Below are 144,179 nucleotides of genomic sequence, written 5' to 3' on the forward strand. Positions count from 1 at the left end.
GCAACTACTTTTGAATTAATAAGGGAAGAATTAAGTTTCGATAATTTATCTATCTCTTCCGTTTCACTTTTCTCACGTTCTCCCATTCTCTCCTTTCCTTCCAAATCTCTCCACACTCACACTCTTCCCTTTCGTTCCGAATTCCTCCCTCTTTCGCTCCCCCTGTTCACCCCACTGTTCTCATCCTCTCTCATCCCTTTCTTTCCATCTAACATCCACTTACCCAGACTTTTAAATCAATTACAATAAAGTCTGAAAAGTCGAAACCCTGTCGTAATCTAAAGAAACGCTAAGTTAAAGAATTTTTAAAAGCATATAGTCGTGAAAGGAAAATTTGGAACAAGTAAAGAATAGTGACCATTTTCAACCTGACGGTGACGGAATTCATTTTTGTTTTTGCGTTTAAAATCTTGTAGTTTAGAGTAAACGGAAAGAGCCATTTAAAAAAATCCAATTAGCTATCGAGAAAAATGTCCGAAAATTTAGAAAACTTTTACTTTTACTTTAACAAAAACTCTGTTTTCCATAAAACCTGCCTAATACGTAAAATAAGCTGCGGCTTCTTGCGATTCTGCGTCTGACAAGTTTTTCTATATTCTTCAGTTTCAAACACCCTGTATCCACTCAAATATTTGCATTTTATATTAAAGAAGTCTAAATATAGTAAAGTAACCATGACCTTAATGTATTATCAGTATTTTATGTATAAGTGCCCACATTACTTATTTGCTTTTAGAACGAATATCAAAAACTTATCGATTGTGTTCATTGTTGCTTACTCTTAGCTCATTCCTAATTTAAAATGATCAATTAATTTGTGAATTATACACAATTTTGGTAAATAACCAACCACCCTTATATTTATTGATTTATTCTAGATTCGTGTTTTAATTTATTAAAGTGATAACATAGCCTTTTTTTCATTTCATGGAAACATTTTTTTCTATATTACCAAATCAATATTAATGATAACGCAATGTTTAACTTTATAGACAAAAAAAAAGGTGGTTTAAAGGTTTAATTTAAATTTTCTATGTTATCTACTTTTTCTTCTTCTTTTTTTTCTTTCATTTATGATTTATATTTAGAAATTTAACCTTTCTTCCTTTCTAAGTTAATTATAGAAAATTTATTATGGCATCAAGATAAAATGTGGTCAATAAAAATTTTTTTTAAATTATTTATTTTATGATCCACGAGAAAAAAAAACAAAGAAACAGCGATTGCGAAAAAAAAAAATTAAATTTTTTGTGATTAATAGGAAATTTTGATAGCATTTAACAAATTATTGGTTTAAATAAAATTTATTGATTCTATTAATTTTTATTATCTTTTTTTTTGAAAACAAAAAAAAAGGAAAAGAAAATTTACTTTTTTTTTTGCCTTCAAATTTGTGGAGTTGTGGGTTGTCCATTTCATTTGTTCGTTTAGTTTCGAGGATAATTTTAAATTATACAAGGAAAATATGGTACTCCTAGATAAAATATATTGGCTTTCTTTTCAGTAAATTATATTTTAGGTACATAGGATTCGTGTTTGAATTGAATAGTCACTTTAATTTCAGGGTTGTTTTCTATCTAATTTATAAATTTTTTGGGTCTATAAATAATTGTTTCTTTTGTTCAAAAAATTGTTAAGAGTATAACATTTATGTTTATACAAAATATTACATTTATATGCACTTTCATATATGCAAATGGCTCCTTCCGGATCTTCATTAGTGTTAATTTGTTCACCTTCCACAGTCATTAAACTCTTTCCATGATTTTTTTACACGGAAACTACATAATGTACATATGGCACTTTCACACTGGCATACAATTGAATTGTTCAACATCTTGTATTTGGTTGAAATTTATGACGGGAATCTTCTGGATTGATCGGGTGTAATTAAGTTTTTCTTGTGTTTATTTACAGACCGACTTCTGTCGTCCTTATATGCAGTTCATTCAGTTTTGTTTTAATTTCTGAATGCATATGGGCTAACAGAGCTATGCCATCTGTGTATTCTAAATCCTCCAGGTGGCTTGTTAAGGTCCATTGTATGCCCTTGGAGTGGTTATTGACTTCGGCATTTTTTCGTCTAAGGCTAATTTGAACAGGCAATCCTGTTTACGCCATTCTCGATGCGTAGTGGCTCAATCAGCTTACGATTATGGAGGAGCTAAACTTCAAAATTTTTGTATAAGGCTTGTTCTTCTCTCAGAGTTTATTCTTTTTTCATTTCAATTCTAGACAGGATTATGAGTGTCAACACCTTGTTAGATGTGAACAGGATGGTTATACCTCTCCAGTTGGTGCACTCCCTGAGGTTCTCTTTCTTCGGGATCTATTATGTCTTGTTTCCACGATTCTGGAATTCTTTCACTCTCAAATATTTGCTGTAGTATAGGCTGCAGAATTCCTACTATACTACTTGAGTCGGCTTGTAGTAATTCCGCAGGAATACTATTGGCACCTTCTTCTTTCTAATTACTCTTGAGTTTTTTTAGAGCATCTATAATTTCTCAATGCGTCGGAGGGACTGTGCTTATCTGGAGATGTTGACTTTCTGTAGTTTCGAGCGTATCCGTTTACTGTGTTGTTTGGGTGCGGGCGGAAGTCATTTTTTCTTTTAAAAATGTTTTATTTTTATATTTTATATGCCTGTATTTTTATTTTTATATTTTTAAAATTTTAACAATGAATACGCAACTTTTTCAAAGAAAAAAAAATCTATGTCAAATACTTTATCAAATATTATTACACAAATAGCAGCTAGATAGTCGAATTTCAAAAAAGATTTTGCAATATTTTTATAAATATGCTTAAGTATGAATGTATGCATGTAATCAAAAAATTAATTAGTCATGAAAATTTCAAAGTATTTGTGCCTACATAAATACATAAAATGTGCTACTAAAATATCATAAGTTTTTTTTTATTGTATTTAATTTTATTTTCGTACTATAGGTCAGGTGAAATAAAATGATGGCTAATCAGTCAGTGGCTATAAATTTCTAATTTTGTTCATTCAAAAAATTCAAACGTACATACAATATAAAATATAGAAATGTCATTCATTTACGACAGCGTATATATATGTACATATGCGGATATGTATATACATATGTATGTAAAAGCAAATAAAAATGTTAAAAAAAAATTATTCATGAATAATGTCTATTAAAAATTTTTAAATTTATTTTCTGAAATTATCTACGTAAAATTAATGTTTTTTTTTTATTGTTTAATAAATTTATATTTTATTTAAACTTGTAATAGTTTTTTTTGTTAATATTGACCTTAATAACAGAAATTGCATAAGTGCATGGGAGCATATTAAATTTCCTCTTAATTGAATAATAAAATGGGCCTTTATTAAAAACGAAACTAAATTTTTTTAGTACCATTTCTTTTTAATCTAGTACAGCCCTGTTATTGTTGTCATTGATGAATTTTTGACATAATATTTGGTCATCAACCTTATGTATAAATTCTTATATACGACAAATCCGGCATGTGGTTGCCAAAAATTCCGCATTAACACTCTTGTGAACACAGTGTTATACCAACTTTATCGTTAGATATTGGCGATTTGTCAAAGATTGTTGTTATAAAGATTGGCAAAATTACATGATTGACATGATTGTGTATAAAACGTCAAAACAATAAAAATATGTTTTTGTTTCCAACACCAGATACTCAGAGTTGTAAATGTGAAACCCTACGCGAGTGTTTTTTAGGCAGGTTCTAAAATCTCAATAAATTTAGATTCTCTACCAGAGAAATTAATGGCGATTTTCCCTCCTCGTTAGTATCGTTGATTATAACATTCATAGATATAATCGGATATCCACAATTTTAGAACACTCTATTGAATATTAATTGTTAAATTTAATAAGTTACAATACTTACGCACAAACAGACTATTTTTGTTCTTACAAGATCCAATGTTGAAATAAAATATCCCCATAATATAAAAATGTAATTTTGTGGTATAAAATTACTAAAAATAAAAAATAATATAATTAATTGTATATTCGTGTTTCCGCACGTGTGTTTTTTGTTTTAATTTTAATTATAGATAAAAAGATTAATAAAGAAAATAAAACCCTCATAATATTCCTTTATTATTAAATTAGATACGGCTATAAATACGATTAAAAGGACGACTATGCAAAAAAAAAGGAAAACATATTAAATAATATAAGTAGCTCCTACAAGCGGTAAATATTTTCACTTTATTATTTTCGCATTAATCATATTTAGGCATACATACATATACATAAGATTTATAATTATAGACAAGTTCGTATGTTTTACTAATGTATGTATGAGCTTTGTAATGTAAATAAGAAAGAATATGATAATCTTTTAATATTATTTAGATTTTTTTTGCAAAATAACTACGGATAATGTGAATACACACAAATACCAAACAAATAATCAATATTTAATTATCTTCTTAAATAGATCTTTGAAATCCGGATATTTTCATAATACTTTCCTTAAAATTGACATTGCGTGAAGGATATTATTAATAAATATAGAATAATACACCAGAGAATAAAAAAATTTTTTTTTTTAAACGCTATCAGTATGTGAAGACTCCTTAATAAATTTTCGATATAACATACAGATACAGAGACATCTATGTAAATGTACGTAAATATTTTATTAATTAAATCTTTGTACAAATAGGCACACATAACATACTTAAAAATCCATTGTATATACGTCACTCAAATTAAAATCAAGTTCATAACATTGTATACAAATATAATAATATGCCATATAAGTTTATTACTTGTATAAAAAAATGTCAATAGATGGCGACAATAGAAAATCAATTAGATACTGTCAGTTCATTTGTATTTTTCCCACATAATGTTACTTACAGCTACATATATGAGTACTCACATGTGTATGTATGTATATTATATGAGGAACCAGTAGGTAAATGTTAGGGATTAGTAATTTAATATCAAAGAGTAAATAAAACAGAAAAATCAACAAAACTCTATAGTGAGTTCAATAAAACTAAAAAGAAAAGGAAAATATTAGCTATACAAGTGTAGGAATTTTCTAAAGTTCATTTCTCATTTTTGTTAATTTTCAAGTAATTTACTGTGAGTACAATGACAGTCACGCGAATTTATTTTAGAAAATTCAAACGGAAACCAAAGAAAAAAAAAGAAAATAATTAGAAAAAAACAAAAAGTACATTCATTAGGTGTCATATTTTTTGCTTCCATTCTTTTTCTCTCTATTTTAATGTCAAAAATTTGTTCATACTTATGAATTTTGTAATACATACTCATCAACTAAAAGTTTAATGTCAAATGAACAATATCGTTTTTGTTACTTCTTGGTTTTTTCTTTATACAATGTACATTTTACGTGAAGTCATAATATAATAATATTTTACTTTTTCAGTTCATTTTAATTTTAGTTGTATAACACAAGGAAACAAACGAAAAGAAATCATTACAAATAGAACAGTTTTAATTAGCACATTGCTGGTCTGATTATAATCAGATTAACTCAATTCTATGTGTATTTAGGCAGGCATTCATGTAATATAATGAAGTAACTGTATATGTAAGATTTGTTACTCCATAATTCTTTCTCCTGTATACCTAAAAGAAGAAAAAATTTAATCTTTCTCCTATACGTGCGTATATGTATATAATTACAAATATATAGCGTAGCGTCATCTTCGTATATGCGATGTAATATAAAGAGTGCGTGTTAAATGCTAATATTGCTACTCTTTGTAAGATTTTTGTTGTTATGTGCGTTTGAAATCGTCACTGTTTTTCATTTTGTTTTTTCCTTTTTTTTTTTGGCTCTCCTTCTATCATCTTTCAATGAATTTTTTGATTTTTCTTTTCTATTTTTATTCAAGTAAAATTAAGTAAAAGTATTGTAGTGTGGTGTTTAAAAATTTCTGTTAATTTAATTTTTCATGATCCCGAAAATATTGAATTTTATCGCCTTTGTTTTTTAATAATTTGTTCTTAGAAACTGTCAACTAATGAAAAATCGAAATAACTTGGTTAATCGTTATTCAGTATTATTTTCTTCCCCCCACCTAAAATTATGCAATAATCGGATTTATAATGACGTTGACACTTAGAAAATGATGTAATATAATTTTTAAGCAATTCAAAATTGTGCTAGGGAATGCAACAAAATTGTCGAGATTCACGAACCACTAGTTTAATTCAAGTTTATTACTTGCCAATTACACTCTTTGCAAATATAATTTTAAAACTAAAGTACCAGTTCTATAAAATAAATTATTATTGAACTATTCATGTAAATCTTTAAATAATTTTAATTTTTATTTTCTCTTTACAGGTAATTTCAACCAGCTTTTAAATCATAAAACATTATTTTTATGCATATGTTGCTAATGAAAATTTCATAAAGTTTGGGTAAGATTTGATTGACTTTCATTTTTATCGTTCTTATTTCGAATTTTCTCGAAAATTTCCTAACCAAATTATAAGTTTTCAAAAATTTGACTGCATTACAAATAGACAATATATTTAATTTTAATTAGATCAGTCGAACATTTTTCAAACACACTGCATAAATAAATCTATTAATATCTAAATACTTCTTGTGCTTTTTTTTATTTTTGGATACTTCTTTTCTAGACTGAAGTGCATTTACAGCGTTTTTCAACCGGTATGGCCCTTAGAAAAAGATTTACACGTATAAAGTATTTTTCAAATTGAAGAATAAATTTTAGACAATGTCATTGGCTCCTAATTTATTTGCCGTTATATTCTTAATGACTACTTTTTATAATTTATGTAAATTTTTAAATAGCAATCTCTCAAGTTGAAATGTTATTTCGAAATGTAGAAAAATCTCTATAGCGACTAAGAACTTTGACATTAATTTCGAACAGGCATTTAAGTCGGCAATAGAAACACTAAACGTAGCAAATTAATAGATTCTGTCTGATCTTTCAATGTCTGTATAAGCTAGTAGTATGAATGAGTAGAAAGAAGCAAGGGGTTAGCATTCTTATTAAATGAGATGTGGAGGCAAGTTTCGTCTCTCTTTACTCTCTGCAATCTCTGCACTTTTCTGCAATTTGTAAAATCGCAATACAAGATCGCTTTCGTTTGGTTTACTTGTCAATGCGAAAATCGGCCTGGATCTGAGTAATTTAAACTGCTTAGATACGCAGTGAAAAACAGCTAATTATCTGGGGCTCAGCAAAACAGGCTGCCCGACTGCTAATTGATTTTCTCATTAGCCATTGTAAATTTATTTGTTTTACGCACAGTGAGAATATTCCCCAGTGAGAAGTTGTTTGTCATTTGCAAGGTTATGTTGATACTCCAAAATTCTAAAACACGGCTTTGTAGTAAAGCTATAATTTATAGCAGCTATAAGCCTAAGTATGTTTAATACCCGAATAATCCCTGTTTTTATTGTATCAAAAAAAATGTTGTAGACCACTGAAGTATAAATTAAAAAAAAAAAGCAATAATAATATAAAATGTTCTGCCGTTATGTATAGTAAATCTACTTCATATTATATTATGTAGTCTGTAAGATCTATATGTACAATGTGTATATATGTATGTACATACATTATTTGGACAGAATGATTGTATTTATTTTGTAAGTTTTCTTTTTATTTTCTTCTGTTTTTTTTTTTTTTTTTGGAAACAAAAATATAAACATTGTGTCATCGAGATTCGATTTGTGTTCATCATCTTGTGCGAGAATAGCAAAATACAAAGAAGAAGAAAGACGAAGACTATATAAATGTCATTTATATAAACATACATATACATATATACGTAGACATAGTATTCTTTCTTGTAAAAGATCTCTTTTAAATTTCAATAGTATTTAACGGATTTTCATATAAATCGGTGAATAGATCGGTCGGTCGATCATCGGTCGGTTGCACTATAAAGAACTATAAAAAAATACAATGGATATTTTCTTTATTGCATTGTTATTGTTTTTTGTTTAAGAATCGAATTTACCAAAAGGTTATTTTTTTTTTTATTATATAAATATCGGTAAAATATATGTAATTATAATTTGACATGATTTTAAAGACAATGTTAATCGTATCGCATTTATGTGTAAATTAATCGAATTTTAATCCGAAAATTATATTGAAGATCGTTTTATAATATTTACCACTATTATTTTAAATATTTGTCAAAAAATTTCTCAAATCTTATTTTAAAAAGAAAGTGAATTATTTCAATAAAAAAAAATTGTGAATTTATTTTTAATTATCAACTCATATAGAATTTAAGAATTCCACTTAAAATAATAAAGTGAGATAAATTAAAAGTTTTAATTATAACTGTTAAAAATTTAGAATAATAGAACTACATATAATAACGTAGTATTAAGTTCTTGTGTTTAAAAAATAAAAGAATAAGCAAGAAATATTAATTTAAAAAAAATTTGAATTGTCAACGTCATATTGTTGTCAATATTTTATTTAAATCCATTATCTGTTGTTATCGTGTTATATTTGTTTGCAGTTACACCAATAGATGTCGCTTAATTATTTTGAAATTTTATCGTATGAATTATCAACTAATAACTCTAGTGGTTGTGATACATGCACTTTATTTCTCAATATTTCGGATATTCTCATGGAAGCACACTTGGAAAGTAAAGCACGAAATTATTGTTGTGAATCAATAAATTACAATTTTTTTTCCCATTTTTTTTCAAAAAAAAAAATTTAGATTTTTATTCAAAAATTATTATTTTATTTTCATTTAAATTAAAAAATATAACAAAAAAATATTAAAAACAAAATAAATAAAAGAGTGTATTTTTAATTTTTTATACAAAAAAGAAAAAAAAAAATTCATAATTTATAGCGTTTAGCTTTGTGTTTAGTCATACAATTTTTTTTTTTTTTTTTGTGTTTTAAAAAAATTAAAATTTTGAAATTAAAAATTAAATAATATTTAAAAAGAAAAAAATATTTTTTATTTATGCTTCCTTTTATATTTTTAATAATTTCATAATTACTATAAAACTTTAAAAAAAAAAATCATTGATCGATTTATTTATGCAGTTTTAAAAAATCAAACAATCAACAAAATCGTATTTGGCGCTTTTTAACTCTGCGTTACAACAATTAAGATTGAAAGCAGTGGGGTTATAAAAAAAAACAATATGAAATTTTTATGAATATTAGAGAGAGTTTCTATTTTATTATAAGAGTTTTTCTTTATAATCAAAAAATTTCATTTCAATTTTATTTGAAATAAAAAAAAATAAAAACAAGTAGTTTAATTTTTTCACTCAACGTCAACGTCACGTACAAACGTGATAGTACGCAAATCGATTATCAAAACTAGATCAAAAATAAAATTATAGTACAATATACTTACTTGCACATTAAATTTAAAAAGCAAATATGTAAATACTTTTACTATAATTTTAAAGTGCTCTTTTTGTTAGAAAATTTTTAATAAAAATTTATTGTGAATAGTTTCGTAAAAATTTTATGATTATTGTAAAATTTCTGTTTACGAAAACAACGAATATATAAAAAAAAAAACAATTAAACGGGAAAAAATATTTTAATAATTATTTTCCGGTCAAGTACTTCTTCTTTTTTTATTTTTTTACGAGACTCCAACATAACCTACTTATCATTAGTGTATATGTAACTTTTTAAAAAACAAGGATAATATTTTACTATATAAAATATACTTGGTGCGCCATCTATTGTAATATAAGAGTGAAATATGAAAAAATATAAAATCGCGCGCCTATAAAATAATTTTAACATAATTTTTATCTAGTGAAATTGTAAAATAACAAAAAAAAAAATAAAAATAAAGTAAGGATAAAAGAAAAAATCATTCGAGCCTCCAAAATTTGTCTGCATGAAATTTTTTTTATTTTATACATTCAAAAGAATGAACACAAAGCGAAATATAAAAAAAAGAAGGATTACAATGACCTCGTCGTGATCCTTCAGTTTTATTTTTTTTTTTTCTTTTTTGTATTTTGGTGCTAAAGGAAAACGAAATAAAATTTTAATTTTCATATTTTCATTTTTTCACTCCCTCCATCCTGCCCCATTTTAGAGATTTTTTAGTACGATACTATTGTGAATGTTTATGTAAATTTGTGGCATAATAATTGTGTACAAACAAACTTATGAATAGAAAACGTAATGAAATGGTTAAGCTCTTAAAAACATAACGGTACCACCTATTTCATTTTTTTTTTTTGGTTTTTCAATTTATAAAAGTTTTCCTTTTGTAATAAGCAAAAAAAAAATAATGGTTTTAAAAACCATCATATATAAAATACGAAAAGGATAAACCAAGTAATAATATTAACGTTCATATGAAAACAAAAAGGTGTAAACAAAAATAACAACAAAAAGCAGGAAATAAACAAAATGTTGGCACTTAAAGAATTTTTGATTCGTGAAGGATTATTAAGGCAGCACAGTCCTAGCAGTGAAAGTAAATTATTTTTTTATTTTTGTTTTTTTTTTATTATTATTATTATTGTTTTTCTGTGTTGTTATGTTTATAGTCCTTAAGAATAATTTTTTTTTATTTTATAATTTTTTAATTTAATTTTTCTCTCTAATGTTTCTGCACTCTAGCACATTTTTTTTTTGTTTTTGTAAAATGAGGGTATTTAGAAAGAACATGCACGTATAGAATATAGAAAACACATACATACTACATATTATGTGTCTATGAAGGTGGCTTCATTTATGTTTAATTGTATAAGTGAATAATTTAGGTACTGTTATTTTTTTTTCAATGACCTTTTAAAAACAGTTTATATTTTAATCGTTTTCTTTTATTTTAATTATTCTTGTTTTTTTATGAAATACATTAATTTAATTAAAAAAAAAATTTAGTGAATTATAATGATAACAAGAAAAAACAAAATTAATGATATGAAAAAAAAATTGTTTGCGGTTGGTCTGGTTAACTTAAAGATAAATTCACGTTCACGTATTGTATGTATGTATGTATTTGTGCGATTGGAGTGTTCTCATAGTGACCAAAATATTTTTATGTAGTTTGGAAATGCTTGAAAGGCGGAATTTTTTCGTGATAAATAGAAATTTTGGATTTTTCGGAGTGACCTCTTAGCACAGTGGCGGCATCTGTAGCTGCTTATCGAAATAATTGCAAAATTAAAACTGAAATATTCTTTTCCCTCTGTTTGAGTTTTCTACAAAAATTTTTGTATAAAATATCAACTTTCAGTCTCTTTTTTTGGCCAATTCTCACCTTCCCACAACATTTTAGAAATTTATAATCATCTTCTTAAGCAAACTATCTCTAATGCCATAATTCATTAATTAGATTAATTAGTAATATGATGTAGTAACAAGAGAGACAGACGTATTTGTATAGAACGTCGACCAAAATCAGGAGTCACATCAAAAAATCATTTGGGTTTAGACTGAAATTATTAACAGGAAGGGTGTTATTTTAGGTAGATTTGATCGTCTATACATGTTTGTTTAGTTTATCTTAATAAGTAGAGTAACCAGTTATCAAATTGATTGTGTCATAATTTTCTGGTTTTTGAAATATTAAAACAATAATTAATAATTTTAATCTAATTTTGACAGAATAATAAACTTGATATGACTCTCACGTTACCGTTTTGTAATCACTCAAATATGTACACTTGTATATTAACATGCGGCAATTTTTATAAGTGAAACAACTTAACCTAAAGCTTTGAATAATATTATGTAAAAAAAAAAAATAATTTTTTTTTTTTTATTTCTGTTTCCTTGTTTTTCTTTTAACTCGTTTTTTAATTGATGGCGCTCATGTTTTTTTTCTTCTCTTTTATATTAGAATATTTTCAATTTGTTTATTTTTTGTTCATGCAACTAAATTGTGGGTTATAATGATATCGTGTAGACTTGTAGTGTTATAAATTTGTGAATATACATACATAAATATGTATGTACATATATGCATCAGTATAAAAAAAATTTTGTTCTTAATTCATAAATTATGATATTTTTCTGTTTAAATAAATTAATTTGGAAAATTTTGTTCCCTCAATTATGCTGGTGTGATGGGAATTTTGTTTCATTTTTTTGGAGTTATGAAATTTTTTTTGGTTTCGTCATCACACTGTTTTGCTCTGTTTATAATCTTTGCTTTACTGTATTCTTAAGTATAAGTAGGGATAAGCGGGAGGATAATTTAATTGGGATTCCATAGATATGTATGTATGTATATAAGAATATGTTTGCTGTGCATGTAGGTTAGTGTATGACTGTATGTAGAATACTTATAGAAAATTTTAAAAGTGGCTAATTTAATGCTCTTTTCTTTTTTATTATGATTGTATATAAAAAAAAAATATTTTTTTTAAAGGCTTTAAGTGGTGGAAAATTTCCTAAATTTTCCCGTTATTTTTGTTATTATTTATTTCAATAAAATATTTTTCTTTTTTACGTTTTTTTTTTATAAGTAAGTGGGTTTCATTCCGTTTATTTTTTATTAAAACATAATTTTTTTTTATTATTTATGGTAAAATTATTGTGAAATTATGACTGAAAAGATGTCGTATACAATAAATGTTTGTGCTTGGAAATTTGTTTAAATGAAAATTTAAACATTCACATATATTTAAGAGTTATCTGCCTACATAAATACATACAAAGATAATTTTTGAGTACATATAGCAAAATTATTATATTGGAGGAAAATTTAAATATACATACATACATACATATTTCTCATATTGAAATTCAAAATTTAAATTTAATATCTGGTATAAAATTTAAATAATATTACTTAAGAGCAAAAATAACAAGGTTTCTTTAAAAATAAATCGGATTATATTTAATCTAATTATTCGGAATTAGAAATAAAAAATATTTAGCCTTATTTTAATTAGGTTTTTACAAAAATTTACAATTTTATTCTTAGAACTCAATGCAGGCATACTCCCACGTAGGATAAGTTCAGCCGTATCATACTTAGGTTTCTTAGTTGATTTCTTAATATTGATTATTATTTTTTTTATTGAATCCTTAATACATAACTATATTGTGAATATTTCTTCTAGTAAATATTGAATTAACTATTGTGAATAAAATTTCTTAATTATTAACTATTGTGAATATTTCTTAATTAATAACAAGTTTAAATCGTATACACTTTGTTTTGCCTTTCAGAAATCTCCACTCCCGTAAAGAACTTTGAGTAGTTTTTATGAGAATTTTCGTGAACATTGTAGCTATTAAAATTCTACAGTTAAAACACAAAATTTTGATTAAAGTTTAGAATTATACATAGTTGTAGTAAGGCTAATATTTCCGTATGATCACTCTTTCGAAACCTATAAGGTGCTTTGTTACCAATTATTTAAATTAATAAGTAACAACACTCATACTGCCCACTGTATCAAATCCGATGTCCTTCATTAATGTAGACGAAAGTGAATTGCCGAATCAAACTAATTTTTCCCAATACTTATCTTCGTCGGAGGCCCAAATTTCCTTGATAAATCGATAACACCATATCTTTAATATTTTATAAAACCGGATAAATACCTGTGGATCTAACTTAAGACCTCTTAGCCATCCTATCAAATAGAATAATTATATGCATGAATTTCTGTTATTACGAGTATATCAATTGAATCGTGCACTTTCAAATCCTTATTACAAAATGTAAACTATTATACAATGTTAAAATACCTTTTAAGGCATCGGAAAGTGAAATTTTAATATTTATTTTTTCTTACATTTTTTTTAAACTAATTTTTATTTTTCCTCCTTGTAATTTATACCTGCCAAATACTTTTTTTCTTTTTTGAAAAAAAAAAAAATATTTCGAAATACTTACATGTTCACCTCTTCTACTTGTTTAAAATTTAAAAAAAAAAAAATCCATAAAATCACTTTCTGTTGCATTGGCTGGCTGATACAAAGGACACAAAAAAGAAAACAAAATTGAAATTCTCTTTAAATATTTTTAATTTTTAATAGGTTAATAATAGGCGCGCATTTCAAAATTCATCAAAAAAAATTTTTCTGTTTCAGCTTTTATTTTTTCTGTTTTTGGAAGTTATAAATTACCTTAAGAAATTCTTTAAAATTTTTCATTTATTCAAAATGACCGTTTAAATTATTGATTCCGGTTACTTTTGCTGAATTTTAAATGAGTACCTGTAATGTGAAAATATTTCTCTTTATTTTTTTTTTTTGAATACACGTTGAACACATTTCTTTATTCTTTATGCTGTACGAGTATTGCATGCACGTAATATATTTAAAAAGTTTCAACACTCGTATGAATAATCGTTCGTACATTCATACATACCAATCATACATGTATAATATATGTTGTTACTATAGTTATGCACATAATTTTAATGTTACAACAAGTTGCAATCAAATTTATAATTTTTAACAATCATTAATCTTATATAAACGAATTATTCATAACCATTCAAAAAAGCATAAAAGATAAAAATGAAGTAAAATAATTTTTCGACAGTCAAAAATCATGTCATCCAAATTGTAATACAACAAAAAAAAAAATTTTTTCGGGTTTTTAAAATTCAAAAAGGCATGCAATTTAACTCACCTGCCTATCAATTTATATTACTTTATGCCACCATAATTTAAGCGGTTACAAGACTTTATAAACATCAAAAAGATAAGAAAAATTAAAAAAAAAAAATAATGGCAAAATTTTTATATTCGAAAATATTATGGAAAAGTTGGTTAAAAAAATTTTGTTTTTTCTTTTGAAAATGAAAAGAAAAAAAAAGAAAAGTTTTCCACAAGGCTTTAAATCATCGTCAAGTCGACAAACGACAACAAAAAGAGGAAAACATGCAAAGCACAACAAACAAAATTTAGTCTTTAGTGGATTAAAGGTTGAATGAAAGTAAAAAAAAACGCAAGAAACAGTAGAAGAATAAGAAGTAAAATGAGTAAAAAAAAAAAGAAAGAGTTACCGAATTTAAAAATGTCAAAAAACGAATACTTTTAAAAGAAAGAAAGAGATGAAAAATATTTTTTGTTTTCATCATTTTTTTTCTTTCTCTTTGTTAAATGTCAAAAACTCAAAGCGGTGATATTAAGTAATAAATCAATGAAAATAGAAATTTTTTATGATTCTTTTTCTCTTTTTTTTTTTGTAGAGCGGTTCGTTAATTTGCATTTGAAACAGTTAAAAAAAGTATGTAAATTTAATTAAAGAGAAATGTCATTGACCCAACCCGTAACAAAATATATACTGTCGCAGTAAATACTGTTATAGTGTTGTAGATCGCTCCAACTACTTAATTTAAATACTAATTCAGTTATATGCTAAATTTAGTTTTTAAAATTCGGCCTAAATTTTAACTTGTATCGATACAATGTAATGTAATTTTAAATAAATTGTGATTTTTGACGTTTTAAATGACAATTCTGTGTCATTTCTGTGTTCTCTAGTATTGCAATCCGGAGAATTTAAAAAAGAACAATGCATAAGTTCTTGCGACACTCTTCTTATTGTGCGAGTACGCTCACTAGATTTAAGGGTAATAAAGATTTTATAGTATATTGCCTACATTCATTTTGATCCAATTTTGGCCCAGAATTTAGTTATTTATCGTATTTCAGAGGGTAGAATTCTGCGTAAAAAAATTAAATTATTTTTAAGAATTATCCAAGACTTTCAACAAGAATTATTCATCTTGTACGCCGATTACATACATTATAAATGGAAATTAATTTTGTTTACTCAATAATAATTTATTTCCGACTCAATTAAAATTGAAAAATTGCCGAAATAACATGTAAATGACACAAAAATAAAGAAGAAAAGTAAAAGTAAATAAAGTAGCTAAACAATGTTGTTGTCGTCGTTCACGAATAAAGGAAGAATATTATAAATGAGAGGAAAATATGTGAAATAAGAAAAGAAAATCATACATTTCTCGTGTCTTGAATTTTTTTTTGCTTTTTGTAAACTGGAATTCGTTGATATCATTTTTAATAAGGGCTTTAAATAAATTTTTGATTATATTATTAACACTCATGATTTCTTTTTTCTTGTTTAAAGAATTATGACCTTATATACAAGATAAGTGGTCAATTAAAATTAAGATTTTGCAATAAAAATTTTATGCGAATTTTAGTGTATATGAACAAAAAAATTTAAATTGAAATTTAAATGTCATGAATATTTAAAGTGACTGAAGATTTATGCAAAACATAAATTAATTATAAGTGATAAGGCCGTAAAAAGTTTATTTCAGGCCGTTGTGCATAAATTATGTGCCTGCCTATTCTAAATATTGAGAAGCGAATGTCATTTTAGACAGACTTTGTCTAAATATTTCAGAGTCTTGTTCGTTCGTAACACCGGCTCTATCCTCTATGTTTTTAATCTCTAGCATTATTCACAGAATATTCTCTGGCGTGGTGATTCTTGATGCTATACCTCCTAAACTTTGTTTTCTGCTTTTCTTGTTATACATTCGAGTAAGAATGATGTCTTCTGATTCGCGAAAGTTTATATACTATCAGAGCTCTTATATTGTCACGGTTAACACGAAAATATCTGTAAAATACGAAAGTATATGGAATTGTTCAGATATACATATACATATGTATGTATGTTTACGTTCAAGGAAAAAGTCTAGATTCAATATAATAAACAAAGATTAATAAATCATTCTCTTAACGATTTTACCTCTCAACAACTAGTACATCTGCCAATTTTATTTACTTCTACAGCATTACAAAAGAAGAAACTCAATTCTTTGTTGACAGAAATCATTTTAAGTTTTAAAAACTTAATACTAATTATCCGATATTCTTTTACAATACATACATACATATAAGGCAAATATTAATAAAACTAAATTATATTTGAATGGAAATATTGATTTATCAAGTATTGAAGTGAAAACAGTTTAACGCCTTTTAATTTTAATAAACAATATAAACAATAAGTATGGCTTTTAGGAAAAGTTGCCAATATTAAAAATTAATCGAATTCATTTGACGGATTTGATTAAATTACAAAAACACACTCCAAACAATTGACAAAAATTCTTATAAATATTCCATTATCACTAGATTTTTATATTATAAGTTTTTTTTTAAAACATAAAAATTAGATTCTCCGGAAAACATAAACACCACTATTAAAAACGTGAAATTCAACTAAGCTTGATTTACAGTAAATTTCCATTTTAATCAAATATCAAAAACATTATGTCTTATTACACCGCACCTGGTAATGCTACTAATTTTTTTTTACATATTTTAAAAATCTAAATAATCTAATCTTCTATAAATAGTTTACAAAAAAAAAAAAAAAAAATCCAATAAAGTCATGCTAGAGAAAACAACAAAAATAGAATAAAAACAGTAAATCAACTAATCACATTTAAAAACGGTAAAATTTATTAGCTTTTTTCTATAATCTCATAAATATGAATTAGAAAACAAACAAAAGAAAATAAAAAATGGAGATAAGCATATTTTGTTACAGAATATAAACAAATCTAGTATGATTTGTATGTATACAGAACTACACATAAACCCAAACTCACATATAAACGCAATTGTCTATAAATATCAACTTGTAAAATATACACAGTCATTATGTGAGAAGACCAGACACCGCAAACATAAACAATTGAATTAATTTTGATTTAAAATTTTTTTTTGTTTACTTTTATGTACAATGTTAATAGTAGCAAGAAACACTTATCGCTTATGGGCAAATGGTAGTGATATAATAAAATACTGTAAAATTTAATGTTATTAATTTTGAAGTTGATTCCATTAGTTCCGATAATAGTCTCTTGTCATTTACTTTGAAATTCTTATTATGTGCTTGTGTATACAATCACTGTAGTATTCTTGATTAAATTTTCATATTTTCGAAGTTGTGCTATGTCTTAGGAAGTTGTGCTATAATCGAAGGTCCCCTTTGGGTAAGTGCACACTTAATATCTTATGGCTCACTTAATGGATGTAGGTTTCTGACGATTACTTTGATTGGCCTCGTCAATTTATTTTCATAAGTATGTCATTCCAATTTGACTTAATTAACAGCTTTAGTTAATCGTCTATATTCATTTTCATTTTCAACATTTATTTTCAGTTGATCATTTTACCTTCACATCAATACTTTCTCGCTTGAATTGCATGTAATTAGTTATATTACTTACTATTACTGGGGAAGGTTTATTTTTTTTTTTCCTTGGTGTTTTGTCTATTTTAGTGCTGTTAATTTCTATTGCCGGTTCCATTTCTGGTTAACTTTTCAAACGGTTGTTGTAGCCAACTCCCCCACATCTATTTTGTTCTTGGTGTAATTTGAAACTGTACTGTGCAATCCCATTAATCTTCAATTTTCTGTCTTGAGTTTGCAGAGCTGATTTCAGACTAATCCCTTTAGCTTTTTAGACTAATTTTTTAAATCACCTAGATGCGAATCAATTATCATTAATTTCGCTTATTGTTTTTTTTTTTCTACCAATGAAGAATTCTCTGAAGGTCTTGAATATTTAACCGAGGTCTCTGCTGACACTTTGATAAATATCTCTACCGCATTTATATTCTTAATATTGGACATTTCATATATTGTTATAAAGTACATGGCTACTACCGGTCCTCTGAGATCAGACGCACACCCGGAAGCCGTTCCTTCTGGGTCAGGCACGCCTTGATTTTGTTCGGATTTCAGTGGAATCGTACCACAAGCAAAAACTACGGTAAAATGAAAGGGACATCGACTAAAGTATTGCAAAACATGGGTAGTTATTCAATTTTTTTCAGTGCTAGAAAAATTTAATAGTCTGTGTGTTTAGGCATAATGTTTACTTAAATTTTTATATGTTTGACAATTTGAGTTAATTTCACTTGGGAATATTTTAGAGAACATACGCATACATTAGTGCGTTTTACTTCACCACCATGCTATCATATACACACCTCATGAATATTTTAATAACAACAATATGAAAACTGTTTATAGTATACTGATGTGACCAAATACGAGTATTGAGTTGTTGTTATTCCCGAAATTGATTATATGAAAAATTAATTTTTTAACAAAATATTATATTTGCTTTTTGGAAATGTAATGGATAACTACTATTTAAGCCAATTTTTCTCCAATAATATCATCCACAAGAAGTTCAATCAAATCACCTAATATTTCGATCAATTTCCGCATGGCATGTGTCCCCTATAATTCTACTAAGAAACTAAAAACTGGTTAGATGATCATTTTAATTAAATTTTTTTTTGCGCAAAATTTTATTTGAATTGAATAGATTCTCTTGTTTAAGGAAATAACATTTTAAAGAAGATCGAAATTTTTTGTTATTCGGAATTGATAGGAATACCATTTATAAAAAAATATAAATTTGTTATCTTTTAAACACTTCCCTGTTTATAAATTAATGATGTGTCATAAAAGTTGATAGCTATATGTTTACTTTTTTTTATTCAATACCAAAAAATGATTCATAAATATCTAATCGATTTGCTTGCAAATTAATTTAATATATAATTATTAGCTACATTTACTTATGTATGTACTTATTACATATTTATACATTTATATACATAATATAATGTAATATTTAATTTATTGTGGTAAAATTTACAAATCATCATTATAGTAGCTGGCATATACAAGTATGAAAGTATGAGTATGAAATGTAAGCACTTGTATATTGCATGTTTTACAGTGCTATCATTAATTAAGCTCATAATACCACCCATTTTCTAAATATACATATGTACGTATATATTTATGTATACACAAACTCCATATCAATGAACTATATTGTGGCAGTGTGATAAATTTATTGCGATTCGCTCTTTGTTTCAATATCATATTTGGTTGAAAAAATTTACGCTTGTCATGGAATCGAAATATCGCAATTCCGGAAGTGAATTTGTTTTTCTTTTTTGCGTTTTTTTTTTCTTTTTGTATATATGCACGATGATATCTTTTTAGGAAATTAAATATCGTGTCATAAATATTATTATATTCGCTTATGATTTCTAATGCACAAATAGAAAATTTAATTATTAAGTACTCATATTAGTTTTATTTATTTATTTTTTCATTTTAAATTTTAATTGTCTTCTAATACCTTTGTTATCGTATAGTGACCAACAATTTCTGATTGTGCTTTTTGAAATTTAAATGATTATTTAATTTTCTTGTTGCAACAGTGCGCTCTCATTCTTTCTTTGTTTTACTCAAAAATTGAAATTGAAAAGTATAGTTTTTTAATGAATAAAAAATTTTAAATTTTATGAATTTGAAATTGAAAATTTATTTAAAAAGAAAATGGTCATAAAATGGAGATAATGAGAATGAAAAGCATTCAAATTTGAGCGATTATTTTATGGGATTTTACCCATACCCACTGTGGGTCGTACATACACATATACATAAATATACAATTTTGATTTGAAATAAAGAAAATTGCATAAATCAAAAAAAAAATAACTCAAAATTACTCTCATTGTATATGCAATAATACTCTCAAAATATATTTCATAATTATTATAAGCGTTTTATATTCAAAAATAGCATTGACATTAAAATTTAATTGTTCTCTTTGTTCCAATGATCTATAATTCTCATATTAATTTTAATAGTTTGCTTTTTGAATATTATAGGATTATCGTAGATGATATACATACATATAAATTTTAAAAAATGATGACAAAGAAATTAAATATTTTCATTTTGAGTTTTAAGTAGATTGAACTGCGATCAATAAAATAACGTTTACATATTACGCGTTTCTTTATTATATAACATTTAAGCTGCTTAATGGCATCTAATCGGAAAGAAAAGGCAAAAATATATAATAATATTTATTAGTGATAAACAAAATTTATTGATTGAAATTGGGGGAATATACGCATAATATGTAAACCAAATAAGGTTAAAAACAAATTAAGATAACACGAAAACACTCAAATAAAAAAAAAGAGTAGTTTAGCGAAAGAAAAAAAAAAGCCACTGTGTATGGTGGGAAAATGAACAATTAGGAAATAAATATTTGATTTATTTTTTTTTTCTTTAAAAAGTGTTGAAGTCGAAATATGTATAATTTATTAAAATATTAAATTTAATCTATAAGAGGATTATTTTACTAAAAATACTCTGGGGATTGCTTTTTAACTGTAAATTATTGTCAAAATAACAAAAATAGAGATCAAATCAACAATTTGTAGAGTAGGAAGCCTGTTAAACCGTCAAACCATTCTACAAAAGCTTCAAGGATATTTTTGGTCTGTATTTTTGAACACATGACTGCTAGATTTCAAGCCATTTTATTTATTTTTAAGTATTTTTATATGTTAGCTTTCAAGACTATATGGTAGCTACTCAAACCAGTGTGGCCATTCCATAAATATTTTCAAAATTAATATTGGATAGACCTTTAAAAAATTACATGGCAACTATGCGAACCCGTTATTCGAATTGATCCAATTGCAATACCAGTGGTCGTTGACTAAAATGAGATAATTTGATGGTGTTTGCTTTATTTTTTTTTGAGTTATCGTGCGATCGGACGGGCACACATATAGATGTGTCTAAATCGACACAGAGTTTTACGTTAAGTATCCATATGTCGACCACAGTCGACTTCTTGGTCGAGGATATAAGTAACAATGCCTCTTATTGCATATTTTTAGAGATAATAATAATGCCACTTATTGCATACCTTTAGGAGAAGAACACAAATTAAAAAAAAAGCATTATTAGATATAATGATCAAAGGAGACAAAACCCAATTTGTAATAAAATTTCAGTTTTGAAGTTTTAGCGAACATAAATTTTGCAGGGAAGAAATAGGTAAAATTTTCCTCTCAGACACAGAAGTATTTACTAAATTTGCATAAAGATCAATACGGACTTCAATTAATAAGGAATTTTAGTTTTATTGTATAAATTAATATATTCTATGCATGTCTACATTAGTTACTTTAGTAATTCAAAATACCTTTCAAAAAAAAAAAAAAAAATTGCCAAACAAAAATAAATTTCCTTTTAATGAACCCGTCACCTAAATTTAATCGATAATTTTTAAACTCAACTATAGTATGTAATTTTAATAAAGCCAATAAAAAATCTATAATTAAAAATGTTTCAAATTAATTTAATCAAAATCTTATAATATAAGAATTAATATTGAAAAATGGTTGGTAACACAAAAACAAACTTGATGTTCCAAAACAGACAAAAACGTTAAAAAAATGAAAATTTCCTCAAGGCATAAAACAAAATCCATTGCTCACTCACTGTATTCATATTATTCTTTTTCTTAAAATTAACAAGCAACAAAACATGAGTTCCTCATGCTTGTATAACTGACCTATGTGTCTCTTGTTCACTCACACATTTTTTTAACATTTTAAGTACATTTGAATCATGTAAACACCTGTTAATTGAAAAAAAAAAAGATATTTTTCTCTGAAAGAGAAAGAAAGAGAATCAAAATAAAAAACGAATATAGTGGTGCCGTTGTGGACGAATGGACGATAATAAAATGGAATTCATAAAATTAATTGAAAAAAAAAAAGTGACTTTGATTTTCTCTTTATTTTCTTTTTTTGCCAATATTTTTTTTTTGCAATTTTTTTTGTTATCGTTCTTGATATTTTTTATTTTAGTCATCCTAGTTTTTTTTTTTTTATTCAACAAGATCTTTTTGTATAATGTAGTTCAGTAACAACAACAATATAAGAACTGGACCAATAGAAACCATAGAAATATTAACAGAAATCAACATCATCATTAACTTCATCAACAATATCATCATCAACATCATTGAAAGCAATAAAAACACTGATGATGCCAAATAGATTAAAATTGAGTTGATTGGCGAGCTCTCCAAAACATGTTCATACATACCTGCACACACACATTATTAATAATATTATAAAGGTGTACACAGGTGAAAGATACGAGATGAAAACAAAAAAAATTAAAATAAAATAAAATCAATATTGTATTTACGAAGATTATTTTGTATTTACAGTTAACTGGGTTAATTAGAAAGGATTTTTATTTCAAGATTTTTTGTTTTTTTTTTTTTATTATGTACAGCTTCTATTTTTTTAATTGAGTTTTATATATTGTACATGATGTTGTTAAACCAATTTTTAATAATGCAGTTGTGACCATATGCCTCTACAAAAAAGAAGAAAATATTTCCAAAATAAAAGTTTTATATGTAACCACTTTTTGGATTCCGCAAGATGCCGGAAGATGTCATTTTCTTTGTCATGAAAAATTGTTATTAAACGCCTATTAAATGAATTCCGTTAATTTGAACTAGTTTTTTCCGTAAATTTTTTAATGTTATTTTCCTGACAAACGGCAAGTCACAAAATATCGCCACTTTAGCACTTTCTAAACATCAAAAAGTTTGTTCTACATATCGTGATAAAATTTCTTTTGTTTGAGGTTAGAGCTCCTTGAAATGTCATTATTTATCTCTTTTTTTAAATATATAAATTATAAGCATTACCAAACTTCAGCAATTATAAACTGGCAACAATAATTAACTGCGTACTTTTATTTTTAAAAAAGACAAAATGGTAACTATATTTTTATAAAACGGTTTCAATAGTAGGACGATATTTTTCAATAATAACAGTATATGAAACGAGTGAGGACATCGATGAAAATTAGATTTACAAAAAAAAAAATAGTCTTACCTTTCTTACAAAATATTCAATACTTATACTCTTTGTGTTTACATTGATATTGCTTACGTAAATTAGATTACTATCTACTTAGTAAATCATGTCAAAATATATGGAACACAATATTTAATTAATCAATATATATGTATGTATATATAGAATATAATATTGTAAGAAATGAAAAAAAGTAAGTTACTTTACTACTTTTAGTATTAAGTGCATGAAATTAGGGTAATATAATAAAATCTATGAATAGCAAACACTTGAAATATTTTATAGAATTTAGGAAAGCCAATATCTTAATATTACGTGGATTATAAAATGTGTTGTATAAATATATTATTGAAAATAGTGCTATATGATAGAATGGAGTCTGATTTATAGATTTTATATGATAATATTTTCCATAAAAAAATTCCATATGAGGATCTAAGGAATTGTGAGATTGTAATTGATTGTAATCATTGTACAGGGAATTGAAATTTTAGATTAGAATGTCATTGTAGTTCAATGGATGAATTTTAATTTAACTAACCCATAATTGTTTAAGAATAGCGTCAACACTTAAATTTATTTTCAAAAATTCTCGAATCAGCACCTCTGTATTTCAATTTATTTTTTTGAAAAACGATGTGACGAATGCATATAATTATAAATCGTTCCACTAACCCGTTTACAAAATTAATAAAAATGTTCCAAATTAACACAATAATAAATTTAAAATTAATTAAATTAACAAACAGTTTTACAATTTATACAATTATTTTAACCATACGAGTATTTAAACTTGTACACAATTTTAATTTATTTATTGCAATTACACAAAATTACATCACAAATTAAAAATTATTTGTAAAATTTTTCTTTTTCACTTAAATAATCACATATGTACCAAAACCAATGTTCATTATTTATTAAAATATTTTAAAATAGGAAAATTTATTAATCATTAAACAAAAAGAGAATTTTTTTTTTATTACTTAAATGCCCTCCAGCGTTAAATTATTGTATTATAATGGACTGATTGCACATAAATGTATGCAAATATGTACAAAAAAGAAAGAGGTTAATTTTGAATTTTATTGTTGTATTGCTGACACCGACCAAATGTTTTAAGCAATAATTTAAATAATTTTATGATTTCTTTGTTTATTAAAAATCTTTTATTATAAAAATTTTTATTTTGCTTGCATTTCATTGCAATATTGTATCATTCATTTTTATACCACATGTCGTATCTTTCGTATATAGTTAAAAATTCCAATTCCATTATAAATAAGAACTGTTAATGACCTATATAGCTATTTATAGTTAATTATATATGGGCTACAGTTATTAATTGTTGAACCAGCAAAATCTGATGGAGATCAGCACATTATCCATTGCATTGCATATTTCTTATATCAATATGAAAATGATGTTGTGATATACCAAATAAATCTAATACCATATTAATCTGAAGAAAGCTAGTAAAATAAAAATTGTTTGTTTAAAACTAATTATAAATTTCAAAATTTGTAGCTTATAAAAATATCATTTACCTGGATCTTGTATTACAAATCTGTTTCTATTTTCTCCTTACGAATAAAGCCCCAACATGAAATATCGAAAATATGCGCTGATTCTGCAAGATCCAAGTGAATATAGTAAAAGTTCAGAAATCAGAACCCGGCTTCCATGAAGAAATTATTATGTAAAATTTTCGATAGCATCTTTTAATAATTATCTTAAGATATGGTCAATTCGGCTTCTATATTAAAAATCTTTTGAAATCGGTTGACATCAAATTGATTACCATTAAATTCGACCTAAATGGAATTTGCTGTGATCCCTTGTACGCTTCGTAAAAAATGCACTACATTAAGAATGTAAACTTTTATTGAATGCACATCTGTATTTTTCAATCCTTATTGCAAATAGTTCTTAATAGGTCATGCATATATACACACATAAATATTAGCAATTATGTCAATTAAAATTAATGTCATTGTAAATTTTCTGCAAATTTCAATATAGTATATGTACATACATATATATAAATACATACATACTTTTTTCAAAAATTAAATTTTAATGTCAAAATTTCAAATTTTAAAAATAAATATTGAAGTATACAAACCAGAATTATAGTAGTGGTATGACTAATTAAAATGCAGTAGATTCAAAAGTGAAATATTAAAAACGCAGTAGATTCAAATTTGTAGCAAATAGGGATTGCATTATCGGTTAACGATTAACCGATTAACCGATAAATCGTCGAAAAATTGACGATAAATATTATCGATAATTTTTTTTAAATTTACCGATAATTTCGATAAATTAAGTTTTATACAACATTAAATATTATACAACAACATCAACTGATAAAATGACGAAAATCAATCAAATCTTGGTTGCTTTGGAATTTTGAAGATTCAAATTGAGAAACGCATTATTAAAGACATACTGTCCTTATGTGAAAGTGTTCTCTGAAAGTTCAAAAGAAACAAATGGTAAAGAACTTATGAAAATTATTAAGAGGGAAATGGTTCATTATGAAGATATTGAGTACGTGGAGTATATCTGGAAATGGTATATAAATATTTAGAAACAATTAAACCGACCAGTGTAGAAGCCGAAAGAGCTTTTTCATCGGCCGGTTTATTTTGTACTAAAATTAGATCTAGATTAAGCGATTATACATTAAATTGCCTTTGTTTCTTGCGAACCTATTTTATGAATAAAAATAATCCAAAATAATAATTTAAAGTAGAACTAATTTGAATTAATAAAGCATTTATATGTACAAAACAAAAATTAAATTTTTATCGGTAAATTATCGGTAAACCGATAATTGAGAAGAAATTTATCGGATTACCGGTAAATGATTTTCGACGGTAAATTGCAATCCCTAGTAGCAAATGTTTGAAACACTTTGATTTTCTTATTTTATTTTACATATTTTAAGTAGAAAACTAAATTTATTAGAAAATTTAAATTTGAAAAATAATAATTATGAATAAAAATTAAAAAAAAAAAATTTAATTTTTGCAAATTTTTAATTCATTTTACTACATTATTTACTACAAGTAATGTTTTCTTCTTCCATAATATAATTTCAAGGTTAATTTCATTAACGAAAATTCAATTTTTATCAATATAAAAATTATTTTATTCGATTCGAGGCTTTTCCATTTTTAAAATTTCAGATTATTTGTAAACAAAGTGTGACTCAATTAAATACAAAATTATTGAATGAGAGGAAGAATGGGGACGTAAGAGAAATTTCTTTTTATTTATAGTGTTTTGTTTCTCTTATTATTAAAGGTCATGTAATACTATTTTAAATTTAAATTTTAGTATTTAAATTATTTAGGATGATACAAATTTCATCTTGAAATTCTCGAATTTATTATAATATCTTAGTCATTCTTAATTAGGTGATTAGTAATAACAAAAAAAAAAAAAATGGTGTGGGATTAAAATATGTGATAGGTAATTTTTGTTTTTTAAAGGTGAAATAAATTTTTTAAAAAGTCTAAATTCACAATATGGTAAAGCAAATTTAAAATTATATTGAAAATATTGCAATATTCAAAGATTATTCCAATTAAAATTAATAATAATTGAAAATTAATATAATTGTTATAATATTCATGATAATTTGAAAATTTGATATATTGTTGTAATCTTAAAATTATATAAGATTATTGCAATAATTATCGATGTCAAAAAATAATTTTAGATCTTTGGTATTAAGAGTAATAATACTCCAGATTACATAATATTTTATTATTATCATTTCAAAATAGTATTCTTGTGTTCCACGCAAGATTGATTTCAAACACCTAAAGCATTGAAAATATTTTTTTTTTATTTTAAGGTGAACCCTTTCAATTTAAATCGTTCACTATAATTTTTCTTTACACAAATAACAAGTAATAAAAATTTTATTATGAATTGGTAAGAATTAAAAATTTTATTCCCACCTCTTTTTGACTTTGATTTCAGCGCACAAATGTAAAACTGAACTTCATTATTATTGTAAATTTTGTTTTAATATACAATGTCACTTAGTTATATTAACATTTATAGTACCATAAAATAAAGACAATGGTTGTAAGACATGGGGACCCATAGAGAAGATGCCCAATGGAGTATTTTAGTGATATATAATAAAAGTTTCAAGACAATTCATATATTTGAGGCTAAAAACAAATAGAAATTTGTTTTATTTTGTTAATGTCTTCCCAAATTTGAATACTTTGTGTAAAGTAAGAGAGATGAAGTTGAAATTACGTAAAAGGAGCGAAACCTGAAATTGTTCTCTTAGTATTATTATTAAATATTTAATAATTGACATTTAGGTTTTATTGACATCAGAGTTAAAAACAAAATTTTCTCCCCGGTCGACTTTTTTTGACATAATTTCAATGTCATATTTTGCCTTTATTTTGACATTTCGGCAAAAAAATATAATAAAGTTTAAGTCACCAAATTTAAATGAGTCTTACTGTTATCTTTTTTCTGCCTTCTTTTAAATAATTGAATTAATTTTTCTTATTTTATTTTTATATTCGCTTTACACCTGTTCTTCTTAAAGTGTATACAGTATATATGCAAAAATCTAGTCGTTATGGTGTATAGCATGCAGTAAGAGCTTAATTTAGCGAATAATGCACTTCTAGGTCTTCAATGTCAAACACATTCATAATTTCCAGTTCACTTCTTTTTGGTATAAAAGTTTTGTTTAATACCATTTATTTGTGTCGATGATATGAATGTGCCCATGTTTGTGTGTATTTGCATAGGTATGCTTGCTTTTAGCTCTTACAAAAATCATTCAATGGTTATTATAATAAATAAAAACAAAAACAAATTTAACCTTACAAAAAAAAAAACTGAACAAAGTGTTTGGTGTTTGTTTCATTTTTTGCACTTGGCCAGGTTTTTCCTATTATTTTTTTTTTAAATATCACGATTTCTTTTCTAATTGGATTAAGAATTTTTTTGCCAGAGTGTAATAGAAAATAATTTTACTCTATATGATGCAATGCTATTATGAAAATAAATTATGCTAGCATGAACTTATTATTTTAATGTTAAATTAAATATTGTATAGTATAGAGGGCAGGAACGTGATTTTAGTCTCAAATTGCTGTCCAATTACTATCTATATGTTTGTATGCTCAGTAACCAATTTTAATCAATATTTAATCAATATTGTGTGTCATATTTACCCTGACATGAAAATTTAAATGATACGCCATCTATGCACAATTCAGCTTATGAGTGTTAATTGCTGAATTGTGTAGCAACAGAATAGTTTTACAACTTTGAGGTTATTGTTTCAATACGTAAGCTGAAAGTCGGCAATATCAGGTATAAATTTTTAATTAAATACAGAGTTTTTATGTTGAAACTCATGTTTAGACGATTTTAGGGTCATAATTGCGCACATAAATATGTAATCTTTCCAAATTATCTTGTTATTAGTCTCCGTGTTATTGTTTATTTTTAAAACAAATCAAGAATTTATTATTTATTTATTCACCCATAACACGGGCTACTTAAAATCAATCAACTCACACCCCTTTTAAAAAATGTTTAATTTTAATTATAAAAAATAGTTTGTAAAACATTTTTACTTTTTTCGAAAATAATTAATTGAATTTTTTTTATTCTAATTTATTTATAGAATCAGACGTGCCGAATAATTCATTATTAATCGATTTGGAAAATAAATCGTCTTCATCAATCACTGCCAATAAAAGCTGCCAATTATCACAGAAATCGCTTAATAAAAATACGCAACGTGAAAATTTGTCATTATCACCACTACGTGTAACATCTGAATTAGAAAGAAATATAAAAAATCGGCAGCATTTTAGTAGTAGTTGTAGTCCAGTTAATACAGAACAAAAATATAAAAAATTTCATCAAATATTATTAGATAAAAACCATAATATTGAAAAATCAACAACAGAAGAAATAATAGAACCAATATTAAATACTAATAGTAGTGAAGATTTAATTAATCTTAATTATGAAAGTGTTTATTCAATTCCTTCACCATTATTAAATTATAAAACTTCAAATAATAATTACAATAATATTAGTAATAATCAAAAGCGATTTGTTCCAATTAAAACTAGTCCCATAGATAATTCAACAATTTCTTTAAATACCGGTAATTTATCAATAATAGCAACACCATCATTATCATCATCATCATTCAATACGTCATTATCTAATAATAATAATAATCAAAATAAATTGTTAATTGATAAAGAAAACAACGATCGATTCTCACCAAAATATAAATTTTTTCCGATAAATGACATTGGAAAATCAAATAATCAACATGATGATATAAATCAACAACAATCATTTATTGATAACAATAAAAATCAAGAAAAATCATCGTTTATTCAACAAAATAATCAATTAAATTCTAATATTGATGATAACAATTATTGTAATACATCGTCGTCATCATCAGTGATATTTTCAAGTTCTAACTATAAGCAGCCTTCAATAAGCAGTGATACTATTATTTATAGTAGTAATTCTAATAGTAACATTAATAGTAATAATAATAATTATAGTAATTATCATAATATTAGTAATAATAATAATAGTAACAGTAATTTATTAAATGTAACTAGTGAATCACGTCCAATTAGTGCGCTTTATGAAATAATATGCAAAGAAAAAGAATCATCGAATACACCGAACAATTATTATTCAATTCAATCACCATTGCAAAATATGAGCGATGCTTGTTGTGATACTATTACATCAAATATAAATACAGTTACAAATAATAATAATAATCAAATAACAGATGCTGAAACAAAAATTTACAACAATAATCAAAATTTTACAACAACAACAACAACAGCAACAATCAATTATCCAACACAACTATCATTATCATCACAATCAACAACAACAACAACAACAACAACTGATTCAATATTATATCCATGTAACAGCAATAAAAATTCAACAACAGTACTACATAATATTGATTTGATATCTAACGATAATAATCGATCATCAAATGAATTGATGAATTCGATTAATAATTATAAAATATCAAAGAATATTATGGGAATTTCAGAAAATGGTTATAAAAATATAACTGATATTGATATGAAACAAAAACAACAAGAACAACTAAAATCATTAAATAATAAAGAAAATTTAATAATATTTAATAGTAAGGATTTAATTAATCAAGATATTAATTCAAATCAAGAAAATTATAATAATAATCGTAATAATATTGATATTAATAATTCAAATCATAATAATAATATTAATATAAATAATCGAATTTCAATAATTGAAATCGATTCTAATTTATTAGAAAATGTTAATATCGATGATAATAATGAAATGAAAAATTCATATGATAATAATATTATAATTAATGATAATATAGAAAAAAGTACTAAATTTCAATGTGATAATAGTGATAGTACTATAGTTAATCAATCAGAAAATATAACAGAAGAAGGAAGGTAAGAAATGAATATTTTATGTAAAAAAAAATTAATTAGAGGGGGGAAGAAGAAATAGGGAATTACATTTACACTTTAATTTATACTAGTCAATGAGTCTAAATTTGCAAAACTTTTTTCGTATAAAACGTTCTTGCTTCTTTTTAAATTCGTAAAGCAAATGACAGGATTTTTTTTTTGCTTCGCCTAAAAGTATGCAATTTTAATGAAACTTATTTCATTGAAACAATTTTATGTCTTGCTGCACTTTATTCCATTTAAATCATCAGTATTTTTACGTTTTTGATTAGAATATATATTATCATTTTCTATCAAATCAACCTTTGTATTATATACTATAAGTTTAGTAAGCCTTCCTCAAGTAAAACTGTTTTTAATTCTACTATATCAGAAGACTCTTTATTTTATATCGCTAATGTAAGTACTTAGCTAAAATTTACAGTATAATTGCCCGGTATAATGTTACTGTATTTAACTTTGCTTAACTAGTTTCCCATTTTACTATCTTTGACACAATTCTTAATTTCGAAAAATTCTAAATTTTCTTACATAGATTTTTTTTAAATTCCTTAATCAATTCTAACATTTATTTTCAAAAATATAAAATATAATTCCAAATTTTAAATACATACATCTATTAAAGAAGAGAGCAAAATTACAAATATTTTAAAAATATTCCGACATACTTTTCATAATATTTGTGTGAAAAGTAAACATAAAAGTCATTATCGTTACAATTTTACAATTACTTACGTGTAAATTACAGTCATTAAGAAAATTTAAAAAAAATGTAATTTTATAAATAAATGAATGCCGCCATCTAATAACAGTTTTGTATTTAAATATAGACAAAAATAAAAATCAAAAGTAAAAAATGACGGTAAAACAATGATAAATACTGTAAAAACAGTCAGTTGAATTGTTGAAATGGTACGATTGGTACTTATTTTGAAAATTCTTCGAAGAATACGGTAATTTAATAATAGATTTCAAACAGAAATATTTGGGGTCATTTTAAAATTTAATTTTTTATAGAAGTAGAAAATTAAATTCAGAAATCAATATAAGATTCTCTTACTGTTCAAATAAATAAATTAAAAATTGGTTATCTCTGATACCTATGCTTAAAACTAATTATACAACACTGGAAGAAAGTTTAAAAATTATGTTTTAATATTTTTGGGACGATTTTAGAACAATATTTAAAAAATTTAAAACTAGTATCTTGTAAATAGTTATAAAATAGTTATTATTAATTCAAATATTAATTTATTGGTCTTTACTAATTTTTCATTTTTTTGCTATTTTCAGATCTACTTTACGTTCCAGTCGAACTTCTGGTAATTACATAAGTAACTTATTAAATAATTCATTTTCTTACCCCATTTAATTTTAAAACTAAATATATTTTTTTATTACTAATTTTAGAGCCTACTGGAACACAAAATTTGAATGGTAACCAAAGCCCTTCATTATGTTTAGATTCTTCTAATATGAATGTGAATAATAATTATTCTTCAATTGGTGTTGTTAATAATTCAAGAAATTTAACATCACCTTTTAATCATCAAATAGTTAGAACAACGAAAGCTTCTCGTTTAAGAGCAGCTGCTTTAGGTATTATTTCTTCTATTCTAAAAATAATTTTATATTTAATTTATTTTTATTTTTAATTTTTAGATAAAAAGAAAGAATCACATGATGAACATCAACCGGTAACAATATCAAATAGTTCATCATTTCGCTATTCACCAAAACGTAAACCGGAACGTTCTGCAAGTGCTAGTAGTAATGATGGAGCAAATAAATTAAATGAAATTTTATCAAATGAAATTGGAAATACAGGAAATATTTCTCCTATAAGACGTAAGACTGGTTCAATTAGTAATAGAAAATCACCATCAGTAACATCATCACCTCGTAATAGTCCATCACTTACAAGCTCATCTAACAATAGGATAATAGGCAAAAAGTAAGAATTTTCTAATAATATCAAAAAAATATAGAATTTAATACTTAACATAATATTCTTTTTATTGTTATAGATCTTTATCAAGTTCCAATAGTAATCAAGTACTTCATCCATCAAGTGCAACAGCTTTAAATGAGCTTGAACAAATTCGTATGCCATCATGTGAAAGAATTTCTTCTTTAAGTCCATCACCATTTTCAATTAAAATATCTGAAAATGATGATTACAGTTCAAATAATAATGGTATTGATTCAAAACGAAGTTCATCATGTTCAACGGAATCTTCAAGACCTAGAAGTTCTACATTAAATTCAACATCAATGACAAAACCATTAATAAATTTAATTTCTGAAAATATTAGTCCTGTTAAATTGACGGCAACTGTAAGTATTTAAAAAAAATTTATTAACAATTTTGCAAAAGTTCATTTAATTGATAACTTTATTTTATTTTTAGGTGCAATCACCTACAAAGGATATTAATATGCCTAGTAAAATGCTCAAGAAAAAGTCAATAGGCAATAGAACAGGAAATGAAGAATCAAATGAAAATGGTAAAGAAAAAGAGCATGAAAAGCTCATGAAATTTCAGTTAAAAATGTCAATTATCTTTTTTATAGAAACCAAAATTAATTAACACTTTGGGAATATTTTATACATTCCAATTGAAATGTTTTAATAGCGATCACTAAGTATTTTGTTTTGATACTGCATTTGCTTTATAGATATTATATTCACGTTTAAAAGTTAGATGTGTTAGGAATTTCATTTAGTCATAGCAATCCGATTAGACCCAGGTTTCTTTATAGTTTTTTTACAAATATATTAGCTTTTGCTTATTAGTATTAGATTTGGCTTAGAACCCATTACGTTTTTACATTTGATTACATACTCAACCAATTGGAAATCTGTCTTTATTGTTAAAGATCACTTTTATAATTTCCTAGTGATATATAAATAAAATTCCTATTACAATTTTCCCATATTTTTTTAATTTTAGTTAAAAGTCCGAACGAAATTAGGCACCTTGCTTTCAAAATTTTAATATTACAAATATGATCGGAAAATAAAATTAATTTTCATACAGGTTCTGCAAGTTTGTAAATTTTTTCAATTTTGACTTTAAAATTTCATTGACGTCATCAAATTCAAAATTTTAATATTACAAATATGATCGGAAAATAAAATTAATTTTCATACAGGTTCTGCAAGTTTGTAAATTTTTTCAATTTTGACTTTAAAATTTCATTGACGTCATCAAATTCCCTTGCGCTTGATATTTAGAATTAGAATTCATGACGCTAGCGTCATACAATATTGTCACTTATACACATTTTGCAAATTGTTTACAAATGACATTCTGGGAGATTCCGTATTTATAAAATACAATTTAAGTGATTTATTAATTAAATTTCCAATTAATGAATATATAAGCATTTCGTTTATTCCCGTTATTATAGAAACCAAAAAAAAATAAAACTGTTTATTTTCGTCAACTTCGCAACATTGATATTATTTATTTTTTAAGAAAATAAATGCAGGCAAATTAGAAATTCGAAAATGAATAGGAACCAATATAATAACCCTTATTCTGTTTTTACTATAGAAACATACCTAAGTTGATTTCATGCTAAATAATTGTTCGAAATCCCGTCAAAATAACATTAATTTTTTGAAATTTATGTTTTATCTAAACTTACATGCACACATATTCTGTGTGCTTTTTTCAACCCCACCTTCACCGTGTCACTTATATTGTTTTTTTACTATTGGTTTTTTGTTTTCTTTTCCCCACCATACTAACCCTAAAAGAACAACATTATGAATAAAAACAGGCACACAAAATACAAAATAATAAAACAAACAATGCAAACATGTAAAAAACCAATTATTAAATAAATAATAAAACCGTTATTCATTTTCTTTTAAAATATTATTTAAAGATAAAAAAACTTATTCTACTTTTCTTTATTCTTATAATGAAATCTGATTTATAAAATCAATATTAAAACTAAAATAAATAAATATGTAAATAAAACAATTTTTATAGGGAATAAAACGCACATAGAATTCTGGAAGGGTCGGCAAATATGAAATGCATGTAGAATTTTGGAAGGCGACGCCCCTTCAAACAAAATGTTAACATTGTAATTGAAAGTAGATGAATTCGGTACTTAAAACTCCTAAATTTTTTTTGATGCAAATTTTTACCTTAGCCCTTATGGCCAACATTATAATCACAAATACGCCATTTTGGAAAGTTGATAACTAATATTGGGTTTTTTTTCATATTCCTTTATAACAATGGTTCAGAAACGCGCAACGTACTTAATATCGTCTTCAGTTAAACGCCAAATGAACTTAACAGCCCCGATATTTTTTGAATATTTAGTGGTGCTCATGCTTATATTGGCTTATTTGACGGAATGATTCACAAACAACCACTTCTATACTTACAATCAGAATTAAATCTCGGTTTTGTTAAACTATAAAATATGTAGACTGTTTAAAAATACATGAGCTAAATATATAATAATTAGTAGAATATAAATTTTATTTAATTTGAAAAAAAAAAATTACGATAACTAGGTGTTAAGTAAATTTCGACTTTTATTGTTTTTATTATCGGAATAAAAAAATATTGATAAATTTACGAAAATTCCAATGCTTCCATGTTTTAGATCGGCCTTAATTTTTATGGAATTCCATTTTTTTTTATCTAGCTTAGATTTTGACTATCCTTTGATTATTTATCGCCTTATCAATATCTAATTCTATTCTGCACCTTCATTTCTATAAAGATAATTTTGATATTTTGTTTAAGTTTTATTTCCACCCTTCCCATAAATCTGTGTCACTGCTATTAAACATACTACAACATTATTTACCGTAAAATAGGTTTATTTGTTTGTTTTTTTTTTTTATATTTCAACTTCTCCTTCACTCACAAAATATTTTTTGAAGAGCTTTTCGTTTTTCAATGTTGTCAATTATCATTTTTTAACCATTTAAAGCGCAAGACAAAATTAACAGTATTTATAAAAATGTTATACGTTCATAACGCTATTATGAAAACTTTACAAGTTTTATTTTTAGATCTGATTTCATTTTATTTCAAAATTAAAATTCTTAAAACTGTACCCCGCTCACGATAAAGTTTTCTAATATCCCCGACACGCAAAACGTAGTATTAATGAAGTACAACATTATATCTGTGAACCATACCGTAAATAAAAAATTTATTCAATGTTGAAGTATCCAAATTGCTAAAAATGAATTTTAATTTTGCTTAGCTTTTTCATGTTCTTGAAATTAACCAATGTGTTGTTGAAATATTTGGTACCAAAACTCGTTCCTTTGACATTCATTTGTTTTTAACTGCTAATATAGTGTTCCAAAATGTTTAAACTGCTTTGCATTTTTTTATATTGCAGTCGTTTTTAAAGTTTTTATATGGAATATTAATATTTCAGTTATACTGCAGAAAAATTTTTTTATGACTGCATTTTGGCTGTCACTTTGAAAAACATACTATACAATTTTCAAACTATAAAATTTTTCAATATTACCCGTCTTTGAATATCTTACAATATTGCCGCCTAAAAATTTTATCATTTTCTTTTGCATACATATTTTAGGCTAGTTCAGATTAATTGTAAGAGGCGGCGAAATTTTTATGTTTTTTTTTTCATTTCTGAAATAGAAAACATTCAGCATAAAAAAATTATCTAGAACTTTTTGTTTTTCATATTTTTATTGTTCTTTTTTATTATTATTATTTAAATTTTGATTTTCTTTATTTATTATGTTGTTATTTATACAAAATAATAAAGGCAAGAAGGTAAAATTATTTTGTTTCATATAGAGAATAAAATTTTAGAAATCAGTTCTACTTTGGTAACTATCGGTATTGGACAGCACACAGCTACGGCGACGAATTATCAAAAGAAGATAAAATCGAAAACGGGCAGAATTACAACTAATATTAATTTTTTATTTTAATTGTTTTTATTTTAAATAAATTTTTTTGTTCTTTTGTGTGTTCATCATTTGTTGCCGTTGTATGTCATTGTACAATGTAAGCAATGCAAATGACATCTAAAGAAGCCCTAAAAACAAAAACCAAGGAATAAATTTTTGTATTTTATTAATTTTTTTTTCTTCATTTTTCTTTGAGAACGCTAATTACGAAAAATCCGTTTAAATAAACATTCATAAAGGCACCGTCCCCACGTTATTTAGTTACGGGCTTATATGATTTCTTCTAAAGCAAAAATCTATTGATTTAAGTGAATTAAAAAATTGTGTAAAAAATGGAAAACAAAATCAATTGATGACAAAATGTAAAAAATTGACATGATATTTTTATCATAGTACTCGTAGTAGACTTTTAAAATAAAAATAAAAATATTAATAATTTTGAGGTGCGAAATATTAGTAAAAATTTCTTACTTTTTTGTATTTAAAGGATAAATGAAAAAAAAATTTTCATTATGGTAGCAAAAATTTACATTTTTAATTTTTCATTGTGCACTGTTCGAATTGTTGTTCGTAAGTAAATCTAAAACTTTGAAACTACATTTAAATTAGTTTAATAATTTTTATTCTTTTTGTTTAATTGACATTTTTAATTAATTATTAATTCCATTGTCATAATATTAATATAACATTATAATACAAAATATTAAATTCGTATATGTATTTGTAGATGATGCTGCAACACGAAGAAGACGTCGTCGAGAACTAGGAATGTCACGTCAATTAATACCAACTGAAGAAACATCAATGGCTTTACGTGATGTACTGGGACCTGTAAAAGCAATACAAAAACAACAAGAAAAATCTGATATTAATACACCTCTATCATCAATTACACGAAGTAATATAAATTTACAGGATATTTCTAAAAAAGATATAACAAATCAAATAGTAGATATAAGTAAAAAACGTGCTAATACAACTAGTCCACGTTTAAAGAATTCAAATATTCCAACAACAGCAACAGTAAATACAACTTTAACTAATAATACTACCGAAAATAAATTACCTAGTCCAAGTAGATCACTTAAAATTGATTTAAAATCATCAAATAATATAAATCGTAAATCACCATTTGGTGATTTAACATCATCCTTAGCAAAAGGAATAAAAACTGAAAATGAATATTTACGAAAAAATAAACGATTATCAGATGTTTCACGGAAAGTTGATGCAATACGACAACGTACAAAATCTGAATTAGCTGAAATACAAAAAATTACAGCAAAATGTAGAAGTTTAACCCCAGCATTAGATAATTTACCAACTAATAGTGTTGAAGTGCCAATAAGTCCTATAGAAAAACCAATTCCTGCCGAAAGAAAACGTTATTTTACAATTGATATAGGAGCAGCTGCTAGCAGTGAGTATTTTGATTCTGTTAATACAAAAGATGAAAAGTTAAATGGATCAAAGATATTAGAACAAAACGATGTCGAAATGAATAATAAACCAATTGAACATATCGAAGAGGTAAAACCAATCGAAATTGTAGAACTTAAATTAAATGAAACTAATGAAGTAGAACCTAGTAATTTGGTAAAATCATTTGTAAAAAAAGATCGCATCAGTTTTGATGACGATGTACATCATTTCTCAGATGAACCACATTCTAGTTTTCAAAGATCACATTATCGTGTTCATAAAGCTTATAGTCAAGATCGTGATTTTAGTCCCGCTAAAGAATCATCATTGCGTCGTAAAAGTTCTGATGATCCATATTCATCCACATCTGCTAGTAATCATATAGTTTCTATATTAAAAAAGAAAGATCATACTGAATCTAGTTCAGCATCTAGTAATGCATCACCAGTAACATTTTCATCAAATGTAGTTGATACGCCAACACGTAGTAGTAGTTCTAAACGTCAAGGAATTTTAAAGAAACGTAGTAGTTTAGATGAATCACGTTATTATAGTCGTTCACATTCACCCGATGAGCGTAGTATTTTAGTTAAGACTACACGTCGTAATAGTTTAGAAGAAGGTCCAAGTCAACAACAAGAACAACAACAATCTCATGGTATTTTAAAACAGCGTAGCTATGAAAGTAAAAGTGACGGATGCCCAAGTGCTGAAATACCGCATGGTATATTAAAGAAGAAAGATTCAACATCAACACCAGAATCAAGCGGTGGTCCAACACGACATATATCGATCTCACAGGCTGTGATATTAGCTGCTGCTGAATTATGTAAGGATATGTGCATTGATAATACATCTAATACGAATAATCCAATGACGAATAGTGGTGGAGATATAAATAGTAATGGAATAATTATTAGTGATTATGATATAAAACCAATACTTAAAACAGATTATAGTCAAGATCAAGATTCAATGACAATACGTCAACCAAAACCGATACTTAAGAAAAAAGCATCTAGTGAGACTGAAGAAATAAGGCCAATACTTAAAACTTCTCGAAAATCTAGTCGTGAAGAAAGTTTAGCCCTAGGTACATCATCAGATATTGATGATGGTGTTATAGGCAGTGGTTGTGGTTCCGGTTCAAGTAGTGGTGGTGGAAGTGGTAGCGGTAGTGGACATGGTTTATGGAGACCAATATTAAAAAATTCAAATTCACCATCTAAAAGACGTTCTTTGGGTGCTGAACTTCAAAACATAAATACAGAATCAATATTAATGCAACGCAGTCACTCTTTAGATAATCCAGATGAAGCAATTGATATCTCAATGAGATCATATCAAGTTAGTTCACCAGAAATTATATCACCAGAAGAGAAACCTTTTATATCAGTAGCTGAACGTATACGTAATATGGAAGCTGTTACTGCTGCTGCAGCTGGTGCTACATCAAAACTAGCTTCAACATCAAGAAGAGAAACAACTAGAAGCCGTTTTAGAACACAACCTATTACAAATGATGAAATAAATGAGTAAGTATATACATAATACTTTTTTCAAAAATATTATATGAAATCTTTTATTTAGTATTAATGGAAAATTCAAAAATTTTAATTACAATAATGAATTTTCTTGAAGTCTCATTAGAAAAGTTACAGAAAATTTAAAAAAAAATTATTATTTTATTTAATATGTAAATGTATTCAAATTGTAATATCTCGAAATTTTGCAATTTTTCTGAAATATATTAAAATTTAAAGAAATTATATTGCAAAATTGTCATTTGATGAAACTCTTGAAACATTTGACTTTTGTTAAAGCGAATTGTTGAAGAAGAAAAAAACTTCTCTAATTAAATTTGTATAATATTTTGAAATAAATAATTTTGATAAATGATGGCTTTGAATTGGATCAAAAAGCTTATTTCATTATATTAAATAATTCAACAAGCTCTTGCTACATTATATTTGCTCGCAATATTCTTGTAAAAACTAAAGTTTCCAATATAAATTTTTTGTTTTAACCGAGATATTTCATCGAAATATCATTAACAAACTTTATTAATGGAATATTGTAGGCGAAATTTTTTAAAATTAGGTCTTGGTTTACTTTTTAGAATTTTTAATAATAGCAGAAATGAAATCTCACCACTTGAGAAATTTCCATTATCGTTCGACTAGATGTTCGACCTTTGATTTAATTTTAATTTAAGCATGAATATTGTCGATTTCATAATATACTTTTAGATAATTATAACACTTTACTTGGTGTCGTTTTTTTAAATTAAAACTAAAAATGGGGACTAATCAGCTTTTTTTTTTAAACAATAAATACCAAAAATAATACATATAAAAATTTATAAAATTGGCCCAGTTTCAATTTTTTGTTCCTCTTTTACATTGTTTTTTTCTTTGGTTTTTTGATTCATCAATCAGTTAGCTATTTAGTCGGTCATTCAGTCAGTCAGTCAGTCAGTCAGTCATTCCTTTTAATATTCATTTTCCTTTGAATTTTCTTTTTTTTTTATTATTTTTTCTAACCATAGTTTTTTTCTTTTCGAATCATGGAATTTTTGTACAATTATTTTTTTTTTCTTGTGATATTTATTGTATGTTTTCTCATTAATCATGTTATGGTTTATGATTTTCGGAAATTTCATATTTCCTCAATATAAAATAAAATTTTTCAGTATGGTATATATAGATTAAGTAAATAAAATAGGTATTTTCTAAAAAAAATACAAAAACAATAGCATAAAATTTTAAAAAATGTGATTGTTTTAGAAAATATTTTATAATATTTTGCAATTTTCTGTCACATTTACTCCCCATATTAAAAGCCATCGAACTTTCAAAAACAAATTTCTAACTAAAAAGTCATTAAATATAGAAAGTTTTTTATTTTTTTTCATTCATTTAAGATTATGTTATTACATATTTATAAATATATAAGAATTATTTTTATATACATATGGTATATACTCGTGAACATACATAAAAATTGAACAAAAATTTAAAATTTTCCTTCATTTGTTTGAAAAGAATTTTCTTTAAAACAAAAAACTCTTGAAATTCTTTTGTAATGGCAACAAATAAATGAAAAAGAAAAAAAAAATTAAAATAATAGAATAAAATTTTATTTCAAAATTAGGTCTTTAAAAAATCAAAAAATCAGAAATAGAAAAAAAACAAATATTAAATAATACAATTATACATTTTTATTTTACACTTCTAACATACGACGTCCTTCATTAATATTCGATGGTGTTATTATACTAAAGTCATTAGACCTAAATATTATATTTATATTATTGTAATAATATTGCTTTAAATAGAATAGACATAATAATATAATAAATGAATTCCGACCACCGCTTTCTCTTCCCTCACCCGCCTGCCCCCTTCTTCTTCTCCTTCTTCGCGGGGAAACAAGAATGCTTATTTTACTATAATCAAAAGAAAAGTAAATATAATATATATGTAAATAATTTTATATTATACCTTTAGTATTAAAATATTATTTTATTTTCGCTTTTACGTTTACTTCTAAAATCGTTGATTCACTATTGTTTATAATATTACATATTAAATGAATATAAAAAAAAAATTATAATAAAATAGGGTTGCATAAATATTTTGGCATTAAATAGAATATGTAAATATTTACAATTCATGTGTGTAAACAATATATTTTGGGGATATTTTAAAAATTACGTTAATATTTTGTGGTTTCCTAAGTTATTTTTCAAAATTTTTAAAATTAATTAATAATGAAATTAATTACTCGTATTATAAAATTATATTTGAACATGATTAATTTAATAGAAATATGATTTTTTAAATGGTATTGCCTCAAGTCATTACGCAGGGGCTGCTTTGACGAGCACGAGGGGGAGACGGTGGCCGTTCCTCTTTGCTCTTGTCCAGCTTTGGCAGGGAACAAGCCGAGATGTCTTTGGTCATTTTTCATTTTACGGATAACGGATCTGGCAAATGCAAGTTCTCGGGACTATAGTTGCTTTCTGAAAAACGTGGGTTGGCTTTCGTGATCCTGACCTATGCGTATCTTACGGTAGCCTCGTCGACCTTATCCAACCTAACCTTAATCAATATGAAAAGTCAAAATATTTTCTGCTGTATCGATATTGAAAAGTATTTTATTTTGGTTAGTGTAGTTAATTTGGAACTTTTTCAGTTTATTTAAGTAATTTTAGAAACATATAATTTTAAATAATTTTAAAAACCAATTCCTACATTTCGCAAATTTTGGTAATATTTATTTTTACCAAGTTCTCTTACGCCTCCTTTTCACTTTTGTGAGATATTAAAATGAATAATATTAAGAACAATTGATTCATTAATCATTGATTTTAAAATTTATGCAGTATACCAATAAATTGTGCCAATATTCAATTAAAAAACTTCGTCACGTTTTTAATTAAAGTGAATCTATATCAAACACAATTTGATATGATTGCATATAATTACTTTATTTGCAATTACTTTTACAATTTTAACTTGAAAATTATGATAAGAGTAAATAATTCGTTTGTAAATATTAGAAAGTTTAATTAAAATATACCCTGTAATAAAATATTTTATTTTACCAATTTAAAAAATAAGATAAGATTTCAAAATTTTAAAAATTAACTTAAAACTTAAATAGTTACTTTTTAAAAAGTAATCAGTTTTTTAATAAATTTTGATTACTTTTAAAATGTTTTTTAATTCTGTTAAAAATTTTCTTTAAATATTGTTACTTTTATAAAGTAATCAATATTTATAAGTTTTGATTATACTTTGATTACGAGTACTTTGTTGTAGTTGTTTGTTTTTTTAGAAATTTATTGCAAATTATGACAATAATCCAAAAATTTAATCTATTGTTTTTCAAAATTTATTATTTTTTTTTAATATTCTTTTAATATTATTGATGAAAAATATTTCCAAATGAATGAATTTCGATACAATATTAATTTATTATAAACACGATTTTAAGATAGTATTTCATCATGATCCTATAAAGTATATTTTACGCATTGAAGAAAAGCACAAGTATAATGAGAGCCTATTGTTTTTAAAATAATTGAATTTAAGAAGGAAAAACAAACAATGTGACCATTAGATAATTTTACTTTCTATTATTAAAAAGCTCAACTATTGATTTTATTTAAAATTAAAGTAAAAATCTTAGTAAATTAAAAGTAATCATTTTTTTTACGCAATAGAATTTTCTTTTTTTTAGAAAAATAAAAATTTTCAATTTTCAGAAAATTGCAATATTTAAAAATTCAGTTGTATTTCAGAATTACTTTAATTTTTAACACTTAGTATTTTACGGTATTTAAGAAGTTATTGACACAAAAATAATAAAACTGTACAATATATTTTTTTTTTCTACAATAATTTTTAATGTAATTATTTACTTTAAATTTTAAGTATTCACAACTAATTATACTAATTATAAGGGTATTAAAGATTTTTTAAAATTAAAATAATCTTATTAAAAAAATCAAAAGAAAGTACTGTGTACTTATTCAAAATTTTTTAAATTAGTGATGTGAAAAATTCTTAATTCAAATAATTTCATAACTTAAAACACATATTTAAAAAATTTTTATGGGAAATTTACAAATTTAAATTTTTTCATATTTATTTTTCATAAGTAGATCAATAATTGTGAAGGTAAATGGTTTTAAATCTGTGTAAAAAGTAATTGATAATTACTTACTTGATATATGTAACTATTATAAAGTATGTGTTTCTTTGCGATTCTACAAGAGAATTTTAAACGCTTATACTCGTATAGTGAAGAGGTTTATTTGCGCATTTCTACGAAATAATACTTAATTTTATTATTGAATTGTGTTAGTATATTTCTAGAACATGAAATTATAATAAATCGATCCTATAATTTGTTTATTGCATTTATTGAATATTGGTAATTCAAGACAAATTGTTGTTTTATCGTAAATGGTTATATAAAATTAAATTGACTTTTCAAGTTATTTTGACATAGTGAGTGAGTTGTAAATTTTTACCAAAAAATTGCCAATTACATATGTATATTTATTATTTGAATACTTGTATTCTTAACAACACATTTGCCTCTTGGTTTTTTGATTATATATATAGACCGTATTTGAAATACGATCAAATGCAAATATCAAAGTTCTACCATAAATATTTTGTCCTTTTCATTCTAATAATCAATAGTAAGAAATAGGTTTCGAGTTCTCTTGTAAAAGCATCTTTGCAAATGTAGCTGCAATACATTAAAATTTATTGTATTTGAGTTTAGGTTTGGGTTAAGCCTTGCTCTATAACGTTTTATTTATATGAAAATTGGAATAACAATAAAAATAATCAAATAGAATCTAAATTAAATTATATGAAATTTTAATTTCTAATTCTGATTTAAACGATTATTAAATTGTCATTTTAAGCAAGCCCAGTATAAAGGTTCGATTCTTTGCCGCAAAACCGACCAAAAAAAAAAAATTGAAATTTCTAAAATTTTACGAGCTAATTAATTATAAGGACCGCAAGGCTTTATCAAATATTTCTACCCTGAGAAGAAAAATCAACAAATTCTCCCCCTTAACAGAAATATCGAGAAAAAAATTTTTAATGTTACAAGAAAATCATTAGTTTTTGGGTCACAACAATACAAATAATTATTTTTGAACATTTTTTGAATTTCTTGTTTTTATTATCTATTACAACAAAATTTTTAATAAAAATCCCCTTTAATTTTGTCATTATAATAAAAATCGTATACTTATAGAATTTTCACTTGTTTTCGCATATTTTACACACGCACACATTATTGTACACTGTCAAAAAATAAAAAAAAATTAAATTTATGAAAAAAAAAATAAGAACAATATGAAAATTCAAAAAAAAAAAAATACAATAAAAAAATAAAATAATAAGAAAAAATAATTTTTTATCATAAAATAACAAAAAAAATTGCTGTTGCATTAATTATCATAATAATAATTATTGCTATATACTTGCAAGTAAATAGCGTACCACAAATTAAAACAACAACAAAAGAAAAAAACCGCAAATCAAAATAAACAAATGAATAAAAATTTTGACGGCACAAAATTCACAATTGTTCACTCCCGTTCAGTCTTCAGTGTTCCCTTCTTTGCTTATTTATATTTGTTTTGCTTTGAATTTTGTAAAATAATCAAAAATATCAAAAACAATCTAAAAAAAATACAAGATCAGATCTCACAGGGCACAGCTTTTTATTTCAAAAAAAAATTTTGTTGCATTTTTGCCAAAATAATCAAATTTTTCTTTCCCATTTTTTTCTTGCTTGTTATTTTTTTCTTGTTGCTGCTTCAAAATCTGTTTTACTAATAATATTTACAATTACAACACAATTAAACATGTAAAACAAAAGAGACAGAGAAATAAAATATAGGGAGAGCATTAGAGCAGCCAGCAGCAGCGTGCCTTCAAATATAAATCATTTCTCATCATTTTTCTAATCTTTTGAATGTAAAAAAAAAATTTGTAGTTGGAAAATGAAAAATTAAAAATTATTTTTTTTTTTTCAAGTAATTTCGAAAAAAAAAAAAATAGCAAAAAAATAGAAAATAAAAATTTAATTGTCGTTTTAAAATGTAAAAATGTTTTTAATGTAAAAGAAAAAACAAATGAAATAAAAAATTAATTTTTCCTCATTTTCACTAAGCACAACAAAAAAAGAAAAGAATAACAAAATAAAAAGGTAAAAAAAAAAATGTTTTTATTTTTCATGTTTTTTTCTTTTTTGTTTTTATGGATTTGAACAAGCACACTGACCATCAAATATAGAATTTAGTCATTGGTAATACCTTTAACGTGATAAACACGGTTTTTTCTCAATATATTTTTTCTTAAAACTAGTGAGCGCGCTCGCACTCTTCATTTATTGAGTTACTGAGTATTTTTTTTCAAATATTTACCGTTATATTTTTATATTGAAATCGAAACTGTGCTGTTTTACCTGTTTTAAACGTCACTTTTTCCATTATAGGATTATTTTGTGTTTTGATTTTAGTTTTTTTTTTCTATTCTTTTTTTTTTTATAAAATAAGGTGAAAAAATCAGAGTGAAAATTTAAAGAAAAAAAAATAATTTTTCCTCATTTGTCTATTTTGTAATACAATACAAAATAAAGGAAAAAGAAAATTAAAAAAGAAAAACTAACAAAAAAAAATATTAAATATATAACAGTAAAAGTTATAACAAATTTTAAAATTACGGTAAAAAGAAAATATTAAACAATAAGTGAAAAAGAAAAAAATAATTAAATCATAACAATTTTGCAAAATTACACAAAATTACAAAGTGAAAAAAACAAAATAAAGAAAAAAAATTTCTTTTTTTTTTTTTCAATTATTTTCACACATGTGCGTTTCATTCTAAAAATTACGTCTATTTTAAGTTTTAATTTTTTAGTAATTTACTTACCTACATTCATTTTTAAACCCCCCATTCCTCTACTACATACACACACACACTTATATTAATTAAAGTTGATGTAACGATAATTAAATTTTGAGTTCATTTACCGACACCTCGAGTTGAGTAGATTAAAATATCAAAAAAGAGAAAACAAAAAAAAATTATTTTATATAAAAAACTGAAAGCCTTGAATAAGAATTATCGAAATTAACGGTAATAAAAGTAAATGTACTAAAAAAAAAACAAAAATAAACAAAAAAAATAATATAAGTGCATTTTTTTGCATTTTTACAAAATCATTTTACAAAATTCGAGAGTAATAAGCTGGTATTTTTTTATTTTCTTCTTTTCTTAATTTTTTTTTACAATGTCAAAAATTCGAAACTTTTAAAAAAAAAATATTTTTTTTTATTCTTAATTCAATTTTTTATTTTCTTTTTTTGTATGTATTTAAGCTATTGTCCTTTTAGCAATGAACTTTTTTGGTTTGACACAATTTTGGAATGAAAATAAAGAAAAAATTTTGAATGACACTTAATCGCTTTATAATAAATGTCTAGTGAAATTAAATTGTATGAAGCCTGTATATGCAAAAATTTGATATTAGAGACGCCTCCTAGAGTACAATTGCTTTAATTATTACCATTTCTTTAATTCTTAAATTCTTAGTATAATTTTTCTTTTTCAAAAAAAATAAAATGATTAATACAAAACTTATTTGATCACCATCTCTACAATATCTCCAAAATATTGAGAAATATCCATACTTAGTAACTTAATAACGGGATCCAATCTTAATAACGGGAAATTGACATTCTCCACTATACTTGACAAATTTTATTCAAAATTGACATTCGTAATATCGGAGCTTGTGTCTTGATAAATGAAATTGACAAAATTGAAATTTTAGAAAATAGGGTTTTTTTAAAGAAATTTTCAATTTTCCGATAAGTAGTTTGTTTACTCATTTAATATTCTTAATGCACTTCGATTAGAACTATAGCTAGAAATATTTGTGTTATGTACATCAAAAACTGACTATGATTTTTATTATACTTAAAATATTGTGCATAAATGTGACAAATCATTGTTTAATTTTAAATTTTATAGTGCAATTATCAGCAACCACAAAAGATAAGGTTTTCAATTATAAAATTAATATTATTTTCAAAATAAAATTATTATCTAATCCATTTTTATAATATATGTACACAATTATATAAATACATATATTAATAGATTTATTCATATGCTTGCAAATTAATGAAACATGCTGATATTGCAATTAAGGCGTTTAATAAGCGTGTATTTATTTAAATTAGAATTTCAACATATAGTAACTTCAATTCGTATCAACTTTTAAATTTCACATCTTTCAAGCTATGACAAAATTCAAATATAAATAAAAATAATTTATGAATTATAATACGTCATTTTGGTCCGGCATTGAATTTAACATTTTAATCGGAAAAATATTTAAATATTTAAATAAATATAAAAAAAATACAAAAAAAATAAAATTCCATTAAAAATCATCGTTGTTTTATTTTTCCAATAACAAAAGAAACCTCAAAAACTGTTGTCATAATAATGTCAAACACCACAATTCATTGACTATTATTGTGTTAACAATAATATACTCAATGAATTATGTGATAAAATAATGCAAATAAATTTTAGTCATTAAATTTCTTTAGAATTTCAAAACACATGTGATGTATTAAAAGTATGTATGTGTTTATATATATTAAAAATAAAACACACAATTTTCGCGCGAATTTTATATAAAATTAAATTTTTTTTATTTTATCTAACAAGAAACTACAAATGTCATTAATTTTTTCGATTGATTTCTAAATATTTGAAATTTCAATTTGAAATTGTATATTATTGTTAGGGAAGAGTTATTCAGTAGTCATTAACCGGTCGGACAAATAGTTACATCCCAGTTTGATTAAAGTTTATTAAAATTCATTGAGGTTGATTGAAGTGTGTGTGATATTTTATCGTAGCATAATAAAAATAATTTAGAACATGAAATAAAATTATGTTGAGGCTTTAATTTTAAAGGATTATAGCTGCAATTAAATTTTAATAAAATTTGTGAATTAAGATCTATCTACCGCATTGCTATACATTATTTGGAGCACAGTATAATTTTTTTATTACCAAATTTAGTTTTGTAATTAATTTTGTATTTTTATACGGGTGTGGTTTTGAAAATTGCAAATATTTTATTAAAATCTTCTTTTTTTTTATCTTTGTCATTCAAGCCTTCTCAAAATATTGAAAAAAATTAATTACAATCGATGATTTTGTACTAATAATAAAATTACTACTTAGTCAGGCCCTTATTTTATAATTTAGACAAAATTGTGTCCTATTGTTCAAAAAATGTTGAACATTAAAATAGCAATTATTGTTTTTAACACGCCTCATAATTTAATTACAAAATTTTAATTTACTAAAAATGGATGATTGCACTTTTACTTACTAAATTAGATCTAAAATTTTTTTTATTGAAAAGTTCAATTTTTTTTTTTGGTTTTTCTTAGCGTGCAAAAATATAAATTAAATTTTGGTTTTTAATTAATTTCCCGATTTTTCTATATTTTTTGTCTGTTTTTTTTTTCTTGTTCTTCTTCTTTTAGTAAATTATTTTTATTACTGAAGCAAAGACTTTTCTGGTATTTAAAATGAGTTCACGATTTTTGTGATTCTCCATTTTTGTTGATTTTATTTTTTTTTCCTATCTGTTATAGCTGTTGGTAATATCAGTCAGAGGGTCGACTATTTATAATTAAAATTATTCAAAATGTTACAGCAAAATCTCATTTAGTGAATTTCTAAAATTTTGTCTTAATGTCATCAATGAGTGAATTTATAATAATATTAAAGAATCTGTCATTGTGTTAAAAAAAGTGATTGGAAATAATCGATTTTTTTTTAATATTAAATCGATTCTTGGTACATTTTTTACAATAAAGACAAGTAATCAACTAAAGTTAATCAGGAATTTTAAAAATTGTACTTGTTGCAATAGAAATAGTACTTGTTTTGCTTTTACTATTAAAAAATATTAAAATTTTATGGCAAATTGTTACAGTACATTTAATCGTATATTCAATTAAAGAATATTTAGAGTTTAATAGACAGAGACTGAGTTTATGAAACATTTTCCCTTCACGTTTCAATCTTAAATTTGACACATTGGTATTTTCAATACTATTGTAGCAACTTAACCTATTTTAAATTGAGTTTTCCTGTATTTTTTTCTTCTATTCTTTTTTTTTTGTTGTCGAAGGTAATTTTAAATCACGAATTTTTAATAACTTTTTAAATTATAATTTGTTTTTTGTTGTTGTTGTTATTTAAACTTGTCACATTTTCCAACTTTTTGAGTTATTTTTATTTTTTGTTTCTCTTCCTTTTGTTCTTCTCTTTTTTTTTGCTCTTTTGTTTTTGTTATTCTATCTATACTGTGTGTAGGGCTAACTAAAACTAATAAAACTGTGAAGGGTAATTTTTGCACGAATACAAAAAATTATTGTTATCGGTTCAATGCATATTTTGTTTTTTTTTTTTTGTTGATCCACTAATGGTCATTTAAGCTACCCATAACATTTTTTTTGTTTGTTTGAATTTGGAAAAATAATTCATTTTCACTTCTAGAAAGGTAAATGTACTTGAAAAAGAAGCAGAGAAGCAAAAAAAAATGTTTTTGATGGTACGCGATCGTTCTTTTATTTTTTTTTCTCTTTCAATTTTATTATTATGACATTTTTATAATAATTGCCTTTATTTTTAAACAAAACAAATTTATTCCAATTATTATTTTGTTATTATTGTTTCTTTATTTTGCAATATTTAAAATTTGAATTTTTTTTTTTTACTTTATGATGAATTTACACTTTCCTTTTGTTACGCAAATAAAAACTCGCATATTTATTGGAGTGGAAAGCAATAATTTTCTAAAAAAAAAAAAAACAAAACAGAAAAAATTGTGCGTTTTATTCATTATGCTTTTCTAAACAAAAATTTTATTTAAGTTTATTTTACCGTTAATAAAAAATTTAGAATTTTTTTAATTAATAGCACAAAAAATACCAATGAAATTTTGAAAATCTTCAAAAATTGAAAATTTATCATAAATTGAAATTTTCAATTTTAAATTACTTTTGAAATCAAAAGAATGAAATTGAATTAAAATTTGATTTTAAATTTTAATTATACAAAAATTTTTAAAAATTGTATAAACATGTGTTTAAACAATTATTTTAAAACGTCATACCGTTTTTCGTGTAAAATTAAAACAAGTCAACATGCATACATCATGTACATACATACATTCGTATATATAATTTAATTTTGGCAAATTGTCCTAAATATTTTCCATTGTTCGAAATGTAAAATATAAAATGAAATACTCAAATACTCAATTAAAGTAACCTCAAACAGACAATTATTAGATCATTAAATTGTTCACATTTGGAAATTTTGACAAATTTATGTCATCATCCCTAATATATGTAACATATATAAGTACTTGAATAGTTTTTATTATTCTACTTATACTATTGAAGTGTAAAATATATATTATAATACTTATAGTTAGAAAATTAAACGAAGCTATTAAAATTGATAATTATATTTAAAATATTTTAGCATTAATTAAGCAGAACAATCGCAAAGATGAAAAATATATAATGAATGATTTAATATTTAAATTTTACAGTACAATTGTAGGAAGAAATTTTTCAAAGCCTTAAACTTTACTAATTTTACTAACGTTAAAATTCTTTGTTAAAAAGTAGTTCAATTTTGGAAATTGTGATACAATTTAATATATAATTATAATTATAATCAAGCGCTTATTTACGAACATTAATATTTTATAATATTTTTATTACTATTTTCAAAAGTACACACGATAAATTAGAAAATAATATTGCACTTGTAATAAAAAAGTAGTATTTGCCATTTCTAATCTTAAGCCGGCCATCGTTAATAAAAAAAAAAAAACAATAATTATTTTTCAATTGATATCGTAATTATCAATACAAGAAAAGAGTACTTGTATTTAAGAGAATTTTATTTGAAATATTTTGTTATTTTATTTTATAGGAACACGTGAGCGAGTTAACGAAGAAATTTCACTAAAAATTAATGTGTCAACTGTCATAACACATGTATTTGTCTCATTATTAATAATGAAAACTCAATATAATACTCAGTTTGGGTTTAAAATAGAGAATATTAAAACTGAATCTTTTATTTTAATTGAGTAGAATTTGAACAGTAGATAATTAAACGTATATTATTAATTATTAATATTTTGAAGTGCATGATTTGATATAAAATTTGACATAAATTGTCACTGTCAAAATAATTTCTTGAACTATTATTCAACAAAATTTATAGCTTATAAATTATTCGAAACGCTGTATGTGAGTGATTATAAAAAAGTGACGTGTCTGTTATAAAAGAATTTTTTAACACAACTTTAAAATCATTGAACTCAAATTTTTAATTTTGTCATGTATTAAAGCAAAATTTTTAATATATTTGTCCATTGTGATACAAAAATAAAAAACAATATAATTAAATATTCATAAAATTTTAAAATTATTGAATTATTCAAAAATTACGCATTGTTGAAGTTTAAAAGCTGAATTTTGAAAATCATTACGTAAGTTTTATAATTTAAAATTGTAAATCAGGAGTTTTGTTTTTTTTTTTCTCATTTGTTAAAATTTCATTCATTATTTTCGTTCTAATATTATGTTTCATATACAAAAATCATTATTTTATTGTTGTATTTATATTTTTATCATATTTAATATTTTTTTTCAAAAATTGGTTGATTACAATTGCTGTTAATCAAAAATCTTATAATAAAATTTGTTTTTTTTTTTATAAAAAGCACACATTATGCAACATATATGAGCAAATTCTATTTTAATGACATTTATACAAGAGTTTATACATACAATAATTTCAAAATGTTCGGTTATGTTATTCAAAAATTGACAGAAAGTTATTTATAGAATGATTTATTTTTTTTGAAATAAGGGCATTGAGTTAATTTTATAATAATATTTACAATTTGACAAGTTATTTGTGGTATTTTACAATTAAATTTTATTCTTAATTAAGAAAAATTCCTCAAAATATATAAGCATGTACATATATAGGACGTTGACATTGAAAGCAAAAAAAATTTGGCATCACATCTCATAAGAAAATTAAAATTTTTCCATATTATAATTTTATTAATGATTTTTAAATGCATTATGAAAATTAATTGTGCTCTTTTTTTGAAATTGAGTAATTTAAGTGCAACGCGTTCTAAATTTAGAAGATTAAATTATATGTTATTTATAAATTGTGTATAGTTTCTTTTAAAATGCAATATTTACAAAATTTTCAAATTTCTAGAAGAGCCTCTTAACATCTAATAATTTTCGAAGCTTTTTTGTCAATTTGTATTCAGAATATTAACAGGTGACTAAAATTCCAAATATCGCAATGTCATAATAAAATTTTCTCTGAGAAATTTTATTCAATATGGCAACTTTCGTTTATATATGAAATTTTAAATTGCATTCTTTTTTATTAATAAGAATATAAAAGAAAGATTTAGTATGTAACAAATAAGGTTTAGCTAGCACATATTCAAATTCTTAGTAAAACATTAATAAGCCCTTGTGAGGAACAGTTTAAATTATTGAATTAAAATTAAGTTGTTAGGTTTGGAAGTGTTCAAGTTGATTAAATAAAATTTTTGTTTTAAATGTTACAATATGGTGTTAAGTTTAAAATTTTTTTACCGTAAATAATTAAAAAAAGAATGTAATAAAATTGTAATTTATAACCATAATTTTTGTTACTTCAAATAATTATATAGAAATTTATTTTCTTTGAAAACATTTCCCGTATACAATGTAATTATAAGTATAAATTGAAAAATCCACCACTGTTTATTTTATTTTGTTGTACAATAATTGAAAAAAAATGTTATTTTCTTTTATTGCTCTTCTGATATTGAAAATTGCAAATATAGACCATAAATAGAAAATTTTCATTGTGGTTTTTACTTTGGATTTGATCCAATTAAAGTTCATTTTTTATTTACAATTTTGCAATTTTTTTTTTCTATTTCATTTCCAATATCCAAAAATAATTTATTTTTTTCAATACAACGGTAATCAGTATATTGACCATAATATAGAAAATGAATAACTGCTATTGAACTATGTAATTAAATTTTAGTAAGTATATACGAGTATCTATTACTCTATGCAAAATGTAAAAGTATAAACTAAAAATTGCATACGGAAATTTTCTACTGTGGTCGAATAATTTATTTTTACCCTTTTTCTCTACTTGCACTTTATATTTTATATTGGAATTTTAAAGTTCAACTGCAATATTGTGGCTACCAAAGCTCTAATCATTATGTTTTTTCCATCAATTCAATTTAGTTCAACTTGTATAATTCAATGAATTTTTACTCTTAAATAAATTTATCAAAATAATTTGGTTACTAAAATGTTGACTTTGTTATTGTAATGAATGTAATCATTTAAAAATACTATTGTGTCATTAAATTAATTTTAATTTATTATTTTTTAATTTTTTTTTTTTTTTAGTTTACAATATACTTTACGGAATTTAGAACCTCGCTCATTAGATTCAATACAACGACCGATACCGCTTAGTACTACAGATTATAAAACATTTTCGACACGTAGTTTATCATCACCACGTGTTCATGCTGTGGAAGATTCATTATTCTTGCATATAGAATCAACATCACCAATTTCATTAGAAGGAACTAATAGAGCTAGTGGTGTTGGTGGTGGCAGTGGTATTTGTACATCTGGCATTAGTAATATTGAGAGTGGAATAAGTAGTGGTGGTATTGGTGGCAGTAATACTTGTGATAACAATTGTACATCTTTAAGTAGTGATAGCGGTTTACAAACTGGTAAAGCATCTGATTTATTATTAGAATCACCAGATCAACAGCAATTAAAAATAAATGAAAAAACATTAAATTTTGATAATATTGGTAACACAGAAATTTCTTCATCTATTTCGGCATTATCAACACAATCAATATTACAAAGTGATAATAGTAGTATGCTACAACAACAACAACAACATAATCTCCAACATAATATAGATATAACACCAGATTCTTCATTATCATATCATTGTAATGATTTAAAAACAATAATGATGGATCAAGGAGCAAATACTAATTTAGATCATAGTGATTCTAATCAAAATATTAGTGTTAAGGCAAAAGCAAGTATGTTTCAACAATTAGGTGAACAAAAATCATTAAAAACTTTCAATGATGATAATCGAACATCACCAATAAATAGAAGAGGTAATATTAAAGTTTATATTTACGATAATTGAATTTGTTTTGAAATAACTAATTTTTTTTATTTTAAATTTTTAGTATCACAAAAATTTGGTTCTCAACCTTCATCTGGACCAGTTTCTTTAAATACTGATCTAAATAATGATTATGGAACTACGAGTATATCACTAACGTCAACTACGGCAACAACAACACAAGATCCAAATGATGAAGATTTTGGTAAGTTTCAATAATAATGTCAAGAAATTTCATCGCATCGTACAAATTGGTTTAATTTACATGCAAACATGATCAAAAACTTTGATATTATCTATTATATTGAAACGAAAACTGTTCTGATTTGATTACCATTCTGGAACTTAATAATATTATAATCAATTCAATGTTTAATGGTCGTGTTCGCATGTTTTTACCATATAAATGCATACATATTTGAAAATATGGAATCTCTTTTGAAAATTATACCAATTACATACTATAAGATTTGTTTAGAATTTAGAATATCAAATAATTTTAATTATAAATTTGAATTAAAATCAATTATTATTATAAACTTTTTGAAATTTTCAATTAAATTGCTATTTACTTAATAATAAATATTCCATATTTTCAATTAATATGTACGTATGCTTACTAGTTATAAGTTTAAAGTGTATTCCATAAAAAAAAAAAATATTATTTATGTGTTTTCCTTCGTGTTATTTCAAATTTTAATATTTCTATTTATAAATTGGAATTTTCATTTAAAATAATATTTTTGCATATATAATTTATGCATGTGTTTTTACATTATATGTTTATTACAAAATTTTTAATAGTTTTTTTTTTTTTTTTTTAAATTCAAAAGAAATAATATTTTATAAATCATTGTAATCATTTTATATAAATTATTAATCAATTAAGATAAATGGAAAATTTAAAAGAAAATAATTTCCTGCTGTGTTTGGTGTGTTTTTAATTTATTGTATATTTTTTTATTTTAATTTTTTAATTGTATTGTATTGCGTAGCTTTTATTCCTATTTATTATAATATTATATATATACATAATATGTTATGCCTAATATTTTAAGCAAGCATGTTCAATTTTAGAAATAGTTAAAAAAACATTTATATTATTTAAATATGAATTTAATAAAAGAAAAAATTTTAATATCGAACACAATTTATAATTAACTTATTTATTATTTGATATAATTACATATTATAATTTAATTTATATTAATTATATTTTTTAAAACAATTTATAATTATTAATTTTATAATTAAAATTTAAATGTATACTAATTACACTTTAGCTAAATAAAATAATTGAAAAGAATTTGATTTAATAACATTTGAAGCATAATTAATTAAGATTTTAGTAAATTAATTAAAAATAAAATATTTTCGGAACTGATAGTCGTCTCGAATGTGTGTCAGTCTAACCAGTGCCATATAAAATTGTTATTATTTTCTATCGTTCAATTATTTAAATTATTTTATTTTGTAAATTTAAATTTTTTTATTTTAAAGACCCTTTCAGCATATTAACAATGTTAATATGAATAATTAAAATGCATTATGTTTGGCATGTAAAATATATACCTAAAATTTAAAAACAAATAAATATGCACTTATATTATTTATGTATATAAATATTTTTCATATATATATTCGTATTTAAATTCTATATAAATTCAAAAATTGGGTTAAAATATGTTCGGAATATATTTGTAAATTTTAAAATTTAAAAGAATAAAATATTTATTTTGCTTGACGAGTTCAATTATAGAAATTTATTTTATTTTTCATTTTCTATTTTAAGAAAAGTGTGTGTATTTTTTAAATGTTTTTTTTTTTTTTCATAAAATAATAAATAACTTTATTATAAAAATTTCAAAATAAATTTTGTTCTGATTATTCTTCATTCAAATAAAATACTAAAATTTTGCATGTGGTATCTTTAAAATATTTCATCTTCTAAAAAAAATTAATTTCATAATTTCTTTAAAATTTAAAAAACAACAATAATATCTTCTTAATTCTTTTATTAAATTTATTATTAATAAATTTTTGCTGTTTTTATGTTATTCAACGTAATATATTGATTTATTGATAACTTAAAAATTAAATATTCAATACTCTTAGCATAAAATTAGATTTAAGAAAATAATAATTTTAAATATTGAATTTAAAAGATTGTAACAATATAGTAATAAGAATCTCATAATTATAATAATATTATGTACATAATATGTAATTTAATATAGGTATTAATTAAATAATTAATTGTTACAAAATAACAAGTTTTACTTTTACAATAAATTTTTTGTTTTTTTGTAAATTACTTTTAAAGTTTGCAATTTTTTATAATTCTTTATCGGTTTTTTGTAAAAAGCTATATCGTAGAAATTTTTCAAAGAAACAATTCTGAAATTTAAAACTTTAGTATATTAAGTTACACTTTGTTATTATAATGGAAAGCTAATGGATACTTATATTACCCAATAAAATGTAAATAAATAATAATAATTTTGTAAAAGAAAATATCTAGATCTTATATATACTTAATAATATTAATTAATAATAGTATTATGTTTACATAATTGAAAACCATCAAACACAAAAATTAATAATAATATTATGTATATCAAATATTAATTGTTAAAATGATAAGTTATTGAAAACTTTTTCGAAGAAAGCTTAGCAGAAGGGATTACAATGGAAAAGTTAAAATTGATATGATACGATTTAAAATAAAGTTTGTAACAAATTTTTGTAGCTTTACAAAAGCGATTGCTTATTCTATTATAAGCACAACTTTTGTTAAATAAAAGTACGTGCAATAATAAAATAAATATAAAATTTCAACAGCAATTAAATGAAATAGGAATTTCAAAATATTCTCGCTTATCAGTTTTTAAGTTCGCAATATTTTCATTATTTATGATCGTTTTTTACTATATCTAAAGAATATAGCATAAACATTTTAAGTTAATTAAACTATTTTTATCAGAAACCCGTGTTATTTAATAGTTTTTTTATTTATAGATTGAATTCTTTAAAATTTTTAAAGATTATTCCTGATTGAAAGAGCTTTATTTAAATCGTAATCATATTGATTCTAATGCTATAATAATAATAGAAATTTCAAATGAGTTCATGAAAACACATTTAATAATTTTTTTTTTTTTTTAAACACATAATTACATTATAATCTAAAATTTCTAAATAATCATATTCATATATAATGAAAATTTTAAATTATAATTTATTTTAACTCATACTCTGTGTTAAATATTATAATTTAATTGCATTAACACTCAAATATTTAAGAATATTTAAAAAAAAAGCACTCAAAATAATATTTTGCACTCATTTTATTCATTTTCGTCTTACCGTTGTCACTTTTCTTTTTTATTTTGTTTTATTGATGTGCTTATCATTTTTATATTATATTTTTTTTTTTGGTTACTTCTTTTGTTATGTCACATGAGTTAGAAACAGTATGCATTGAAAGAAGTTTTTATGGTGTTGGAAATTGGTGCATTTTCTTACAGAATTTCTACAATCACAAAACATTCATATAAAATCAATCGATAAAAACCATAATTACTTTATTTTCATCATTTTAATATCACATTTTTATTAATTGTACCTTTAATTTTTTCATTACTGAACTTATTTGTTTTAAAATCAAAATTAATTATTTTTTTTTCTTTTATATTTCTAATATTTCTAATTCTATTATTTACTTTTATTTTTTTTTTTCTTTTGCAAAATTGCCTATAACTACTTCAACTACTACTACTATATCACTATTATTTTCGATACTATTACTGCAATTGCATTTAACTTTGAAAAAAAAAACAAATTTAATTAAATTACATAAAACCATGTTCAACAATTACCAATCAATCACATTAAACATTTTGATTCGCCTTCGCACATCATTTTTAAATACAAACAACAAAATATGAAACATTATAAAATTTATGTTTTTGAAAAATTAATTCGTACAATTGTAAAATTTAAAATAAAAAATTAAAAAACCAATCTAAATTGAAAACAAATTTATAAACAAAACAACAACAATCATTACTGCATTAAAATGCACTCGAAATGCACAATATATTTATAAAATAATATTATACATATGTATATGTTTATTCAAATACAATATATTAAAATGTTAATTTATATTATTTTGTAATTATAAATATATTTTATTAAATTTGATATTAAATTTCAACTTTAAAATTAAAATAAAATAAAAAATTATAAATAAAACAATGATACAAAATACAAAACTTAAACAAATTAAAAATAAAATAACAAACAAATTGCAGAGCCAACAGCGTTACCAATATCTGAAAGGTTTAAAATTTTCTCTAATATGTCCCAACAACAAAAATCATATAATCAACATAATTCATCATCATCTTTTAGTTCAAATCATTCAAGTCCAACACGATTTTCAAGTTTAACAAATTTTGTTGATCCAATAGTAAAACGAAATATTGAAAATGAAAATTCTCCAGCTGAAGGAAAAAATTTACAATCCAATAAAAGAATTAAAAAAGATGTTGGTAGATTATCAATTCCGAAATTTTTCAGTGATAACAATAATAATAACACATTTAATAACAAGAAAAATAATGAAGAAAATTGTAGCAGCAATAAAATCACAACTGTAACAACACCAATAACGGCAACACCAAAAACAAAAACAGAAAACATTGATATATCTAGTTTAGCACCAACACGAACAATTGGTAAAATAAAATCACGATTTATTTCATTGGAAAACAATAGAGAATCAAATAATCAAATTAAAATTTTAAATAATCATGATAATAAAATGGATACAATAAATAATAAAACTAAATCAATTAAAACTCAAAATCATTTAGATTCTACAAACACTAAAATTAATAATAAAATACATTTCGAAAATGATGAAGATGAAATTGAAAATCTTAATTCCGATTCTGGTAAAGAAAATAATTGTAATGATACAAATACAGATGACATCAGTAATAATCCAGTTCATATAGCTGAATTACGTAAGAAATTTGCAAAAGTTGTTACAAAAACTAAACAAGTTAATAAAGCTGTTGTTAATATGAAATATTTTGGTGTTTCAAATACAAATAATATGAGTATAAATAAAAATAATTTGAATAAATTTGAAAATGGTAATACAAAATATTTAACAGCAACATCAAAATATTCTAAACAAAATTCAATTGAGCAGAATAAAAATATTGGACCAACATCATTACCAGAATTAATGACATCAACACAACTATCACAAAATGGTATGCTGCTATCACCAATACAATCATCAATTTGTTATAATAATAGTCAAATTCCTGATGTATGTCAAGTTATACAAATGGCAATTTCAACACCAAAAGATGATTTAACATTAAAGAAATATGGTTTTGATAATTCTATTGATTTAACATTAAATTCACCAATATCTGATACAAATTCTAAGATATTATTAAATGAAACTGAAATAAATAATTCTAGTAATTTATATGAAGAAAAATCAAAAATTAATAAAACTATAGATAAAACATTAAAAACATTTAGAACAGCTGTACCAATGACACCAACAACAACAACAACAACAACAACAATAATAAATGATGTAGATGTTATAAAATTATCATCACCGTCATCAGTTCTATCAGGTCAGAGACGTCGACGTGAACTTGCTAGACAAAATCGTTGTATGACTGTTGTTACTACAACAAATTATATTAATGATCTTACAAATAATATAGATGACAGTAATACAAATATCAATGATAATAATAAAATTTTATATAATACCAATAATATTACTAATATTAATGGTATTAAAAATTCAATTAATGAATGCACTAATAAATCTATTTTGAAAAAAATTAAAAAACGTGCCATGACTCTTGATAGTAATACGATATTAAGAAAAAATAATTTTTTTATAGAACGATATGAAGATTTAAATATTACAAAAGAAGATTTATTAAATGCATCAAAAGAATTTGATAAAATATTTGTAGATTTATAAAAACAATTTACTTAAAAACTTTATTCAATTTTCTTTTTTTTTTTTTTGTTTTATTTGTCTTACAAAAAGTATTTCTGGTTTTCTTATTTATATATATATATACATATACAAAATTGATTTTTAATACTATATTCGCAATGATATTTTGCCAAAATTTGACAATCTTGCGTTCTGAAATTCATGTTTATAATAATTTGCTGTCATTAATGACTTATCATTAGATCAATTATTAAATTTCAAAATTTATAAAAACATTTTAAATTTTAATTTCAACAATTAAAAATTTCTTTTATTTTAATTTTTTAACAAATTTTTTACCTAATTTATTATGGTTAATGAATGAAAAATTATTAGAATTTTGCATATTCAATTGAAAATTTTCGTTCATCGAAAATTTCAATATAATTTTACAAAATTTATAAAATAACTTTAGTATTAACAAATTATAATTGATGTATATTAATTCTTATATTGTAAAATTAAGTTCAATGAAAATAAAATAAGATGATTTCGAAAAATGCAAAATTTTGAATAAATGAATATTTTCTAAAATTAATGAGAAGTAGTCAATGTTTAATAAACAACAATTTTTTTATATGATAATTACATACTCTAAGAATTTAAATGATTTTAATTAGAAAACTTAATTCTTTGAACTAAATAAGTTGTTCTCAAAAATTACAACAATATTACTTGCTGAACAACAAATTCAATTGTTAGATCAAATTTTCTTTTTAGTAATATTAAATCTAAAATCGCTTAAAAATCATTGAAAATATAGTATTATTTATCATTTAAAAATTTAATTAATTATTTTTATTAAAAAAAAAAATAATTAAATTATTTCGAAATGCGTATGTATATATAATTATTTAATTATTATATTCTATGTAATTAAAATTTAATTATTGATCATTACAATTAGTAAAAATAATTATATTATAAGAACTTATTAGTTATTAATATTTTTTTTTTATTGGTTGATTAGTTTTATATATATTTAAATTTATCATTTTTGTTTTTTTTTTTCGCCAAACCTTTTGTTATTTAAAAAAAAAATTTATTAAAAAAATATTTCAATATTATAATATGTGTAAAAAAATATAAAATTAAATATAAAAATTTATTAAATTTAATATTCATCAAAAAAATTATGTTCGTGCTTCAATATTGTTTATATTATGTATTCATATTATATATATATATAAATAAAATTAATTATTAACAAAAAAGAAAATATTACATTAGAATTTAAATAGATAAAAAAATAAATTAAAAAACAAAATCAAGAACTCTTTATAGTTCGTTCCAATATTAATTTTAAAATTTTAGAAACGAATTTATAATTAATTAAAAGAATTGCTTAAAAAATATTATAATAAAATAAATTTTGAACACATAAATTAAATTGCATTTAAAAGAAAAGCAAAATTATTTTAAACAAATATTAATAAGCGAAATTAATTCAAATTATTATAATTGATTCAGAATAGAAAAAAAAAAGTAATAAAAAATCATAAATTAATTTAAAAAAAAAAAACAAAAGTATTTAATTTCTTTAAAAAATTTATGTTTGTTTAATTCGTCTCATATTCAATATATGCATTTTTATTGCATTTAAATTTTAATAATCATTTTAATTTGAAATTTAAAAATAATATTATATATCAAAAATAAAATGCTATATTATTTGTGTTGTATTCTTTACAAATATCATTTATTTAATAAAAGTAAAATATTATTAAAAAAAATTAAGTAAAAAGCGATACTTTGGAATTTCAAACGAAACATACGAACGATATACAAACGAAAATTTAAAAAATTGATAAATAATTATGTCAAAGAAAACCTAATTTAATAAAGAAATTAATTTTGACTTTTTCTTCAAAATTAATTTAAATTTATTCAAATGAAATTAAAATATTCTTATAAAACTATATAAAACTGACCTTTTGTTTCGATTGTGTTAAATCCATTCAATTATAATATATTAAAATTAATTAAATTAGAAAAATTACGAAAGAAACGTTTCTAACTTTATTTTATATATTTATTTTAAATAATTTCAAATTTAATATAAAAAATTAACACTACAATTTATATTTAATAAATTGCATCTCTTTAACTATTAATAAATTATTTCGAATGATTTAATTTTTTTTTATTGTTTATCCGTTCATGCGTGTAGTCTACAAATTATTTTTGGCATACTAAATTTTTTTTTTTTTTATATTTTAATCAAAATCCTTCAATTCAAATTTAATCAAACAAAATAAAATTGTAATGATTGCGTCATAATGTCTCGGTTATTTTTAATTTTCCTCTTTTACAACACTTCTAATTAAAATGAATTTTGTAATTTAGACGAATAATTTTTCAGTTAATAAAATACAATTTTACGATCTAAATTAGAAAAAGACATTAAAAATATTTAATTTAAAATTTTAGTAAATTTAATTAAATTTAACACATATTTTGTTTTTTTATTCCTAGTACATTATAAAAAGTGCTTTTCCAATTTATTTATTAAATATATACAGAAAAAATTTTTTAAAACTAAAAATTTTTAAAGTGTACAAAAAAAAAACAAAATTATAATTATTTTCAATTCTTATTACGTAATTAAAATTACTATTGTAATGTAAAAAATAAAAAAAAAAAAATAAATTTTGTAATGATTATGACATTCGTAATGATCAAAAATAGATTTTATCATTATGAAATGAATTTAATAAATAAATTAATTAAATAAATAAAAAATAAAAATTTTCTATAAATTTTAAAAATATTCAATAAAAATTTCAAATATAATGTGAATTTATAAAATAAATATAATATAAAAAAATTACAATTAATCCGATAATTTTTAAAATAAATTATTTAAAACGAAATTTAAAATAAAAAATAAAGTAAATTAAATAAATTATGAAATTAAATTACAAAAATAAAATCAAAATGCATGTTGTTTTATTTCATTAAACTTATTTTATGTTATTATAAATATTTTAACAATTCAAAGAAGAAATTATTTATATATATATATTATAAAATTAATTTATTTTTTATATTCTTTAAATAGCGCTTTTATTTTCATTTTCTGTACATTGTGCTTTTTAAAAATCTTCAAAAAATTTGAAAACTGAGCGTATGATAATTGAAGAAGGCCATCAATTTTATTATTTATAATTAATACTTTACATAATTTTTAATTTTTTTATTTTTATAGAAAAAAAAAATTACTGATTCGCACATTTTTTTCATTATTATTAAATGTTTTTTTTTTTGTTTTATAATAACAGACTTCTTTTTTTATTTTTAAATTTATGTAAATTTCTATTTCTTTCATAAAATTTCAAATAAAAATTTTGTTTGTTTTTATTAACAATCTCTTATTATGTATTAAATGCTTTACGAATTACAAAAAAAAAAATACGAAATGAATTATTTTTCAAATATTTCTTAAGCATTTTATAATTACTTACTAATATTTTAGTACTTAATGTAGAAAAATATTCTTAAATTACATCACTTTCTACATATTACATAAATGTTTTTTTTCAATATTTTATAAAAAAAAATTTTTTATTTTAATTTTCAAAATCTCTTTATGCATGATTAAAATGTGTTTTTTATTTTATAATTTTATATCCACCTACATTATTTTTCAATAAATTAATTTTTAATGTTAATTTATAATTAATTTTCTCTTATTCTAAAGTTTATTTCTAAATTATATTAACAATAACGTAAAAATTGCTGTTTAAAAAATACTTAATTTTAAAGAATCACTGAGAAAAATTTTAGAATTGAAAATATTTAAAATTGAAGAAACTACAAAATGAGAAATGTTGTTAAATATAAAGCTTTTTAATAGTTGCAGTTAATACTTAAGACTTGTTGCAAATCAGAACCCCTAATCTCAAACAAATAAGATGATCACAAATTAATAGTTTTTGATTTGATTTCCTATCGAACTTTACCAAGTATGCGAATAATAAAGGGGATTTTCAAAACTTCAGTTCTAATTTAGATTTTAATATAAAGAAATTAGAAAATCTTCAAATGTAAGTGTACGATTAATTTTTACTAAGATTTGAGTTTAACTGCATGTCTACATTATTGAAAATGTCTATTTTGTGACTTATTAAATTTAGACGAAGCTCCTGTTCATATATTATTGTTATTAAACTTAGCATTTCAAATTGTATCCAATAAATTTAAAATTTGAAACAATCGTTATCAGGTAATTGCAGTATTTGATAACAATGGCTTTTGAATTAGAATATTGAGATGAAGGCTTACTTGAATATTGAGCTTTACTTTTTAAAACAATAACAAATATTATTTATTTGCTTAAAACCATAGGTAGCATATTGATTTGTAATTTTAATTTTTCTCAGTGATAACGCCAACTAATAAGAATAAAAATCATTTTTCGAAAATTCTAAATTTCTTGACATTTAATGTTTAGTAAAACAAAATAAAAAATAAAAAAAAATTTCTAATGATTCCGAATTTTTTAAAGTTCAAAAAAAAAACTATGCATGTAACTTAAAGTTTTTTTCTCTAATGTTTTTTGGAATAAAAAAAAAATACACTGAAAAAAAAAAAACAAAAAAACCACCATAAAAAATTCAATTTCAGATACTCCTAGAATACCATTTACAACTGGATTAATTCATTCACCACCACCTTTACATTCACCGCCTCCAACGACAACAACAACAACAACCAATCTAATTGGTGGTATTGAACCACCTCAACCACAACCACGTAAAAGTATATTAAAATCAAAATCTGGTTCTGTTGGTTTTATGCCATTCGATTTAAATGCTGAATTAAAGAATCGTCTTCGTAAATCAAAACATGCAACTGTATCAAATTTAAGAAAATCAGCATCAACAGCTGAACCATTTCTATTTCAACATCATCAACATTATCAATATAATAAATCACATACACCATCATCATCAAGTGATGACGATGATGATGAAGATGGTGTTGATCCACAAAAAAATTTAGCAAAATTATTACGTAGTGTTTCAAAAGAAAATATGTATAAACAGCAACAACAGTTACAACCACTTCAACATTCACATAGTAATATTTTACAACAACATCATTCACCAAATAATCAATATCAAAATCAACAACAATTTTCAAAAATTGCAATAAAATCTCAATCACCAACTTCATCAACCTCATCAACAACAGCATTAGTAAAACAACAAATGAATAATCAACAGGAATCGGTAAAAGGAACAATAACACCATCATCTTCAACTGAATTATCAGCATCACAATTACAAAATTCATCATCATCATATTCATTACAACATTCTGATACAATGAGTTTAGTTAAAAATCTAAGCGGTTTAGATAGAAGTAATCCAGAGAATGATGCAGCTGTTGTTGCTGCAGCTGCTGCTGCATCAAATACAGATGGTGCAACTGGTTCTGTTACTGCAACATCATCAACATCTGATGGTGAAAGTAGTGGTGGTAGAGAAATTTCATCAATTATTAAAAATAGTGCAGTAGCAAGACGTCGAAAATTAAATGAAGGGTAAGTTTTATTATTATTATTTTTTTTTTGTTTCTCGATTTTGTTTTTCTTGTGTTTATTTTTTTTCTATATTATATATTTTAAATTTAGTACTTTTATATATATATATAAGTATATATTTATGTAAATAAAAATTGAAGAGTGTAAAGCGTTTTATATACAATATAAAAATTACATTAATTAAATTTACCTATACATACAACATTACATTTATAAATTCACAAACATAAACAAACATTTACTTATTACATTTTACAATATATACATATATATATGAATGTAGATAATAAGAATGAAAATTCTAAAATAACGAAAGAATTGTAAATTAAATTATTAATTAATTAATTACTTATATTTAAGTTCAATGTTTGTTCAATGAAAATAACTTATATTTAATAACAATAATGATTGTCATTTCAAATAAAATTTTTATTTAAAATAACATTATTACAAATTATCATTTATGCTTATTGTTTTTTTTTTTCTTAAAAATGAATGCATAACTAATTAAACTAATAAAAATTTTTTGTATTGCATTATGTACTAAAATTAATTAAATTAATTTTTAATAACTAAAATTAATTAAACTAAAAAATATTATGAAAATTACCAAATTTTTGTGTATTAATTGTGTAGTAAGAAAAAAAAATATTAATTATAAAAACGCAAAAATCCAATTTTAAACGCATAATATTTTTAGCTATTTATATAGATTTTTATGCGACAATTATATAAAACTTAAAAATAATTAAAAGGATATTATTTAGTTTAAAATTTATTTAAAAACGAAAATTTTTATTTTCTCAATTTTATACGAAAATTAGAACAAAAATTAATTTTATAATAATCGAAAAATTAAATATAAAAAAAAAATGAGAAAATAAAATAAGAAACAAATTGGAAACTAAAAAACATTTTTAATCCTTTTTATATTTCTATATAATATATTAATGGATTTGTATATTGAGGTTTCGTTAGAAAATTTAATAAATTTTAAATTTAAAACTAAAAAATATATATATATATAAAAATAATTAAATAAAATAAAATCAACTGATGGAATCAAGACTGTTCTTCATTGAAAAAAAAAAAAATTTGAATAATTATTTTTGTTAGCAAATAAAAATTTATTAAATAAAATCTTAACAAAATAAATTAAATAAAATTATGAAAAAGATAAAATATTTGTATTTTAAATTGGAACAATTTTTGTTTTAATTTATTCAATTTATAGTAAAATAATTATTTAAAGCCTTTGCATAAAATTCAATAAAATTAAAATTTTAATTATTAAACGCAAATTTTAGACTCTATATCAAAAAAATAATTAAATAAATAAATGAGCATAAAAATTAATTTTTACTAAACTAGTTTTAAAGCTGACTTTGAGAATATTTCCGAATGATCCTAGTATACATCCCCATATTTTGATAGTCGCATCATTTGATTTGTAATTTTCTGAATAAAATTCATTTTAAAATTGGAAATTCTATATAACTGGAAACCAAAATTCTTTTCAATAATGTGACTAACAGAATATGACTGCAGAAGAAAAGTCAGTTTTGATAAAGTGCGTATGTAGCACCCGAAATATATTAGCAAAAATAAAAAGTATTTTATTTCGAATAAAAGGGAGTTTTCTTTTCATACATCAAAAAAAAAATTACTGACAATCTTTGATAATTCCAAACGGATAGCTCAAAATCAAGTAATATTTTAGCATTTATTATTTTAATCTAAATTATTCTATAATATCCTATTAAAGTTGGCATACTGCAATTGAATGAGATATAGGAAATCGTAAAATTATGTTTAAAAATAAATTATTTTCATTTTCATTTCTCTTAGCTTTTTTTTCCTTGTGTGCCAGAAAACAAAAATTTTTTCAATGATTCAAATTTAAAAATAATTTAAATAGAGTATTTTTAGTGCAAAGGCAAAAATAAAAATAATTATTTGCAATTTGTACCAAAATTGCAATTGAAATTTATGACCAAAAAAAAATAAACAAAAATTGAAAAATTTTAAAAAACATTTTTAAAAAATTTTCAAATTAAAGAATGATTTTAAAATCATTATAAAAATATTATTTATTATTCATTAATAAAATATAACGCTTTAAATTTGAGATTAAAGGAAATAATGAACTTCGAAAATATGAAAAAAATATTAAAATTACAATTAAATAAAATCAGTGACTTTAGTTTATATTACGGTGAACAGTTTATTAAAATAACAATTAAATTTAATGTATTAAAAAAAAAAAAAAAGAAAATAAATTTAGGTTTACAGTGCCTATAATGGTACTAATCGCAATTAAAATATTTAATTTTAATTTAATTTTTAAACGAAAAAATCAAAAATATTATGATAGAATTTAATTTGTAGAATATTCGGTATTTCGGTATTAAATTCATAATTTCTATAATTATATGTAAATAAATACACGTATAATTACTAAATTAAATATTACAATTAAATTTACGAACATTTTAGATCGTATTTCAATTTATATTTTTAATCGGTAATAATTTTTTTTTTTTTTTGTTTTTTTTTGGAAAGTGAAATAAAAATATCGAAAAAAATCGGTTTCATGATTCTAAAATTTATATTCTTAAAATCTACAATTTCTTACACATCTAATAAAAATTAGAATTGTATTTTAAACTATTTGATTATATATGATTGGGCAATTAGTTTATAGCAAATTTTCATTGTTTTAAAATTAAGCCCTATATCGTATGGATACTTGATACTTTATGTCTATATAAAAACATACAAAAAATTCTAAAACTTTGTAAATATTTCACGAGAATCTTAAATATTAAAATTAAAAAAAAATGTTTATTTTTACTATAATTTTTATTCAAGTCATTGCAATATTTTTTAATTGATTTTAAAATATTTGGTAAATTTTAGACTAAACAATGTTATTATGAAAAATTTATCGAATTTCTTAAATTATAAATTCAAAATTTGCAAAATCAAATTCAAATTTAATATAGAAAATAATTTTTCTTTTAAAGAAATACAAAAAAAGTCTTAAATTTATTGAACAAAATTAGTTTAAATCAGTTTTAGACCATGAATTGCCGTGAACATTATTACATTTTTAACTAATTTTTTATTTTTTTTTTTTATTAAATAAAAGAAATCATTGAAAATTATGAGGCTGTTAAAAAAATTATAGTAATAAAATGAAAATCAAAAATAATTTTTTTTCGAAGCCTAATATTATTTCGAAATAAGAAACTTTCAAACAAAAAAAACCAAATAATTAATAACGAAATATTAAAATTAAAATTATTAATAAAGAATGAAAAATTAAGAAAAAACAAAAACTAATAATATCCTTAAAATTTAAAACTAATGTGATTTTTGTTTTTGTAAATTTTTTAAATTTAAATTACCCTTTGATGCTAGCTATAATGTATTCAAAAAAAAAAAACTCTTAACTACGAAAAAAAATTAAAACACAATTTTATGTTTTTAGTTTTATGTATACAAAATGCTTTAAATAAATTATTAAAATTTACATATATAAATAAAATGTTAAAAATTTAAAAACAAAGTCGTTCGATTGAAAATAATCATAGACTCCAAAATGTGGTTCTTAAATTATTTTTTTTTTGGTAATTTATTAAAATTTTAGTTAACACAAAATGCGAAATTAGTTTGCAATTCCTACTTATTAAAATTTTAAATTTATTTTTTCTTATACAAAATATTAGATAGATTATTATTAAATTTTATATTCATAAAATTCATTAAAATTATCATAAAAAAATATAAACTACTAGTAATACCTCTGCATTCCATATATTTATACATTACATATTTTATAGTAAATTAATAAATTAACAATTAATAAAAAAAAATAACCATATGCCTATACCTACATATTATATATCCAAATTGTTATACAAAATTTTTAAGTTATATACTATATAAAAAAACCTTTAAAATTAAAATTATATAAGAAAAAAAAAAGAATTTTCCAAATAACTAAAAAAATTCCTACAGATATTCTGCTTAATAATTTTTAATTTAAAAATTGAATCAAACTCAATATGAATTTTTTTTTAAATTTAATTTAAATTTTTAATTAAAATTTTATTTGTACACAAAATTTCAACAAAAAAATAAGTTCAAATGCAATTTCTACTTTCTTGAAATGTAAATACAGAAACGTTTTAGTAACTAAATTTAAAATGTAAAGTTTTAAACTCAAAAATTCACTCTAAAGCTCTTAATTACTTACATATTAATACTAGCATTCCTTGCATTTTATTAATAGTTTATATAAATTAGCAATATTGATAATATATATAAACTATTATATTTTTATACCCGTACGAACGTATGTTCGAAGGGTATACTAAATTTGCCTTACCGTTTGTAACGCTAAGAAATAACGGTGTTAGATATAGACTCAAGTGTATGTTTTTGATCAGCGTCAAATTCTGAGTTGATTTAGCTTTGTCTGTCCGTCCGTCCGTCCGTTCGTCCGTCCGTCCGTCCGTCCGTCCGTCCGTCCGTCCCAACGATAACTCAAAAACTAATTGAGCTAAGTTCACCAAATTTTCACAAATGATTTATTGTAGTAAGTGCCAGAACCCTATTTAAATTGGACATGATCGGGGTACCGGTTCGGGTAGCTGCCATACAACTTCAAAATTTATTTGGCTATATCTCAGAAACTATAAAAGTTATGGTATTGAAATTTCACACAAACGAATATATTAGTAGGGCCATTATGCCCCATAAAAGTCGTTGAAATTACTTGGCTCCTTCTGGTACCTGCCATACAACTTCAAAAGTTATTTGACTATATTTCAGAAACTATTAAAGCTATGGTATTGAAATTTCACACAAACGAATATATTAGTAGGGCCAATGTGTTTCATAAAAGTCGTTGAAATTACTTGGCTCCTTCTGGTACCTGCCATACAACTTCAAAAGTTATTTGACTATATCTCAGAAACTATAAAAGCTGTGATATTGAGATTTCACACAAGTGAGTATATTAGTAGGGCCGATGTGCTTGATAAAATTCGCTAAAATTTCTTGGCTCTTTCATACAAGATCAATGGTAGTTTGGCACAACCAGTATTTTGAATAACACATAGTACTGAAATTTTGCATAAATTAATATGGTAATACGGCAACTTAAAGTCATAGTCTGCCCCATAGTTAGTTATGGCACATTAGTTATTCGCACATAGGATAACAAATTCGTACGGGTATCACAGAGTTGACAAGGTCAACTCTATTTTTTTCTCGTTAAATTATATTATTAAATTATCAGTAATTATGTTTATATTATATTAAAATTTTAATAAAGTTTATAATATTCAGGAAGCAATTTTAAATTATTTTAGAAAATCAAATTTCAAAAATGGGTTCTTTTAATTTTTTAATCACATAATTGTTCATAAACAGATAATATAAAAAATAATTACACATATATATGAAATAAATATACGCATATTATATAATAATAGAATATTGAATCTATTTTTAAAAGTACATAACATTTATATTCTTCAAGACTTAATTCATTAGAAATAATGGCATATTATTCAAAAAATATTAGCATTCATAATACGAAAATTACAAAATTCAATTTTATTTCTCAAAACTAGCACGTTTTTGAATAATATTTTATCAGTTCAAGCGATTCATCTTGGAGATTATACCTGATTTAAAATAGATTTTATTCTTTTTATGATTTAAAAGTTCCTTTTAGTGTATGATTCTCGTAAAATTTAGTGTTTTTGCTTATAATATTATAATGATTCTCAAAAAATATAATCTACATACTTAAATTATTATAATAAAATTTGATTTTGTTTTGTATATAGAGTTAAAATTTATTATAAAAATTTAGAATAAAATTTATATATATGTATAATTATTAAATTTCTTTATTTTTATAAATTTTATTTAATTTAATAAAGAAAAGAATTAGTTTCATAGAAAACAAAAACAAATCCCTTGTTTTATCGTAACGAAGATCGAATTTTTAACAGAACAAAAAAAAAATCATTTATTATACAACACACATAAAACCCATCATATATAATAAAAAATATAAATTTACATAATTTATATACTAATTTATATTAATTTATTTTATTAAGGAGCATATACATTAAAATTATATAATCTAATTATGCTTTATATATTTGAGTTTTATTTTTGTGTATATAATATTAATATTTAATAAATATTTAATCTCATAAAATTTAAAAACAATTTTTTTTTTTCTAAATTTAAAAATATTTTTTACGTGAATTAATAATGTTTCATGAACATATATAATTATAATAAATATTTTATGTACCTATGTATATTTAAATTTAATTATATAAAAAAGAAAATAAAGAATTAATTTTAAAAAACAACATTTGTTTTTAGACGCATTAATGAGAAATTGCATCCAAAGTAAAATTATTATAAAAATAACTACATAATATAAATTACAACAAAAATTGTTAAAAATGTGTTTAATTTAGAGATAACAAGTAATATCATTAGTATGTACAACATTTATAAACTGGACACTTTTGAAAATGTATCTTCCTTTTAAAATCATCTCTTGATGAATTGTTTTGTAATCTTTTAAACCTAAAAGAAAAATTTAATTAATATTATTGATAATAATAATAAAATAGGAAAAAAGATTTCTAATAAAATAATTAATTTAGTTTTCACTTTCTGTTTATTCACAATACTTCTCAATCAACTTTTGGTTGGGAAAGCTATGGCAGAGAATTCTGGTTTAACCAACTTGGATTTATAATTCTATGAATCCGGGTCCTATAAATAAAAAAACGTAATTTTATTGTTTAATATAAAATCCTATTTAATTATCTAAGATTAAAAATATTTTCTTGTAAATGATTTGATTGAAAAATTTTAAAATTTCTAAAATTATTTTTAATAACTTTTACAGTTCTTGAGGTTCTCTCTGTTCAACTAAAAAATTACCATTCTGAACATAAATTTTTGAATTAAATTTTAAAAATATACTTACTATATTATCAGAGAATTCCGGAAGAATTGTACATTTAATCAATATCAAATAAAAATTATATTATATAGATTTAGTCACAAAAATGCTGCCAAAATAATTATAGTCACAAAAAAAAAGCAAACATAAAACAAAATAATCTATTATTTTCCTAATAATTTTAAAAATAGTTTTTGTATTTTTAGCAAAATTAAAAGCTTTAAAATGAAATTAGATAAAAGAAACAATTAGATTTTTGTAATAATATGCCGAATAAATTTATTAAAGCGTTAAACTTATATATTGAAATGAAATATTTATTCATAACCATTAGCCGTTTGGTTAATTTAATAATGAATATTATGAAAATTATTAAAAACTATTTTATGCATTACATACAGAATATTGTAAAATTAAAACTATTTTTGCTTAGTAATTAATAAAATTTAAATGTGAGTAAATGAAATTTTTTTAAGATCAAAATTAAATTTTAATTTTACAATCTACACACTTATTAAAATAAAATATAAAATGAGATATTTGTTTTTGGATGCAATTTCTTGTTGCGCTTTGAAAAAATTAATTATATATTTAATTTAATTGGTTATAAAAACAGAAATTATATATAAAAGAAAAATCTATAATATGATAATTAAATATCTATAATCGTATTTGTATTTGATATAAGAACAAAACTATAAAATTAATTAAATAATTACAAAAATATTATGTATGAATAATAAGCATTTTCTTTTGTAATATTAGAAAATTTTGCAAAGAATGCTGCTATCAAAATTAACTTTAAATTGGAAATTTATATATTTTTTTTATTAATTAACATATCTTCAACTTTATATTATATTTTACATGAATGTTATAAAACATTAATCATAAAATTAAATCAGCTGTACCTATTTACTATGAGCAAGCTTTGCATACAGTTTGTCTTTAATATGGCTACTTATGCTATCAGTAACTAATATTTAATAAAATATTTTATTTTGAATACTATAAATTGCCAATTTTGGTAATAATCATTATTATAATAATAGAAGTATAACAATGATTTTAAACAATCATTTTAGAAACCGAAATAATAGTTAATTGTAAATAGCACATGAGACGAATGAAATTTTTGATTGCTAAACCTAAAAATGCGATACAAATAACATTTTTTTTTTTAAATTGTTAATAAAATTAGTTAACAATTAACTTAAATTCAGCTCTTTTTTTGTTTTATAATAGTTTGTGTGCATATTTGTTTTGTTTTTTCTTTAATATTATATAATATTTTAATTATAGTAAAGAAATAATATGTAAATACAAAAATATAATAATCAAGATGAAGTATTTTTGTTTTTTAATAAAATGGCATTTAATTTTTTAACAAAAAAAAAAGAATATCAAAAAGAAAAAGCATATTTTATTAAGTGTTTTATTTACCTTTTGAATGTTGACTGTATTTTATTCCTTTATCCTTTTGATTTAATAAAATTCTACATTTTCTTATAATAAATTTGCTTGAATTAATCCAGTCTCTATAATTGAATTTCAACTAACTTCATTAATTTTTTCTTAATTCTTCCAACAAATTCTTGTTTGTGCATAAAAATTTTGCCTGAAATTATGCTTCTGTACTAAAATATTAAAATTTTAATTATTTTTTATTCGATTTAAAGTTTTTAAAATGTTACTTCCAAGTGTAAAGAACGTTTTTTCGAACCATGTAGAATTTTTAATGGTCAAAATCTAATTTCGATGTGTAAAGAAGGTTTTTTGGTATGATGTAACCATTCTAGTCACTTCAATTTGTGAGGTGACAAACTAAGTCAATATTTCTTGTTTATTAAATGATATGTTGAGCAAAACTAATATCCAATTTGCAAAATAATTAATAATCTTATTTGAAAAATGGTACGTTCAACTAAAAACGTGTTCCTAAAAAATAAGTGAAAAAGTTAGATACAGAAAAAATGTAAGAATATCAACTTTGTCTTAAAACTTTGATATACGTACATACATACATACCTAGATCTGTTACATTAGAATACAAGTTTTACATGCAGACAAAAATATGTGGACCCGGTAGTACACTGCTATTTTTCAGCTTTCTCATCTCCTAGTGGTTTTCCCTTACATAACAACTGTTTAGTGTCTTCGTGGTTCCTGAAATTTACCCCAAACTGATTTCTTATTTACCAGTGAATTGGTACTATGGTAAAACGAGAAAAATGGAAAACAACATCACTGTAAGAATTGAAGTATAATATTGATGCCACATTAATTTACGAATAAACTGGTTTTAAACTTTAAAATTATTTACCATAGAATCAGAGCTTAATTTTTATTTGAAACATAAAATATGAAATTTTCAAAATTTGAATTAACGTTTTGCAGTACGTACCTTGACATAAGAAAAATATCAAGGTCTGGATCCTCCTTTTTTGTGAATGTGTATTTTAAAACCGTGAATGGATTTACAGCAAAATGGCTTTTCTGAATTACATATATTCTGCTTTATTTTTAAAAAAGATACTTTTCGTATATTTTTTTCCAGTTTTCTATTAAAAAAATTTACTAAAGCTTGCTAAAACCTAACTGTTTTTATATTAAATTAAATTTAAAGTTTTCTGAACAGTATAACAATCATTTCTGTCAGCCGTGGTACATACTTAACTCTTTAAAACTAAAATGACACAATATCGACACATTAGACATTTTGTTACTGCTGCAGTCATTTTTTTTTTTTTTGGATAAATAACAGAACAGTAAATGAAAATGAAAAGGAATCGAGAACAGTGAATTAAAATAACCGTTTTCTTAAAACGAATAAAAACGAATATACCTATTAAATTTCGTTTCATTTCAAATCGGTAAAAAATTTTAATTCTATTTTAAATCGGTAAAAAAAACAGTGCTACCAATATTGAAAATTATAATTATGTGCTGCCATATTTTCCTCAATTCTACTGAATATTTGAAAAACTGTCATGAAGTGCTGTCGTTAATACAAAAATTAATTGACATAATTTGTAAACTGTCAGATTTTAAAACAGTACAGAACAAAATGCGTATTAAAAAGAGAAAACAAAATCAAAAAGAAAACAGAGAGTTTTACAACTTTGCTAAGCAAGACATTTAAGCCAAACAAAACATTTTAAATTTAAAATCAAAGTCAAATCCAAAAAAGGAAAAACAAAAATTGACTTTTGTCATATTATTATAATTTTATTTTGATTTCTATATTCCTTCCTTCTCTCTCTAATTTACTAAAATTTTTAAAATGATTTTTATTATTTATGTTTTCTTTACTCTCCTCTTTGATATTTATTTTCTTTTTTCTCGCAATTTTTTCTAAAAAAATCTTATCCTCTCTTTTTTATTTTACAGCAGAATTTTTATTTAATTTTTATTTAGTCTCAGTTTGTCTGTAAAGCTTGTTTGAGAAGGTGATAGTTTAGCGCAAATTTTCTTTATTGGTGCGTGTTTATTTACATTTAGATTTGAAATAAACCAGTCAGCGGTTTTTTTTTTTTTTGGTATTGTTTGTCGGTAGCATTAAATAAATACGGATTTCAAATATAAATGATAATTTTAATAATTGAAAAAATTGTGAATGATTGAATTATTTGCTTGTTTTTGAAAAAAATTTCTTATTCATTTTAAAATTATCTAATATTTACATAATAAATTGTAAATGCTTTAAAATATTGAAATTTTTGTGAAAACCCAAGCATTGTGCCAGTGAATACAATAAATATTTCTAAGAAAATATTTTCTATATAGCTACATACATACATACATATGTGTATAATATAAATATTGTGCTAAATCAAAATATTTCTATTAAAAAATTAATTTTGTTTCCTATATAAATAGTGTTTCAATAATATTAAAAGAATTTATTCATTTTAAAAATTACAATCAGTTTCAAGGATTGAAGGTAAATTTATTCTTATAATTAATTTAAAATTATCAGAATATTCTGTTTCTAGGTTATTTCATTAATATTGCTTACTAATAAAAAATAAAGAGAATGCGATCAAAAAAGAATTCTAGTCTTAACATCTGCCAGTCTTTAAGTACTTGTGGCAATTCTAGAGTAAAGGGCCATTGACATAACACAGTGATATTGTTTATTAGTTACCTACAATAGATATTATGTAGTTACCTACCTATCTACCTACATACATACCCTATTTATTTAATATTAAAATAATAATAAATAGGGTGCATATTATATTTTAAAATTGTTGTTATTCAAAGTTGCGTAGGTAGGTACTTTAAGTATACATTAGTAAGTGATGAACAGTGAGCACTACAATTTCAAATGAATAAAACTAAGTAGGTACTTAATCTTCCTTCTTTTTACTATTGATTAAGTTGATGTGCGATTCTAAATTTTTAAGTTTAGAATTGTAATGTTTCAACAATTATAAGGTTCCGTCGTAATTATATTGAGATTTTACAATACTTACTCATTTCTTTAGTTTCTTAGACAGGCACTTAACAGCGTAATATGTTATGAGTCGAGAGAGCGAGAGAGCATTTAAAAAACAAGAAAATATTGTTATTAGCCTTAATATAATTTTTTTTTAAATAGGCACAGCTACCTATGTACTTATTTTATTTTTCGCAATGAAATAAATTCACCCTAAGTAATATACGTATTTTTGTATGAAACGAAGCAAGCCAAGTTTACGTTTTCCATTTAGATAATTTTTTTTTTTAAAAATTACTTGCTATAATTATGCCTGATAAAATTATCAAGATAAAATTTAATTGATAACAGTTGATATTTAGATATAATAGTTAACAGGGTGTTAAATTAAGGAGAAACAAATTTTTTTTATAAATAAAATATGTATATCCAATTTTTATTGCTCATTTTGTTTAGATATTAAGTAGATCGTAAAATTCTATTATATGACTATACTTATATTATCAAAGATTAATTTTATTAGTTTTCGAATTAATTATGATAAGAATTGTTGTTTTAACAATTATGGTATCTAACTGATGTATATATATATATATACATATATAAAATTTCGATAAATAATATACTTACATACGGTAGATATACTAATATTATTTAATCTCAAGTAAAAATGTAAATATAACTAATAGACTACCTACACAATTTTTCAGTAATTTTAATAATAGGTAAATATCCAAGGGTCAAGATTCTAGAGTCTATCAAAATTGAATAAAATAGAGATTTTCAGTAATTGCTTCTATATTCATAGTATTTAATAATATTATTTGTAATTATGTAGCTTTTACTCAATTTATAGCTGGTAGGTACCTACCTAAGTACTTATAGGAGTCAAATCAAATTAATATGCAATGCAAATATAAGTAGGAAGGCTACACCAATAATTAGAACTTTACTTACAATACATACTTAAATTGCACATATAAATTCAAATTTATAATTTCTCAATTTAATTATATCTTCCGCATTTTAAAAATTTATTGCAATATTTTTTAAATTTTATATTTATAAATTAATCACCTGCTGTTTTTGATTCAACATTTTTTTTTTTTTGTTTTAAGTTTCTTAATAAATTTAATAAAGCAAAAAACGAAAACAGTTGATTATGCGATTAATTATAACAACATTCCTTTGATGGAAATTCCTTTGAGAAAATATTGTACAAGTATATTAGTATATTAAGTATATATACATATATATACATATATTATATGTATGTACATATATTAATTTAAGTATATTAATGAACCAGCTCAAAAAAAAAAAAGAAAAAGCTAAAATTCCTTTCGAATTCCTTTCCATTAACAGAATCAGAAAGAAAAAAAATAACACATATTGTACAATAAGATGAATTTAATAAACTTGAAACTTTAATAAATCATATTTTCTTATAATATGTGAAGTGTGTGTGTGTGCGTATTTGTTTATGATATTAAATATTAAAAATTTATTCCTGGAAATATAAGTGTTTTGTAACTCATACTGTTAGATACTTGTTAATAGTAGAAGAAATTGTGAATCATTTACTCAATGTCATTTTAAATTTCGGAGGAATGACAACGTAATTGACAATGTGAATAACCTGGAGTTGAAAAACAAAAATGCATTTAGAAGAACTTCGACTTAAAAAAAAATATGATTTCTTACCGAGTTTTCAGATTTTTTAATCCAATTTCCTTATATGCAATTAAGAACAATCAAAGATGTTATTTGTCATCAAATGCATTTGACAAATTTTCATGAAAATTAAAAACAAATTTCAACTGGATCTACTAAAATTATTCAAATTATTCACATTTCACTTCCAATTTCTTCCATCAACCAATTTTAAACTAGTTATTCAAAAATTTATAAATTTTTAAGAAGTTGATCCAAAAACTTGATTATTTATCTTTAATCTTTTTAAAATTGTAACATTAAAATCTGATCGATTATTCATTATCACTGATCATATTTTATGTTATGTCATTGTATTACATAATTTTGACTCTTTACGCACACCAACATACATATAGAGCTGAGCTACGTATAAAATTTTCATAAATTTTAATGTGTTTATTATATTTTGAGTCCAATATCAACTTGAAATAATTTTTGTTCGCCTCTTTATAAATTTACACACTCTTATTCATACATTTACATATCATATGTGAACCTGATTAAAATGAGTAGATTTTAAAGAGGAAAACCAAATGTTTATAATTTATTGAACCCATAGAGTACCAAAAAAAAAAAATCTAGTTCTGTTTAAAATATTAAATTGAAAATATTATGATTGAGAAAATGGAACTTGAATAATTTTGAAAATTGAATTGATTGATTGTTTTTATTTTGACATTTCGATAATGAAATTTTAGTTTTAGATAAAATGACACACCTTTGTTGCATTTTACATTTTTCCACCCCTGGTTTCTTGAAACTTATGCGTTATAAATGTGAAATGAGTGTACAGAAAGGAACTCAAATATGGATAGTGAAATTTTTTCATATTGATGATTTGGAATTGGGTACACTTAATCAAAATTTATTGGTTAGGTTCTGCCTTTTGCCATTTTTATTTGAAAACCACAAATTTAGTTCAAAAAATTCGATTTCATTGAAATTGTCAATTTGTAAAATTCTAAAATTGTTTTCTTTTCTAATACATATTAAATTTATTTTGAAATTTAAACAATAATTTCAAGGTAGGGTGTCAGAAAATGTTGATTTTTAAAAAAAAAAAATTTAACCAAATATAAAGTAAATGTTGCACTAAAACAAGAATCTCTAGGAATCAGAGTAATCGAAAAGAACGCACGTCTATGTACAATTGTAGAATATTTAAAAATCTACTACATATAAGCAATTTTTTTGCCATTTAAAATAAGTAGAAAAATAATTTTACTAAATATGGAATTCAATTTTATGATGACGCTTTTTTTTGTTTTCATAATTTTTTTTTTTTTAAATACTTATTTACTTAATAAGTATATTTTTGAACTTAACTGGGAATTCAGAAAATTTTCTAAGATAAAAACACAAAATGTCTTCTTTCTATCTGTATCTTTTTAGTTTTTTTTTTTACGAGAAAATAAAATTAAACAAAGTTATCAACAGAATGATGTTTGATTATGAACGTAATAATAATGATAAATGACTCAGGTTAAATGTAAAGTATGAAATCTGTATTGTGATTATTAAAATTTAGAACTTAGAAAAATACTTGTCTTAATTTATGAATTAGAACTGTAATTGAAATCGTCTCGTAAAGGTTTGAGTCAATAATAATTTAATCTCCGTTATATTCATTATAATTGCTTTGGTGCTGTGAACACACGCATTAAGTGATTTAATTCAATACACTCACTCAACATTGAGTTGTAATTAAATACAACTATAATAATTATAATTAGTGTTAAAGACACGTAAATTTCATTCTTATTATTGAAAATTTTAATATTATGTATATTAAAGAAAATTAATTACATAATAGGTAAAAATTTTTTTTCATATATAACATGAAATTTTTCTTAAGTTAAACAAAATTTTTACAATACAAATTATATAATTTACTTATACATACCGTAAATTAATTTTAAAACTTGTAAACGTCCATGATAAGTGCAAATTACAATCATTATGATTCAATAACTGAGTACTTTTTCATGTATCGTGATTTGTAACTAAATATTATACTTATAATTATGTAATTATTAATTAATACTTATATAAATAATATTTTTTTAAGTAATTAATGTTAAGCATGCTTAACAGTTGATATCAGCATTCGGCTTAAGTGTATATGTTCAAAGTGAAAAACAATAATTAATTCCGGAGGTATACAAGAATATTTTCCTGTTATTGAATTTTTGAAATAATTTAATTATAATTTTTTATCGTAATTAATTAAGTAATTATTACCTGCATAATTAGCCTGATAATATAATTAAATTAACCTTAGTATGCAATATTTTGCAGTGCAATATCCTAAAACTGCATGTAAATTAAGAAAATTATTGTAATTTTAACATAAAAATAATTTTTTCTTCAAAAATGTTAAAAAAAATTCAATTTTAATTAAACATTGATTCAACAAGCAGGCAAACATATCGTCTGACATTATTTGTGGATTTTGCTTATTTCGATGTAAGTTTGTTGGATCTGTCAACGTTCATTGAAAAAAATTTGCGAACTGTTTGATTAAGTAATTGTATGCGATCATACAGTTGCATGTCTCCGATCTTGAATATAAATCCATGGAATACAAATAAGCAATGAAACAGTGGCAAAACTAAAAGTTGCATGTCTGTCTGAACCCTAACTGCTACAACCGTTTTTAGTTTTGCTATTCACATTGCTTTATTTAAGTTTCAATTATAGTTTTAATAAAAAGTTATAAACTGGTTGCAAATGCAATCATACAGTTGCATCAAACAATTGCAAATTAAAAATATTTGTGTGTGTTAGAAAGCCCTAAAACCTGTTTAAATAATTAATAAAAAAATTTAAATTCGATTTTTTGCTATTTAAAAAAGAAAATTTATTTTGTTTTTCTTGAATAAGTAAGTAAGTATTAATTATTATCGAATTTAGTAATATTTGACACGTAATTACTCAATAACAAATCACTTTCACAAGTTTAAACATTTTTTTTTCAGTTTATCAGTTTGTTATGACGGTTGTTTATCGGTTGTAGTATTTTTTTTTTTTTAAATAAATAATATTTTGTTTTTTGTATTTTCTAGACATGATGTCGTAAATCTTTTATACTTACACGACCACTTCTTATACTTGTTATTTTTTCTCTATATTTATGAGTATATCGTGAACATTGTACACAAACTTGTATACTTGCTCGTACATTTCTATAAATTAATCCAAGTTGTTTGTTATTATTGTGTTTATTTATGTTTATGTTTTGTCTATGTTTCTGTTTTATGCTTGAATAACCATTGTAGTGTAGCCCAAAGGCAAAATATCGTAATTTTGATCAAGTTTTTTCTATGTACTTATTTAGTAAGTTTACATGAAATTTATACACTATTCATATTTATTTTATTTAAAAAAAAAGAAAAAATCAAGTAGATTTTTTATAAATCTTGATTGATTTTATTTTTTTATTGTGTTCTTTTTTAATTTTCATATATTTTAAGTTTTATAAAGTGTAAGGTGTTAAAAGAACAAGCTCTTAAGATAGTGCTATAGTGTAGGTTATTTAGGGAAAAATTAAATGGAGGTAATTCTTTGCATATATATAGTCACTTTAATCACATAAGCTGCATTTGATTTAAATTTTAATATAAAATTACGATATTCCTTGCAGCATAAGCAATATAACAACAGAAAAGCGACTTAATACTTAATTTACAAATTGAAATGAATTAGCATTAAGTATATTTTCGAGATATACTTTGTAAATTCGTATGTTGATTCGTATAACGCATTGACGTATGTAGTACTTTAAGATTGTTCAAAATTTGACACTTATATAAATTTGACATAATACGAAACTTGAAGAAAAAACAAAGGTCAAATCAAAAGTTTCTGTAATTGTTCGTCAATAAGTTCTTTAAGCAAATATAAAAAATAATTCTGTCTGCATATTCAAATGCATTCAATTATTGATTTTTGTACTTAATATAAATGCATATTAATTATATATTTATACGTGCACCCATACATACACATACATACATATATACGTGCATAATTTTCATGAAATAAAATTTCATGCTTAGTTAATCATTCAATCTGCGATTTTGCTCTTGTTTTTTTAATTTATTATAAATTTCAAAATGAATGAAATTTGTTGTCATGTTAAAATTATTTATTATAGCAAAATTTTTTTTTAATCCAACGTAATCTCGAAACCTAAAGTAACCTTAAATGGCAACATTAATTTGTACTTAAATTACAATTAATTCATTTTTATTTTTTTTTACTGTTTCACTCTTCATGCAGTTTAATTAAGTATTTTTTTAGTGAATAGCTAATTTTAATAAAATCAGAAAGTGATTTGTTTGACAGAAAATAAAATTTTTAAAAGTATATACGAATTTAATACTAATGTATGTATATGTAATTGTACGTTGTACCTTTGACACTTCAAGCTTGAATGATTTGAATTGAAATTTAATTATGTAATTTTGAATTTTTTTATTAATGTGTTTTTGAAAATACAATAATCATTATGTTTACAAATTAAGTAGCTTTAGCAATTTGTCAAAATATAATTAAGCGTACACATGTATATATATACGTATTTAATATATTCATGTACTTATTTGTGTAATATATGTACATATGCTCACAGTACTCGTTTACAATCATTCACAATATTAATTCTATGCGTATATTGTATAAATTGTTTATCTTTGAACAAGTGTCACGTTTGATATTCTTGTATGATTTCCTTTCTTTTTCGAAATTTATTGTATCAAAAAAAAAAATTAATAAAAGACTTGATATGAATTCAATTTGAATTTAGAGCAAGGACAAATTCTTATGTTATATAATATAAAAAATAAAGTTTTGTACATCTATTAAATTGATTTTCATATTGTTAAATAAACACGAATATTTCTTAATGAGAAAAGTTTTAAAATTTTTTGACAAAAAATCATAATATTGCACACATATACATATGTATGTACAAATACTCAAAATATTGTGAATTCACATACAAGTAAGTTATTATAAATGTACTCATGTGAATACTTTCATATAAAGTACTTTACGGAGCTGTTATACGTATGTTTATCTAATATTAAACAAATTAATTAGCATCCGCTACTGGAGTTCTATTGTCTCCTGGTCAATATAATTGTAAAGATTTAAATTGACCCATTTTCACTACAATATACAATATTTAACAGAGCATTCAAGCTTTAAGCTTATTATTAATATACTTAGTTGATTCTAATTCGCGACCAAAGCAGAAAGCTGGCACATGTTTTATCTCTTATGATAATCAAATTTATAAAACACGCTTCGTTTTGCCTCCATTTTGCAAGTTCTACTCAAAAAACTGAAGTTAAGTCTTCAATTTGACTATAGAAAAATTTGGTTCAATTATGCCTCCATCTGATTGAAATCTAGAAAGAAATTTCGATTAAGTAAGTATAAATATTCTTTAATTTATTTTACCTTTAATGTTACCAATCATTTTTCTATACATATTCAATATGTACGAGTAACCACAAAAAATTATGGTAAAAAAAATTGCCATTCTATTCCTTAATTAGAACGCCTCAAATATCGCCTCTTTATATGAAATCAAAAATCTTAATTACATTTCATTCATCTGCCAAATCAATCATAAATACTTTCAAAAGCTTCACTCAAAAAAAAATTGAGCTTGAAATCTGTCATGATAAAAAAACATCAAAAAAAAGAACAATACTTGCTGCTTCTCTTCTATTATTTGAGTCTAATTTGAAAAAAAAAAAATTTTTTTTTTGAATAATGGTGAAAATGTACTTTAAAATTATTAATAAAAGCAAAAACAACAACAAAATCAAATTTTCACAGCTCACAAATACATACTTAATTGGATCAGCTCAGGTGCTAATATAAATCAACTAAAAAATTTAAAATCCAATCTAGTATAAAAGACAGGTAGAATGAATAAATTTTTCATTTTATGTTTGTATTAATGTGAAGCTGAATTTTGCTTTTGGTGCGCTGCCGGTAAAGGTGACCGTTTTTATTATCTTTTTTTTTTCTATTAACAATATTCTGGTGAATCATCCACCTCATCAATATTTTTATTTTTTCTTAATAAAAAATAAATTTAAAAACAATAACAACTCTATACATAAAATTATACTCTAAATAAAGTTTAATAAAAGAAAAAAAACCCAAACATTGTTAAGAGCGAAAACAAAAACAAAAATTTTATTTTTTTACGGTCGTACGACTACGTATATCCGCCACAATTGTGGTATTAAAGTTCATTTGAAAAAGAAAAACAAAATGCAATCGAAATACAAGTTTTGGTTATAAAAATCAAAACAAAAAAAAAAAAACAAATCAAATTTGTATTGTAAACTGAGGTAACAAATAGGTCAAGATACCAAGAAGCGAATTTATTGCTTACAAATAATGACTATATTGCTGAAGTTTTCGATTATTTACTTAGTTGGTAGTTTTCCGATATGTAAATTATAAGCAACCATAATTTTTATAATTCTTTAATTTTTTTTACGGAAATGTGATTCATTTGAAATTCAAAAATTTATTGTCAGAAATTTTGTTAGAGTATTTATATTTAACTGTCATTTATTAATTTTAAAAATTGACAGAATGTTGTTGACACTGCTAACATTAACTGACAACAAAATTGTTCTCTTTTTTAAATACACGATTTGAGTTATGCTATTAATACCTTCTTGAATCCTAACCCTTTAAAGAGTTTGTTCAAAATACTCTACGTGACTAGAAGGTGCAACAAGTGCTAATGGTATGTCAGTGCAAACACATTATTAATAATTTTAACAATTTTCTACATAAATGCAATTTACGAATGCAATCGTAGCGATAATCATAAATGACAACTAGTATATGAATCCACTAATTTGACAGATATTGTTTTCTTTTTTTTTATGTTATTTTACTTATAACTGTTTATCTACGGTTTTCCTATTGTGTGTTTTATTTACCGGCAATATTTTTGACACTTTTTTTTTTGCAACTTCTATAAAACGTATATATGTAATTGTTGTTTACTACTTAAGTATTGTACCACTGTCGCCTACGGTACAAAGAGAGTTACTCAACCGTTCACATTATACTGAGCCACAAGAGTAGGACTCTTTTGCATTGCAACAAATTAATATTTATTGAATTCATATTCAAAATTTCATTTTCTCCCATTCTAGTTATTTTTGAACATTGGCAACACTTAACAAAATATTTTTTTTACTGATAAGATTACTGATTTTACAAAAATTGATTTACCATCCTCTCTTTTTCTCTCAGTGTTATAACTGTAAATTTTCATAAAATATGATAAATTTGAACCCAAATCAAAATTTAACTAAAAACATTTTTAAAAAAACCCGAAATTTATTAAATTCAATAAAATGACGGTAAAACTTCAAAAGAATCGTACAATCACATTAAACTCGTAACCAAATTTTACAAAATTTAAGAAAAATTTAAAAAAAAAAATTAAATGATTTACAACTTTTTTACTTAAGACAAAAATAAAAAAAAAAACACATTTTTCTTAAACAACAAAGGGAAAAATTTTTAATATTTTAAGAGATGTAGAAAAAAACTTAAAGTTTTTAAAATAATGACGAAAAGTTTGCCTACTCTTTTATTTTTATTGTCGCTAGATTTTAAGAATAGACAATGGTTTTATGATGTCGTCTGATGAATCAAAAATAAATAATTCTTTTAAAATACAATAATAAATATGCCCAAAATTTAAATGTGACACAAAGAAGAAGATGCCCCACAATATTATAGAAAAGCATTAACTTCAATACCATTAAAATTCATGTGCATCCATGAAAATTTTTAAATATTTCTTTTTCTTTGCATTTCCTATTCATGGGAACGATTTTGTATTGTGTATATATTTGAGAACAAATAGGTGGGCGCTACTGATTTTCCAAAGTTATTGAGGAATACTTTTAAATTTGTTAGTTTGTTTGTTAAAAATTTAAGAGATAAATTGATTTTTATAAAGGCAAGAAGTAGCTAAATGTTTACTAAAATAAAAGAATGGTAATATTATTTAATTGAACTATGTGACGAATATGTAGGCATGTTAATTTACTGTTAGGTATAAGTTTTAATAAAAGATATAAAAAATATGAGTTCAAAAATAAAATTTAAATAAACCAAATAAATATTTTACAATGGAAAATCACAAGATAATCATAAAATTATTTAGATTTTCTTGTCAGAATTTTGAGCGTTTAATTAAAAAATTTATTTGTATATGCGAAACACATGGTATGTTATGCGATAAGTAGTTTTCGAAAATTTTTGTTTATATATCGAAACATGTCTATCCGAATATTAACACTTTTTATTATGAGTATTAAGTGACATTGAGTGTTAACCGACACTGAGTATTAATCGAAACAAAATTAATAACCGACACTAAAGTAATTTTTTCTATCAGCCGCCTGATTTAATTTTAAACGAATTCGGTTTAGGGGACTAATATATTTGATTAACTAACTTTGATAAAAATTTGACGGAAAATATGATGAGGTGCAAAAGAACAATGTGTAGTACAAAAGCTAAATTTTACTTATTCGAACTCTAAGAAGTCTGAATTTTTTTTTAAATAAAATTTATTTCCATTTGCTTACTTAGCGTTCTCTTATATAATTTTATCATATTAGTAGTTTAATTTTTGACTCATTTATGTACTCATATTTAACTCTTAAATATATATAGTTACTTACTATCAATATGAAATTCTATTTACATAAAAATTAATTAATTTTAAAATGATGACCTTGACTCTCGACAAAAAAATAAGTCAATTACATACTTAAATCTGCGTGTAATGTTATTGCATTTCTCAGTAGCTTATTAATTAATCTGTTAAATTACTTTCTTTTTATGTGATTCAAGATGATAATATAAAAATTTTCTGATTTGAAAAGATCTACTCATAAAACTCTTTATTTATACTTAGTTTAGAATCATTTTATCGCGTACTTAAACTAAATTAGTTAAGTATCAAAATTCTCTCTCTTGCTCTAAACATTCATTCAAGTAATAGATCTCTTAGCTCTCCTCCTAAATTAAATTAAATTAAATAATATTTCACATGTATAAATCAACTTATTTTTTTTATCCACTTTAAATATTCTAAAATAGATTTTGTTCTTGGCTTTTTTTTAATAGAAAAAAATATTGTGTACTTTCTAGTATATTTATTCAATTTTGCTTATGACACTTGAGTCAATAAAACCCAAAAATTAATGACCCAAAATGTATTTTGTTTGATCTTTAAAGTTTTTGTGTTTGTATACACAAACTCACAAATTATATGTGTGTGCACATATTATTAATGAAAACCTTGATATATTTTGTTTTCTTTAAATTTATTTTGTACTCGTATCTAACAAAAATTTTCTATATTCAATATTATTTTGCATATTTTAGGAAAGTATTAGACATGTTTGGTAACATTAAATTTAAAAATAAAATTATTTAAAATATTGCGTTTCCGGTGTGCACTTACATATTTAGAATTTTTTTTTTTAGATTCACTTGTAAAATAAACAAAGTGAAGGTCTGAATAGAGATTATAATACAAAAGAATATTGTGACACTTAAAAAATAGTTAAACTCAATTTGAATTTGAATAGATTTCCCTTTTACATTTCTTATGTCACTGGGTAATACGAACTGTCAAATTATATTCTTTCTGACGTAAATAGGTGATAATTTAATTTTTATGAATTTAAAAAGTAAGAAATTAGTAAACAACAAAAATTAATTGAAAATATTAAAAATTAATAAATAATTGCGTTAGTCTCAAAAAATTTTTGCTGGTAAATGAAAAAAAACAAAAAACAATAATTGTCAAATTACTCTCTTCAAGTGTCAATTCATTTGTTTTTTTTTTCACTGATTTCTGCACATGATCTCACTACCATTTTCATATATAGAAAAAATATAGTTGTCTCTTAAGTAATATGAATTAGTGTGTGTAGTGTGTAATTCAATGCTATTCAAGGCTTATGTCAACTCCTCGTTACCTAAAATAAAAATAAATAATAAGTTGTTATAGAAATTTAAAATAAAATAACGAAATATTTTGAAAATAAGGGTAAAATTTTGAAACCAAAACTTCAAAATCCCCAGTATTTAGGATTAAGTTACAAAATAATTTAAAAATAAATTTTAATAAAATGCAGATTTATTAGTACTTAAATTTGTATACATACACGTAGACACGCCAATTGTATGTTTACTCAAAAATTATGAAGAATACCAGCTGGCTTCAAATTATGTATACTTCTTATGTGTAAACAAAACAAAATATTTGTCTTTCGTAATTATTTAAGCATTCATAATATGAAATATTTTTAATATTATGTTTTTGTTTAACATTTACTTAATCCTTGATTTAAAATTAAAAAAACGATTATTCTAGTAGGAAGAAAAAAAGTTCAAGTTACTGATGTCTTCACGTAATCATAAGCGTGGTGGCTGATGTTTTTTTTTCTTTTAAGGGAAAATATGAAAAAAAACTCAATTTTTTATTTATATTTTCCAAATTCTGAAAAATTGCCTAAAGGGTTTAATTTTAAATTTTAGAAAATATCTTTTCAACCCTCAAGTTAACAGAATCGTAAAATTTTCTCCAAAAAATTTGTACAAGAGAATAAAGCACATAAATTATTATATTTTTTTTTGACATTTTTACTTCTTAATTTTCCTTCAAAGAAGTAGGTGTATGAATATGTGTATCAGAGTATTAATTTCAAAAAATTTTGACATTTTCCAGTTTTGTTTATATATTTTGCCGAATGTTCGTGCATTATCGGTTGTATATCGATTCTAATCCGATTAAAATTTCATGTATAAGAGAAAATGAAAAAGAATATTTTTTCATTAATGAATTTTAATTACCCTTTTCCAAATATATCCGATTCATTGATGATTCCATTTAACTTCTTCTTCTTTTTTAATTTATTTTGAAGTTTACATTGTAGAATAAAGAGAGTATACATAGCGGTAAAACCCTTTTTAATCAACTAAGTATAAAATATCGTATTTCAAATTGATTTCTGCATTCAATAAGTGCATACATGTATAATAATAATAGTGTTATGCACGTTTTGTGCAAGTAGTGTTGTAATTCATTTTGTTATAGGGTTATATTGTTAATTACCTGTTTGGTTACCTTAAACAGGAACACAGAAGCTATTTTCGGTCGAAATCGAGTATAAAACAAAGTCGATTACAATAAAATTCTCCAAAATTTTAAATGACATTTCAAAGTTTTACCCCATAAGAGCGGCGGCATATACATATACATACTTCCTTAGCCCATTTCACAGTCTTACATAAAATGTGTACAACTATAACTACATTGAGCTCAAAGGGATGTACTTATTTAATTCACTACTCAATTACTTATTGAATTTACTTAATTACTAACTGAATGAATTAAATTACTTATATCAAAAATATAAATTAAAATCCATCATACCTCCCTTAATTTCTATATTTTTAAGAAATCATGTGATCATAAATTTATTTTGTACATTTTTGTAGAGGAAGGCGAACACAAAAAAAAAACATTTTCCAAATTAAGTCATGTAATGCTTAAATATTAAAATTTTCATAATTCTTTTATTCTTTAAAGCCAAATATAAAACATTTTGTCTCCCTTAAACAGTCTTAATATATTCAAGAGAGAAGAAAATTTAAGCATTTTTTTTTACGATTTCTAATACCATTTTAAATCAGATAGAATAACATTTTTATTTTCTTTCTACAAATAAACTGGCTTAAGTAGTGTTATTAAAAATAATATTATTATTTTGTGAGTTTAGTAAATTGTGTTTTGCTACTTATTTCAAAAAGCATGTAGGTCGATAAGCATGTATAAACAAAATATTTAAAAAAATATGCATTTGAATAAAATATAATTTTAAGAATTGTATTCATTGGGTGTGATGAAATTCGGGTTTATTGGGTATTAAACAGTGTGTATACTTTTGTTTTCGGTGTATGTACAATTTATACTGACCGAATTGCAATAAATAAGGGAGTATATGTGATGACACCAAATTTCGGATGTCGAGTTTTCGGTGGAAACGCACTTCTCCATAGTAGAGGGGCGCGAATAAACTATTGTGAATTTGTTTGGACTATGTCACGGATTAACCAACTTTTTAAATATGTCAGACCTCGAGAATTAGAACTTTTTTCGGATAGATTTTACATTTTTCCGCATATTAAGAGAAATAATCAACCAATTTCAAAATGGAACATTTGACAGGTGACAGTTGCTAGCTGACACGTGACAGTTAACGGCTGACAGTTGCCATTTGACAGCTGACAGTTGAAATTTGACAGATGACAGTTTACAGATAGTTTTTCGTAGTTGACATTTGACAATTACCTTTTGACAGTTGACGTTTGACATTAAAACATTTTGAATTTTATTATTCAACATATCATTCTCCACAGTAGGGAAGCTTAAAGATTTTTTTCTCTTTCCAAATACTTACTTTCTTCAAATTAATTAAAGTAATTGAATTTAAATAATACCATGGTACTAAATAAAAAATTTATTTAGCCAATATTTATGCTTTCAACTATAAAATTAACTTTTATCCAAAATCTTTTCCCAGTTTTTTGGATTTTCAAACCTAAAAAGTTGAAATAATCATTCAATTAAATAAATTGCATTCAAATATTCATTTTATTTCCTAAAAAAAATTTGTGCTTTAAATCCTTGTCAATGTTATCCTTTTTTTATAATCTTAAATAAAATATTAAAGTAAACGAAAAGCAAGTAAAAATTTAAACAACCACACCCAAAAAAAAAACAAAACAAAATAGAAATAAAAAAACCAAATAAAAATGAAAACAACGAAAATCCTTTATACAATATTTTTCTTCTTTATCTCATCATCATCCATTTCATCTAGTCTCAAGGGATTCTTTAAAGGTTCTAAAAAATAAAGCACACCATATTCTTTAATGTTTTTGTTTTTTTTTATTTTCCTTACTTACTTACTTTTGAGCAAAAATTTCAACTTAAGCACATTTTTCAATTTTTTCATATTCGAATTTTTTCCAGTGCATTTTTCCCAGTATACTTTAACTTATTTTGGTGCATGTTTGATTGGTATGTGTAATAAAATATGTTCTTAGCGCTCCCCCTAAAACGAAAAAAAATGAAAATAATTTGCATAATGATTTTGTTCTGTTTTAAGATTTCTTAGTACTTAAATCTACAATAAAATAACATTTCTGAAATGAAAATTTTTTGTATTCAGAACTTAAACTATAAAAAGCGATTAATCTCCTTCTCCTCCTGCTCCTCATCCTCCTCCATAATTCAAATCAAATCAAACCAAACCAAAAAATGAAAGGAAGCACTAGTAAAAACAAAAGGAAATTTCATTATTATCTCATTCCTTAATAGCAAAACAAAAAAAAAAAATCAAAGCAAATATTAAAAAACACCGGAATTATAAAAAAAAAAATATATCGTTGAAAAATTATATAGAGAAACAGGAAACTAGGAAACATGATATTCGAAAAATAAATAAAACAAATACAAAAACATATAGAGAGAGAAAAACAATCGAAAAAATAAATAAACTTTCAATTTCAGACACAAAAAATTCCAAAAGCCTGAAATTCCAAATCAAAAATAAAGAGCAAAACACAAGGAAAAATTTGGTAGTTGGTATACACAAACTCATATAAGCCAAAATAAAAAAAATGAGTGCACTAACCCCAAATAACCCCACATAGAAAAAGTAAAATCATTCCAAAAAAAAAATTCAGTCAAAAATTTTATTTTCATTCCAACATTTTTCTTCTTTCTACTCCTACTTTTTTTATGGATTTTCAGAATATTTTCCAATTCACCTTCATTCATACCTACTTCATTTTCTAATCCTTATGCATATCATCATTTACCATATCGTTGCTTGCCTCTACTCAACAAACTTGCCTTTTTATACTTAAATTTACAAATATTTTGGAATTGTGTTGTGAATATGGTGGTAACCATTCGACCACCATCAATTGTACACCAAATATTTCTCTAACAAGTCTTCCTGTCCCTCTCTTCTTTTCAAAAATTCAAATTTTTCCTCCTATTCCTTTTTTTTAAATATTGGAGCGTCTATATTTTCATTTAAAAAATATTGTTGGAAAAAATATCCAATTCCGTTTCATGTCCCAAATAAAAACAAGAAAAAAACTTGAACATCAACAAAATGATGAAAGAAAAATTGTTGAAAGGATCAAAAAATAATAGAAAAAAATTTACAATGCACTTAAAATTGACGAATGCAAAAAACCGAAATTTAAATAATAAAGAAAACATTAAACGACAAGGGAGAAAAATAATTAAAAAAAAAATAAAATAAATAAATAAAAAATTCATTTTTGTTTCTGTTTTTTTTTTTTTATTTTTAATAATAAAAAAGTAAATAAAATGATGAAATGAACAGGAACTAAACAAAAAATACTAATTACGTCCCTTCTACTCCTCTTCACATAAAAGATGTGAAACGTGAATTTTTTTGTTTTATCCTTAAAATTGTATGTGACGAGACCGACCGATAGCGCTGCCGAGTTACTTACTCTAACTCATTCCTTAACATTTCAATCACCATGCACAATACACACGTTTTGAATGAGTAATCAAACCCATTCCAAAATGAGTTTTTTTATTATTTAAATAATTTTTTTAACAAAAAATGAAGGGACATTTTAGTTATATTAAAAAAAGTAATGATTCAAGTCCTTGTATGTCTTCAGGTAATTTAAGAAATGTATATAATTAAAAAAAAAAAACAAAACCTATTATCCTTAAAAAATAATTACAAAACAAAAATGATTGCTAAGTAATAATTAAAATTAGAATATTGGCTGTTGGTTGGGTTTGGTTTTTTTTTTATTAAAATGTTCTGTAAACATTTTCATGCGGTAAAGGACAAGTAATAATTATTTGATAAATTTGTGAGGTCTTAGTATAAGTGTATGGGTCTTTATTAATAAGCAGTTATTTGTAGAAATAAGAATGTGCGATGATGAGAGTGGTAAGCATGAATGAATTTCATTAGAAAGAAACACGTTTGAGTTCAAGATGTTGCATTTTTTTTTTTTGGATACTTATGCCTTCAAATTTAACGCTTCGAAAATTACATTGGTTTGTTTATTATTTAAGTAATTTAAGTATAAACTCTTTGTATTGTGTGTATAGGGTGAGTCCGCTTACCTGTGGAGGGATTTACGTGTGGCCAATGATAATGTCTAAGAAAATATATAAGTTGTCATCAAATGTTACTTCCTCTGCTCAAACTAAAGTGTCAGTCATTTTATTGAAAATAACCATTGAATCTTCCTTAAATTCAGTTTTTGATTTCAATTCAGAAAATGTGTTTGCTGACGGTTTGTTTAATTTTCAGTTTTCTGTAAAATTTATGAAGGCCTCGGAGGATAAGCACAAATTTAAGTCTATATATTAAATCCTCATGAAAATCGTACTAAAATCAATAATTTTAAAATTTCCCAATTAATATCACAAGCACCATTATATGATTTTATTCAATATCACAGTCGGAACGTCTCCTAAAATTTAAGAATTATTTAATACGTAGGTATAGAATTTACTTAGTGAAATTTTTGATGTTTATTGATAATCGTTAAAAATCACAATCTTTTAAATGATCAAATTATTACCATCATTTAATTAAAATTATTATCCTTTATACAATTTTTCAATATCCTTACACATTACTCAGTTTTGTAGCAACAAACCAGAGTTACACAATATTATTCAACTATGTTTATGTACGTATGTATGTAAATGTTCTCGTAAAGCAAGAAATAAATTTTTCTTTTTTTTTCATAGAAAAGTTGGAAATTCCAAATTCCTTTCATGTAAATTTACATAACATTGTACCGGCAATAATAATAAATCTAAAACTTGCAAGGATAAATTCGTCTTTTCTTCCTTTTCTAAATAAAATTTCATTTAATCAAACAACAAACAAGTAGGTATAAAAGAAAAAAAAATTACCCAAATACTCACATCTCGCAAAATATCGAAAAAATTAAATGAAAAAGAATTGTTTTCCTTGCAGTTTATTTTTTATTTTTCAATTTATTGCTTGTCTGTTTGTTATCCTTTTACACGTAATTTTATCGACCCATAGTCGTCGCGTCATGGTAATATTTTTGTCTGACAAATCTTAGCAACAGAATAATAACAACAGAAACATAAACACACATAAAGCCGCAATTTAAAATATAAAAATAAAAATATTTTTGAATATACACACAATTTACATACGTACATACATATGTATGTAGGAAGACTCGAGATATTCAACAGACTTAATATACTAACAGCATAATAAAAATAAATAAGGTGCTACAAATACAAAAGTTATAAAAGAAAATCAAGTATTTTTTTTTTTTGTATTTTTACATTTCTCCCTTTTGTGTTCAAATCCTGCACAACAATAAATGAAAGAAAATATTTCCGAGTCTGTTGAAAATCATGTGATTTGTGTAAAATATTTTTTTTACAATAATTTTATATTCATTCATTCACACACACATGCAGATAAACTTGGTACTGCAGTGTTTTGATTATCACATACTTTTAAGAATTTTCGACTCTTATTTGAATGGAATTATAAAATGTTCTTAGAATTTAAACACGAAAATTACAATACAATGTCAAATAGAGACGAAATAGAACAAGAAAAATACGATTGGAAGAGAGAAAAATTTGAAAAAATGCTCTAAATTTTCAAAAAAAAAACTCTTCTGCAATATAAATCTCCTAAAAAATAATGGTCTTTCAAGGATAGCGTAGTTGAGTCGTCAATTGTGAATTTGATGTCTTTTTGAATAAGTGTTTTTCTTAGTGTCGCTATACGTAATAAATTTGGCAAGCATTAATTTTTTGGCACAAAATGTCAAAAAACTCAATTTCGGGCTGTAATTGTCAAAAATGGCATAAATCTATATTTCCCATGTTACAAAGAAAATTTTTCACTTTTCTGACATTTAAAGTGGACAACATTTTCTCACTTCTTAAAAATTGTGTCACTTTAGAAATTTTTTTTTGCTCTTCTGACCTTACAAGTGATACCAAAAGAGACACTCTCTCAAGAAAACCAACATGTGACTAAAGGAACTAAGATCTTCGATAAACATTAAACTGGAGCTAGAGCTAAAAATAATATGAAATTAAATAATTAAATAATAATGGGAACTCGCACGACAACATTGTAATTATTTTTCAACTCTCTTTTCAACACTACTTTCCTATTTATTTTTATTTTTCAAACATGTTGCCATGTAATAGCTGCAAAGAATGTACCTATATAAAGTTAAATCTAGAAAGTATAATAATAATTTTAATTAGAAAAATTTTCTGCACATTAAAGAAAGAGAAATTTAATAAAAAATAATAAAAAAATAAAACAAATTAAGTATTATGCCGGTTGAATTTTTTGAGGTTATGTTTTAGGATAATATTTTGAATTTGACATTATTTCACAGAAAATCTTTTACAGATATGCGCTGCATGCAATCATGAAAAACATATGAATAAAATGAGAACTAGAATTTCTTTATATATTTTTTTTTCGTTTAGAAACAGAGAGAGAGTGAAAGAGAGAAAGCAAAATAAATATTATTCAAATATTCTTCTCTTATTATATTTATTGCTTACACAAACACAAGAAAACACAGAAAATTATATTTTGCTTTCCGTTTTTGGTGTTATCCGTAAATGAATGACCATATATAGTCAACAAAATATTGAAAGGAATTTTTTCTTTCAATTTACTCAATTTGGAAATTTTCCACAGCTGCACGTATAGCAGAAACATACATGTTTGTGTATGCGTGTGAATGAATTTTTACATTATATTGATTTATATGTGTTGTTATAATATTTACGTATGTATGCGTTTTATGTTATTCTTATATGGAAAAAGGACATAAAAAACATAAGGATAATAAACTCGAAAATGAATAATTTATAGGAAATCCCGTCTTTTTTTTTCATCCTATGTTTTTATCTTTCCTTCATTTTTTTCTTGTTTGTCAAATTATTTTAGATTTTTGTATACAATTTATCTATGTTTAATACATAGGCTTTCTAGTTATATATGTATGTGTGTTCTTTCATCTTTTAAAGGATAATAATATATTCATTTAAGTTCATGAATATGCAATTCTGATAGTATAAAAAAATCCTGTTTTAATATTTTTTGTTTTTGTAATCGGAACACAAACACTATACTTGTACATTAAAACATAAAATGAATCCTTGTAAATTTAAATTAAATATTTAATTGAGAATAAAAAAGAAAATAATTTTTAATATTGAAAAAGTCAGACATTAAATTAGAAAATAAAAAACTATGTAGTTATAGAGAAATGAAATAGTGTAAATTGACATTTATGTTTGATGTGTTTAAATATTTACAGCCCAATTATAGTACTTTGCTATCGGAGAAACAAAACCATATGTTCCATCCAAGAATTTCTACATAACTATAGATGGCCTACATTCTTTTTTAATTTAGGTGCATTGAACTTTTTGTCTATCTTATTTTTGTATAATGTTGTGAATGTAAATTCAAAGTTTAATGACCAACATTTTTTAATAGACTTTTATTTTGTGTAGATTAAAGAATAATATTTGATTAATTAAATAGTGATAAAGAGGAAAAATATCGGAAATATTATTATTATTTTACATAATATTTTTACAAGAGATCAGTGCTGCCAAATTGATTAGTTCATATATCTTCATTTATTTTTAATTAAATTTTCATCTTGAAGATTCGATAAATAATAATTTTTATAAAGTCTTCGAGATCTTTAATCCAAGTTCAGTTGGAAAAAGTAAGAAAAACTAATAATACGCAGAATGACACATGGTGTCATAAACCGTTTTCACATTTATATAATGCGGCAAGTCAATTTATATAGAATTATCAAATTTAGATATTTGGTTAAGCATTTCTGAAATTAAAATCGTTGAATTGATATACATTTATTGAAATCTAATCAAATATTAAGAATTAATACAAAATCTAAAGTTAAGAGAGTCACAAATTTTTGTGGTATTGTTACTCTAAGTATCGCTGCACCATCTATTTGCAAGTAGTTACACTTTCTATACTGATAAAATCGATAAACTTTAACAATTAAAAGCAATCGAAAATATTAGTCATTCAAACATTTAAAATCCATGGTTCTGCTAAAATTAACGAAATGATCTCAATAAATCAAATGTAATTATTAAGTACTTTACATTACCACCATTATTATTCTACTTAAATATGTTTTTATTTACTACCTCCACATTTCTTCTTCATCAATATTGGAGCAATCAAGCTATACTGCTAAATTCACCAGATCTAAAACTATTAATTAACAATGACTTTTGAAATTTCAACATAAAATTTACAAACTTACAATTTAGGGATTTCGAAATCTTTTAAATGACATGAAAATGAAACACAAATGATAAATTATTCTAAAATAATGAAATGACATTTTTCATAATGGTATGCCCTCTAAATGAATTCAATACAAATTCTTAATTTAATATTTTGATAGTTTGTTGTAATAACAATTTTTTGGGGTAACTTTTAGTATTTGCAATAAAAATTTGGAAAATTTTCCCTTTTTTTTTTAAAATCAAAATGGTTTTGATTTTATGCTTGATTTCTTGAATACTGCCAAAATTGTTATAAAGAAATTTAAGGGTTTTCCGTCAATGATTTTATTTTATAAAAAAAAAGGGTCCAACTCATACCCGTACATTATTAAGTTAAAATGAACTCTAATACGATTAAGTATATGAATGGCTTGCAAAAAAAAAATTTTCTTAGGGAAATGTCAAGACCAACTGTTATTGTAGTATAGTCATTTTTAAAAGTTTTTTGAAAAATTTATGATTGTACATACTGTTTTTTTTTTACTTAAGTTTGTTACAAAAAGAAATTATTTTTTTTTTTTATTTTTAGTATTTTTTCTATAAAAGTTTTAATATATTTAAAAGAAATTCCTTACAATTTTAAGTTTTTTGGAAATATTATTGAGTTGAATAATTTTAAAGTTAGAATTACTGAAAAACCAAAATGTTCTTAAAAATTCGCTTGTGTCCGTTCATTTTTCGGTTTTTTTTGCCGGTTTGCAAAAATTCATACTATAAGATAATTATTATAAGTACTTAAAAAAATTATTTTCCTAATAAAAAAAGATTTCAGCTTACCTCTCGTTATTGTTAAGCTATAGTGGCTTTTAACACACTGTCCTAAAAATGTCAGTCGTTGACAGCTTTATTACATAGAAACCATATCTCAGGAATAAAAATTTCGCCTCTCATTTTTCCTATACCTAAAAATAATCCAATATAATAATGTCCGAATATTAAAATAACTTTTTAGACTTGCCATTATTTTGAAATCAATTTTCTTTCAATTTTCTCCTACACACGGCAACTCCGAAGTATTTATGTTTTTGCATTTTTTTTCGCTTGTAAATATTTGGCCAAAATTAATTATTTCAAAATTATTAATTTTCATCGAATTTCCAAAAAAGTTCAAAGGCAGCGGAAAATTGTTATACATTCTCTTCCACAATTAACATAATATTTCTTTAGTGATTTAACTGTATTTCCACTCTTAAAATCAAATTTTTAACTTAAATTATGAAAATGAAATATGCTGCCTTGCAAACCATTTGTCTTTATCGACCTAATTTTCGTAACTTGTATAAAAAATATAAATTTTTAATATCACAATTTGTAATAGAAAATCAAGAAGATGCTTTTTAATTTATTCAACATTTTACTTAGATCAACCTTACTGACCTTATACTAAAAAAAAATTTCTAAACTTGTTTTTTATTTTCAATGAAATTTAAAATTTTCCACAAAATTGTTACTTTTAATTTTTATTCAAGCAATAACTGCATTAGCATCACAATTCACCATTCTCTTTCATAAATGTACACTTACTTTTCAAAAAAAAAAAAAAATTAAATCTCTCTTTCACTTTTTATATATTAATTTTTTTCTCTTTCACTCAGGAAAATCAGGACAAAACATTGTTTATTCCCTTTACAGTTTTATATATACTTACATACATGCATGTATGAGCAGTAGTTATACTACTTAGCGAGTATACAACACGTTGTCTATAATTGTCTGCATTGAAGGAAAAAGAAAGAAAAGAAAAAAAAATTCACAATTTAATCTCAACCTACATATTAAATTGAATGACCCAACCGAGAAACCTTTTTTGTGACCTAATAAAAATTAGAAAAATTTTCAATTCATGAAATCAATTTTTTTCTGTTTTGTGCTGCTGCTGCTGCCGATTTTGTTCTTCTGATTTTAACCTTCTTTTTTTTATACAATTTTTAAATCTTGAAGTAATGAGAAAACCATTTATGCTGTAAGACAAAATTATTTTTGTATTTTTTTTTTGATATTTTTTTGCCAACAGATAAAAATTTTCCATTTTCTTGAAAATTTCCTCTTAATTTCAGTGCATTTTTTTGTTACAAAGTCAATAAAATATGAAGATTAAAATTTAAATTGTATGGTTGTTGTCCAACTTGAACAATAAACCATTGATTACATATTTCTCTATATACTTATAACTAAATTACAAATTTAATTTTTCACAATAATTTTAATAATTTTAATAATTTCAATAATTTTCTATAATTTTTTTTATCAGTGTAATTTTGTTCATATAATTAGAAGAAATAATTCTGTGATTATCAAAAAAATTCGAAATTTTACGAAAAATATTGCAGTAATTCGAAAAAATCATTCGATATCTCACTTTTATGTTTGAATTTATTTGATTAGCAAAAAATTCACAATCACTTTTTAATATAAGTACTAGTGATGGCAAGTGAGTGTGAATGGAACGCAACTTGTTGTTCAATAAAAATTTGAAATCATTTGAATTCAGCAGTCATCAACATAACAATTTATTCACCATCATAACACTCTTATAATATTTACTTAAATTCAATAGAATTACAATTTAAATTTTTGTAAAATTAAAAACTTTTTCTTTTAAAACTTGTTTCAATTTTATGGTACAGTAGGTATCTGGGTATTTTTTATGCAATTTAAATAAGTAAGTAGGTAAAATATTAGTGATAAAAATCAAATTATCCCGGAAAATTTTGTATATTTCTTTCTGCGTTTTATTTTTTTCTTGTTTTTCCAAGGAAGGAGCCAAAAGTCTCAACTAAATTCCACATATATTTAAATGCAAACACATTGACTTATGTGCAATATATAGAGAAGTGTGTTAAAAATTTAAGCTGCTAAATTAATCGTTTTTATAACTACGCTACAATTTTTTTTTATTGCTACATGTTAAGTGTTATTTATAGTTGGTATAAATCTGGTTTTTCTGTTTTTTTTTTCTTATAAAATGTGTAATCATTAAAAATAAATAAGAAAATCATATATAATGAAAAAAATTTATACAGTCAAAACAACTTTTATTATAAAGTAACAACTATCACTTTTAAAAAACATAATATATAAGTAAGTACTAAATACTTAATATATGTTTGGATTATGCAAATTTACGAGGTGTATTCTATAGGATTTTAGAAGATGAAAGACATTTTAAAATTTACTTTAAACAATTGTGATATTAGAAAATTCAAGTAAGCATTTAAAAGATTTCGAACTTATTTTGACAAAATTTATTTTAAAAATGTTAAGCCATTTATTATCGTTGACGATATTTTATAAGTAAAGAAAATGTTTATTAATTACAATATCAGCAATCAAAACTTGATCTTCATCTTCTCGAGTGTTAAATTTAGGTACAATCCAGTGTACATGCTCTTTTTAAATAGGTTTAAAACTTTGCTTTATGAGGTGAAATAATTAGTTAATATTTGGTAGTTTTTGAATATGAATATAGGGAAGCCAGCTCCGTTGTCAAAGTTATATTGCTATATGGTGGAAAGTTCACCCGAGATTCTTGATAGCAAGATCAAATACCGTTAAAATTAATGGCTGTAAGTCATTGTATATCAATAAATAAACACGAAAACTAAGCTGTACTTCTTAAATACAGAAATACAAATTGTAAGGATTGTAGCCGACTGCCAATATATTCGTGCTAATATACTATATCTCATATCAAAAAGTGGGAAAACTATAGGAGCTAATTACTAAGTTTATTTTTCTAAAATTTTGCATTGCTACTTAAAATTACTACATATAAATCAACTCTCGTAAATAATGCTTAAGTAAATTAAACAATTATTCACCATATTAACATATTTTAACTTTATGCTTCATATACAAACATATGTTTAGCATACATTTATATAATAACTTTCGTCTTTTATACTTTGTACACATTCAAATTGCAATTTAGCACTTGTTATAAAGTAAGTCAACCTTTTCAATACGCATTGCGTGTATACGTTGAATTGGAATATAAGTATAAAAATCTAACAAAAATATGGAAATTTTCAACCTGATGTAAATTGTGAATTTTCCTGTTTTCAAACCAGATGCATACTTACATATATGAAAACGTACATAATTTTTACTTGGTAGAATTACGATAATAAATTGAATTTCCAATAAAATGAAAAACTTATATAGCCATTCATTCAATTCAACTATTGATAATCTTTATTATTTTCATATATTGAAATGTTAAAGAAAATTTTATCAATGAAAAAAAAATATTGAAAAAAAAACCGGAAAGTATCATTGATTGGAGCTTTACTTTCCGAGTTTTTACGCTTCATGTGATTAAACACCTTTCTTTTTAACCGGCTTAAAAAAAAATATAAACTATTTATAAAAAGAAAGAAAAATATAAGAAAATTGCATCGACAGCAGCTGTCCACTTAATATTAAAAAATCTCTTTTTTGCTGTTGGATTTTTATAGCCAACTGCTTATCTGCGAATTATTTGCAAGTAAGTCGTGTATACTTGAATTGAATGGAATCAAGGAAAACTAAAAATAAAAAAAGTTTTCATTTTCATTTATAGTTGAGCAAGAGGGTTTTTCTTAAAAACAATATCTATAAGTGTCGGACATATATAAGTACTCAATGTTCTCCGACGCGCAGAACTTGATCAGTCCTGTTCATAATTGTCACGTTTTTCAGTTGTTCCGTGCAACGGAACAATACGAAAATTCGAAAAATAAGCATCGGGATTACACTCATGAATTCACTGCGAAAACTCAAAATTCAAAAATGTGATAAATATTTTGACAACTAAATATATGTATGTCATCTGTCAACGATGATTTTACCTGTTGTTAAATTTAAACGCTAAAAATACGACTTCAAGGTTATCATATCATATACATTAGATTTTTGTTTTACAATTTACTTTTGCCAAAAAATTTGGGAACGAAAATAAATTGCACGACAACACACTTTAGTACTAATGTTGGAAAGCAGTTATTTTAATTTAGATTTTGTCAAAATTTGATCACGAAAAAACACGACAAGCTACAATTATTGTTGTTAAGAATTTACTCAAAGCCCTTTTTTTTCACATAACATGAATTAACATAGAATTGTAAATAAACATTATACATAACATTTTTTTTAAATATTTACATAATAAATTCACCTGAATAAATTTTAAAAATATTGTTAAAATTTCACGTTGTTTTAAAATTGAGCCATATTTTTCGATAAAAAGTCCGGGTTTGAGCGAAATTTCAATCGGACTCCTGATCACTTTGCGTTCTAAAGTTGGTTCGTTATAATTTTATGCAGATTATTTAAATTTTCTAGAACTTTTTTGGCTTTATGGAAATTAAAGAAATTATTGTGCATATATTAAAATATTTTTGTAATTAAATAAAACAGACTTGCATGAATTGAAAGCCGCAATCTATTGCTTATGTTTTTCATTAATTAATTTTTATAAATTACTTAGTGTTTCTTAGAAGTTCTAGTTCTAGTTAATAATTTCATACAGTTTTGCTAAATAATCAAAATATTTATTTTAAAATTTCTTATTTTAAATATTTAATAATAAATAAAATATTTTATAAATTTCTTAATAATTAATAAAAATTATTTTTTTTTCTAATTTCAGGTAAGCTCAATATAGAAACTATTTGGTATCATTGAAACCATTTTGCCAGTAAGTTATCAAATAGAATTTAGTTAGCTAAAATGTAAAAAGGACCTTCCTGCTGAACATTTTTTTATGAATTCAAATAAAATTTAGGATTAATAAAATTTCTGTACTGTAGAGTTTATAAAAATAATATTTCTCATTTTTCTCCTTAATTTTCCAAAACAAAAGATCTCCTTCACCATTTTCACAAAACATTTTCTCTATCTACTTACAAAAATTGTATTTTTCAAAGTCAATTCTTATTCTTATCCTTAAAATATTACTTTGTTTCCTTCAAATTAGTTGCTATTCATCACATGTTAATCAGTGGTATTAAGAAAAGAAAGACAAAACATAATGTCATTAGCATATTGTCAGACTTCGATTCTCAAATTCAACCCCCAATTTATTTACAAATTTTGTGTTTTCACTTTAATAAAATTTTTTTCGAAAATGCAAAAAGGAAAACCACTAAAAAGAAATATTGCAAGGGCATTTCCCTTCTATTTTCTTTTGCCTGTTAGGCTAAAATATTTCTACCGTCATTTACAAAAGTAAAATCATAAATCATTATAAATAAAATTTTTACTTTTATATTTTTCATATGCAAAAAAAAAATTTGAAAGAAAATGTATAACAAAAAAAAACAATCCCAAAAACTAAAATGAATGCAGACTAGACAGGAGTGTTTTAAATATTTTGGATATAAACAAAAAAAAAATACACCCAGGACGACAACAGACGGCGGTGACATAACCCAGTACAATGCCTTCTTTTTTTTTTTTGTTCATTCATAGAATTTAAAATGCAACCTAGATAACAAAAAACTACAACAATAGCAACACATAAAGATTAAAATAATAAAAAAGGTAATAGAAACTCTCTACAATTTCTCTTTTTCGTATGCTTGCTGGCTGCTTTCTATAATTTTTTATTATTTTATTCTTAGGGGTGAATTAACTATATGGAACGCATCTTAAGACTTAAGGAAAACTTCATCTTTTTTAGCCAAATAAACTTCCAAACCGAATTAAAAATTTTCTTTACGATTGAGGGCTTTTCTTCCCTTTAATTCCAGAGATTTTTTTTTTAAAGAAATAAATAGCTAGTCTTGTCTTCATTGTTATCCCAAGAAGGATAACGATGAAATAATTTTTCACAGATAAAAGTATGTATGAAAAAAAAAATTGAAATGTTGTTAAAATTTAGAAAAATTTTTCATGATTGCAAAAACAAAAAAGAGGAATTTTCTTTTTGTTTACAAGCCAAGAATAAAAAAATTTCTTGTATCTCTTTTCGATCAAAAATTCCCCTCTGGTGTATATAGTGAGAAGAATATTTGATTTCTTGCAAATTTTGGGTATTTTTGGTACGAAATTGAGTTTGAGTGTTGTTCTTCATTGATTATAAGTTATTTTTAAAGTACAGGATAAAGACGTGCTTTTAAAAAAAAAATGTAAATCAAAGCAAGCTATTAGGGTTGTTCTTTAAAAATGTGATATAATGTAAGAATTCAAGTCAAATCACAAACCTCTACAGTGTATTTTACATGAATGCAGAAATTTTCTTACTTGCCGACTACAATTTTGTTAAATATCAAGTTAGATACTGGCGTTAGCTCCGACCCTTAGCCTAGTAAATGAAAATATCTCAAACTTCGTAGTACCGTTTGTCACGCAAAATTTAATTACAGCACAGACGTATCTTCTTCCTAGGCGTATTGTTGTATTCCACCACTCTGATAACTTAGAACAGCGTTTTGAACTAATTAACATTATAAAATTGAAGCTTTATTAACAATTCAATTCAAAAAATATAAAATCAATATTATAAATCCTTACCAATATCCTTCCAGATACGTCAAATTTCTGAATGTATTGCATAGTAAAGTCATAAAATATTATCAAAAGTATGGCGGCTATACATAAAATATCTGTTTTTGCAATTCCCTCAAGCATTCAAGCATTTTTTTTTTCTATTTCCAATATATTCTGTATTATCGTCTATCTGCATTTATACAACACATTTATTCTAATACTTGTAATAAAGATTTTGTGGTAGAATTTAACATAAAAAACTAGATAAAAATAAAATGAAAACCACGCATTTTAAATACCGAAAAAGGATAAATTTACATCTAGTCTACATTTCTTCTTACACCTTTACAATCACAGCACATAACTATTATATTCATAATGTTAACACATACATGTACGCATATTATATAAAATTTTGAAAATCTAGAAGATAGAAAACTAAATGAAATAGTAAATTACAACTTATAAAAAGTATTTCCGAGTTTATTTTCATTACTACTCTTGTAATTCCAACCACATTTCCGTTTTTTTTTCTTCTGCAGTTTCTTTGTAGTTAATCACACAGAAATTCATTTCTATGGACCATAAAATAAATAAATAATAAAGGTGGCTCTTTAAGTCTAATGGAATGTTTTTAAGATTATTATAAGCTGTAAAAAAAAGGATCTTTTTGTACAAAAGAAAGGAAGAAAGAGAAGAAAAAGACTGCTTTTTTTTCTCTCATAAGCATTAAAAGGCAGCCAGACAAGAAGTACAATGAGTAGAACTTTGAATATTTTTTTTCCTTATTTCAAGCTCTTCCTTTCAGCATTTCATATTTAACTTCTGGCTAACGAAATCCTACTGTTATACTAGTAATCTAGAGAGTATAAGAATGATAACAATAATATTTAGGGTATAGATAAAAAGTGGAAAGGTGGTTGAGCTGAAAATTATATTTTTTTTTTTTGCCATTTATTCTTTAAGATTTCAAATTTTATTATCTTCCATTTTACTTGTTATCCTTATAGGATTTATTTCGGAGTTTATTCACATGATAATTTTACTAAAATATTTATGTTTCTTTTTCTTTTTTTGTTTCCTATAAAATTTATAAAATTGTTTATGGTAAGATGGAAATTGTATTTTGAGACGGCATGAAGAAATAATGAAATTTTTTTATTAAAAGAAGGTTAATGTTTCGTAATAATTAAGTAGTTTGCTAGTTTGTTAACCGGAAACTAGTCAAATGTGAAAATTTTTATCTTATTTTAGAAATTTAATACGCAGACATATAATTATTATTTTATAAATCAAGTGAAATTGAAAGAGTGCCTATGAAAAATAGGAATTGATAAATAAATTAAGATTTATTTAGAAGGGTTGAAGGGCTGTAAAAAGTCAGTCAAAACCAGCAGAATTGGTTGAATGATGTGGGCAAGACCATTTATTATCATAAAAGAGATGTCAAAGTACAAGAAGGTTCGAATTGCAAGTTATCCTTATAGATGTAGAAAAGCCTTAGGATATCATTTGTACAAAATAGAACTGTTTGCAGAACATATTGTATAGATTAGATTTTTAGGCAGCTTAATAAATTCTATAACACTGCTGTGCTGTAACCTCTGCATCTACAAAACACGTATGGAATGTAAAATTGTAGTAATTGACCCCAGTATAATTGGAAATGAAGAAAGAAAAAAGAAACTGGAGTTGCTTATTTCTGGCTCTTTTTATTTTTCCCTTTCAATTGCTGTTGGTTATCCCAAATCAAACCTATTTCATGCTGAAATTGTTTGAAATCAAACTTGAATTTACATAAAACACTTTTTTTTTATTTACTACCCTTTAAGTAATCCTTATGTTATTTCAGATTAAAATTTCATTTTTCTATTCTACTTTTTATTAAAAAACAAAATTTTTCCAAACCTTTAATCTTAATTGCCATAATGCCTCAAGTTTTTTATATTAAAATTTATGTTTTATGTTATGAATATTAAAATTTAATTTGAAATCGATATAATTTTATTTCAAACTTTTAATAATTACTTATGTCAAATCACAACAAAATCAAAAATTAATTACCAAAAATATTATTCAAGGTTTTCTTTTTTTCAATTTTATTCAATTGAGTAACTAGTAAATCACGAATATGAAAAAAAAAATGCCAGACAAAGAAAACAGTAACTGTCTTGCAACATTTTATGTCCAAATATAGACTTTATTTATTTAGAAATTTTCAATTTGATTTTTTATGTTTTTAAAAAAATTCCCTAAAAGCAAAAAAGAAATTATAATAAAGCTCGAAAAAAGTGAGTAGTTTTTATGTATATTGGTGTACAGTTGTAACCTTATTGAGTGAATCATAAAACTAATCAAACTAATTCAAAAATCAATCAAACAAATAAAATTAAAAGATTAATGTTGTAATTTAAGTCAATCAAATTTAAAATTTTGTAATTGATATCTTAAAATTTGACATTATCAAAAAGTTTAAATTAATAAAAATATCAACTCTAATCGATGGTGGCAATTTATTTTAGGCACTTACGTTCTCGTATTGGAATACGCACTTATTGCATATTTGAAACTGATATTTCCGTATTTCTATGTACACGGAAAAGTGAAAATAATATTCATGCTAAAAGAAAAAAGGTTTTTAAACCAAATAAATTAGTTTATGTACTAAACGAACATGTTCGAACATGTTGGAGTTGGAACATGCTAAACGAACGTGTTTGATGTTGAATTTATCTTTAATAAAAAATCAATAAAATATAGCAGAAGCCCGTAATTTGTTACAAATATTTTTATGTGGAAACTATTTAATCATTCTATTAAATGTGATGCAAATATTTATATAAAAATACGGAACCAGTTACTCTTTCCCCCAATTTTTAAAAATTTCAAAAAAAAAATTGAAAAATATTTTTATACTCAATTCAGTCTGAATATTCTTATTTTTAAAAGTATATTTTTGTTTTTTCCAAATCTATTTTTTCATATTAATATAAATTTGCATACCTTGTAATCAATCATACATAAATTTATAGTTGTTCCAAACCGTTAATGACACACCTGTATAAAAAATTCATAGACATATGTATAAGTATGAATTAATTTTTTAATATATGACCGAATAACCTATTGATTGAGTAACTTGTAAATTGAAACTAAAGCATAAAAACAAAACAATATTACTTTATGGTCACTGAACGCGTGTCTCGTCGAAATTCCCTTATACATATTATGAAGTTATTTTATTATACATATGATTATACACTCATACTTGTATGAACAAACGTACGTATACAATATATTTCATTCTTAATTAAAATAAATTATGATTCACACAGTTTATAATTGTAATTAATAAAAATCACGGTCATCGCAATGTTGTATACGTAATAAAGAGAATATTTTGTTTTATATAAAGAGGAAAAGAGAAGAAATATAGAATCAGAATGTAAACATGCTTAATGTTTATTTAAGCAAAACTAAAATTGAGAAAAAAAAATTGCCATGAACTAATTTTCGATTTTTAATTTTTTTTATGAATATATGTATGTATGTAAGTATGTTGGTGAGTATGCATATTAGAAAACAAAATAAATAACTCAGAATTTAACATAGAATACAATTTTGTGTTTAAATTTTTAATACAAAATTTTGCGATATTTAGCACATCCAAAATACGCATATTGTTTATTTAATTTAGCTAAAGAAATGAAAATACAAATACTTTGCCATTAGTTTCTGTCTGCCTGCCAGTCTATAATTTCTATCAATATATGAAATTGGCACGAATTGTGATCACTAAGTTAATTCTGAAATTTTAAGTTTAGGAATTTTGAATGCTGAAATATCAAAGCTCTCTAAGATCTTTCAATAATACATAATAAACAAAAAGCCATCTACCGGTTTGAGAATATAATCTCCTGTTAAATGTAATGCAAGTGCAATTGTATTACCGCTATTCCTAACCAAATGATGACACTTTTATAAGCATTGCAAAAACACCTGTATTGAACACGGTATTATTGTATTCAAAAGTATTTCTTAAAAATCTGAAAGCGAATAGAAAGACGTCGTATATAAAAATAGAGATTAGACTAGTTCCGAATTTTATCAAAAAGTTTATGCTGAAACGCCATCTATGTACATTGTTTTGTTAATAGGAATTTGACAGTTCCTATGCAATATACCGTCATATGCAAGTAAAACAATTTCATATGTGACTTTTACATCAAATTTAATGAATTGTCATGCACGTAAACTGCAGACACATCAAAATAACAAGTATGATAAAATCATTTTAGATAATTTGCATGTCAGTATAAAATTTTATTATATTTTTTTTTTATTGCAGTAGATTTGTTTATTTTTTATTGTTTATTTTAATTTACAAACTAATCATTTGTATTATTACTTTATCATAATTACACAAAATTGTTAACAAAATAACAACAATAGGCATACCGCGCCTCTTTGTTTTGAATCATCCTAAAAAAATGTTTTGTTTTTTTTATCAAGACCAAAAAAAACGTGCAAATTATCTCTGAATGATTATAAAAAACATAAGAGAAGAAAGCAAATCGCATAGATGCGCGCAGTTTTTTTTTTATTTTTCATGAGAAATTTAATTCATTTTATAATGTAATTAAGGTGCAAACAGGTAAAAATGTAGGGAAGAAAAAATAAAATAAACACATTTAATTTTGTAAATATAAACTAAGCGAGTAAAATTGTTTGTAATTGTAAATAATAATGAGAAAATATAGTCAAAACATTCACATACAACAAACACATTTCAAACACAACACAACGTGCAACATAATGTGTGTTCACTACGTTTACATTAGTGTTTTGTATTGTGAATGTTGTGTTGTGTGTGATTAAATGATTAAATAATTTCTTCCCTCTGTCTCTCTTTCTTTGTATTTTCTCTTAATATTTTCTTGAAATTTTTTCATCTCACCATCTTCCTGCCTCTTGTCTTTTTTTTGTGCACTTATTAAATGTTATGTAAAACAAAAGGTGAAAAAACAAAATATGATTTTAAGCTGCGTTTTGCGTTGTTGTTAAGAAAAGGTGAAATGAAAATTTTTTAGCTTCTCTTTGAAATTATACAAACATCTGTACGTCGTAGACGTATAGGTTATGTGTGAGCAAAAACAAACAAACAACTTTATAAGAGGTTAAAAACGTTAAAACCTATTATGTCATTTTACACATGTTATAGCTCTGTGTTTATAATTAAATTTCTATAATAATGTTATTAATTTTTTTTGGTTTTTGTTAAAACTTGACATTTTAAATTGTATGTGTTATGATCTTGCGATTTTCGTTGTTTTTTTTTTTTACTATCTTAGATAAATGATCAGGAATTATGGTTATTATTTGCGTTTATCTATAGGGAAAATATCTTTTACATATGGATAAGAAAGTAGTTAGTTGGTAGTTAATTATTTGCGACAATTTTATAAATTTTCTTTTTTAAAGTAAAAGTTTTGTATTCATTTTAAGTTTGGGCTTTGTTATACATATAATTAAAGTACTACCATGTGAACATGAAAAAATATCGTTTGATTTTTTCTAAAAATAATACTCTTCTTAATTTTTCCACTCATATGAAACTTAATAATTGGTACATCACGATTTTAGTAAAAGTATAAAATCAGATTTTTTTTTTAAAATTTTGATGAACTCTTTAAGATTTTAAAACAAGCCGTTGATAAAATAACTAAAGTTGCAAATTATATGGTTTTGTGCTTCTTGGAAAATATTTACTTTATTAAATTATGAATTTGATATGATGATTTGGCAAAAATCCTCATTTTATTCCTACATATATAAGAAAAGCAAGAGCAAAAAGGAATTCCGATCATCAGTGTGTCGTATATACAGAATTTAAATAGAGTTAGAAATTAAGTAGAGTGTGTAGAGGTTAATTAGTGAAAAAAAAGAATTCTTAATCAAAGCTACAATTTTATAATCTTACTATTTAGTAAAAATTTTTATGTTTCTCCTTACTAACGACTTAGTAGACGCGCATTAATGATATTTAAAATTGAATTTTTTTCATTCACATAGTAGTGCAGTATGACGTAGTATGCAACCCACACTATAAAAATGAAAACTTATTTAGTTAAATACTTCAATAACAGTAGTTCAAAAAGAAAAACTTTCAGCTGATATAATTGGGAGAAAGAGTGGGAGAATTCAACATTTCGATATTGTTTTTCCCGCTTTTGCCAAAATTTCGTTTAAATACTGTGACTCTCGTTTTCTCACGTTTTTTTAGAAGGCTCATATATCTCTCTCGTTATTCACACTATCATAATTAATTAATTAAAAATTTATTACTAAATTATTATTTTTAGAGTCACACAAGTTGCAGGCTAAAAATTTAATTTCACAACTTTTAGCCGTATAGAAACAATATAATTTAAGGAATCACAACTAGGAATCCTCACTTACATATGTATAAGCAACACAAACTTTCATAATTTTAATTAATCAACGTTTCCAACCGGCCCCAATTCTATCAACAAAAATATTTTCTATTTTTAAAAAGTCCAGTTATGCATTACTTAATCAAAACAAACTGTTTATTGAAGTGCTAATTAAATCGCAATTTCACAAACAAGAATTTTTTATTTGTTTTAATATTCTTTGTTTCTTTTTGCTAGTAGGTACTGAATTTAAAAAATTTATATACTTAATTATGTTTGTATATATTTTTATTTAATTAATTTCAAGTTCTATTTAAAAATCAAATATACCGGAAATTTTTGTCACTCTCTTTTCAACTTATTCGATGGCGGCGCTTCGAATATCTTCACTTTGTACTATACTTTAACAGTACATACATATAGGGCATATCGTATAGTTACAAATAAAAGTACTTCAACGACATGGGTCATGGCATTATATTAAGTAATTCTACTTAAATTAGCATAATAACAACGTCGAATATCCGTTGCAAACGTAAAAAAAAAACATTATCATATACATTTTAAGTACAATTATGTATGCACGTATGTAAATTTTAACGGTAGAAAAAAAAAATAAATAAAACTTTTGCGCATTATAAAATTTTACGGAAACCAATACAATTATGAAAACAATGTGTACAAAAACTATTAAAGCCCGCAGAATTAAAACTCAACAAAATATACAGAACGCCAAAAAAAATGCTAAAAGAAAATTAAAGTAAATCTAAAAAAAAATAAAAAGAAAAAATGGAAAAACATGAAACCCAAACAAATTATAACAACAACATACTAAAATCAAAATAAACACATCATAGGTTAAAATTTACGCAAACTTTTATTACCATTATTAAATATGAATACACAAACAAACAATAATATTAGCTCATATTTATTCTATAATGTGATAATAATGTAAACAAAGCACACCACACTACTAAAAAAAAAATTATTGTAAATTTCAAAATTGGAACAAAAGACAAAGAAATCATCCGTTAGTTATTATGAACGCGCCAAAAACAACAGAATATTGGTTAAAAAAGAATTTTGTGTGTAAATATTAAAACAGTGTTAGAACCTTTAACGAAGTCTGTATGAAATAATTTTGCCTAATTAACATTAATGACACTTATATACGAGTACATATGTATGTATGTATACCACCAATAATCTGTAAATAATGTCCCATAATGTAGATCGCCACTTCCAATTTCCTTTTTTCTCTTCACGGCACAACGGTGCATTTAAATTAACATAGCTCTTGGCTTATGGTTGTTAAAATTCAAAAAGTTCTTTGAATGAAAGATAACGGGACGTTGATATTAATAAATCATTCTCTATAATAATAGAAAATTTGTCACTCTTCGCATGAGTTTACATTATGCTGTATGAAGTTGCAGAATGACGAGGTATTGATCCGCATGATGGAGAGTTGAATATTCATTTTCTGGCGTATGCGATCATGCGAACTTGTTTCCTTCATCTTATTTATCAAAATTTTCCCTAGAGTCGCTGGGGATGAGTCGAAATCGGTTTCATACTATCACTAACTTCTTCATTGTGAGATATCATCTAAACAAACTGGGTATATAACACTTCCTTTGCACAGATTTAAATTCTGCAGTAAGAGCGATAAAGAGACTGTAACACAAACTTTGCGTGATTATTTTATTCTAGCTGTCAGAAGGAACAAATGGTTTGCACGGAGCTTTTTCAATATAGCTAAACTTAAATCCAATTCCTTTAGAAATATCTAGGTATTTACAATGAGCAAGGTGGGATAGGTGAAAATAGATGTTGACCACAAAAACCAACGAGTGTCCTGCTATGATGGAAAAGAGTTTCCCTGTCTATATCTCTTTACAAGAAATTTACAATTGATTGTTTACATACTATAATAATAGATAAAACACATACCAAAGTAGATTTCATATCCAAGATACACAGAGCTCCACTTGAATGTGACAGCTTGACCCGTATAAGGTACGGATACCTAAAATAAATGAGGTTCTATCACTAATTTTTTATATTTATGGATGGATAGTATCGAAAAAAACATAGACTGAAAAGCACAAAACAAAAAAAAATTCGTTGAAATCTTTGTAAGCATGCTTGAGTTATAGAAAACGAAAATAGAATTTTAAATTTTACTCACGTGATCTCAAAGGATGTTAATTTAGTAACCTAAAAATGTCTAACTTATCCATTAAACAAAATACACAAGAAAAAAAAATATTAAAAGCAAAGCGGGATAGAATGAAGTTTTTTTTTATTTTATTTCACTTTAATGAAAAGAAAAGTTGTTTCTCTTTTTTTCTTGCCCGTCTTTTTTCACTCTAAAATTTTTTAATATTTTACCAGAAACTCATAAGTCTAAAGTCTCACATCATCTCTAGAATTTTAAATTAAGTTGGCAATAACAGTTAACTTTGATTTTTTCTTTATCTTTTGTCGTCTCGGATTAACATGGATTTGTAGGATTTTCTTTCACAAAAATTTTTCACTTTTAGTTTTTTTTTTGGAATTGTTTTCTTCCGACTGACTTTTTGATTGCAATAAATCTAAAAAAAGATTTTTTTTTTTTGGATTTTCTCATTTTTAAGAAAGTTTTTTGGATTCGTACGTTTACTTTTGAAAAACTCTTCTTAATTTTTTGGTTCAAATTGGTTACGTGTATAGGATCAGGTGAAAATATTTTAAGATTTTTGAAAATCAAATATAATTTACTACATTAGATAAATTGCATAGTTATGTTTGCAATATTGTTTGGATTATTGGGCTTTTTGCGAATTAGGGTTCATTTATTGAAGTTTAACCATTATTTCCAAAAGAGTTTTGCACGTTTCTCACTGAATTTTTTGATACCGGAACTCAATAACAGAATATACCAATGGAATACATTGATCATTAGGAAATGCATTGAAAAATTTTCATAAGGAAACGTTGCGGTAACAAAATCTATTGATCCGAAACATAGCGAAGACAGCAATTTTCCAAAAATTTTTCCCAAAATATTGGCAATGAATTGTTATTTAATTTATTTAATCTAACAAAGAGGACTAATTTATTGATTATTAATTATTCTTTCATCGAAAAATCCAACGTTTTAATCAACTAAAATTCCAATATTAATGGTATTTCTCAGTTCTATTAATAATTTATTTATTATTATAGTTGAAAATTTTAATCTCAGTTAAGTGCTCATGAACTTAATTTAATAAAATGCATAAAAAGAATTTAAAAAAAAAATCAATGAATTAAAAATGGAATTTTACGGCAAAACGAAACACGTATGCGTCTATAAGTTCTCATAAAAGTGAACTAAATTTTAATTTGATTTCTCAATTTAATTTTTAAAAATGAATATTTTCGGAAAATTTTTAATATCATTTTCAATTCAGATGATTACTTCCACATTATCAGCTAATCAGTACGTAATATGAGCATATATACATCTGTATGTACATGTATGTTTAGTATATTGAATGTCCCTATTCCTACAATACAAGATTATTTTGATTGCACCATAACTTATCAAATCATTAAATATTCCATTTTGATAATCGAAAAAATTTAAACAATTTATTCCTCCTATTACATACCATGTATATTGTATACTTAGCCAGATTTTCCTGATAATTTTTTTTTTATAGATCATTGAGTGCAAAGAGTGTATAACCAGATAATATTTGCAATATACTATAACTGAAACACATAGCTAGAGTTATATAATCATATTTTAGTAAAATTATCTTTTACTCTGATTGCATAAAGTTGTAAAATAGAGTAATATTTGAATCTGCATAATCATGGAATTTTAAAATTGTAATTTTATTGTACTTGGTCATTTATATAGTAACCAGCATGTAAGTATGTTCAAAAATTCAAATAATTGAACAGGAAACTAGATAATTTCGGCATGCAAGTATTGTATTAAACAACTTAAGGATGCCAGAGTATTCAAATTGTTGATAAAAAGAATGTATTTTGTGTTTTGCCAATCGATCGTAAGAAGTTCAGAATGAAAAAGCGGCGAATATTGCAGTGAACAGAAGGTCAGAAACTTTCTTGCAGTTTCTACTACTACGGTTAAGATGGTGAGTTAGCAATTAATACCCTTTTTGATAGATTTTAGTCCAGTAGGTAAACGCTTTTGTACGTTAAAGGTAATAGATCACTTATTTTAGATTTGTTGAGACGCCGTTCCACATCTTACGTATGTACATATATGTTGAGCTAATAAAATTTCTTAAACATTATAAACAGAATTTGCCAAATCGATTTGCCAAATATTACGAAAAACTTAATGTTTCGCGTCTTCGAGAAATAGAGGTAGCAAAGCATTCTTAACTGATTATTAAAGTAAATCAAATAGACGACAGTGATGTCGGGTGTTAACTCAATCAAATAATCCAGTATACATATATGTATATGTAAGTTTAACTAAACAGTTTATGCCTCATATTTGAAACGTTAATTTGGAGTATTATTTAATTGTGGCATTACAAACCGTAAACCAAATTTCTTGTATTACATTTTTTTAACTATACGTACCACATATCATGTCTTGCATTATACTCGTACGAATGATGCATAGTAAATGTAAAAATTGTTACATTTTCCACTGATGACTTTACAAGTGACTTAATATACATAATCTCTTGACTCTATTTTTATATATATAGAATTATTGTTGTAGAGCAAAATGCTATAATAAAAATTATCACAATATGAACTTGAATAACCTGCACATAACACAAATGTAAGGAGGAACAAATTTTTTTTATTTTCTGTAATAATTTTTTTATACATAAATGCAAAATTGACTGTAAAAAATTTGATTTGTTTTAATTCCGAATAAATTATGCGTACATTCATGCATACTGTATATGTATGTTTAAATAAAACGTGAAAATCTATTTTAGTTAATTGTAAAATAGTTCAAATTTTTTATGAATCAATTATTTTACTTGCATATTATTTTACTCCTATATTGAATATTCAATCAGTATTTATACATCTCACTAAAAATAATTTTTTCGGACTACTCCGACAATATTAGACACATTACTGTTATAATACCTCGTTTATTGTATTGGTTTGTCTAGTATAGTCGACAAAAATATACGAGAAGTCTTATAAAATGTTGCGTATTTTCGTTTCATTTTCGTTATTTATTTGTAGAGTATATTCTTATAACAATATGAGCAAGATTTAAATTTTATATGTATATACATATGTATGTAGATTAATAATATAATATACATAGGGATTAATATAATCCTGACACATGAAATTCAATATGAATTTTAAATGACACTTTTATCCTACAAGTATAATACTTTGCGTACGTGCATATAACTTCTATGATTTTAATGCGTTGCAGAATAATTATCTTAATAATTAAGTGTATAATCAGACATTTAGTTGTACTGATATTGAAAAACTACTGTTATATTTTTAGATGATACAATTTTGCAACAAGAATGCTCAAATTGACGGTATACTTATAAGGCAATAATAAGACACACTACAGTAACACCTATTACAATTTTATTAATAAACAATTTTTAATAACCGTAATTAGTTTTAATAAAATGTTAGCTTGACGAGCAACAAATTATAGATTTAACAATAATTAAGATAAGCATACTTGCAATTAAAATATATTGTAATTTACCTGGTTCTAAAACTGAACAAGCCTAATTTTATGGGAATTAAATAATTCATATTGGATTTTGAATTTGCGACAATTTTCAGTTTCTATCGCAAACTGCTGTCAATTTTTAACATTTTAAAATATATTGTATATATTGTTGTATAATTATATTTTCCGATGCATTATGTAAGTTGTATGTTTACGATGTGTTAATTATTAAATAATAAAGCAATTACTTTATATTACAATACTTATTTAAATTATATGCATTAGATGTGTGACAATGACAACGTATGTGTCTGTTAGAAATCTTTTAAAATAATGTGTAGGTACATTTATTGTTGTTCATTATTAGATTTATAAAAAACACCATTTCTATTCCATTATTATCGACTCAAAAGTGTTAACAATAATGGACGCAACAATAAAAAATCACCCATTTCAATATTAGCTCAGTTTTAAATTTATATCGTCTTAATATGAAAATTAATAAGTAAGTTTGTTTAATAACTTAATTTTAAAAATTTTGTATTACAATTGTCAAAAGTAATGAATGACAATCATGGAACTTTTGCAAATGACGTATTTAATAGTACAATGACCTTATACAAGAATTATGTAAATAATTTTGTTTTTTGTAAGTAGTATTTTAATTTTGCTAGTAAATATTAAATAGACGGTTTTCAAGCTTAAATAATACAAAATTACAATTTAACTATGTTTGGAATCAAAATAATTATTGTCCATTTTGTTTTATGGCAGTGAAAAAGCTTAAATCACTACATCTCAATTATACAAAATTTAAAAAATTTTTTTGTGTTGTGCAAGTATTATGACAATAATATATATCATTTGCTTCTATTATGTTAAGTAATGATGTAAAAGGACAAGGTCATAATAGAACATACTAATTGTTAGCATGTTGTGAATTAAAAATAATAAAAATTTTAAAAGAACAATGCTATTTTAATAATTCACGTTTCCAATTTTAAGTTTTATATTGTTATGAAACAGATAGAAAAACATAGCCATAATAAATACAAAAATAAAATGGTTTAATCGTTAAAATTTTGAATTTATATATAGAAATATGTACATAATGTAAAACTATTCTAGAGCTTTGCATTGCACCATAGGTGGAAATAATAGGTAACAGGTATACAAACATACAATTACATTCGAATAATTTAACTATACAATAATGTTTGCATAATATATGAGTTGTTATAGCTAGAATATACTAGACGAAACGTTGATGCAATGGTTACAGAACAGAAGAGCGACATAAGAGTCCAAACGAAGAAGTTCGAAAAAAATACCGTGCTTACAGCAAGTGTAAATGGAATATGTTAAGTGGCTCTGAAAACCATACAATTTATCGGAAAAACAAACTTTGTAAAAAAAAGTTAAATGACACTGTCACACCTAAACAGTTGCGAAGAGCACTCCCGAGTCGGACAGAATTGAGATGCACAGTTTCACTCTGATATTTATAAAAAGCTCATTTGTCGGTCAACTTCTACATTGAAAAAAAAAGTTCTGCCTTGAATCGTTCCTTTGCCTTTTGTTGCCTGTTTATTCTGTGGTCATATTTAAATCTTTAAGCTTGGATAAGTCAGAAAAAATCATTTTTAGTTAATAATTTGTAATTTTAAATAGTTTTGCCTTATTTCCGCAGACATGCGTGTTAAAAGCATTATTTGAGAAAGCATTGAAAAACTAAGAAAACCTGCACACAAATCAAAATAATTTACATATATGTACACTGTTTAAAAATCAAATTCTCTCTCTCTCTCTGTTTATGTTTTATTTAATAAATTATTACGCTTTCAGTTTTTGTTTATATTTACGCTTTTATATTATTCTCTCTTCCAGGTCATTTTCAATTAACTACTTATAAATTACGATTTAAAATCTCTAAAATTCATTGATTTCAATATACACAAAAATTTTTTTGACTATGATTACATTATATTTTCTTTTTAAATTCCTTATATAGTTATAAATCACAAAAATGTCACATAAAAATTTTTAATAAATAAAGCCGATTATGAATTTTCGTCTATTAAACAAATTCATTCAGCTTTTAAAAACAAAAAATCTTATAAAACATAATCATATTTAAATTAGTTTGAAATACCAAAAGAAAGATAACAAGGAAAACAACAGAAGAAGAAAAAATCGCGAATTTTCAAAATAAGATTTACACTTGTTATTTACTATACAAGCATAATGAAATTATCAATTTTCGCTACTTGTTATAAATCACATTTTATTGTCATCGAATCCATTAGCACCTTTCTTTTACTTCTTCAATAGAAAGAAAGAAAATATCGTACAAGATATATGACGGAATATTTATTAATACCCATAATTGAATTTCATTAGCATTAAAAGCGGTTTTTTAAGCATTAGCATACAGAAGAATTAATGAAAATCCAACAAAAGCAAAAAGAAAAAATAAAAGGTAAATGTTGTAAAACGACATAAGCGCGAAATAAATAGTGAAAGCGGTCAAAATATGAAAATTAAATATTTATTTAAAAAAAAATATTGAGGAAAAAAAATCGATTTATGTTTATTTATATTCGATTTTTTTGTTTTGATATTAATTTTAGATATAAAAATTAGCATTTATATGCAACTAATTAAGGTATATTAAAAAATAAATATAATAATTAATTTTGAAATAAAAAAGAAATGAAATTTTTCCATTTTAAATAGAGAATATAAAAAATAACAATACTTATTGAAAGTCATTGCGATCGTATTCAAATTCGATCTAATAAAATTTTAAAAGCAAAATACTCGTACATAGAAAGAAATGCGAATCAATTGCATTTTCGTGTCAGAAAATATGCATTTTTATTTATTATTTGAAAATTTATATAGTCACTATGATTTGAAAAATTCGGAAAAAGTTATTGAATTTTCGGAGAAGTTTCCGAAAATTTCGGAAACTTCTCCGAAAATTTTATTATTGTATTTATATAAGTAAAATCATTCAGTAAAAACAGTTTTCTTTATCAGAAATTGCGACAATATTAATTTAAAGTCTAATAATACGTTCATATATGCGAAAAAATAGAAATTCGGATAATTTAATTGAATTTTCGGAGTTTTCTTCGAAAAGTCGTTATCAAAGGCTTTTCAATTCCAAATAAATTCCAATTGAATTCAATTGAAAACTCCTTCTTTAATCCATATTTGACAAATAAAAAATATTATATCTTCATATCGAAATTTCACCTGTATATTTTTTAATATGTCGGAAATTTTCCGAATTTCGTAATTATGGCATACATCTTTTTAGACTTAAATTTTTAAATTAAATCTGAAATTTTTATTATATTTGTGTTACTAATGATTTTTAAAATACCATAATTGAAAATGAAACTGGAAATAAATTATGAAATCGTTAACTATATAGGTAATTAGTTACTTAATAACTACGAGTATTATTAACTGTAATTTTTTAATTAAAATAAAATATTTTTGGGTAGCGATGCCAACCCGCCGGCATTTTCGTTTTTTATTAAACTGCACATTTTACTGAATGACTTTAATATAAGTATTTATTAGACTAGCAAAAAATATACCTTTACTAAAAAAAATTGTGTAATAACTTAATAATAAGTATATGGGTGAAAATTTAAAAGTTAGCACATTTGCGTCACAAAAAAGTAAGCTTAAATAAATACTTTTTTAGAAAATAAATCAAATTTTAATTAATAAAATAAAAATTATAAAATCTTTAATTTTAAATAAAAAAAATTTTTAGATTGCAAAAGTAAGTATTTTTGGAAAATTTTGGAAAATTGTCGGAGCGCGTTTTCTGTTTTCATATAAATGAAACTTGTCACAGACCACATTTTTAATTTTCAATTTAAATTTTCATGAACTTCCCCCACAGAAGGATATATTTTAAATTACATTGCAAAATTATTTCATTATTTTTAAATAAAAATCAAAAATTAGTTTTTAAGTTTTAATTTATTTTAATGTAATTTTAACAGAAAAAAAGTGTGTCACTAGAATTGTTCAACTGCGTTACTTCAACTATGTTACATCATAAAATTTTTTAAAATTAATCATTTTTTTAAATATTTTGGCATCATTATTTGTTTTAAAGAATACGCAATAAGTCTGTTCGGGCTAGTGGTGAATGTTGTTCCAAACACATCGCTGGAGATAGTTTGAATTTTTTTTGCCGTGAATGTAAAACGCTTTTTTCAACTGTGTTACGTGGTTTTTGTTTAAATATTTTTTTTAAAAATTCAAAAAAGTGGCATATTATTAAGCAAACCAAGTAAACTAACCAACTGTATACTTTAAAATGCAAAAATATGTTGTAGTTTTATGTTAATATACTTTTTATTTTAAAATATTCTACTGCGTTACTGTTCAACTGTGTTACTAAATTTAAGTAACACTACTGAAGACATGGTAAGAAAGTTGATTTTTAAGGCAGTTTACTCTAAGTTGGTGAATAAATTCTTAATAATTTTACATACAAATAGGCGATAACATATTTTATTGATTATTATACAAAATGCCACTATCTATTTATATTTTAAATATGTATATTGTTAAAAATGCAAATGAAAAACTTAACCGAATATATACAACTTCATCGAGAGGAAAAAAGTTAATATCTTAGCATATTAAACAACAGCATGAAATTTACTGTTTTTGTTTTAATTTTTTTTGTTAATATACTGAAGACTGAATCAAATTTTTCAACAGTGTTACTATATTTTCCACTGCGTTACTGTTTTGTCACAAAAAAAATCAAAAAAAAATATTGTTTTAAACTTTTTTCTTCAAATTTAAGCTCTTAATTTTTTTGTTATGGACATTTTTAGAATAAAAAATTAATTTCTAAAGCAGTTATGTAAAAATTCCTGCAAGAAAAAAACTATTAAATAGTTTTATTTTAAAAATAAAAACTTTAAATTTAAAATTAGTAACACAGTTGAAATAACTTATAATTTATTTTTTTATAAAAATGATTTTTCAATATTACAGAATAAATTTATTTATAACTTTAATTACAAATGAGAGTAAAATATGAAAATAATAATTTCCATTGAAGAGATCGAAAAATTTAAGATATTTTTATCGGTAACGTAGTTGAACTAAATTCAAACCTGAGCTTACTTTTTTGGTTATAATTTCTAAAATATTTACAAAACCTCCGGACCACTTGAGGAGATTGTACATTATATATTAGGCAACTATAAAAAAATTATTTTAATAAAAAATTCTAAAAAAATAATTTGGAAAAAAAAAAATTCATTTGTGCAAACTTTTAAATTTTGACCCATATAAACATAAATATATAGATGAATTTGAAAAAAATATAAATTGTAATTTTTATTTTTTGAATTTGCCATTGGCAAGTCTTCAATAATATTTAAATTTATTATATAGTTCATTTGCATATATTTATGCAATTAAGTTACAATAAAATATTTTGCTGCTGTTTTATTAACATTAATTAAAGTCTATTGACCGCATTTAATTTTAAATACCTTGAAAGTTAGGAAATTAAAACTAAAAAAAATGTTCTGTTCAATTTTTTCTAATTGAAGTTGATGGTTGACAGGCAATTATTTGTCGCCAGCCAATAAAAACCTGAAGAAATATCTACATAATGGGCCCTCAGTTAAATGATCTCTCCTACGTTTTTTCGTAATTCTCTCAAAAAAAATTTATTGATTAAGGTTACAAAATCTAATAAGCAAATAATAGCCTTTATTGCATTGTGTGTGTACAAATTCGTAATTATTTAATTACCAATTTATTAATTTATAAACTGGTTTTCTTATCAAACAAGACTCACTTTACCATTTTCTTATTAAATGCAAAATCTATGACTATTTTTGTCTTACTATTTTATCATTTTGCTAATTATGTTAAAGTGTTTCAACTTTTATAGCAATTTTTTAATTGTACAGGTTTTTATTTCCTTTTAAAAATGATTTCTATACGACATTATCACTTGTTAACAGCGCGTTCACCTACATACTATAAATATAAATTTTTTTTTGCTTCAATCCAATATTTTGAGTGTTAAATCCAAATTTAGTTTAGGATTGAATGGAAATAATTTAAATTTCACTTTCTATAATTTCAGATTTGTTTTCTTTAATCATTTGAATCTAAAAAAAAAATATTTCAAAATTCTTTTCTTGTTTCGGATTTTTTTTTTTTGCATAAATTTATGTTTTAATCACCTAAAACGGAGAAGAAAATAAACAAACAAGAAAAAAGCGAATCTGGCATTTAAATGAGTGGGATGAAATTCACTATTTTTTTTTTTTTCGTAATTTAAATAAATTAAAACATTGTTATAACAGAATTAAAGAAAATCGAAAAAAATAACTGCAATTTTCACTTTTATTATGATAATGTTAATTTCATGTATGACAACCATGTAGATAGACTAAGCGCCGGGAAGTTATCAAAACATATTCAAATTAAAACTGAATTAATTAATAAATTTATAATTAAAATTTCATAACCTTTAACATTTTTTTAAAGATTTTTCGTATTTTTGGTCGGTTTTTTATTTATTACAGTAAAACTCAAATAATATGGTATTGATTAATGTATAAATTTTATGTTGTACTCGTACGTGCTAGGCAAAAACTGTCAAAATTTTCGGACTACAATTGAAATATTGGAAGGCGTTCTTAAATGTGCAGGTGATATCGCAGAAAATTGTGATATTATCGGTACGGGAGTGTTTTTAAAATAAGGCTAATTTAGGCTGTTTTGAAGATTTGGATGCTCCTTTGACAATTTTCCGAAAATATTCGCTTTGAATCTGTACATACAGTATAATATTCGTAATGGGTATCCCAGAAAAGCTGAATATTTTTGCTTTTCAAATAGTTAGATGATGATTTGAACATTGATTTAGACTACCTGAAAAATTGAAATTTGGCATGTAAAAGCTAGCCAACATGTATAGAAAGAATTCAGACTCATGTACGATTTCGTTTTGCAACTGGCACAACAATTTATGGATAAGCTTAAATGTTTAATGATTTTGCTGGACGTCAAACAAACTATTCAGGATGCAATGATTCGATTTGCTTTTTAACTCCAACTCTTAAAAATCTACTCTAATTTAATATTTAAGAGATTTTTTGTATAAGCAAAAGAGTTGGTTAAATTTTGTACTATAATTAATCGAAATTTCACTGTATTATATCTTAATATCTTTGCTAGTTTCGACAAATTGTTGAACTTTTTATTCATGTATCATATATAATATTCATACATCTGTTTGAATTTAAGGTATAATAAATTAAGTGGGGGGCGGGGGTACACATTTTTCAAAAATTGGTATTAGAAATCTTCTTTGATTAAGGCGTATAACAATACCATTGATTATTATAATTATTATTTGACATTTAAATCAATATTATGCAAATTAAATTCGAAATGAATCAATGAGCGATTGTTGTTGAAATAATAGAAAGTGTTTTACGAAATGATGAATGCATTACCTTTTTTGTACATACCATACCTTTTTTAAATATTTTCATTATAAATTTAATTGTGAATAATATTAATTTTATATTTTGTTTTTCTTTCCAGGTAAGTCCTCAATACAATATATTTAAGAGTACATCTATACTTGTATGACCCTAAAATTGAAACAAAAATCATAATGATGATAAATGGTTGGTAGTAAGCTAAAAACAGAATTAAATAAATTTTTCGGATTCGTAATGTTAGTACAAATTTTATTGCCAATTGTTGATGCTCTTTCCAAAAAGATCAAACCTTGAGGCTCAATAGCTCAAAAAGTCATAGTTTCTGATTTAAAATGTTGATGCTCTTTCCAGGAACATCAAATCTTGAGGCTCAATAGCTCAAAAAGTCATAGTTTCTGATTTAAAATGTTGATGTTCTTTCCAGGAACATCAAATCTTGAGGCTCAATAGCTCAAAAAGTCATTGTTTTCTGATTTAAAAAAGATAAATTTCAAACGTTGATGCTCTTTCGAGGAAGATCAAATATTGAGGCTCAATAGCTCAAAAAGTCATATATTCTGATTTATAAATTATAAATTTAAAATGTTGATGCTCTTTCCAGGAACATCAAATCTTGAAGCTCAATAGCTCAAAAAGTCATATATTCTGATTTAAAAATTATAAATTTAAAATGCTCATGGTCTTTCCAAGAAGATCAAATCTTGAGGCTAAATAGCTCAAAAAATTGGCGAAATTTAAAAGCATCCTGTGTTAGTTGTTGTGTTCATTATCAACTTTCGTGTAAATCCCGGATATATACGAAAACGTTGCAAGCCACATTCTTTAAGTATATTGTAAAGGGTATATCAAGTTATTTTGTTTATTTACTAGTCAACAGTTTCAATAGAATTCAAGCAACATAAGAAATTATTATTAATAACATGAGATCTACATAAATTAAATGTTATTAAAACGAACTCATAATTTAGGCTCTCCGTACAAAATTGAATAATTTCCTTGCGTATACTTTGAATTCCAAACAAACAATTTTTAATATTTATTGCTTTTAAATTTGATTTTCTCATCATATGAAATAGAATTATTATTTATTATTATAGAAAAAGAAATTAACCTGTTCATAATATAACCATTAACTCTTATTATTACTACTATTATACTGGAACAATTATACTTTGTCTTGAAAAATATAAAGAGAAAAACCTTCCGTCACACAAAGTTTTCCACTTTAAATCGTGACTTTTCTTAAATTTTTAAATTTCTTTTACTTGTTTTGCATACATATATTTTAATCCTTTAACTTTATAGGTTCATCCTTTAACTAGTAAATTTTCCCTGTTTATAATCGAATTAAATGTGCATAATAACTTATATTATAAATTTTGTATATAATATGTTCATATAACTGGTATAATATCAATTTTCTTTTGAAATATGGAAAATTTCATTAGTTCCAAGTATTATTTTCAATATTTTATAAAATCAAGTGTTAAAAAAATCATGACAGTTTTTCCCATTTTTCACAATGTATATAAAGATACTCTAGTGTCTAGTACTCTTTATAAATATAAGTAGTTATAATCAAAATAGGAAAAATAAATATGATACTTTTAACTTCCTGAAACCGGTACAATACTTTTTTGTTTGTGTTATGCCAGAGAATTAAAATTTATAGGTATAATAAATGTGTTATTACATTTGTTACGCTCATATACATAGTGTGTACATATGTAGAGTGCTTGGTGTGTATTTGTGTATTAACTTTGTAGTTTAAGTTGTTAACAATTTTTTTAAATATATTTCAACTGTTCAACTTTGAAATTTTGAGCGTAACTGTTAAATGTCGACTTATCGTGAGACTTCCTTGTCTATTTTGTAAATTTATCAAACCTTCCAGGAATTTATCAAACCTTGTTTAGAAATTATACAAACACCTAAAGGTAGATTTAATGATGTAGCCAGTTCTATTTTTAGCCATCATACTTTATATTGTCTATCATACATGTATGATTCTTATTCATATAATACTATTATTATTTTTCGACGTACTGGCGTGAGGTGTCACATAATTTTTGCTGTATCCTAAAATTTTCTAGAGTAACATCAAATTTTGCCTTTTCTATATATATACACAATGCTTATGTGAGTTATTTTCAAAAGAATGACAACATGTATGAAAAGAAAATTAAATTCATTATATATAACACGTATATCTACGTATACGTATATGTATGTGCTTATAATTTACATATTCAATTTTTTATGATGCTTTATAGTTTACATAACTTTTCATACAAGTACCTATGCACATCATACCATATTATAATGTATGTATGAACATGAGTATGTTAATTTTTGTAAAAAAAATATTGTAACATCGGTGTACCCCCCCTTAAACTGATTACTTGATTGTCATTCATAAACTTTATAACTTTTTTTTCTTTTTGTATACTACAAAGTTTTTCTAGGCTGATTTGCGATGCATGACATTAGATTTTATTTTCCTGCATTTACAATCTTGCATTATTTTCTATTATGCGTTTAAAAATGTGTATATATGCAACAACTCACAGGAACAGAATTTATTATTATAAAAAAAAAAACTACACCACAACGCCACCCATCAGTTAATTTAAAAAGAAATAGTGTAGAAATAAAAATAGATAAAACACATAACAGCGACAAAATTTGCCAGAAAAGGAAAATGATGGTAGAAAAAAAAAAAAAAGTAACTGCGATTTCACTATCAGATTTCCTTAATAATAACGTAAAATGTTATATGTTATGTTGAATGTTAGGACCGCTCATTCAATGTCGATTTTTTTTTTTTTTGTACACTTATGCACTCTGGTGATATCGAAAGGAAAAACTTGAAAGGTAAAAGATAACAAAAACAAATTACAACTATAAAAATTTGAAAATAAATAAAAGTAAAAAATGAATTGAATATTGTGAAGGAACGTGTAAAAATTGACAAGGTAGTAAATTTACTTGGTTGATTTTTTTTTCTGAACAATAAAATAAATGTTTTTTTTTTCTTTTATTTAATTATTACTTGCAGTCTTTTATTTATTTATTTTTTGTTTAAATAGAAAATATGACAGGTTTCGGAACAAAATGATACTTTTATAAGTAAATGATAATTAAATTGAAACAAGCTTTAAATTCTATTAGATTTGCTTAGATATTGTATGGCATACGTCTTATTGTTTGATTTCTAAAAAATGTCGTAATCCATGGGTATAGACGACATGTTGCAGATGAAAAGAGAAAAATCATTTCATTTATAATCTTCTTAAAATTATTGTAAAGAAAAACTAAAAGATTTGTAATTAAATACGATCAAGAGTCGTTAATGTTTCTTACATAATTAAACTGGAAATTAAGTGTGCTATCAAACATTTATACGGATTTTATATTGATTTGTACAATATTAAAATTTATATTTAAAATTTGAAAAATATTATTAAAACTAAACAATTCCGGGTGGAAAATGTTTGTAAGCTACCAGTTATTTCAAAAAATTCAAGAAGAAGTTGAAGTTTAGTTCAGAATGACTTTTATTATCAACATTTTTCAAGTTACTATTTCTCAGAAATTGTGTTCGAACATGTATGATTAGTAGTAATATTGTGTTTGGTTTATAATATATCCCATATTTTTTCTTTTGTATTTCGAGAATTCAATAAAAATTATTAATATTTTCTCCATAATTTTCCCAAATTGTAAACATTCTCAAATTTTTACATTGCCTAATTTTAAATTAATATTTTTGCATGATAGAAAGTTTAAAGAGAGAAGACCTTTATCTAATCTTTTGAACGTTTTTAATTTCCGATATTTTTCATTACTGTCAGGTTATTTCGTTTGTATAAGTAACATGCTGTAGGACATGGATGGCAATTAAAGGGCACGCGTGCCAAACTTGGCACGGAAAAAAAATTTGATGGCACGTTATAGTTGTGCCTCGACAAATTTTTATATAGATTTTTTTTCTAATGAAAAATCTAAAAACTCGTTGAAAAATTAATTACCCAGATTTATTTGATATGCAAGATTGTGACAATAACCTCCTTAATTGGATGCGATTAGATAATTTAGAAATGCAAATTGTTGATCTGCAATCCAATCTAATTTGGGTAAATAAATTTGTGAATATGCGGAAGCTTGTTGAAGATTTAGAAACCCATCGATCCCAAAATGTGGAATCAGAATGTTTCATGGAAAGTAAAATTTTAGAAGCTTGGAATAGTATGCCAGATACCTTTTATTCTGTCAAAAAATTAGCAATCTCGTTGTTAACGATTTTCTCTTCCACTTACTCTTGCGAAAGTCTTTTTCCGTTTTGAATCATGTACATTCAAAGACTAGAAACAGATTAACAGAGGAAGATTCGGCAGCATGTATTACTCTGCAGTCAACAATGTACCAGCCCGACATAAAAACTCTTGCAAGTAATATGAAACAAAAAGTTTCTGATAAAAAATTAAATTAATATTTTTTCTATCTGTATTTATTAATTTTTATACCTTGAACTATAATATGTATAAATAAATATTATTACAACTTGTCATAATATTGTATTTACCTAACCATACCTGTACTTGGTACTGTGCTGGCACGGGAAAAAGTGTGACAATAAATTTCCCCAAATTTTGGCACTTTGATCAAACCCTATTTGCCATCCCTGCTGTAGGAAAATCATTTACCTTATAGAATTTTATTTTGGAATTTGATTTTCACTAAGAAGAGAGTTGAAGTTTCCACTATTATAAATTAGATTTTATGAAAAATTACTTCTTTTTCGACAATTTCTTAATTTTAAATCTCATTCACAAAATAATATTTGAATATTTTCATAACGTTCGTATAAAAGGCGAAAGACAAATTTCAAATAAAAATGACTTCCTTTTAAACAAATCAATTATAATTAACTTCATAGTGCTAGTAAATAAGGTAATTTATCAAAAAAATAATGTAGAATAAAGAACACACGAATTATTTGAGAATATTTCCAAAAGAATTTCTCACATAAAGCCCAAAAACGTAATATATTTTACTTAAATGGCACATCACCTTAAAAAATCGATTTAAAAAAGCAAAAAAACACAAAATGAGAAATTACGCACCTCATTAAAGTTCGTTTTTGTTTAAATATATTTTTATATCGTTATATTGAAGTCTCATAATCTCACTTGATCTCACGTTATTATTAGATTGGAACTGATATCATTCTATATATACATAAGAGGTAAATAATAAATGTGAATTATTATAGTGACCGACCACCCCAGAAGAAAGTAAAGAAATAAAATAGAAAAAAAAAATTTTACACAGTTATAAAAATGATCGAATGGTTTTCTTTTTTTTTTTTTCTTTCAGCTCATAATATAGATTAGACAGGATTGATTAGAACCAATTTGTTATTATTTATACGTTTTTTTTTCTACTTAAATCGAAAGCTTAATGAACGTGAAATTTTAAATATTTTTTCTAATTTTTCTTATTTGCCGAAAACAAAAAATTTTCAAATAAAATCACGTAGGGTCGTAAACCTTTTTTGCTCTATTGTATATAATAAAATGATTCAGGGAATATTTATTGTATAAGAAGTAATTAAAGTACATGCTATAATGGTACACGTAGTACTATCTCCATAGGCAAAGGAGAATTCAGAAGATAATTATACTTAAATAATTTTATAAATCAAGTTTGCAATTATTTTAAAATTGCTGATAATTAGAATTTCCCGAAACCGAGTTTAATTTATTTATTGCTACTCTTATTAACACCTTCATTTGAACTGATGGATATCTTAAAATCTTATAGTATTAATACTAATTAAAATTAGCTTTATTTCCGGCCTCGTACGTAATTGTAAATATTACGCCAGACCTTTTGATGGGAACGATAATTTCATAACTCTGGAGTTCGCTGTGTGTAGACACTGTGTCAGCATTTCCATTGTAAATAATAAATTTATAATTGAATATGTTACTTGACACGGCGATAACTTTAATATGGTTTCAAATGGAAACTATTTTAAACTGTGAATTAAAACTGGTTGCGAAATATTCTCAAAACAATGAATTTTAAGTTAGAACTTTGTGGCACTCGTTCAATTCATATTTCAGAGAACGTCAATGATTTCTACTTGGATTCAATACCAAATTACTTAAGAATGCCTAAGAATAATATAGAGAAATGTGCTCCCAAATTCTATTCTTTATATTTCTTACCTTTAAATCAAAATTTTACTTAAAAATCTGTTAATTTTCGCTCATTTTAAGATATACACGGCTATTTATGGTTTATGCTTATAAGTAGGAATATATAAATTTTTATCCTCTCTATCTTTTACATTTTTTCTCTCTATCTTTTGACTTTTTTACTTCTTTAATTCTAATAAAGCTTTATTAACACCTGATTTTTTTTTCGTTTTCTCCCTTTTTGTACAATAATCTAAGAATTACCTGAATTTAATCGTTCTGTGTGTGGCCGCGGTTCATTTTGATTGTATTCTCTTTCTCTACTTTTGTTTGTTCTTTTTCCTAACACAATCTTCATTTACAAGTTGGAAGAGTAGAATTTTTTAACTAGCATTTAATGATACTTCAAATGAAGAATGCTATCTATGTAAAGCATGCGCTTTTATAAATAAAGAAAAATTATAGCTAAGATGTAAATAACTTTTCACCTATAGTATGCTAATATGCACATACATACCTAAACACACATGCACTATATTAATATATTTAAGTAATTATGAGATAATAAGGAAAAGAATTCAAAAAATATAGTGATAAAATACCACATAATCCTCCTATTTTTGTAGTATAAGATTAAAACGCATTGACTTATGCTAGTCGCTTAATTACACAAAAAGAAGGAAATTACATAATGAAAAAGAAAATTCTATAGACGCATATACTTGGGAATCGTATTAAGTATTTTCAGTTCATAGGGTTAGTCGTTAACTTGAGAAAACCTAGGTATAGGTAATATTCATTTAAAAAAAAAGTTTAAAAAAGGTGCAGGCAGGTTTATTTTCACTCTTTTTGTTTATAACCTTTTTTTTTCTGCTTTCCTTTTAAATTTTTTTTTTTTGCTTTTTCCCATTTGCTTTGTTTTTTTTTTCTAATTTGACCAGATAATGTGGATAATAAAGCGCAACAATCAACTAGGTTTGTGGTAATTAATCTTATAATATATAGGAAAACATAGAGAAAAATCACGATACCAAAAATAGCGCTATGAAAACAGAATCAAGTTATAATAAACATGAAATCTAGATTAATTAAACATGATTAAGGTCAATGATACTTTAAGTATAGCATATAAGTAAAATTGTATATGTAGATTATAGAGAATAATAAGATAAACTGAGGTAATTGTGGTTTTTTTCTTTTTACTAAAGTGTTAAGATTTTGTACATCACGTTTAAAATTAGAAAATGTAATTAGGAAAAAAAAAAATTCTCTTCCGTTTCCTACTTTATTCAATACATTGTAGATTGTACACACAATAATTTGAAATGCTTGATTAATAATAATGAAAATAAATATTTAAAGATTATATAACAATAAAGTGTATAATAGAGGTTGAATATTATACAAGTTAAAAGAATAGGAAGGAGTTCTTGTTTTACATGTTTTTTTTTTTAATTTAATAAGATAATTATAAAAACAAAAAGAAATACTTAAATTAAAATATGAAATTACCACCCGGACTGACATTACCGAAAATTGTTCATGAATTTTGGGCTGAGGGTTTGTCAACTACTATTGTCTCATTTTAGTCGATCAAGAGCAATTTTCGGATTCTAAACCATATACTTTGATTTATTGGATTATTAAATATCACGTAAAATAATTATTACTGGTTTTACTATAAAATATTTTTATTTTTAGTAAAGAACACCACCATCATCTTGGATTTCATTCGGAACTCCAATTTCAATTCAACTGACAAAATTTTAATTGTTTATATTTTGTCAATCATTGCAAAGTTCACCTACAGCTTTCCATTTTGTAATACATTAAGTAATATTTACTATTGTATAATTATGTCAAATCTTTCACAAACAATTCAGACTATCAAAAATTCAAACAATCAATGACAATTAATTGATAATTATGACAATTAATTGACTATTATGACAATTAATCTCTTTTATGACAGTTAATCAAAATTTTACAAAATAAAGAGTGTCATCTCTTTTCATTAAAAATTCAATCTCATAAAATATAAAAAAAAAAATATTTTAAGTGAACTATATTAAAATGTTTCAATTTATACTTAAATTATAGGTCAGTTATCTGAATATATAATTATACGCACACATACATACATATGTATATATATATGTAAACTTAATGCATATACAACAATTAATTTAATTTCTTAAATTGTATTAAAAATTATATTATTTTATTAATTGCGGTTATACAAGTTTACAATATTACAATTTAAGTATTTGAAATAAATATCAAAAAAAAAATCAAATTTCATTTTAAAACCGCTACTGTTTAACCTTGCAAAAAAAAAATTACAGGCCAACCAAAAACAAAATTAATTTTTTTTTTTTTTAATAATAATCTTAGTAAATTAAGTATGAAATTGGAGAAATAAAAAAAAATATATAGTAAATAAGTAAATAATTAGTGTAACTGATATTTAAACCAGTAGCCAATTCAGTTGTTAATCGACTGTCAATTTTACATATACGATATTTAAATACGATATTTGAATACGATATTTGAATATTATTTTATTTTAATATTTTAATAATATTATTTAAGTAGAGGATCTAAAAATAAATCATGTACCAATAGGTAATTGCATTTTATTATAATAATATTAAATTTATAACAATTATACATTGTATTTGGTGGTTTTTAATTGTCTATAAAGCGTTATTAATATTTTGAAAATGTTTATAACTCAATTGAGAATATGAAGAGTATAATTGTTTTATTATTTTTTTTTTTAAATGCGCGTTTAAATAAATAATTACTTAATAAACGATATTATTTTATTCAAGGGAAATTCAAGGGAATAAAATAGCTACTAGTATCTATGTGTGTAGATTTCTATATCAGTTTTTATAATTTGCATATTTATAGGGGGAAATAGTAGTGATTTTTTACGATATACAGCAAAGCAAGTATTTTAGAGAATTTATTAGGTTTTCAACTTAAAAAAAAATTCTTAAAATAAAACACGATCGGTCAACTTGACAGATGTAATCCATTCTTTTGAATGTCAATAGGTATAATAATAATATTCTCTTTATAGGGACATTTCCAAGACTTTCACTATAATAAAATCATATTTATAATATTACAAATACTAATTAAAATTATGTACAGCATCATGAATATTGATCTGAGTGTATTTAAAATAGCAGTAAATGCTTTATCAATATTCTTCTGTCAAGGTTTAGCGATACTGTCGCACTAGTTTTTTTCTACTCGCGCCTGGCCACCGCATTTCATAACAATATTGGCAATATTTTTTTCTTATAATTTACATTCTGTTATGAATGTTCAATATAACTTAAAATTTTACTGATTGCAGTTCTAATATTTTCAAAGCAAAACTCAGTATGTATATATATTTTAAGTCAACATTAGCATTAATTCTTTTCTTCTTTGTGTGTTCCTTTTACCACACACTTTTAACAACTACAACAATTATTCACCATAAATATTCAACATTAAAACATAATTTTAATTCTATCATAACAAGACAATAAAATTCAACATAATCAAAATACCGTATTATCATAATGTCAAAAAAATATCAAAACAAGTAGGTATACATGTATGTACAATAAAATCGTTTCTAATAACATAAACTAACATGCATCTAAGCAAATAACATAATACAAACAACAACGAAATCAAAATCTAAATTTAAAAATTCGATTATTCGGTTGAACAGTTGAAGTGAAAATTGTTTTTTCTACTTATCTTTTAATATTGCATCGTACTTATCCCAAGTTTCATGAAGTGAACTAATAAATTTACATCTTTAAATAGATAGCACACACTCATATTAATAATAGCACATACTCGTATTAATAGTAAATAAAAATAGTAATAATAAGGAAAGGAAAAAAAAAGAGTTTTAAATTTTAAATTGCCATACTTTTTTTATTCAATAAAAACCAAAAAAGGTAAAATTCGATTTTATTTATTTTTTACCTATCATCATCTCATGATACCATACATACTTTACATAAAAAGTACTAACCGTCATCAATGCTTACTTATACAATTATGTATGTATGAATATACAAGGTGATGCTGAAAGATATACAACATCATATACCATTGATTAGAGGATCGAAAATGGATAAAACTTTAGTTCCAGACTGGATGCCAAATCTCAAGGAATTCCGAGTTCCAGGGATTTTACCTATTTTTCATTTATGTAAAATCGCTGGAGCTCGGAAACTTTTGAGATTTTGCACTCAGGCGGCAACAAAAGCTTTACCCATTTTTGATCCTCTAATTAATGGTATATGTTGTTGTAATCACCATGTACTCGTATAATATGTTGTAATCACCTTTTTGAATCACTATGTATAATGAAAAAAACGAAAACAGTAATCATTACAGTACGTGCTGAACTTGTTTTTATAAACCACAAATATTATTTTAAATTGACCATTTGATTATTTGCAAGTGAATGATTTAAATTTGATATTGATTACAATATTATGGCGATATTGAATGAAGTAATCGTAATTGAAAGCAATAAATTGACAGAAACTTGACAGAAAATGACAAAATACATATTTTTACAATTTGAAACGAAAACTTTGCAAGAAACGTAAACATTTTAAAATCAAAATTTTAATAATATTATTGAAAATTGTTTGTATATTCAATCAAAATCAAATAATTGAAGTTTGTTTGACAGATTTGCAATTTTAATAAACTTTCTTATTTGACATTTGTGAACGTACATATATGACATTTATGTTTAATACATTTGGTGAGTCTGATTATTGAATTTTTAAAATTTCTTAAAAATTTTTCCATCATCGTCATCAATATCATCAATTACAATGATGATGATCATCATCATCTTTATCATGATTTTATTATTTTTATTTTTAAAATAAAGACTGTTCTGTCTTTTAAAAGGCACCTTTGTAGTCATTTATCTTTATTTATTGCTTTTAATAATGTGCGATTGAAGAAAAACCCAAAAACAAAAAAAAAAACAAACATTTATGTGCACATATGAATATGTAAGGTAATGCCTATACAAACATTTGTGTATATGTATGTGCATATGAAGAACCATTGCAATTGATTACCATGTACTTAACTTATATGGATTATTGTTTCTTTTAATTCTACTTTCATAAACGCACCGATTTCTTATACATTCCCTTACTTGTTCTGCTTCTCTTCATTTTACTATTTTTCCTCTATATTTTTGCTTGCAATTTTTTATAAGAAAAACTCGAAGTCAAATGTTATTACTATATTATTATTTTTATAAGGTTTTTCTTTGGGATTTTTTTTTTGGTTTTCGCAAAACTATCATCATCAGCGGGAAATCGTCTTATAAGACCATATAAAGGAGAATATAATATTGGCTTACTTATATCGTACATATATTATTTAAGTTATTTTATCAACAGGTGATTCTTAACGATGACTATATGGTGTTTCATATTCATTCTAAAAAAAAAAAAAAATAGTGTTCACTATTCATGGTTGAATAAAAAAAATAACATTGGACATGTACAAGTGTTTGTTATTATTATATTGTTGTTGCTCTTGTTTTTATTATTATTGGCATTTCTATCCACTTTATTCTCTTATTACCGGTTTTTTTTTTTTCTGTTATACATTATGTGTATAGGTAAGAATGTTTTTATAAAAGTAATAGACTGCGGGCAATGGAAAATGAAATTGTAATCTGGTTATAAAATGTTTAAAGTTCTTTAATTGTTTTGATATTTTTTCTTGAAATTGAAGTTTAAAGGTTCTTTTTAAATTAGATTTTCTGTGTATTTATTGTTGTCGTTGGAATATAAGAACCTTTGAGTATGTTATATACAATATAAGAAATTTTCTTAATAAATAGCACTTGTTATTGATCCGGTTTATATATTTTGATTTTTTCCCCCCCCATTCATGTTTTCTTTTCTTGTCGACAAACTACAATATTATGTTGATAGGCTTTAAGAATAAATATTTTGTAAAGGAATAGTCAAAGAGACAAGAATTTAATTCTCTTTTTATTCCGATATTTATTTTATACAATTGGAAATAAAAAGGTTGTAGTGTATACCTATATTTACAATGGGTATTGATAAGAAATATTAGGCATGTTGGAATTTTACATAGGTAGGTACATAAGTGTGTATATGAATATGTACATGTGCATATGTAGGTATTACATAAAGAAATTGACCAACCTTACAAATCTAGAAATAATGAAAATAATATTATATTTGAAATTATGAGACTCTTTTGTTAAAGGATTCATTTAGAAAAAGAAAAAGTTATTCCATTAAAATTGGACTCCGTGCTAGAACACGTATATGAATGTATATATATATTTCCGAATATCATGTATGAACACGTTTAGATCTTCATGTACATAGATGGGATTATAATGATTGCAGTTAATTTTTTTTTCTTTAATTTTTTTTTGTAGTTCATTTTTGATTCTATTTTATGTTGAATTAAATGTTTCTTTCAATATTATTTCTTCCTTGATGATGACCCTTAACTTAAAATGCAATAAAATAATTTAATATAAAAATATTTTTCTGTATAAAATTATGCAATTCTTAGAAAATGTCGGTTTGAATGCATCGACCTCCAACATACAAGGAAATCTGCTGTAAAATTTCATTTTGAAACATTTGAATAGTTTGAACTTGAGTTCAATTGCTATATGTTATATGCTTCTTCCATTTCAGCATAGCGTGCACTATCCTACAGTAAAATATTTTACTGTGTTCGCCTTGGGGGCTATGACGCTCTTTATACGGATTGCCATTTTTTCTACTAATAAAATTCACATGAATCAATTACACTTTCTTAAATCTTACATTCAAATTTCGTTCAAACTTGGAATTTCATTACAAAGTAGTTATTTGCAATGTGGTCGTTGTCGCGACTTCCATCCTGATTCATAATAAATACAATATTGTTAGAATATACTTAATGAATTATTAAGGTGTATTAATTTTCGTACCAATAGAAAGGTCCAATCTTATAAATAATATCAAATTTTAAACTTAAAAATAGCATCTCTGTGTTAAATTCGATCAATTTATCCCATGGCTTTAGTTGAATTCACGTGTGATCAACGATAATCGATGACAAAATCGTTTGTAAACTTTTAATTTGAAAAGAAAAAATTAAATAAAATATTTTTAAAAAAATTTTGCAATTTATTCAAATCCTCAATTATTTTATAAACTAATATTTTTAGTTAAGATGCACCTAGATTTTAAAGGTGCCTTTAAGGTTACACAAAAACGAAATACATAAAACCTTTAATAGAAAAAAAAATGAAAATTGTTCATTTAATGTTAAAATTTAAAAGGATTGGCCATTACAGCTATGATTTGGTAATATTTTTTATTTATTTTCTTGTAATTTAGTATTTTTTTTTTTAATTTCAGGTGTCTTTTGGGATTTACCATTTTTTTTTCATAGTTTCATTAAAAAATGTTAGTTGGTCTTTTATTCCCCAGGAAGAGTATTTAAAATTGCAATAACTTGTGTCATTAATTTTAGAAATTCACAGAAAAAAATTGTAAATTTCGTTTTTCCTTTTGTGTTTGGTTATGAGGCTTAATAGACAATTAAAGGTTAAAAAAAATATTGAAAATAAAAATGAGTTGCATGCCAGTTAGTGTCTTTTCTTAAACATTGCGATTGCAGTGTTGCCATAGTGTTTTATTTTTAATTTAAGAACATTTAAGTTAAAGTTTTAGACCTAAATTTGCTTCTAAACGTAAATAATGAAATGTACCGTATGACGTCCTTTACGATTCTACATTTATTGATACAAAAAACCGTATCGTTACCGTATTTTAATTCTCTTATTATCTCTAGATTAGAAGTTGTTTTTGCTATTCCAAATTACATTAACTATCCCACGTTGGAGTTTAAAGTACCTATAATGCTGTTGCTCACCTTAGAATATATTCTATCCATTTCATATTGTTATACTTTTAGGCACCAATTAACGAATAGTTGTACAAGCTATGAATTACACATGTCATGCAATACTGAGTTAGTTCACACAGCGAATATTTTTTTTTCTTTTTGAAATTTCTATGAGCCATCATAGTGTCTTAGATATTTGTTCTACATTTTTATTTGTTGCATTGGCAACTCTGTTTATTATATAATATTTTCATCCTGTATCAACCTTTCAATGAGATTAACAGTAAATATTATATAATTTAACCAAATATTTATATAAAAATTTAAATTAATGTTATAATAATGATTCTAATCTTATCCTATGCATGAATTATTTTATTTTCTTTGGGTATGAGAAAATTTATATAGGCAATAAATTTAATGTCGAATTTTATTATACGTTAATAAAAATTGAAGACTATCGTTATTATAATGATCTGTTGTGATTTAGAAAAGAAACAAACAAATTTTCCCATTAGATATTTTAACTTTTATATTTTTATTGCTTTATTAAAAATAAAATTTTTGTTATATGAAGATTATTTAATAGGGAAATTAAAAATTATATAAATTTTCACTCTGTCTAATATGTGAGGTACGTAAAGTAAGTAAAAATAGAAGAGTGTAAAGTTCGTTTCACAAAATCATATTCGAAGTGCAATGTAGTATGTTTAAGTTGGTACTAGTGCCTAAAAATATAAGTACGCGCATTTTATACAATTGTTTTCATATTATTGCAACCGCCACCTAAAATAAGAAACGCGTAAGTACAAATGAAAAAATTTTAATTTTGGAATAAGATAGTTACTTTCTATTACTTAACTAAGTATACAGAATTCGGCAAAACGAGTTAAGTATACATTTCGGCAAAACCATAATCATTTGATCATGGTTTCGGAGTTTTATATGTATGTCGCAAAGAGAAATTACACTTATTCATTAAATATTGTCTTTCAAGAAATAGATAATAGTATAATAGTTTTTTTTTTCTTTTAGAAAGAATTTGAGTAAATTGATAGTGCGAGAGGTCATTCATTAAAACATAAAGAATACAAACTATTATTCTTTAGGTTTTAAAATTCAACCACTTTTAATTTCTTAAGATAATTTTTAATTCATTTTCTGTTTCTTGTGATATTAAATGATATATAAAAACACCCCTCTTCTTCTTCTTCAAATATAAAATTACAGTAATGGCAAAATTATTTTGTTTATTAAAACAAATAAAGGTGCAGGTAATTGGTTTGATTCTGTTATTCCCATACGAATATTTTAAGCGATTCTGTGTTAAGGCAAGTAGACTGTCAATAAATAAATAAATAAATAAATAAAAAAAAATTACGACAAAATTTGTCACTGCAATGTCTCTCAATGGTGCGCTTGAAGAGGAAGGAAAGAGCAGCGAACGATATCTGCTGTCTTCTGCCGTAGAAAAGGAAATGACGGTGAGACATCTGATATGTGAGTGTGAGGCGGTACTTGTCTACAGTCCAGATATTCCGAATGTGGCTGTATGACTCGAACGAAATATCTCGCCTTGACGTAGTGACAGTTTGTCAAGAACCTAGGTATAGGACTGATAGACGTAGATTGGAATCACACAAGATCTTAACGGTGGACGTAAAAAGTGCCAAAGAACCTCTGTCTCTCACGCGAGAAAAGAAAGAAGTTGTGCAACAGTTATCAAAAGATAAGCGGACATATACAGCTAACTAAATCGATCATGAATTTAACGATAACTGGAATTATACATCATGTCTATTTGTATGTAACATTAATAAGTAATAACCTACCTTAAATCAAGAAACCCGAACCTCCTTACATAATAGGTCATTATGGAAAATACATAACTTTATGGATTCATAGTTGCATCACTATAATTTTGCCATGTCGATTTCGAGTCTAAATCTAAAACAAAATTTAAACAAAAATAAAGAAAAACTAGTTTATTATAAAAAAAGCAAAACCGGTTGCTATAGAAGCAAGCAACTTGATGAAGATGAAAAATCTTCCTAAATAAAAAATTAAATTTTTATTTTGTTCTTTCAATTAATGAAGAATAAAAGAGTTAAAAGTTATCGTTGACTTAACCATCATTTCTTATTCTTAATTACTACCTCTTTTTCTTACCATTCCTTTCTGATCCTCTTCTTCTTTTTCTTCTTTTTATAGAAGAATGAGTCAATCGTCAATTCTTTTTTCTTTTCCTCCACCTTTTGATGTCCAACATGTCTTTTTCGTTTTCAATTTTTTATATGACTTTTTTTTTTAGTTCGTAAATTTTCACATGCCTCATCATCATTAAAAGCACAACAAAACGTTATAACGCTTTAGCCTTTCTACTTTGCTTTTTGTTGTTTTCTATGTGAATAACATGGGTTTAACATAATTACAATGGATTGTAATGCCTGTGCATAACATGCACAGTGAGCATTAAAATAAAGTGTTCATTAAGAAAAATTTTATTTAAACGTGTTCGTGAAATATGGCCGCATTTTGTTTCGCTAAAGTTTTCGGGCCAGTGACAAACTTATTGGAAGGACTCATTTAAGATGGGCGAGCAATTTCTTTAACGCGTAGTTTATCGTTCTTGTTTCTTGCATTTCGTTGAATGTGCTCTCAACTTAATGAATAAGTTTGCGAATCGAACAAGGGCGCAAGCAGACATGCTATTTTAAATTTTGCAATTACTGCTTGATTATAAAATGGTTGTGCGCACGTCTAAGCGAATAAAACAATGCGACCAATCCAAGCCGATTGTTTTAACTAAAAATTGCAATTAGTTTGTATCATACTGTTTGATTGCTTAATTGCATGCGGTCATACAGTTGCATGTATGCGTGCTTGAATGTAAACCTATGGGATACAAATAAGCAATCAAACAGTTGCAAACCTAAGAATTGAATGTCTGCTTGCTTAATAAAAACTAAAGGAGATAGACAGTCTGAGAAAATTAAATATTATAGTGAGCAATTTTTTAACGCTCACTGGACGTTTGTTGCGAGTCGCTTAAAACAACAAAAAGGAAAAAACAAAAACAAAAAAAATTTTTAATTTTTTTTGTTTTTGTTTTTTCTTACATACAAATCATTT

At 24.0% G+C, this 144,179-nt stretch overlaps 1 protein-coding gene across 1 annotated transcript; it reads left to right on the forward strand.

Annotated features, from left to right (window-relative positions):
• The first annotated feature begins 31,079 nt into the window (after positions 1–31,079).
• Positions 31,080–105,562, forward strand: LOC129612506 (probable serine/threonine-protein kinase DDB_G0282963). Its single transcript, XM_055526149.1, has 11 exons — positions 31,080–31,227; positions 32,539–32,579; positions 32,656–32,844; positions 32,908–33,199; positions 33,273–33,582; positions 33,656–33,752; positions 37,907–40,136; positions 54,722–55,467; positions 55,543–55,683; positions 66,154–67,075; positions 105,411–105,562. The coding sequence occupies exons 1-11, from the start codon at positions 31,103–31,105 to the stop codon at positions 105,412–105,414; spliced, it is 5,097 nt and encodes a 1,698-aa protein (XP_055382124.1). The 5' UTR covers positions 31,080–31,102; the 3' UTR covers positions 105,415–105,562.
• The last annotated feature ends 38,617 nt before the right edge of the window (positions 105,563–144,179 follow it).

This window comes from Condylostylus longicornis, unplaced genomic scaffold, assembly GCF_029603195.1.
Source record: "Condylostylus longicornis isolate FDR11 unplaced genomic scaffold, ASM2960319v2 ptg000074l, whole genome shotgun sequence".
NCBI lineage: Eukaryota > Metazoa > Arthropoda > Insecta > Diptera > Dolichopodidae > Condylostylus > Condylostylus longicornis.

Bases quoted from the DNA above. Each gene is read 5' to 3' on its own strand.
- LOC129612506 (XM_055526149.1), top strand. From the start codon at position 31,103: ATGAAAAATTCATATGATAATAATATTATAATTAATGATAATATAGAA. The intron at 33,200-33,272 runs GTAAGAATTTTC...TTATTGTTATAG, and splicing joins AATAGGATAATAGGCAAAAA to ATCTTTATCAAGTTCCAATA. The intron at 55,684-66,153 runs GTAAGTTTCAAT...ATTCAATTTCAG, and splicing joins TCCAAATGATGAAGATTTTG to ATACTCCTAGAATACCATTT.